The sequence below is a fragment of the Chanos chanos genome, chromosome 4, assembly GCF_902362185.1.
Source record: "Chanos chanos chromosome 4, fChaCha1.1, whole genome shotgun sequence".
NCBI lineage: Eukaryota > Metazoa > Chordata > Actinopteri > Gonorynchiformes > Chanidae > Chanos > Chanos chanos.
The window spans coordinates 21,742,370-21,886,548 of record NC_044498.1 but is presented as its reverse complement, the minus strand read 5'-3'; the positions used below and the strand labels follow the sequence as shown (position 1 = coordinate 21,886,548).

Here is a 144,179-nt window from a genome sequence, read left to right as displayed (position 1 = left end):
TCAAATTATGTTTGCAAGTTGTATTTTGTTGTGAATTCTTCCAAACGTTTTTAATGCAGCCTTGGGATAATAAAAATTTAGCTAACATGACCCATCAGGGACCTTGAAAATAGTCTCTCTTCACTGTTAGCAAAGATCAGTCTCTTTTTATGAACATTTTGACAATATTGCCAACATGAGCTGGATCTTCCCATGCAGTGTGTCATATGAAATTAGTCCTCTGAATGTTTTTGCCAGTATTTCAAGAAAGTGTTTTATTTAGTCTCACATATCAAACAAATGTCACCAATTCTGTCATGCCTAATCTTAATCAGACACATGAGAGCCTGATCTCTGAGCTTTGACAACCAACACCATAACAGGGTGTTGTAAACAGAGAAAGTAACTTTTCAAGATAGTCCGATGAGTGTTCTCCTGGTTTCAGTGAAGCCCTCATTACTTGTCCTTAACTGAAGCCCCTCAGTTTAGCCCTTGGTCACGCTTCAGGAGGAACTCTTAATATGTAACAAGCTTAACTCTGCAGCACATTGGCATACAGGCCAGATCTTACCATCATGGAGGCGTAAGTGATGGAGAGAGGAATTAAGTCTCTGTTGCCTTGGCGACTTGAGCTCTGAAGATGCATTCTGAAGACTCAGGTCTTTATAGTCCTCAAAGGGCAAACTGCATACTACATTAAAACAATATCATTTAACAAACATGTGAAATTAGTATGCTAATTTTGGGCAGATGTCTTTGATTTATCTCCCTCTGTCCTTTTGTGGTTCTTTACTCCTATTTTCACAATAATGATCTAAAACTTGCAGTTTAAACTGTTTGCCATCAAACATTTTAATAATTTGTAGTGAGTAACCAAACCCTGTGTCCTGCACTAAGTTGCCTGATGAACACTGACCAGAAAGTGATGAAGATCCACTGATCTCAAAAGTACATTTTTTTAGTCTCCTTTGTTCCACTTATGTCAGGCTCCATTCTGCTTATTCTATGACACTGGGTTAAGAAGACACTAACTAATAAATCATAAAAATACCATATCTACATATCTTGAAGAGGACAGCCAGATAACGTGAAAAATGGGCTTGGCTGGAGCTATCCTTCTCCCCGGATACCTGCCTGAGCATCACAGTACCAAAGAAGGTGGAAATGTAAGGGTGACATTGCCCTATTTAAGTCACAGAATTTTTGTCCGGGAATTAGGGCAGCGGTGCCAGAGAAGGCTTCTGCCTGAGAGTGAGGAGTTTTGGGGTGTGTCGAAGTGTAGAGTTAAATAAAGTGGGCTTCTACCAGAGTCAGTTTAAACAATCGATGAGTAAGGTGCCTCTTTGATTAAGAAAGGACATTCCAGACTTCCTATATGTAAAGTAAGTCCCAGTCCCAGGCCACAATCTGGAAGATATTCTTTGGTGATGCACACAAAGAGCACACAGGTGAAGCAGGGTATTTCTTAACACTTTGTTTTTATGAACACTTAGCATGTTCTTTACAACAACTCCACCTACTGTCCCCTTCAGTATAAATAAACAAATGGTTGTGCATTATTCTATGTCATAATAAAAATATCAGAATCCACCATATACCACCAGGAATCTGAATCACAGTGAACCAGAGACCGTGAAGTAGAGATGCTACTATCATAGCTGTGGGAATCAATCAACCATGACAAGCCCTAAACCATTAGGAAACTAAAAAAATTAACCGGTTTCATTGTTTAGGGGATTATACAAGCTAATTGTTCAATAAGTAGAGAAGGATAGGGCTGTTATCATATTTTTGTAATAATTAGCTTGGCTAGTGTCTTGTAGTTATGCTAGCCAGCAGATATTTTTAGTCTTAGACCTTTGTTCAAAGACTAGTGAATAACATGTTTTATGTCATCTAACCTCAATATAAGTTCAGTCTGTCTAACATCTCAGGGTATTTTGTATCCTATCTATGTCCTCTCCTATTTGTGACCTAAATCTACCTGCACAGTTAACATACATCAGACAGCTGTGCAAGCAACATGTACAAACAGATACAAGGCACTCCACACAGTTTTAATAGCCATTACTCCAGCTGCATTGGTCTGAATGACTCTTTGTTTTCTTCTGGGGAGTGATGGGGGAGAGAGTACCCCTGAGATTTTATGCTTTCTCTGGCAATTTCTCTTGCTGATTTTTCTTGCATGTAGTTTTTATGTAACTCACATGCCATGCTTAAGTCCCTTTTGTTTTGAGGAACAAAAACTGGATTGCATCCACCCTGAGATAGACTATATACCATTTCCATTTTAAGATAATGAAATGACAGAACCACACGGAGTCTGTTATTTACGCTGATAATACTAATTACTCAAACAAGTCAAAACAAGGGAGAGAAGTACCAATTTAGAGCTAAATGGCAGATTTTGATGTGTTCAGAGGAGAGAATGAGTGCAATCCATTCTTGGATACCAACACTGATTGTTGTGTTGTCTGTAGTAATAGAGTTGTATTGGTGCAATTTCTTAAAAATAGCAAAGTAAGTAGGTATGTAAAACAGAATAATTTAGGAGAAATCTTGAATGGGCTATAATGTACCTTGTAGAATGTAATATTTTACCACAATCAGGTGTTTAGTTCAAGTGTGGAAGCGTTGTGCCTCCATATTATGCCAGGATGTGACCCAGTAAAATGACTGATGGACACTGTTTAGCCCATCGCCAGAACAACCAGCAGTGGTCTATCCATAGTGAAACTCCAGTTGTTTGGCTCTTTTGCACCACAACCTGCCACATCTCCTTGCCAAGAGCAGGCTCCTTCCAGTGCTCCTGTCGCTTTCCATCTCTTAATGCCAAACTCTCCAGCTGGGACCATAAACCTCTAATCTTGGGCCAGTGGGTGCTACCTCTGGCCATATAGCAGTCCTTCCAGCTCCCAAACACTGGAACACCTTGCTCAATTCGGGGGACTTACTTTTGTTCCATTTTACTGAATCATTCAAACCTCATGCTGAGCGTATAACTGATCTGTTTTCAAGTCACCCTATTTTGCAGTGTAAGTGGTGTTAAACACTAGGGTGCGTGGACATGCCATCTGGAATCATACAACTCTCACGTTTTCTGAGAAGTACAATGAAGTATTAACCTTGTAAGTATTCTACATACATCCCACAGGCATGTTAACTATGACCAGTTGTCCACCAAAACACCATTGGCAATGTTTCCTTGGATGGGTGGGAGAGTCACTGTCCTTTCTTTTTACCTTTCTGCAGTATCTGAGACACATTAAGACAGAGGTCTCTGTGGTAGTGATCCTGTGTCCACAGCTGGCAGCTACTGGGGAATGGAGAGAGAGGACTAAAGAGGGTTTAGGGTTAATTACCTGAGGATATGAGAGACCTGTGTGAATTTGACCACAGCTGGATTTGGGGGCATTTAACCATGTTACTGTGTTGATTTAATACCAGTGAGCTGCTGGATCCATTATCTCTGGCCTTTCTCTGCTTGCTGCCGTCAGTGCCCTTGAGGAAGGCACTTAATGCCAAGTTGCTTGAAGAGTACTGCAGCATGAAACCCCAGTCTTCTCAGCTCAGCATGGTGGCTTGAATAACCTTTCTGCAGTTAAATAAAGAAAATGAATATACACACGCTCCCATTTGTTTGCAGGCTGAAGAACTTTGGGAAATGTCATTAGTCATTTTCGAGCTGGTTTGTACTGTCAAGTGTGTAGCGATCATTGTGAATTAAAGTAAAAGTTAGCTTATGTTATTCATTCTCTGCCGTTTTCTTGTGTCCTACATGACATTTTGGACTCAGCTGGCCAGAGACTGCACTGATCCTGATATTCCCAAGGAACCAGTCTTTTTAAATCAGTTATCATCATCCAAACAACAGTAGTGTCATTATCACAGAAACTCATAAACGCAAACTAGAATCACAATCCATCATCATGATCATCATCATCGCCATCTATTTAGACTTACGGGAAATGGTAAAGGTCAAAAGAGCCAAAATAAAGCTCTAGATACATACATACATACATACATATATGCATGTATACATACAAATAGACATTCATGCACAGATACATGCATACATACATGCATATATACACACGCAAACATACGCACGTACACAAAAAAAGCATGCAGCTGTGATCCAGTTATCCGGAATCCGGATAAAATTCTAAAAAATGAAAAAATTCTGCCAGTGAAGGTATCAAACGAAACCTAATTAACATGTTTATCATCAGTTAAGTTCAAAGCTGAAAGCTTTTGTTTTTGTCTTAAAAGAATTCTAGTTTAATTCATTATTATAGGAAAAGAGTTCAGAATTCCAATAACAGAAGTATTCATCCAGTCATCTTTAATAAAATGAAATCTTTGGTAGGACTCTGTGCTGATTTCACTCATATTCAGGAGCTCCATTTGCATCCTGTGTCTTTATAGCAAAGGAATAAGAAGATTCCTGAGGCTGAAACATCTTTTTGTAAATCTGCATTCCTACAGGCTATTTAAAGACATATTAGTGTCCTCTTTGATATTGTGAATATTATAATTAGGCAGAGTCATTCTATTCAGTGAGCAGGAGCAGCGCACTATTTGGTAACCATGACAATGTTCACAGATTCAGGGCAGAGCCTTTCAGGTTAGAAGTGGCACTTTTACTTTGAGTGACTGGTGTCTCTCAATGACTGATGACTGGTGTCTCTCAAAATTGTATCTCCTACAGGCATTTTGGTAATGAGTGTGCTCAGACAATGTTAATGCAACATGTCTCAACAGAATAGTATGAATGCCTGTTTTAAACTTTGAAGTCTATGCCATTTTACAATGACTCGAACAACTTCCAGTCCTTTGACGCTTATTACCTTGTCATTTCTTAAATTATGTTATCCTGGTTATTTAAGGTGGTTGATACCCCTGACATATACTTAAAATAGTACACTAGGGGGCAGTAAGATACAAGTCTATATGTCTGGCCCATACTCCATGTTAAAAATGGCATGTATCAGTACTTTTTAAACCATAACAATGTTGGGAAAATTCAGCTGTTAATCAACACAGTACAATTATGTTCATAAGTAGTGGAAAACCTGTGCGGGAGCCTTGTGGATATTTATTAAATGAAACAAAGTAAGATCACATCACATCATGTTTTAACAAATTTCATTTTTCTGAATTTGTGAATGAAAAATAGAACTAAAGAACTGCATTCACTTATTGTCTCAGACCAGTGACCATTAATTTACTAGTATTTTACCAGTATACCATGTACTAGTATTAGTAGTTTAGGGAACATGGATAAAGTGACTGTTTCAGATCTTTTCATTCACTGGTGATAAAGTGTATGGGAACATATTTTAATGGGGTGATAATACCCACCACTTACTTTGCTAAATCTTTGGGAAAAACAAACATAAAAACCTGTATTAAAAAAAAGAAAAAGTCTTACAATGAGCAATTACCCACTTCAGACATTTCCACAGTTTTTATCATAAACAAACAAAAGTTGATATAATGATTTTTTTTCTTTGGCTGACAACTTCAAAGAATGGCGGAATATTTGAAGGGCACAGAATAAGCAGATAAACTAAATCAAACATTGCCCCTCAAAAGCAGTCCAAATCTGCTGCACTTCTGAACCATAAAAGCCTCATGCTGTTTTTAATAACAAACTCTATTCATGAGGCATTTACTTTGGGCTGTCGCTGACTGCATTTATTCACCTTTTTGAAAAATGTGCATCTTCCCTTTTTTTTGATGTTGTTTTCAGCTCTGTAATCCTTCATAGCAACGATGTTTTTCAAACTTTTTTTTTTTTTTAACTTGGACATGGGGTACAGAGGTGGCATTATAAAAAGAGGATTAAATAAATGTCTGCGTGATCAGAAGGGGCCTGTTTTTGGTGGCGGGAGTTGAAACCAGTGTGAACGTGCATGTTTTTATATCTGTGGTTTTTCAGAGAACAGATAGGAATGAGAAATATTGGGAGAAGATGAGGTCTCTCTCCACGGTCTTTTGAGAATATGCTAATGCCTCTCCAGGGGTGGTCTGAGTCTGTCTTTGGACAGTGATAGAAGTGCGAGAAACACTTCATCATAAGGCCCTCACACTGGAAAAGCATTAAAGAGACCACCTCTGACTGAGAAGCTTTAATGCTAAAGTCTCATGTTTCCCCTGTTGAATTAACTCAGCATGAATACAGATAAAGAATTTGTCTAGTAGCAGCATTGAGTGCTTTTGGTTGTAGATTTAAAATGGAATCTTAAGATCTTAATCAGGGTTTTAAATATGATGGTCATATTCTACTATAAATACCTTTTTTTGCATTTTATAATAAAAAAAAAATACTTGCCAAATAGACCCAAATCTACTTAGACCACGCTTAGGAAAATGATGCATATTGTTTCAGCAAGAGACGGTAGGGTTGGGCAAATTTAATCATAATTATTACATTTAATCATGCACAAGTGTGAATGAGATACCATCTAAATCTCTGATTTACATTTTCCGAGACGATTGAATTCACTGAGCAATATCCTGATTGATGTTCTCGGGCTCACTGTTACTCCAGCTCTCACATCCATCTTACTGGCGCTGCACATTCATCATCCCTCCAACCATCAACAATCACTGTGACACATTTGTATACAAAAAATGCCATGGAAAATAGTGCTTTTCGATACAATCATCATAATATCCCATTGCTGCTAAGCAGACAACACAATAGCATGCTCTGCTCTAATGGTTAGAAACTGAGGGGAACATTTTTGATAGGTGCCATTTGAGACCATAAATGCTGCTTTTCCGTTGGTTTATTCTGCATGTTACCACAGACGTAAAGCCACTTGAGGAATAATGGCTCTCATGTCTAACTCACCTTTTCAGTTGTAATTTAGACCCAAAAACCACTGACACGCAGAAAAACTCTATCAGCATAAACTGTGATCAGAGGTGCACTGAGAAACTTTCAGCGGCCTATGATTATTTTCCAGGCATGTCATTTAGGATTATGAATTAGGCTGTATTTCAAAGTCTCATAAATATCAAGTGAACCACTGTGTTGATAGCACAGCTGTTGTTTTTTTTTTTTTCAAATGACCAATCAAATGTCATTTTCTTATCCTAGACTTCATTCAGTGGAATTGGAGACAGGTCACACCTCTGTATTGAATGAGCCACTGTTACACTGATATTACATAGAAAAATGAGTTCTGTGCTTCTGTGGCAAAAGTGTTTTCAAATGAAATCTGTCCATTGCCACACTGCTGTACATGAATAATTTAGAAATACAATTGAAATCATGACTGAATAAGTGCATATTCAGTTTTGATTTATGCTGCCAGGATTGTTTATTATCATATTTTTAATCATATTTCAAAATATTAAAAAAAAAGGTTCCATCTGACAAAGAACTTAATCACTGATTCATACACAATATTTTTTTTTCTTATTTCCTACTGTATCACAATACAATTACTTCCCTGGGAGAAAGGCAAACATCAAAGCATACAGATACTGTCACATTGACACCTTCATGAAAAAACAAGGAATTCTCATCTTAATTATACTGCAAACATGACACCAGCCCTGCGTTAAGTGCCATCAGGTCCTTACATAAGATGATGCAAACTTGTAAACAAAACTTGGAGGTAACTAGGTACACAGAACTCCCATTTGCCTTTCAAATTCAGGCTCTAGTGTATAACCGTAGGAGAGTTTGTAAAATTCACTGGTTATGTGTGTGTGTGTGTGTGTGTGTGTGTGTGTGTGTATGTATGTGTATATATATTAAAGAAATGTCTCTCTACATGTTTTTCATCATCTGTCTGATATGTGTCTTCTCTTGGCTGCAGTCTGCTCTTTCTGTTTCTCCGCTCAGGGTTAAGGTGATAACAGATCGGTCTGTCAGGATGATTCAAGGTAAACTTTGAAAGCCAGCTCCAACTGATATGAGAGTGAAGGTATAAAATGTGTAAGAAATGTGACAGAAATGTAACACTTTGTACCCTGTACACAGAACTTCCCACTAAGATGACTGAACATGATCATTCATCAGCACAATCCAAAGATAATAATCAACAAAATCAGTTTTTCTGAAAGACCATGTTGTCTCAGGAGTGTTTCAAGGATTAATGTTTTAATCAACTACTAATTAAACTTTTGGAACCAGGTGAGAGAACTCCACAGATGAGATTAATCATTTTCATCACAGGTAAAACTTTAAGATGAAACAAATGTCCAGAAATGATACCTGGCTGTGTGCAGCATTGATGTCATTTTTTAAATTTTGTGTATCTTGTAGCCCTTATCGAGGCAAAGAGATGATACGAACACATTTAACAATAGGTATATATTTTAGGGTTTAAATGCTTTGGGATTCAGACACAACTGCACTGACTGATGTCAACTAACCATGACCAAGCAAAAATAAATAGATTAATAAATTGGAAAACACTGGCTCATCAGCACAGCGCAGTCGACTTCTTAGCCCATATCTCCTGAGCTCTTTGTGTTACATTATTAAATTACATGGTCCAACCAGATATGTTGTGTCTGCATCAGATAACATGTCTCTCAAAGTGAGGCTGTCTTTTTCAGACCTCAGGTCTTGACATTTTCATCACCAATACAACAAAGCAATGACCTGTGACTGGGAAAATCAATCATTTTGACAATAAGTGGTTCAGTGCAGTAGTACATGTGCAGATGTACACATGGGTATACTGAAATGAAAGATAAACATGCAAACATTTGCAAAAAACACTTTCACAAATGTCTAAGATGTGAACACACAAACACACACAGACGCATACACACACACATGGACACACAGACACACACACACATGGACACCCACACACACCTGGTCTCCAACAGGTGCATTCCTATATGTATGCTCAATCACCATGCGTGTAGAAATACTCCAATCATTGGTGAAAAAAATATCCTTTTCGTTTATGAGAAATAGCCTTTTTTTTTGGACTGTTCAGTTGCTAATGGCCAGCAGCGTGTTAGCACTTATTCGAGCCTCACCCTCTTCGGATGTGTGATTGCACATCCAATTGAGTAGAGATGGATGCATTTGGGAATGAGCCAGTCATCAGTACTGCTCCATTATACCGGAATCAGCAGGGAGAGAAAGAGAGATACTGATTTTAGTTTCCTGAATTCCATGAATAGTTCCATGCATAAAAGGACAGAGAGCAAAGTATTATATTATAAAATATTCTAACAGATCATATTGCAGTGCTTTTATAGGCGTTTTAATTTTTTCTTTTTTTATGTGGAGCTTGTATACAATCAGTATGGTTTCAGAGATACTCTGTTTTATTGTGGTGACAATTAATGCAGGGTAATAAGGACCAAAATATCACGAATTCTTATTGAGACAACCCAAAGGTTTTGCTGACATACTTATTATTATAGTGGAGCAACTAACGATAGAGATCAGTGGTGTTCAGTACATGCTTTGTTAAGATCAAATTCTTAGTGCTGGGATTCAGCCTTACGAGTCAAAAAAAGGTATTTTTTTAATTCACCTGGGTGGTCTGTGTAAATTTAACAGCATTTCTCAGAACCATCTGATATGTACTCACTGCAAACACTTTTTTAAGACATCAGCACCACCACCAATATAATTCAGTATAGTATGTGCTGAAACATGTAAGAAGATAGATGTTTAATAGAAATGGACTTGTTTGTCATATTAAACAAAAAAAGGAGTATTGACCACAGCATAGACTCTGCAGGGAGCACTGTCTGTTCTTATTCGAATGGATATGAATAGTTAAAAGGTTGTCGTCATATTAGTATAAACTGGGAGCGGATGACGAGGACCAATATTTTATGATTGGTCTCCAGAGGTTAACAGCGTCAGGGTGTTTCACTAACAAATTATTGGAATCACAGCAAGAACCGGCTGACTCTGTTTCCAGAGTGAGGAGCTAGAGAGATGACATATTTATGACTGGAGGAGTCATTAGATTTTTTGCCACAGGAGGTAGATTCAGCCAGATCCAAGGGTCTCCTTTGTGTCATTCTACAGTAGAAGTATCTAAAGGCAAACTACGATGAAAATTTTCACAAAGAAAGATCAATACCCAGAGTGTCAGTTCTTATGTAGGGACTATCACCTCCCCTCTGCCTGATAGCAGGCTGTGTAAGTGTTACACACAGTGTGCAAGAGAACTGAGGAGAACTCTCAATAGATGTACACAATAATGTTTCAAACCTTCTCACCATGAGGTGAATTCAGGCATCTCTCCATACAAATAGGAATCATTCAAAAAAAGGGAAAGTAACATATTAATGGAACATCATCTCCTTACAGAGGAGTAAATTCAGCATCAACACTCACAGGCATCCTGAATGTAAATCATTATTCATGTCCATAAACATGTCATTAGCTAAATCCATGAACAGCCTTGGAAAAGAGTTTGCATCTTGGGTCGCAGTAACTGCACAGGCGTGTATTAGATGTGTTATGTAATTCCTTTACCCATAGTGTGTCATGATCAATAATACAGTGTAGGGAACAGTATAAATATTTAATGATAGCATGGTTCAAAACCTCAGAGTTACTCACAAATATTTCTTATAATAGTTTTGCAGAAGGTATTTCCTGAAACAGAGACAGCCATAATTACCTTTCCATTGCAGCTCTCAAACCAACGGCAACATATCACAGTCCATCTTTACCCGTCATAAGAACTGTAAACACATTACATGGAGTAGAGGGAAAAAATTCAGTACAGAGCACACACTTCATAAGCTAGATTAATTTTCAATTTCGATTTGCCTGTGTGCAACCAATGTGAAAACTAAATGACAGATACATTTAAAAGTCTGACTCTAGATCTTGTTTTCCCCAAAGACTTATGTTTATTCCTAAGCATTCAGAAAATCATTATTTTCTCCATTCCCACTATATTACTCTTGTGGTAACACTGATGAATTGAGACCGCATGGCTCAGCATTGGAATTACAAAGCAATGCCTGATCCAAATATCTGCACTAGTCTCCTGATTAGTTCATGAAAAAGTCTATAATGAAAAGACTTACCGCACAATGATTGCTAATGTCTTATTAGCTTTATTCCCATACAAGACTTTTCCGCTGATTTAGAATTACCAGGATTGGGATTCATATTGCAAGACTCATATTGAAGCCAGAAAGACCATATGGGTATTGACCATATCTGAAACCTATTTTATGAGACACTATAACCGAAGAATTGCAATGGGTAGACACTTAGATGAAGTATCAGTGAAAATTTTATCATGTCCTGTAGACACAGTGAATCACTGAAGGCAGAGAGTAAACATGCTGAAGCAGAGGACAGTCAGGTAAACCTGACCTCTGTATTTGTTCCTCTGCTGTTATCCCTTTCAATCAACACCTCATCAAGAATTCATGAATGTGCGCACCATGAGGCCGGACAACACACACACACGCACACACACACACACACACACACACACACACACACACACACACACACACACACACACACACACACACAGTGTTTTGTCTAATGGGGTTTCAAAGTCATTTGTTTTACTACTGTAATAGTAGGGCTCTCCTCGACTCTCTAGAACAGTGGTTCCTAAAGTGAAGGCTGTGACACCTGGGGTTGTACATTTTGTTCCAGGAGGTCAGTGCAATAATTTGGAACTCAGGAAATATATAAAAGAAAAAGGCCTGTAGGTTACAATAGCAAATATTGACATGCTGTGTTGTGTAATGGAAAAGAATCATATGAACAGAGTTGTTTATGTGTTCAGACATCGAAATATGTAATGGGAATGACATTAAACCCAATCTCAGAAAAAGAGCTTGACAAATTTAAAGAGGTCAGTGAGCTAGACTCACCCTTCTATGCACGCACACACACACACACACACACACACACACACACACACACACACACACACACACACACACTATGCAGCTAATTTGATCAATCATTGAGTGCTGTTGCATAGCGTTAATTTTTGGTAAAGTAGTATTTTTTATTTACAAAAAAGATTAAGAGCCCACAACCTCTCCTCTCCGTAAAGACAGCACAAGACAAATTGATTCAGTAATGCCACACAACTCTAGTAAAACTTTACTCATACAGAAAATACAGCATGTAAGTTACTCCATGTCATCTGTGTCATTGGTCATATTAGAAAACAGAAAATGCCTCATTCCTAAATGATCAGTGCACTTGTGAAAGTATTATACATTCTTTAAGTAATTTGTAGCAAATAAATAGTGACCATTTGTTCCTAAAGCCTTGAGCTTGTGATATTGTAAACAATGCTACATGCTTCGACAGCATGGTGTTAGGAATGGGAGATGGAGTCCCATTTCTAATGGGAGATGGAATTAGCTAGACATTTTTTTTTACATAATCTTCATGAACAGTGCCTACAAAGACATAGTCAAGTCTGTTTCTAAAGAACCATGGTGCATGTAGGCATTTCATTTGCACCAGCTCCACTCACAGTCATGTCATTCAGCCAAGAAAGACCCCGAAGAGCATTTGAACTGCAGTATTTAAACAGCATGCTCTACATTATGGCTTCAGCAAAAGATTGCATGCAGTTGCTTTGCAGGAGGATGTAACCAAAACAGCAGTCCATCAGTGTGAACTGGTTCTCCAAATACATCTTGTGCATAGTCCCTGGGAACCTTTATGGTCCCACTGAGACTTGGCTGTTTATCAGTCTCACCATCTGATTGGTGATTATTGTATCATGTAACTAGATATTTTGATTTTATTGCTTAAGAGCAAGGGCACGCATATATTCTAAATGTTAGTATACATTCTAAATGTTTGTAAATTACTAAACTAGCCTACACTAGCCTCTCTCTGTTTGAGTGCCTGAATGTGCATGCGTGTGCATGCGTGTGTGTGTGTGTGTGTGTGTGCATGTGTTCGTGTGTCTGTTGGTCTGCCTGTGTGTGTATGTGTGTGTGTGTGTGTGTGTGCGTGTGTGTGTAAATGTGTTATCTTACCCTCTTTGATCTGAATCCCTTGTACCTTCCCTGGGCTTGATTTCAACCAGGGCTCTGTCTTCATTTCCATAACATATTCATGTGGGCGTATGGGACAGGGTACTGCTCTGTGGAGGAATACAGTTTTACAGGTGCTTGTAAACAGTGAATAGTATATACCATGATTCCATATGGATCTGATGTGTGTGCTACAGCTTAAAGACTTCCTCAAAGGGATACACTATTTCATGTTCATCTGCTTTCTCTCTCTCTCTCTCTCTCTCCCCTCTCTCTCTCTCTCTCTCTCTCTCTCTCCTCTTCCCTCACTCTCTCTGCTTGAATCAATAACGTGACATGCTTTGCAGGGCGAGCCTGTTAAGTACAGCTGCCTCTGTTTGTCTCCACTCCTGTTGTTCTGTCTCAAGCTGTTGGCAGCATTCACTGTGATGGTGATAAACGTGAACCTTGTTCCCATTTACTCTTCTTAACAAATTGAAAATGTCGGGAAAGTGTGGGTTTAATAAATTATCAGGTTGAATGAATTATTGAGCTCTCTCAGTATGTCAATGAGTGATTATCAAAAGTTGAATAAAATACAATCCAATTACTTAGACAAAAAGGTACCCCCTACAGACACCCCCCCTCCCCTATATACCCCCACCACCACACACAAGCATACATACCAATGCACGCTCATGCCGAAAGGAGCTGGAATGGAATCAGACAGTGGTAAACATCTGTAAATGTTATCTAGTATTGGATTTGTGCAGGTAACCTGCTGGATTTGAGCTGGAATGGAATGGATAGGTGAATATTCCCCTCTGAGCCAAACCTGTGGTTTTTTGTTTTTTTGTCTGATGTGAGATGAGCCGTGACATGCTGTGTGATGTATCTGTGCAGAACATGACCTGGCCTGGAGCCATGCTCTAACAGAGAGAATGATGGATCACTCTGTGCTCACAGGGCCGGAGTGATCAGAGGCAATTACGGAACTACAGCGGCTTTCTTTTTTTTTATGCCATACACGCATTTCCCATGCAACATCCTAATTCTAAAGAGAGACAGGAAAATGCACACACACGTGTGTCCACAGTAATGCATTCAAACATGCATGTCTCCATGTGTGTACACACACATGCACACACATGCACACCCGCACGCACACACACACACACAGACACACACACACACACACACACACAAGCACGCACAAACATTTATCCACAGATACGATTCTTATCATAATTCAGGTGGCGTACCATGATCAGAGCCTCTTTTAATTCATGATCTTGTTACCTTTTCTATTTGACACAGTCCACATTTTTAATGGTGTGTTTCTGAATCAAAAGACTATGTCACTGGGTTCCATCATAACTTGAGTTCCAGGCATACAGTGGTTGTGAGATTAAGGATTAAGGATTAAAGAATGGGATTTGAGGCTTATCTTAAGTAGGCCATGAGACCATAACATAACATAATTTCATAACATGGAGGGAGTCTAAGTTGGGAGCTTCAGTCAAACTGAAAAAAAGGTATGAAAAGGTACGAGACCTGTTGTTTTTTGTTATTGCTGTGAAAATTTGTTTTCAGTAATGAAGATAACTGCTCCATTATAAAAACGAACACACACACATAGGCGCACTTATGCACATACAAACAAAAAACTGCCCCCTCTAGCTGTACAGCCATTGCTATTTACAACAATCAAGCTCTTTGCCTCAATATGTCACTGAAGAGTGCTCTCTTCCATGGCAGAACTAATGCACAGAGGGGATGAGGCGAAAACCAACAATGACAATGTTTCCACGTTTCTGCTCCACCCTCAAGGCCAAATTGTGTAGAATCTGTTTTGTACTGTGTATACACCACATCTCAGTGTAGATAAAAGACTTTTTCTCTGTCTCTCTCTCTCAGATACCCAGAGGACTCTGATTATGCAACAGCCAAACAAAGATGTATCTTGGTTCTTTCAGAGAGCAGAGCATCAACCTTGAGTTTCACAGTCACACTATGCTGAACATATACGACAGTTAAAGCATATGAGTCCATTAGTCAGAAAGGGACACACAATAAGACCATTTACCTCAGAGTGACGTCTTTCTTAGTGTGCTGGGGAGACGAAACCTTGTGACGAAACATCCTATTTGTGTGTTGACCTTACTATTTAACTACGAGTTTCACAAACCTCTCAAAGTCAACATGAACTCTACTGAGGCAGGCCTTTTCAGACTGGGGTCAAAATCGCAGTCCCCGCTGGTAAAGAAAAAACAGCAGAGGTGCTTTTTTTATAGAAGGTATTGTGGTTACTGGTAAAACTAAAAGTGTGCAGGTGTTAATATACCGGGGTGAAGGTTAAGGTCAGGGTCAGAATTAAAGATAGGTTACTATTCCTTATTTCTGTTACAAATGTGATGAACTTGAAGGGGTCTGATGAACTTGATCGACAGCTGTCCCGCAACTTGGGATGGCTGATGTATAGCTAATTTCCAGTTTTTAGAGACAAGAATGCTGCTCAGATGCTCCTCAGCGAGTGATTTATTTTGTACTGTGCTGACATTCTCATTGCATGTGTGTGTGTGTGTGCGTGTGTGTGTTAGATCGACAGATGTGTTGTGACACTAGTAATATATAAATATACGTTATTCTCATCTTTTATTAGCTCACAGTATGTTGAAACATGTGCAACTTAGGTCCATTCTCTCACAATTTAAACACCTTGGATTTCTTCAAACTTGATTTTCCTGTGGAGTCACAGTGGCGCGGTGGGTAGCACTGTCGCCTCACAGCAAGAAGGTCTCGGTCCTTTCTGTGTGGAGTTTGCATGTTCTTCTGCGTGAGTTTCCTCTGGGAGCTCCGGTTTCCTCCCACAGTCCAAAGACATGCAGGTTAGGTTATTTGGAGACGCTAAATTGCTCCCAGGTATGAATTGTGTTTGTCTGTGTGTCTGCCCTGTGATGGACTGGCGACCTGTCCAGGGTGTTTCCCTGCCTTTCGTGCTATGAGCGCTGGAATAGGCCCCAGCACCCCCCGTGACCCTGATTAGGAAAAGCGGCTTAGAGTGAGAGTGAGCGAGTGATTTTCCTGTAGGACGACAGGTTAAACGTCATTCGGCCATTTTAGGCATGTGAGCTGCCATGTTACCTCCACTAATTGGTTTGCACATCTGTCCAGGATTATTTTACATAGTTTGTGTATATTTAATTAAATGTGAATATTTTGTACAGTGGTCATTGATGTATCTGTAACATTAGGAGAATTTGTAAAGGCTATTTTAGTTATGATTAAAGAGTTTATGTCCTTTTGGAGGATTGGGGGGGTCAGTTGGTCAAGATCTATTCTAGATATTGGAAGCTACTGTTTTTCCTTTCTGCTGCTTCTCTCTTTTTGCTTTATGTTTTGTTGCCTTGTTTATGTTCTCCCTTCCATTGTTTTCGTTCACCTTTCTTATGTTTTCCTGTTTATCTCTCCAAGTTTTTTTTTTTTTAAGTTTCTTTTGTTGCAGAGCAGTCACCTCCACTGTGTCACTGGGCATTGTGAACAGGTGTGGAATTGCCCTTTGATTTCAGGATTGCAATATTGTATTCCGCACTTGTGTGTGTGTGTGTGTGCTTGTGGTTCAATTTGTACAATTCTTGTTTTTCCTTCTTTTTTTTTTTTAACTGTTATTGTTGCTTAATTATAGGCCTTATGCTCCCTCTTGGGGTTTGGTTTGATTGCTGTGTGTGTTCACCATGCTTGCTCTTGGATGGTAAAAACTAAATATTTGTTTTAGTTTTTCTCATCATATTCACATTGTGCTGTTTTTTCCATTGTAGATGCGTATGTAAGTTCTAAGAGGTGTATTGATTGAGCTGTACCATCTTAACTAGCCTTGTGGCCAGCCATTCATATTCTTTTTTTTTTTTTTTTAAGTGTTTGTTGTGTTGGCTGATGCTTCACACCTCCACATACTCACCCAAGTGAAATAAATAGAGTGAATTTGTTCTTTTCAACTGTCTCCCACCTAACTCATTCAGTTGGGTAACCTGTGGTATCCCCTGCCTACAGTTTGGCATAGTCTAGTTTGGCTGTGTGACCTGTTTTTTTTTGTTTTTCTTTTTTAGTACCATACTCCAATGGTTGCAGCAGTGGTGGTGGGTCTGTCATATCTAGGTCACACAAAGGAAGCCGATTTATATATCAGATTCAGTCTTCAGAATCTAGCATATGAAGTATCTACACACGTGTGTATTGTATTTGTGGATAAATGTTTGTGCGTCTGTGTGTGCGCGCGCGTGCGTGTGTGTGTGTCTCTGTGTGTGCACGTGTACAAACGTATGCCTAAAACAGCATATACTTGCAATGGGACAGATTCATCGCCTTTGTCCCCCCCAACCCCCCCACCCCCTCCTTGCCCCTCTCCTTTGTCCAGTTGCAACACAAAGAAATCATCTGGTAGTCATGGCTGATCCCACGGCTGCACTCACTGTGGATCATCTGAAGTGCTCCCACATTGCTAGGAGAACAGCCATTTCACTAAAACAAATGATGACTAGCATGCATTATTCATGTTGTGCAGTAAAAACAATCTAGGTGTGTATGGATGTGATACAACCAAGAAAAGCAATAAAGCTGAAAAAAAAAGAAAAAATCAGTGATATAACCGCATTATTCACCAAGCTCTACAGGAACCACAGTCGTCTACTTATGCACTAAGAAGCATCGCCAGGGGAACAGAATTGCAAATGCAAGACCATATGTGTGCTCTTACTCACAACAGAATTATTAGCGGGGACACGCTAATGTACGCACAGACTTCTGCTGGTAGAAATGTGCGCTCTTGTAAAAGTGTAAAAGCAACAATATATACACATAGCATAAACACGTATGCTGGTAAACTCTTTCACACTTAAACTTATGCCAACATTTATTCACACACACACTAACACACACAAGTATAAAGCAGACAAGGTCGCCTGTATTCTAGCCTGGAGGCAGTTCATTGTTATGGGCAAAAACAGTAATGAGGTGATGAACACTCACAACACAAAATTTGGCTTCTGCTTGTGAGAAGTTTCCAGCTGTTTCTGCATCAACATCCATGTGTCTAAATTCATCAAATGTGAGTGGCACTGCTGTTATCTCATTAAGGTGGGAGAGGCGGACACTTCTGGTGCCTGGAGATGGAGTATACAGTACATGGGCAATTGGTTTATAAGATCAAAAGGCAACTGGCCACATAAAAACAGAAAAAAAAATATTATGGATGAAAATACAGCCCTTAGGCAACGGGGGTCAAATGTGAAGTAAAAAAAAAAAAAAAACGTTCCTGGGCTGCTGATATGGGCGTCACTTTAATATACTGCCAAGACTGTCACTCATCAGTGGCTCCTCATCATCACTGTTATGAGAATTTGAGTCACAAATTTGGCCTATTTGATTTAACTTCTGAAATGAATCCCTGAATACAAAACTGTTGAAGTTTAGTTTCCGACTTCTTGTCTGTAAAAGTGTGTCCTCAGGCAATGCTGAAAGTAGAGGATGATGACCGAGTCATGAGTAATAATGACCTTTTAACAGAGTCAATATTAACCCTTGAAGAGAGACAAGTAGCGGGTGATAGTGATCAAATGGTATGGCCATAACTTACCATGTCTTAGAGGACTGTGTCTTTTATGTTAACCAGTGCTCAAAATGGTCAGGACTTGCCTTCCAACACTATTGAATAAATCTCATCTATTTCGACATATGGGAATGTAGGAGCTTCTTCCAGCTGCTGCCTTCACCCTCTATCAGTTCTCCTAAGGGCCTATGCAGTCTTACAGTTTATAGATAAAATCAGAGCCCCAATCCCAAAACAGATTTCTGTTGTGAAAAAAAGCAAACATGACTTAATATTTCATTTTTTGCTAGATAATTTGTTCATGTTGATCTATCATTGGTATCTGTGGACCAGCCCTTTCATTTCCTTTAACACACAAAAAATGTTACAAGATATTGTCATCCCTTGACCTTCTTTTCAAACCCTCTTTCAGATAAATGTGATTAACAGTGACCAGAGAGAACCCTAATAACCTCAAGGCCAAGGAGAATCCCTAATGGTCATTCTGAGTTTAATTTCCTACTGGATCTGTTCTCATCTCCTCAGACACACAGCTTTCACCCACATACCTCCTCAGCCACATCAGTTCTCACTAAAACAGATTTGTGCAAGCAACTAGACCTTAAGAAACTGTGTTCTGAATTATCTTTAAGGACTGATTTCATATGACATATGAGCCTTTCCTTGGGGGAGGTGGGGGGGGGGCACTGGGGTTCTAAGGACAAATGAAGCAGTTTAAAGTGAAGTTGGAGAGAAGATTACTTTGAACAGGAATACATTATGCTTCTCTTGGAGAACTGCAAGATTTGAAGAGGGTTTTTTGCTGCTCCAACTCTACAGATGCTCCTGATTCAGCGGATTACGATCTGAGGAAGTGCTGAACGTTAGATTCAAGTGGAATGTATGAGGCAGGGACAAAACTCTGCATGTGAAAATTGCACATATGAAAACAGGCAGCTCTGTTAGTGTGTCTGCAATCAACTAATAATCCTCCACTAAATGTTTCACAGTTTTGAATGAATCTGATCAGACTTTTTTTTTTAATTTATTTATCTGGAGTCACTCCAACTACCAACCATTATTTAGCCTTGAACATGTCACTGAATGCTCTTCTGTCATTTCAAAAGTAAATTTACGAGAAAAATAATGAGAGAAGGAAACAAATCTGTTTGCGAGGCAAATGTTTGTCTAAACGTAAATGTGTTGCTGCTGTACAGAGATGATTGAAAACTCTTACACTAATGTGGCTTGTGGGAGTTTGTCATTAGGTCTATCCATCATCACTGTCCAAGCAAAGTGCTCTCCGTCACATTATATCTGTCCCTTCATTGTGTTTTCATCAAGCTTTCTGTAAATCGATACCTACAAGATTAATAAAAGATTAACTTGAAGCAGTAGCTCCATCATAATAACACAGCATTATGGATGAGAAGCAGTGGAGGTAATGGATATATGAACCGTACTTTAACAATAGGCCTGAGGAAAACCGACTCTGTAACCATTCTTTTTTTTCAGAAGAAGGTTTATCTACTCTGTCATGTCTGTTTTTTTTAATCATCTTTTCTTTTGGCGGTTTGAATGCGAGACTGCTCTTATATATATGGCATAAGATTAATTTCACATGCATACAAACAGTATATGTATAACTGACATGGATTAGAATTGATTAATGGTCAGCATCTATTAATGATCAGTTATTAATGAAATCAGTGTGTTTGTTTTTCAACTTATTTTTGCTCATGCCTTTTTCCTGACAGTCATTGTTTACATACTGTATGTGAAACTTTGAATCTGTGAAATTAAACATTGGATTTGATCTTAAATCATGAGAATCTGATGAACACCAGGGCACATACAATGCGGCCTCTATTGTGCATCAGAAAACTACAACCGTTTTCACAAAGTGTATGTATGAATTATGAGAGAACTGCTTTGAAACCTCCCTTGGTTGCAACATTTCTTAAGCCGATGACATTAAGATGCTGACTTGCTGCTAGTGAGCAGACACAAGGCAAGCTGGGATCGATCCAGCGGTGGAAGCTTGTTAAAGAAGTGAGAGATGGCCACTAATGAGAACGTTGTCTGCGATAACGCAAAGCATTAGCTCGAGGCTAACTCCATTACATTGGCCAAATGGATCCAGTCCATAATTGAGACAGTGATAATTAACCGAAATAGATTTCACATTTCAAATGACCTCTGTCTATAGTGAAGGAATTTATTACAAGGAAACCTTGCAATTAAAATCCATTTAGATGGTCGGCTAAGATTTAAGAGGTTGTGTGGGGGTGATAAATTTGTGGGAATTTGTTGGTGATATTTAATTTTCCTTTACGATAGGGATTGTGATCGCTATGATGACTAGAAAAGCATATGTTTTATTGTTGACACTGATGAAAACACGATATTCCCTCTCTATTTCTCTGTAGCTGAGCCCTGAAAGCACGGCTAAGGTAAAGGTACAGCATGGGGACAAAACTGGTGAATTAGAAGCTGCAGTAAACTGTAAAAGGAACAACAAGCGGGCTGTTGTCACAAACAGAAAAGTCAATGATGGACTTTATATAACATAGCTTGTGTCTTTTAAAATATCTAGCATTTTCATTGGAAACAAGACTGTGTGGTCCAAGGCCATGTTTACTCTGTATGTGAAAACAGACTTACACACTCACATACACAAATGTATATGTGTATATTTAACAGCAGGCGGCAAACCAAGGCAGGATTAAAAGCAGGGGGCTGTGATGAAATGAGGTGGGATGATGCTAGATAATTGTAGGCAGAAATATCTGGTTGCTGTGAAAGAGATGGTATTTTTGTCAGAAAGGCACCAAACAAAACTAATATCAGTCATTACTGCTTTAGTGCATCTACTAGTTGATTTAATGGAGAGGGGATTGGAAATGTACAATGTTTGTTTTGAATTTTTTTTCATGCCATTAAGCAGAAACAGGAAAGTGCATGCCAAAGATAAACATGGTTGAATCACCCAGTGCCTGGAGCACTTGAATGATTTTCCCACAAAGGATAGTACATCAAAGGCTGTAGACTGCCACAAGCAAAGTCTCTAAATATGTACATAACTCAGATCAGCTGACTGTTTGCGGTGATTTTACCAATGACCAGTGTGCTTTTTAGATACGGACGTGAGTCCAACATTCTGCTTGAGCTCCTTCTGTTAATGCTTGGTCAGTAAAGTGAGACAGAGGGAGTTGACGCAAACCCCACTCATCCTTCTAGAAGCATCCTCATCCATGTTCAAGTGACTGTGTGGGCTGCACTTTGAGAATGTACGCACGGACAGCGGCACAAGAACAAACACTTCCTCACCACAGTGGAGAATGTCTACCCCCTACGTATGTTTAATTTAAAATTTTTTAATTGACCAGAATCCCAAAGGTACATACCTGGGCTTAGCCTGAATTTGCATCCATTCTTGAAAAGCTTTAGGGTGTCTAGAATGGGTCTTTCTTAAAGTGGAACTAAAGGAAGCTGCAGTGAACTGTGGTAAATTCAAAAACTGTCTGCACCTAACAAATAAATTCATTTTCTTCCCGCTGTAAGAGCAAAGTGTCTCCTTTACACATTTGTTTTTTGCTTGTTTATTTATGTTTATTTTTATATATATTTTTTGTTTCTTTAATTCAAGAGAACATTAAAGATCAGTCAGGTTTACTGCATACATGTATTCATATTTTTATTCATATAGTATTATTCATATATTTATTAATCTGCACCTCATGCAGTTTATTACATTCCTTTTTGGTAGTATATCAGGGTGTGTTTAACTGGAGACAGTGCAGGGGTGCATGTAGATATGCAACAAAAGGTACAAAATTATGTGTTTTCGTACGTGAAATGCTGCCATAAATACTATGGATGATGTAATGGCTTTTGCAATCATTGTTTTTTGGTGAATATGTGAATCACTTTCACTAAAGACATTCATTCATCTCAGGCACCTGTCTGGACTGGAGGTCAGAACCCTGGTGTATGATGTTCAGAATCCTATAAAAAAAACTCTAGAATTCATATGGACTGAGTGACGGGCCTGTGGTTCTTACAAACTTCTAAATTGCAAATCGCTGAAACATCAAAGAGGTCTTTTCAACATACACAAAGTATCCTAAATAAACTGAACATACTGCGAGGTAAATTTGTCCATTTCTAAAGCAGGGGGAATAAAACACATTTTCTTCTCACTTCTCAAAATGTAATTTGTGTCTTTGTTTAGGGGAGGCATGGAGAAGCAATACAGTTTTGAACAGAGACGCAGTGGCGGCAGGATATCAGTTGTGAATCATTAATTTGTGAGTCATTCATTTATTTATTTTTTTAAACATGGTCCAACATGGCCAGCTTTGAGACAAATTTCACACCTATTAGTCACATCCACTAAGACCGTGATGATTTGTCCAGCTGAGATGCTGACAATGGAAGTGAAGAAACACCACAAGAACATAACAGTGGATGTTATGCGGGGTTACATTATACTGTAAATTAAATTCAAATGGACTTTTCCCAAAAGAGAAAGCCATGATATTGAAGCCCCTGGCAAATTCATTGCATATCCATGAAACTTATTACATAGACGGCCTAATGTTCATGGCTAGCATGCATGGAATTTTCAAAAAAGTGGAGTACGCCTTGAATAGAGAGAGAAAGAGAGAGAGAAAGAGAGAGAGAGAGAGAGAGAGAGAGAGAGAGAGACTGCTTTCATTTAATCAAAAAAACAAATAGAGGATTTAGGCATATGGCAGTCTGAGGAACACCCTGGCAAAAGCTGTAATTTTTATTCATAGGGGACTGAGCTGGAAGCAAACAGGAATTTCATATTGATACGGACAAATTTGCTCAGAGCTACAGATGACAGACTTATTGGCAGCCTAAATCCCCTGAGTGAGCGCATAGCTTCAAAGGATGATTTAGGCTGGTTCTTTCTCTTTTTCTGTATTAGTGTATATTCAGACTGAATCTTCCTACACAGACAGAACAGAGTATGAATCAGCTGGTATTTTATGATGGTGAATTTATGTCTATTTTGAAACAAAAGACTTTTTTTTGGTAATTAAACACACCTTTGTACTGATGAAATGCAGTGGTTAGACATACTTTACAAGTCACTTCTGCTGTTTTGTTATGATTTTATGTGAGGATAAGATAAAATATATTGTTTCTTTTTTGTGTGTTTGTTTTTAATTTCATACACCAAATATTCAGACCTACACTTGGTTATGACAAAGAATTATGTTTCGTTAGATTTTAAATTCATTGAATGCTTAAAGTCATTAAATGTTTCTAACTGTTTAGACTATTTGTCATGACTATAGATATTTGTTTATATAATACCTCTATTCACTGATCCACTGGTTGCACTCAGGTTCTGTTTCAGGAAACAGAATTCCAGAACATTCTATAGTTATGTGGTATAATGTAGTAAAAGAGCATTGGGGGAAGGATCTAGGGATATTGCATTTTTCGGTGAAGAGTGCAATCAGAAATATATGCATATTTAATAATGCACAAATTAATTCTCCTCTCCTTTTAATTTTTTTTAAACATTTCCACAGGGTCTTTGGATGAAAAACAAGCACCACTACTCTATGTTTTTACTTCTTCAATTCAAGCGTTTTCAAGCAGCACAGTAGGGCATAGAGAAATGGCATGCACGCTAATACTGTGCCCACCACTCTGTGAAGACGACGCTTACACAGTAAAAACAGTGTTTCTTTCACACAGTAACATATAGCGATTACAGAACACCTAGCCCCCCTTATACTGTAGCTGTGAAATTACATTACTTTTCTATATTGCTTACTACCAACACAAACATCTGTTCAAAATACAAACTTGTCCTCCTCAAGGCTGTGCTTGAATGTTTGGCTGAAGCTGCTATGGTAGCCAGTTTACGGTAGGTGTGACCTTTTTGGGATTGGTCTAAACTGGTTTTGGACACTAAAGTCTCTGACGATGTGACCCATCGTCCTGGCAAATGTAAGCATGTTTCAGTTACCTATTTTCTGTAAACATCCTAATTTTTTAGAACCTTTCTGACCGGAAGTGATAAAATGAAAACCTGAGTGACAGAAAAGCCTTGGCAGCAATGCTTTTGATCATCTGTAGACCTCTGGAATCAGTTGTGGTGAGTGTGTTAATCAGTTTCACTATGGACATTCATCTATCTGGAAGCTAATCAGAGAGGAACAAGGATGTCAAAAAAAAAAAAAAGAGTTAATGCATAAGGTGCGTTAATTGAATGAGTTCATGCAGAAGCTGTTTAGGGGTGAGATGGAAGAGCTTTGGATGATTTTAAACCCTCTCATGTGAGTGCATCTCATGTGAGTGTATCCCCTGCAGGGCCAGGTGCTACTTTACAATAAACGCTATTTCCGGCTCTCTCTCGGAGACAGCTTTAATCAATTTTAGATTGGGTCTAGGAGATTTAATTCAATTTTCATGTTGCCATGAAGCAAGGCTGTTTTTCTTTTCTCTCACTTCCTCCCTTTTTTTTTTTTTTGAAAGGGACAAAGGGACATAGAATGGTTTAATTGCACCATCCCACAGATCCAAGCATAGAGTGTGAACATGTTTGCCTAGCAAATGATCACACTAGTCTCACTGCCAGTGAATGGGTTTTCCCTTTTGTTTCATTCTGCAATGACAGTTTTGTGTTTAAGAAACACAAGGTTCTTGATAGTTGTTAATTGAATTTACATTCCATTAAAGCAATGGAAAAAATAAATATTGGTGATATATCTCTCCTCACCTTTAACTCAGGCTGTTTAAAGTACACTGCGTATTATGTAAATCTGTGTAGTTATTGTATATTCCTTCACGGTCTAAGAAATTATTCAGTTTATTCTTCCGTTCACATTCAGTTAGTTGTAAGCTTATGAATTGTTTATTACTTTGTCAGTGAAAAGGTCTTGCTTTTGAGGTGAGAGACAACTGAATGAATAGTTGTGAAATATCTCATTGTTAAAACCACTTGAAGTACTAAGACATCCAGTTTATCCAAAATCCACACCAGATTGCTACTCCATTGGCAGGGATTTCAGTGACATTGTACAGAAATCAAGAATTCTTAATATCAACATATGTTCAGGCAAATACCTCCAAGAATTCTCTATCAGATGTCTATGAATATGTAAACACAAATAACCAGTAATCCAGAAGTAATCCTTTTATCAAAAAGTAGTGTTTTTGTGAAATAAACATTGCTATTCATTACTGTTTTTTTGCTACCTTTCACATGGAAAGTAAAAACTAATCATTTAGGTTGTGCGCCTCTCCAATAATGGACAGCTTATAAAGGTCCACCTCTAAATAGGCTTAATTTGACCACACTCTCGCTTTCAGATGAAGTTATTGTCAAGGTTTTCAATGGTAGGCGATAGATTTTATCCTTTCCAGCGTGGTCATATATTGATCCTTTTCAGCTTTGAAGGAAAGGGCAAAAAAGCTTTCTGTGTTAAGAGGCACTTCTAAGAGAGAGAGAGAGAGAGAGAGAGAGAGAGAGAGAGAGAGAGAGAATGACAGGCTGCCTCTTGCCAGAACAAATGGGCAGTTCTTTTGTCTGGAGAAACTCTTAACTTTCCATCTGCGTTCAAACACCACAGATTTCTTATACCCCTTTACTAAACAAGCTGTATGTATTTGGCTGCAATTTCAAAAATAAGAGAGAGGCAGAGAGCGAGAGAATGAAGAAAAAAGAAAGAAAAGACAAACACAATAACACCAACCCAGATCAAGTTTGAGTGCAGGGGGTTGTCATGGGACTTAGAGAACATGCCCAATGGGAGAGGAAACTGAGCCTAAAAACATGTCTGGCTTAGTGTCGTATCCATCACCATATGGATGAGGAGCAGAGAGATTAATAGCAGCGATCGCCTCTCATCGCCAAACCACTTCGTCTGCCACAAAGAGATGATTCCTCTTATTAAAAAATAACCCTGGCAGCTGCAGAGCAAAGCAGACTGTTGTGACAACGGTGAATCATCTGCTGTAACTACATAATGGATCCGAGCTCACACATCCTCATGTCTGTCAGAGGAAGCACAGACAATGCATGCTTCCCCTGCTTTTGTATCACAAATGAATTTCTATCACACACCCCTCCCCCTTTTTACAGCAGCAAGACACAAACTATAATCCATATTAAAGCCACAGTCCTGGAAAAACCCACGTCTAACAACTAACCATCAAACAATGCAGATAAGCCATCCTAAAACACACACCATGTATCTCTCAAGGATAAGAACCGTATGGCCAATTTATAAGAGCACCTTAGTAACCAAATTACAGTTTTTAACAAACAATGGTGTCTACACGTATGGTGAGGTCATCAACCTTCATCTAATGGTAAGTAATTATCTAGAACTAGATTGGAGATTCATGACTGACAGATTGCTGTCATTAGCAATATATGTGAAAAGCAATACAGTAATAAAGGTGCTATAGCATCACCGGGGCCACCACCTCTTTGACTAATGGTCTGTAATCATCTCATTCCATGGAACCTCCCTGAGAAAAGGTCTTCTCTTAGATATTAATATTCTCCTTGGCTCCTGGACTTCCAAAACACCCTTGGCTTATCCTTTTGAATTATCTTTCTCCTTTGCTAGCTGGGTTCTGGAGGTCAGCAGGCTCTCTCACCTCACCCGTATTTATATAACCACAGTTTAGAGGCCAGTTACTTTAGCTGTGATTAACTTTGCCTAAGTGGAATGTGGATATGTTTTCACATTCCTTTAATATGAGCAGTCTATTTCATCTCTCTCTCTCTCTCTCTCTCTCTCTCCCTCTCTCTCTCTCTCTCTCTCTCTCTCTCTCTCTCCCTCTCTCTCTCTCTCTCTCTAACCCCACGATTACTCCAGCTCTCACCATTGTGGAAAGGGTCATGTTTTGACATGAATTGGTTTTTCATTTGTTGTTCTACCTGTAGTGACTCGCTCTGTTTGCTGATTACCTGTAAGTGAGCAAATTCACCGCAAGGGTTTTCTTTTGTTTATTTTTTCATCTGCTTTCTTTATTTGCTCTCATACTGTGTGACTCCTTAGCTGTTGCAAAACAGTGGTACAGCTGTATTACAATCTATTGTTTTCTTTTTTTTTCCCTCGTTGTCTTTATTCACTTAATGATACGAATTTTCTTTTAGCTTGACCTTAATTGTACTTAAGAAGTTTTATTTTTCCCTTATGGCGAACCAGTGTGCATTTGGGTTGGTTTCTATTATCATTTTATTTGTATATTGACTGAAACCTGGCTGTCCATTGTAGCCTGCCAAGCTGTTTCTATCAATATTGTATTATCCCAGACCCTGATCTGAAGTTTAAGGGTTTTTTCTTTTTTTTTTCCCTTCTGTTGGCAAAATTGAGTATCCCAGCCTCCCACAGGCTCACATCCCTCCCCTGCCCTCAGGGTTCCTGGATAGACCCATGACTCCCAGCTCAAGCTCTTCCCTTTCATTCAAACTCCTGGGTAGTGCTGAGTAGTGGCCTTCTTTTGAGGAGATTTTTTTTGGTTGTTTTGTTTTTATAGTTTATTTCTACTACCTTATTTCTACTACTGGCCGGGCATTGTACGGTCAGTCTCTGGCACTCTGATACAGTATGAAGCTTAAACATTCGAGTCCGGTTGGGTGTTACCTATAGGATCCTCGTTCCCTACTTCCCTTTTTTCTGCTAGGTTGTGTAGTAAGTACAACATTTTGATAAGTGAAAATCCTCATTTGACTCTCATTTCCTTCAGCACAGTGTACATTAACCAAATTAAAGGTTTACACACAATGATTTACATTCAGTTCATGTGTTCTGGACTCTGGTATATGTGTAACTTAGGTTCTTGAAATAAGAAAAGGTGTGTTTCTGTTAAGTCCCATATCAGTCAAGTACTGGAGTTTTTTTGTTTTCCTCTCTTTATGTATTTATTTATTTATTCACGTTGATAAGAACTTTCTTTTTTGTGTAGTGTCAGACAATATACACTGTTCTCTCTGTCCACACCTGGACTTACCATCTGAATTCTAATGGATTTGTCTCAGCTTGTGTTAGGCTGCCTGTAATTGCCACCTGTTTTGCATTTGGAGGCGGCCTAAGTCAATAAGACTGATATTGATCTGCAACCCTGGCCTTTATCTGCTATTGCATTTTTCTTTTTTTTTTTATGACTGTCCCATTTGCAATGCTGATTACCCTGGGTGTGGTGTGACTCTTGGGCCACCGGTATAAAATGAATGATTGAGGGGGTGGGGGCTGGAGATGACCCTATCTCCCTTCCTCCTCCATCTCCTCCGTCTCAGCTCTAATAAGCGCCTGATTAGCAGGGTGACCCCCGGGAGACTGTCTGTCAGGTTTTTGAGGTAGGTGTGCGTTCAGCAGATTGTCACCTTTAATGAAACCGTGTGGTCTGCTCTCTACAAGCTGAAGAACCTCGATTTCTCGCAAGAGGTTCCTTGCGGGTAGGGGAGTATGAGCAGATTTTATAGTCAACCGCCTCTTATTTTCAAAGATGGAACAGGTAGAACTTTACTCCTTCACACCTGCAACGGAACAGAAGAATGGACTGGGTTTATATTAACAGGTATTAAGAAGCCCAGATGTGACATTGTTACATATTGTAGGAACAATGTGTTAACAACAGCGAACTTTATATATGGATCTAATGTTAAGATAATGGCAAATTCTACTGTCATGCGAAAATACCTTGTGCTAGCGAAGAAGGTCTTCAAAAGCTGGTTAAACCTAGAGGGCATTTCAGGAGTCCAATTTTCCCTTATTCAAAGGTAACTCCCTTAAACAAGAAGCTCCAACTGAGACTTCATTGACAGACTGTAATTTGAGGACATTTTCATGAGGAATACTGCTTCAACAAACTCTGTGTAAAATGCTATAAAGCACCTTCAGTGACAGCAACCCAGATCTGACTCCTGATTTTAGAATCCTTGTCCAATAACAAATGAAACTGTTAACGGAACATTCTGATCAATATGAGCAAACCCTTTGTTCGTCTGAGCTGATCAGTTTAGCTTTACAGCTCTTGGATGTGGTAATACAGCTGTCCCCATCTGGTGTATAAACCTGAAATAGAGAGGCCACTGATTCAGCACTGATACTGTAAAGCCAACTGCATTTGATGTGACCTCATGACAACAGATGTTTTGCTATTAAAATTGCACTAATGGCAAGGGGCTTGTGACATTATCATTTTGGAGAACTAGAGTGTTCCCTGTTTTTCCCTGAAATTTATACAGTGTCCAAAAATGAATTGGGCAAGATGATGTTAGTCCTCTCAAACCATATAAAATTATTCACTGTACTGAGTGCAAGAGAAGGGGAGGAAAGGAGGGATAGAATACATGTGTAATATCTTAATCAGTCATTGAAGAGATAGTAATTATGGTGCCACTGAGTTTAATCACAGTGGCAATGAATGGACCTAGCATAATAGACCAGATGAGTGGCAGAGGATTTTGTTAGTTGTAATTGAAAAGGGTGGATTTCACCTGTCACTGCATAATAACTCAAAATATTCACTTTCATCCATAGCACTTTAATTTATTATTTTCCCCAGCTTGGGACTCCTTTTGCAACAATGATCAATGTCAAATATTAGCATGTGAGCGAAATAATAGGCAAGATCTCATGGTAGTTATTTAACAGCTCTTTTTAATGGGTTGATTTCACTTTGGGAGTATTCACACTGATCTTTCATTGTAATAAGTGAAATAACAGGTGGAGCTGCATGTACAGACAAGCCTAACAGAGTTTTCATTCAGAGGGGAAAGAAAAGGAACCCAAGCATCAGTTTCCAGTACTTATAATAACTTCCTTTCTAATGAATGTCCAGCACTGTTGCCAGCCAATCGAGTCTGACCCACGCAGACAAATTATGCAGACCCCACCCATTTGCTAATTTCCTCATTAAAGACTGTTGAAAGGTAGGGTTGCCCTGCTCCTCTCTTTCTGAGCTCCGAGGGGATTTCCTTCCCAGTTGCTAATGACCCTCCCCGAGGGGCAGGTTTTAGCCTCAGTGGGGGTTAACAGGCCAATCGTGTCACTCATTTTAGCGTGCCACCGAGCTGTGACATCCTCTAATTGTGTCCCACACGCAAACTCATTTGTCACAACTGGTTGTGGAGATTCAGATCCATGTCTAACCATCTAAATCCCCCAGGCAGGGTAAAGGTAATCGACTCAAATCAGCCTCATGTTGTGGGAGATATGTCCTTTCTGTCTAATGTTTAGGATTACGCCTCAAAACTCTTCAAATCAAAACAAAGCAGGAGGTATGTAAGCTCATTATTGTGCTCATTATTATGCCTATCCACACACTCAGAGAGGCTCAGAAGTGCCAATAAACACTTGAAAACCTTGGTGAAACCAAGAGAGCTACAGCCACAAAGGCCTGTACTGTGCGCACATGCACTGTCACAAACACACACACACACACACACACACACACACACTTATGGACCTACTAATAACCAGTGGGTTTGCAAACATAAAGAATCATACTTCTTTCTGCGTGCATGCAGGCACGCACGCACAGATGCACACACAGGCCCCGGCACACACACACTCTCAGTGTAACCTTCCCTTATATCTAAAATCTCCAGGGATTTCTTTTTGGTCACATGTCAAGGAGGGGAAAAAAAGCAGAAATGCCTTGGGTTAGACCAGCAAGAGATGCCTTTTCAAGATCCTACATTAAATATTGATGAGAATAACAATGTGCAGAGATTTTATTGACTGGGGCTTTCAGATGGAAGGGTAAAAGGAACTGTGCTCCAGCCTGTTTATCAAAAAATGCTCTTTTTTCAAAAGATGAGGATGCGACTTGTAATATTAATATAATAATTTTATCATCGTCTGTATTATTATTAATAGCAGTAGTAGGAGGAGGAGGAGGAGCGGTAGTAGAAGAGACGCTCAACCATGTCCACTGAGACTTTTCTAACATTAATAAACACATCAGTGTAATTGACTAATTGTTAAAACACTCTTTATTGCAATGATTAATTTAGAATGGTTGGACCTTGGGTAAATCTCACTGAGCATGTTCTGTGCTCTCACCCACTGTAATTACTGGATTTTCAGACACAGCTCGAATGTCTTTAAATCTCAGTTGCAAAGGGATACCCTAATTAGCTTGAAGTTTTGATGCAGTGTGTAATTTTGAGATAAAAGATAACCAATTTTCAGGAAGCATTCCCATATGAACAGAGAAAAAGAACGTAATTTGAGGCTGGATTCTGTAGTCTGCTGCCTTGAATTTAGGACACTGAGGTAATTATGTCAAATGAGATCTGTGAAGCAATTCAGAGAGAGCTGTCTGAGAGAGTTGTATGGGGGTAAGCTATTAATGAGTCTGTAATGTTGTTAGATAGGTGGGAATTCGCTAGCATAAAAAATAGGTGTATCATTGGATGTGGACAAGGAAGAATGTAATTGCATGCACAGACTTAAGTCTGTCTGACCACATGAAGGGTGGTTTTGCAGTTTGTATAGTTAGCATATAAATATTTCTACTTTTCTGTACAGCCTATGAATACAAATTTGAAATGACTTTTCCCTGAAATGTTAGCTTTTTATGATGTACTAAAAACCATCAGTCATGGTATTTTAAAGTAAATTATTGAAATTATATTTAAATAAAATGATTGTCCCTTGAATATAAAATATACAGGGATTTCTAATTATTAATATTAAAGAAATTCTCAATGGCACTACATAATATTCACATTGGAGACCTATTATGGAATAAAACCAAGGCTTGTGGGACAAATGACATTCAGGATGTATTTCCAGACAGTGTTCGTTGAGGTGCAGAACGCACATTAAACTTGAGCTCGAGTCCTGATTTAGGGAATTTGAAGAAAGCTGAACTGAAATCCCCATTACAGATATCATTGTCAGTACAAAACGGTTAGGCTACTCATCACCTCTCCAAAGAGGATTAATTTGACAGGACAGCATGACTAAGAGACAACTGACAACAATCAGAGACTTGAACAACAGTGAAACGTATGGCTGCAACATATCCTGAAGGTAACAGAATGTAATGTTTTCTAAACCAGTGAGCTGTCTCTAGGCCAGTGAAGCTACTGATGGTCTATACACAGCAATGGAAATGCAAACATTGCCATTAAAAATGATCAAAACACAAATAGATCCAGAGTTACACTAATTTGTTTATTTGCTTGAAAGAGCCTGTAGCCCAGAAACAGGTTGACTAATCTGTCACCCTAAATCAAAAGGCATGGACAACACAGATTGCAAGTATATTATCATGCTCTAACATTGTTCAAGGCACTTTGAATATTTCTCATCTCCTATGCACATATTACCTGTTATTATCACTGTTGTGAAACAGCACAAAAACAAAGTGACCCAGTTCTTGGAAAGAAGTTAATCACAAAACCCTGACAACCAGATACAATCTTTAAGGCAGCTATAACAGCCCTCAAAAGAAACACATTCCCAGAGTGTCTCAGGATTGTCTTTCCCCCACCTCTAGATTGACTGCATAGTAGTCTGTGGTCTATAAATACAGCTTTAAATATAGCTGACAAGTGTATGTGTAGTCACCAGAGACTAAATATACTGCACAGGAGAGAGAGGGAAAAAGAGAAGTTTTGTTTCTGTGAGGTGGGAGAGCAGTTGTCGCCGTCGATTCATTTTGTTGTTTATCACCGTTGACAGCGGAAGATGGAGCCACGGCATTCGAGACAGAGTAACTTGTTAGCAAGATGAGGCATAGTATGTTGTCAGGGGTGATGATGTATATATATTTCCCACCTTTTTTTTTTCTTGTTATTTCTGGTGATATCTGTCATGAAAGAGATAAGAATGACATCATGGCCACAACTTTATAGGTCTTCAACTGGCTGTACATTGAAAGCAACACAGCCACATTCTTGGTTGTCAAGAACTTCAGTCCTACTGGGGTTTGTTGTTCCCATGCTGTACATGTTAGTGGTGAGCTGAGCAGTTCCTGTACCTGCTCTCCTACTAGAAATGACTCCCTCACTCTAATGCAATGGTGGAATGTAAACCCTTGTGGACCACAGCTGTGTGCGCCTGATTTAAGTATTCAGCGACTGAGAGCCATTGACCGTTTTCCTTGACACTTGGGGTCAATGATACTGAAAAACAAACAGAACAAACAGTAAAAAGAACAAATATGCTCAATCGATGAGGAGGCCCGAGAAAAAAATAAGTTTAGTAGCCAAGGAAAAACACTTGGATTTCCAATATAATCATTGCACTGGCATTTACAGGGAGTTGGGCCCAATCTCAGAGGTCTTAAAAAGCCTATTTGTATGAACAATAAAGCGTATTGTAAAATCATAACTCCTCTCTCTTGTGTTTTCCCTGGGATTCAGATTCTTGCTTTTTTTTTTTCATGATGCAGCCTTGGCTCTCTTCTGTAAATTGACCTCTTTGACAGTGATATACTTGTTTGGTCACCCGACAGTCTCTGAATCAATAGTTGAATAACTGAGGCACATAGAAGAATTATCCTGCCACATCATCCACATACACATGCTTGCTTAGTTACTTAGCTTTAATGCAGACATTGTACTACATAACATTGCACAGATGATGTATTGTAGATTCACAAAGAAACCTCACATAGGGAAAGGTCAATGCAGGGTTAAAGTGGACATAATATGCACCACAGTGGATGAGCTACACGCATCATCCGTCTTAGACTTAACCTGATCTGGGGAAAAGTATGGCCTAACCATGATCATCTGTCTTCTGAATTTTTGAAGCAACGTTGATCATAAACTAGCTTCTGTAGTGTATAATGTGTGTGTGTGTATGTGTGTGTGTGTGTGTATGTATGTGTGTGCTCTTAGGGTCCTGTGTCGCGCGCGCACATGTGTGTGTGTGTATATATATTTGAGTGTGTTTTTTATGTGTGTTTGTGTGTGTGCGTGTGTTTGTATGTATGTGTGTGCTCTTAGGGTTCTGTGTCGCACGCGCGCGTGTGTGTGTGTATGTGTGTGTGGCCAGATAAATAATCTAGAAGAAGGGCTGGTTGGACTTGTGGCTTTCAGTGTGGAGTCTTGCCTGAACAGTGTCTTTCATGTGAATCTGCTGTCATGTGTCATATATATGGGTATACCTCTTTGGTCCTCATGAGCTGTTTGAATGAGAACAGACTCCACAGACACTGTCAAGAGACTCGTTACCCAGCATGCAGTTCTTATGCCCCAGCTTGAAGCTTCCCCAGACGCAAAGCCCTCTCAAACACACCACCCACCCCCTTTCCCCATCTACTCCCCACACAAACACCCCCCCCCCCCCCCCCCACCCCCTCCCCGTCTGCAGATCTGACCTTTAAAGGTCCCAGGGGAGGACTCCTCTCCTAATGACTTCGGCAAGCGAAGATTGAATTTTGGAGGGGCTGGATTAAAATAAGAGTGAGGCAGGTCAGTGCCAGAGGCTATGAGGCTTGACCAGGCCAGATTCATGCCATTAAAGACTCTCTGCACTGCAGCCTCTGTACAGAACGGTCTAAATCAGAGAGCAGTCTAAATCATTGGAACGAATGCAACAAGGCAACAAAGATAGATCCAAATGTTAGTTAGCCATTCACCTTGCAGGTCAATGAATGTTCTTTTGCTGGACAGTCACCGAATATAAAACTTGTCTCTGTATCTCTACTCTCATTGAACCAAAGAAAAGCTCAGCAATGTCCAGTGTGGTCTTTCTTTACTCTGCAGCCTTTTAAACCTTTTTTTTTTCATTTGTACAACATGAGCACACATGTATGTGTCTGTTTGTAGGGGGATCTGGTAATTGCTACCTCTGTGACTTTTTGTGACTAGTGGTGCACTGTACACTAGCCAAAGGCAAAAAGAGAGCCTGGGACATTCTAAATAACAATGGTGAGCTCTGTCCAAGGTTATTCTAATGGTCACAGAACGTGAACTGAAGCAAGTCACTGAGACTTGCTCAAGACTAAGAGAAAACTTGTGATGTCACCTTCACCTTCATGGCTTATCTTGTCAGTTTTGTGGTTTGACTGGCAATGTTTGTATGTGTATAGCTGATTTACTTATGTGTGCCGCTTACTCCATCACTACATAATCTCCCTTTTTTTCTATTTTGTTGCTTTACATAATTTTTATTCCACTCGGTTTGGGATAACAAAACTCATACATCTCTCTCTCTCTCTAAAGACAAGTAAACGGGCCAGCCTATAGAGACGGTTCACAGTGAGTCTACTCCAGAGATCAATGGGAATGATTGCAGTGTTAGGGAGGTGAAAGGAGGCGTCAATCCTGCTGATCTAAGCAGTGGGGCAGTGAGACTCATTGATCCTCTGGCTGACTACAGGAGCTGCTGGGACTCATATATTCACACACACACTGTTCATCCGCAGCTCACAGCGTTCTCCTGGGCATCGCAAAAGAAACGGTAATCAAACGCTGACCGCATTCCCTCTACAGTGCTTCTACTCGCCTCCACCAGCTCCAGTGCTCCCTGAGTGCTACTGAACTTCAATCGCTTCAGGCTACATAAACAAGATTTAAAACGCTTCTGCATCATATGTGCGTGTTGTTGTTTACTGAATTTTGCCTGAAATGAAAGACCAGGCCCAAGGTAGCAAATTTTTAAACGTGGCCCAGGTATTGTGTTGAATGATGGGCTGTGGTTAGTCTGAACGTGGTTGCCAGAGCAAGGCCAGATATGGGCTTTATGTAGGCTAATATCAGCCTTCTGTGAACCTGTCACTGGCCCTCACAGCTGGACAATGTTAAACACTGGCAATGTGCCTAATGTGCCAATTGCCTGGCCTGATCAGCATAAATGTCCTACCAACTGCAGGTTCAGAAGAGGCTAATATAAAACTTGCAATAATGGGACTGTGAAGTCAATAGAACAGCTGCTGGAACAAACCCAGATCTGCATGGTTCCTGGGAAGTGACTGCTTAGAACCTGCTGAGTAATTTTCAGTACATGGAAAATTCAAGTCAAAGAATGTGTCTCTGAAGGCGTATATATATAATTAAGTATGTATACAGTATATTTACTGTATATACTAGCAGTTTTCTGAGTGAGTCATTAGTTATGAGTTTAGCCAGCTTACCACAAGACAGATCACTGATATCCTTTGAGACTTGCTTTGAAATTCCACAGTGCTCGCATTCCAAAGTAAGACCTGAAAACAAGCATGAGGACAAGATCACAATATGAGAATTGAGGAAAAAAAATCATAAATAGTTTCTCAAGACCCCATTTTTTTCAGTGTTGTTTGATCTTTGGCTATAACTAGACCCCCATTCAAAGGTTTTTGTTACCCTTGGCTTGGAATGTGATACGCAATACAACAGAAGGAATCAATGCCAGCGCCCAATTGACTTTCAAAACAGATGGAATTGTTTTTTTTCGTTGAGCTGCTTACTTATGAAGGTGACCTACTCTCTCTGGCACTGCTCACAATGCCTCCTAACCAATGCTACTGTTTAGCCTTGAGTGGTGTGGAACACTTGGGACCCAAAGAAACTCCACTGCCAAGGAGCACAGCTGTTTAGATTTACACTCAAACAATACACGTCTCTTTCAGGCGTTCTACTGAGACACTGAGACACTGCTGAGACACTTTGTTTCACGTAGGAGGCAGAATTAGGGCAGGCTTTATTTAAGTAATCACTGGTTGTCTGTTGTTTTGGTTTTTTTTCTAAGACTAAATTACTGTTTACACAACCCTAAAACACACACTCACATTAGCATGTTTTTATTGTTTATGATATCATAAAGCTGACATATAATCCTGGGGTTTGATTCACATTGAACAAACGTTATATTTCCATTTGAACATGAAAAAAAACCCCAAAACCCTCTCTTCCAATTTAGGGCATTTATGGGTTTTACTCACGTTTACGACTGTATTCTGTGCTGCGGCTGCAGTAAAAGCTAAAAGCTTTCCAGACACTTGACATGTGTCATCATCTTGGTTGTACTCTCACTTTTTTGAGCGGCTTTTACAGTCTATGTGTTAACCCTCTGTATTCATCACCAGCTCTTTTGAATTTCACTGGGCTGTCTGTTCCAGGCCCTGGTGTGTCTCGTCTGTATGGTGATAAAACACTCTGATGGGTTTGGGCCTCAGTAGAAAGTGTTGGAAGCTCACTGCAAGGGGGTGAATGATGAGAGTGTGGTTGCCATGGTGTGGTGAAAATGTAATGCTCATTTGGAAGCTCACTTATGGTTACACAGTGAGGGAGACATGTCTCTGTGTTACAAGCAGTGGAATTCAGATTTAAGGTTCCAGTTGGAAGGGACAGATATGGGGCATCTAATGAGGGATGCAGACATTAGTATCTTCTTCATAGTCCCTTTATTGTTTAACTGTAAAATGTGTTCAGAGAATAAACTAGTATCTATATGACTGAGTGTACAGTCTTTTTTTAACAAAAGACTTCCAGTAAATGATTTCTCCAGATTCACCTAGTTCTGACTTGGACCACATTTGACTGTGATTCTGTATCAGAATTCTGATCAACAAACCCGACTGAGTGTGAGCTATCAAATTAGAATTGCACAGTGCTTAACATGTCGCTGAGCTGATTTTTACACCAATCTCTGTCAGACTCAGTAACTTCTGTCATAACATTGGCAGGAGTGCTGAAAACAGAGAACAGCAACAATAATCCTTTCCAAAACTTTGGCCTTCTATGTGCTTTTTACCTTGGAATTCATGGGAAATGTGCAGCTCCCTCCACTCCCTATGATGTTAAAGAAAGGAGAAAAATTGCCATGTGTGTAGCTTTCATGGGGAGTAAGTAGACTTGTAAGACTATCTGGACTAAAATGATATCCTCTGTTTCCTTTACTTCTAAAAGTACTGAAGAGAACTGAAGCTTGTGGTATGAACAAAGCCTCACTGGTTATTTTAGATGAACAAAGCCTCATTAGTTCTAAAACAACAGGTAGTTAGCTAAATTAAGAAAACATGAATTACATTTCAATGCAATGTATTTTCCTTATTGAGAGTATTTAGCGTTTAGATTGTGAGAAACACACCAGCAGTCTCTTGCTTTCCATGACAAGAAAGACAAGGCACAACATGATCAGGTTTCCCTTATCTGTCAGTCAAACTACAGATAAGCAGTGCATGTCTGACTCACTGATGCATGACAGCCAGGAATACAAATGTTACAGTGACAACTAGTGAAAAACAATATGCTGCACAAACCAGAATTTTGACAACTGTGGATTAGACACAGCACTGCGAAGCCCATCACATGTAGCATGACATTTTCTCGTTAGGTAAGTCTTAAATGTACCAGATAAAAAACTGTGATGTTCACGCAGTATGCCCTGGTAAACTGGGTATGCATAAAGCATGACTCAAAAGCAACAGTTAATATCTTTCTGATATTTAACAGTGAAAATTTGTGCATGGTGTAGCATCAACTCTCCATAGTAGAAGGAGGATAAATGTTGCAGGAGAGTAACAGTGTTGATGACTAGTGTTTATTGCTTTGATTGTTCACTGTCCATTTGTTGTTTTCCTTTGCTTTATTTATTTATCAAATTCCATTTTCGCCGTTCTCGCTGACTTGTGCTCAAGATAATCTCTTTATGTTTACATATTGTTCGAACCAGGCGGCCAGGGTCCCCCGGGTTCAGTAAACACAGCCAGTCATGCCTGTCCGACACACAGCCTCTGTCCCTCTGGACCACAGGCCAAGGACGCAGCTCTGCCTCCTCCTGTTTGCCGAGGCCCCACAGGGAGATCAGCATTATCGCTGGAATAATGGGTGTGTCTCCTGCATCTCAAACACCGTCCTCTTCTTCCACCCCCAGCTCCTCCCCGCTCTGGGTTTGAAGAATCACCCAGTGTCTTTTGCCGAGTGCCCTCCACTCTACAGCATGAGAGCAGTGGATTGTAATGGAGATCATACATTTCTGGTAATCTAAATAAGGGAGCAGAGGGAAAAATAAGGTAGCCTTCACAGGAGGAAATGGAATTGGAGAAATAGGAATTGCTAACAGATTTGAGAAACTATTCAGTCGTTGCTTTTCTCTCTGAGACTGAGTAAATCTGCACATCTATATTATATCGCAAGCCATTGAATTTTTTCTGTATGTGTTATTGTGCACAGAGTGCATTGCATGTGTGTGTGTTTCTCTCTCTCTCTCTCTCTCTCTCTCTCTCTCTCTCTGTGTGTGTGTGTGTGTGTGTGCAGAGCTCTCCCTGAGCTGCGGGGAATCTGCAGTCTCTGCAGGAAGCCAGTGAGATGAACAAGCCTGTGGTGCTAGAACAGACTGAAAACACTGTGAGCTCACACTACCGTCCTTACCAAAAACACACTCCTCTCATCCCTCATAATGACTGTTTTGTGTGTTCGTTTTTATTTTTTTAGTTACACACACACACACTTACACACACACACACACGCACACACACACAGAATTTGTTGACAAGTAAACTTTAAAACTGGAAGGTCCTCTAATTAAAACAAGAAATTAGCAATGGTACTACAAGATAAACTGAAGAAATCTTTTTTTCCCCACTAGAATAACAAGTTTGCTGATATTTTATTATGAATTATTCACAAACATTCTGTTCAGACAGACTTGCTTCAGGGCCATGTTAGTTAGCACAGCTGAATAAATTTATCAACTGAATATATTTAGTTTAGCAATTGGATTTGTAAATAATTAAACACGCAATACACATTACAAATATACATCAATAAAATCCGATCAGACCACCTGTATTAGCTTTAGACTGGAGAACTCTAATGTACACTTTGATGTTTCCCTTGAACCAGGTGTTTTACATAATAATTCACACACTATCACGCTGTTTACAACAGTTAAAATTCATAAGCAGAAACTCCATGGTATTCTGTATTCCAATATGTAAAGCAAAATGGCAATTCTGTCATCTAACGCCAAGACAAAAGCAAGCAGGCCACAGAGACTGACTGAATAATTAGAATGGGCAGAGTGGGATAAAGGTCCCTTAGGATCCCTTCCATTACTCATTTGAAGAATGTGCGCATCAGCATTGAATAAATCTAAGTGTGTACGCGCTGCATGATCAAAATATTCATGCTTCATTCTCTACCGCTCTAGTCTAACATCGCACCTGAGCTGCAAAGCAAACTTTCATCTGATACACAAACATTTCAAATTCATTCTGTTTAAATAGCGTAGGATTAAGGAGCGTTCGTCCAACCTTCCGAATCAATCTCTGATTTCTTACCAGTGTCTGTCACCGATTAAGAAGAGCGTGAAGGCGTAGTTGATCATTGTGCTCTGAATTGGAGTGAGCTGTCAAATCCTTTTAATGTCACACGGCGAGAAAAATGCAGCCCATTACTTCTATGGAGCCTCTTAAGACAGGGCATCAGCTCAGATCACTAAGACCGAAAACGGGCAATCAGTGCAGTTTTCTCCTGCTATCTGATGCACATCCCTCCACAGCAAGGCAGTCTTGCCAAGGGCTCTGTCTTTGAGTGTGACAAGATTTATCCACTCAACCGTTCTGTGCTTGGGGAAAACTTTTTTTTTCACTCTGTTTTTTTTTTCTCCATTTGTTTACGTTTTCCTGCCTCCCCATCTCCATTCTCACCTTTTCACAACCTTTCCATCTCAGACTTCTCCCCTTTTATTCTTTCCCTCCAAACAGGGTGAAACCGTCAAGACCCTTCAAACAAAACTTGAGATAGCACAGCAGTGTGTCTGTGCGTTTGTGTGAATCCGCGGGTGAATTCCATCAGGCAAAGATTGTTCCAGCACAGCGGTGTGCCGTTTGGCCTCACTGACGTTGTGCTAGTCAACGGTTCTCTGTCAGTTCCCTCGCTGTTAATGGGCTGCAGTGGGGCATGGCATGGCGCTTGTTTACAAATATAACAGCCCTTACACTGAGCCTCGTGGCACAGGAACAGCATGTCCCAGATCTGTATGCCTGTAACCGCTGAGATTGATGAGGGAAACCACTCTGTCCTAAAGGAACTCAAGAAGTTTCCTGCTGATGTGAGATGTTTAATGAAGATGTTATAGTGAAAAATCATACTGACTGTCTGTTTTTATGCCTGAGGCCTAAAATGAGTTTTTTTTTTAATACTTTCTGTGAGTTGATTTCTTTTCCCCTAAATAAGCATCATGAAGTGAGCTGAATTAATCAGAGTTTTGCCCATTTAAGAGAACTTTGCAGTCTCTGTGCAAACTATGTCATCTTAGATAAGGACTAAGCAGTGTAGAAACCTGTTGAAGACTTGTCGACACCGAGTACTCTGTAGTTCTCCCTGTTCACAAAACATGAAATACAGACTCACTGGTGGCTTCAAGCTCCTTTCTGGGCCCTTGAATCTTCATGAATCTCTGAACAAATCAGATATTACACCAGATGCAAGAGATTGTCAAGAGGCTCATAGTTTTCCCATTATCAAAATGTTTCGTTGATCTGTTTTCAATTAGTGATGAAAATGGCAAGACAAGAAAAACAAATCAAATAACAAACTTCTTGCTCTGGCATTACCTTTCCACATTTCCAACCTCACTCTCAATAGCTTTGCACACACGCACGCAAACACGCACGCACGCACGCACGCACGCACACACGCACGCATACACAAAAACTACGCAAATAAGCAGTCACTCTGAAATAGCTTCACATAAAAATGACAGGGTAAGAAAATGAATGTGGTGTTCACTTCCCAGTTAAGTAACAATACAGGCTGAATACATATGACCTGAGAAAATGCAGCTAAGCTAACCTCTCCCCGGAGAACACTCTGATTTTACACCTCTGTCTGAAATATTGCCATAAAACCTCTTGTGCTCCTTTCCAAAAATAAACTACATTATGACTGGATTTGACTGCACCATCTATGTCTACACCATATGGTGTGAATTGAATGCGGATTGCCATTAACATACAGTATCCTACCACAGATAATACACAAACTGTTTGTTTGAGTGTCTTGTAACTGTTTGAGCTGCATACGGTGTGAAGTACACATCCATCAGTGCAGTGTCCTTCACTGATGTCCCAAATAATTTTGCAGGCCCTACATTTTGGCAGTTTTATGGTACCATTTTCCTCACAGTGTTTGTCTTGTACTGTAGCCAGGTCTGAATCAGTGGCCAGTTCAGAGACACATTACAGTAGATCATATGTTGGATGAACTGACCTTGTCAAATGCCAGAAATTAGTAAAAAAGCTTCCCCCCTGCATGAGTTTCACAAGCAAAGCAAACATGATTTATTTTAAGTCAAAATAAGGACATTTTGCTCATAATTATTTGGTCTATCTATCTATCTATCTATCTGAAGTATTATAGACTATGTATGTTGTGTAGGCTTCTGCTGTATCTCCAGTAATACAGCGATAATCACAATTACCAGATCTGTGAGTAGTCTACATGAATGAATATTCACATAGGTTTGTACACACTGGAAAAGCCCATGAGCTGTTTACAGAAGCTCAAAATTAATTACCACCCCCACGGTAAATGAGCATCATACACACATTCCTCCATCTCAAATCTCCCAGGCATCAATTAAGTCAACTGAGGCATCGTTTACTCCCGTGTAAATTACTGCAGAGAGATGACTTATGTCTATTGGAAAATAGCAGAATGACTGAATGAGATCTGAATGAGGTGTTAGAAACAGCAAGAGAAATGGGAGTTTTGTAATGCCAACATACTATCTTCCTATACAATGAAAAATAAAAAAACATTTGAAACATGTAAGATCTATATGGTTCATTACACTGACATAAAACACAAAGTTTTGCTTCCTCTAATTTTTCATACTGTGCAACTCCCTCCCCTCATATTTTGTTGTCTCAAATGACATGACCATGGATGCAGCATCCTACATTACAGCACTATATATTCCTGACAACTGTGCAGACTGTTTTAGACCAGTTACAAACAATTTGGTCGGACTAGTTAGGTTTGCTCTCAAATCTCAAACACAGCATGGAAAGCATAAGGGCCACATTTTTCTTTTAGAACAAAACAGATGTTTACATTACTTCATGAAGTTGTCTGTTTGAATTTAGATGCTAGTCAAAGTCACAGCAGAGTCTTGTCACGTCCTCATTTACTTTGAGATGCCCCTTCGTATTTCAGTCACTTTGTGATAATAATGTATTATTGTTAATCAACCAGCTCAACTTGCTCCCAAATCATTATATTCATCTCTGGTGCCTGTGGATTGTTTGCAGTCTTTGTGTGCTGAGGAGATAAACCTCTGTGAAAAGGAATAAATGACATTTTGCCTTTGAACAGTAAAGACAGCTAATTCAATCATCTAATGGAACTGTATGGCATGTATGCAATAACTGTGCTGAGTCTGAGGGCTTTCTTTTCCAAGCGATTCTGTGTCAATTCTTAATTCACTAGACAGCACGTAGTGCACAGCCAGATACACCTTATTTACGACAAAGTTGTTTGTCTTTGATCACAATAGCCACCGATTGGAAGTTATGTGTGTGTGTGTGTGTGTGTGTGCGTGTGTGTGTGTGTGTGTGTGTGTGTGTGTGTAATTTTGACGATGAAACTACAGATATGGTGGGACAAAATTCACCGAGCAATAGTTTCAACATGGAACATGAATAACTGTCAGATTTTATCAGCTGAATGGATTATGAAGAGGTATGATGAATAGTCAAACAGTATCAGAACTGGAGAATAAATGGAGGCTGCTCGACTATACACTGAAGCTATAATATCGACTGTAATAAACTGACTGAATTTTAAGATTGGCCTCTCTTTGAGCATGGTCCAATGCATATTTGTTTGGATGAAATCAAAACACTTTGTTTTGTACAAAAGGGAGAAAATTAGCCACTCCACAGCCATTCAGCATGACTTAACAAGAACAACTGCACTACAAAATTGGCGTTACGTGAAAACAAAAACTCATTCTTTGGCACCATGCATGGCGGGAGGAGACATGGTGACAGAGTGGGCCAGCACAATGCAATTAGCATACTCCAGCAGTCACCTCCAATCAGCCCCAAATAACCTTGTTTCCTGTTTACCATATGATCTGTATCACTGGGAGGTACATTAATTACATCCAATTAACCTTGCTTGGAAAAACAATGCTTGTTCGATGTTTATTTCAATTGTTGCTGTTGACATATTACTGGATATAGATATCGTTAAATGTTTTTTTTAAACAATACAGCAGAGATTGACATTTGAAACACTCCTTCAATACAGTTGCAATGTGACAACCATAATTCATCGTACATCTATTACTCAATATGACAGGCACATTGGATAAAACCATTTAAATCATATTTTCAATGATTGGTTTTCAAAGGGATACATACATTTACCTTCATGCTGTTCATGGGAACAGTTATTGGCATCTCTATTCAACCCCAGGGTCAGATTTTTTTCCCCCGATATGCCAACTGTAATGGTTCAGAAGAATGGACTCTGATTAGATTCCGCCATCCAATTACTTCCCATGTTATTATCATTACATCAGCCAGCTCTAGATTTAAGTCCCTCTGTAAAATAGACAACAATTTTCTCCATTACCGGCATTTTCCATGTTTCAGTTAACCATGGAGAAGAATGACTCAATTCTGAACTGCTATGTGTTCTCACCTGAAATGTGCTGACTATAGATCAAACAAAAAAATATGTCAGTTTAGATAACATACAAACCTATACTGAAATGTTGAAAAGCAAGTTATCCTCCGTCATTTTGTCCTATAAATCCCCTGGAAAGCTTTGAGTTCTGATAATGGGCAACAAATCACATCAGGACATGAAAAAGTAAATTGCTGCATGTGATAGGTAATACAGAAACTGGTGTGTTATTGTGTCCATTGCTTCAAGGTCAGTTTCATTTTAGTCACAGATTCATACGTGTTGTGCATGTACTATGGAGCTACTGCTTTGTGGCTAAGTCAGCAAATAACTGTCCACTTGTCCTCTGGAATTAAAAATGCTAATAGATCTCTCCCATGGCCCCTCCCCTAATGCAACACAGCAGTACACTAGAAACTCGCATTAGCACATCACATCGAGTGCATCATATTCGATTAACCTCTTCCTTTCCTCAAAGACAGAACATGTCACCTCAATTTAAATCAGCATGAACCAAATGACCAGTGTCATATTGACAGAGACACAGAAGTGCTTCTCTAAGAGTGTATGCTTACCACAGTTAGCAAATTGAAGTCACATGGTAAACCAATGAAAATCATTCAACCTGAAATGTAATAGAAATGTGTCTTCAGATAGTGGTTGAACTTCTCTAGGATGTAATTACACAGTAGCATGCATAAATTAGATGGTGAATAAGCAAGGAATATGGGTACCTGAATTCTGTCTGTCAAAGATTGTCTGCAGCTTTTTGACCCCAACACAAGCTTGAAATTGGTCTTCATTTGCATCATATTTCTTGTGTCCACTGACTGTCCTTGTAACAGAAGGAGATTCTCCTAATGTGAACATATGTTTTGTTTGTTGCAACAGTTTGCAACCTTTAACTGTTGGGGTTGTAGGGTTTAGGGAGTTGTAGGGATTCCAAAGTTAGCATTCAGTTTCAGTTCACATGGATGGATAAAAAGGGGAGACTTCTTAGTTTAACTGGTGTGTTTCTGCCTTGGTTTTCAGTGGAGACTAAGATTAAACATGTACATATCCAAAGTTACTCTAAAGTTAAGGTTTACTGAACATTTCTCCTTTTAGAAATGACTTTACACAATTATTGGATGGAGGTTATATTATCGTCTTTCTGGGGAGGATGACCTTTTTATTTAGGGATGACAAAACTGATGCATCTCTCTCCCTCCCTCTCTCTCTTTCTCTCTCTCTCTCTCTCTTGTTTGTGCTGTATGTCTTTCTTTTCCCTTTTTGTTGTATCTTTTCCTCCATCACTATGAAACACACTGACACGCTAAAATATGTCTGAAAGTAGAGAAATGCATATTATTCTACACTGTAATGTACACAAAAGTCATGCATTTTCCAAGAAAATCCCCCCAAAGTTCTTCTGCATCAAAAGCCTACTGCATCATGCAAGCTGACAGGCCATGAAGGGAGACGACTGTGACTGAGCAAGCTGTTATCACCACACTCCTCAGTGGTTCTCACCACTGTTACACACACTCACCACTGAGTGAACAGACCCAGCCAATTTCCATTGTCCTGTACACAAAGGCTCAGGGGAGATCCGGGCCTTCCTCAGGTTCTGAGCGTTCATTAAATGTAACATGTTAAGATGTACTGAGTATAACTGATTCTGAAAGCTCATGCACCTTAAGCATACGCTGAATGGATAAATGGCTATATCGATACTGATGTTTTGTCATCATTTTACAGATGTCATCATTTTACAGATAAAAGTGTTGTCCACAAACTGCAAAAGAAGGCCTGGACCCAGCTCTTTATTAACGGGAGAGCAAAAAAAAAAAAAAAGGTCTACAGCAAACGTTGCAGCATTTTCAGCCTTTTCATCTGCAACTGCAACTAGAAAAAACATGTAAATGTATTTATGACAAAGGGCCAGGTATGTTATTTCTTTTGCATATGTGAATATGTGGATATTAACTTCACCTGTATTCATGTCTTTATGCATGCATCTACAGCAAGCTCAGATTTGACTTGATGGCAACAACCATCTCCTATCTTGTTAGTATTACGCAAATGCTTTTAGGAAATAACATTTGCCCTGAAACACTAACTGAGTTGTTGTGGGGTTTTCACATTCTATAGCAATGCAACACATGCAGGAGCTCTGAAGCTGTCAAATAGATTGACAGTCCTTCTATACTGACATGCCATTTGATTGAAGAAGCCAAGGCAAAATTTAAATTGAGACAGTGTCTGCATTTTTTAGAGCGAGCCTGAGCTTCTCTTGGGCCTGTATCGCTGTATATGTTCTCTATGCTCAGGTAATTGAGGTTCCAGAGAGAAGGAGACAGGTGTGTGAGGAAGCTCTATTTAAGATAGACAGTAGAATGAGAGACTGACAGATTGACACCTGTGTCCAGAATGTTCAAGGAAAATGCATAAAAACATAAAGAAAGAAGCACTCCTCTTTTGCACATTGTTATGCTTTATGAAACCAAAAGGTGTAGGCTCTATATATTCTCACAGTATATGCATAACATCTACACCACTACATGTCTTATTGTGTCTTGTTGGATGTTTTGATGTCTTATTACTACACTAATAGACTGCAGATCCATGGTTATTAGACAATACACATTTGCACCACACACCCCACGACTTAGCAAACAATACAGTGGAGCAGCCAAAATGAAATAAAGGGATGTAACATGAAGAAGCCTTCTGATATCTAACAACTTGGAACAACTTGTAAAATGAAGAAATATTTGGGTTAAACAATAAATCTGTCACACTCAAAGTACAGAGGGATTATATTCATGTTTGAGTTTCAAATGTACACGAAAACACGCATTAATTCTTTTGCCTTTCTTCAGCCAGACAAAAGAAACATCAGAGGTACCAAAGTGGGGCACTAAATGATTAACATCGAAGGTCCCTCAGCATCTAGGGCACTGGCGAATTTGGTCGAAATTTTTGATGACATTCACGGTGTTAAGGGAGATGCACTCGGTCGCTGAGCCATTTGCCATGGATAATGATGTCTTCTGGGGGGCTCCCACGATCAATACAGTCAAAAGACAACAACCCAACCGTGAAGGGGAGTATGAAGACCACCCCCACTTTCCCCAGCATATCTACAAACTGTTGTTAAGCCTGTCATTCATGGCCAAACTGGATCCATTTCCTCTCCATTTTAGAGTCTTTTCTGTCTTAAAGGCAAGGCAAAGGTCATCATAATCCTTGTAGTACCTGATCTCACAACAGAAGCTTATCATCTGAGCTACACTGTGAGTATGATACAGTGTTAAAGGAGGGGAATAGAATGATTACAGCTCAAGATACTGCTGAAGACTTGTTCAGTAATCATCCAAAACAAATGGTCTGTGAAGAACAACCACCATTCGCACAAAAATTGCTTCATCAAACAAGTAATTCAAGTTTTGTCTAGTGCAGAGTCCTGCTATGTCCACTGACTTGGTGTGCAGGGTTATCTTTCGCCACTGATTGAGCATGTAGGGCCATAAAACTGTTGTGTAGATTGAGAATGGAAGTGTCCAATTTGTCTAGTTTGGAATTGAAGGAGGAGTGAAATTAAACCTTTAAGTCACTCTTATCTGCCATTGCACAGGCACTACACTTGGACAGCCCATCCATCAGATGGCGCTAGAGAAAGACAAAGACAATGCTGCTTATACTACTTTACAATAATTAGCAGACCTGGTGCTTCTTGGAAATATGAACAGATTACTGAATTTACTCACAGCTGTGAGACACAATCTCTAGAGACACAAAAGGAAGCCACAGAGGGGCAGGGTGAAAGGGCGGAGGAGCGACTTCTGTGAGTGTTACCCAAGACATACAAAGAGAGAGAGAGAGAGAGAGACAGAGAAAGAGAGAACGGAGAATGAGAGAACTCATTAGAATAAAGAGAACTCATTAGTCCAAGAGACCATCTTGTCGCCACAGCGACCAACAGCAAGGGATGGCATTGAAATGGCAGTTTCTGAATTGTACTCATCACCGTTTCTATACAGCTTAACCCTGTTCCAATCTGACATGTCTTATGAATTTAACATGCTTTCACTGGCTTTGAAGGGAGACAAAGTCCCCCCCGACATCAGGGTGATTTCACCAGCTTTCGGAGGGTTTTTTTATTTTCCTACACCCTGCTGGGAGACATCATTTGAACTTGAGGAGGGGTTATGCATTGGAGAGGCTTTGTGGAGTTAGAGACCCTTTTGTTTTTCATATTTAGTCTGAGGTTTATTGGGTGCAATCCACTATACCAGACTGGGTGGTGAGCTCAATAGACATCCCAACTCATTTAAAGTGGTTGATATTCGAGTAAGAGAGTGTATGTTCTTGAATACTGCTTAACTTTTTTATGCAATAAATCTGTTGTTCTAACTATTTCATCTTTTCAAAAATATACTCAAGTGTAATGACCAGAAACGGATTAATCAGTTGTACATTTCCATCGCATTAGGTCACCCAAAATAGTATCTCTTACACAAGTGAGCTTATAGCTTCAATGTTCTTTACTGAAGCGTGACTCAGTTGGAAAATTGTTCTTTAAAAAGGAGAGGAACATTAGAGCAAAGAGAATGAATAGAGTATGATATGGAATAGAAATGAGGCAAAATATGGTTGGAAGGAGACCAGTGAATTGAGGGATGAAACAGAGCCCTTCTCCACCACTGGATTTGACCTTGTCTGTAGGTAGATAGAGCCGTTTCTTCAAGCTGCAAGGTCCAGAGGTCCTAGACAAAGGATTTTCTCCGTCTGTGTCTACCCAGGCATGTTTATTTCTTTGAGACCCCAGTGGGCTTCAACTTGAGAGCACATTACATTTATTTATTTATTTATTTCCAATACCAAAGACATTACCTCAGTAAATGGTCTGGAACAGAAAAAGACTTAACATGAGGATCACCCACTGATTCAGAGTGCCAACTCAAAGCCCAGCATCACATAACTGAACAGGCAAAGAAGAAAAAGACTTTTTGCATATTTTGCTTCATTATCCAGTTTACAAAAAACACAACAGTAGAAATGAGACACTGAACCATTCTCAGAATCCAGTATGATCTAATGCGTACTAGTTTAGTTTTTCAGAATCCAGTATGATCTAATGAGTACTTGTTTAGTTTTTCAGAATCCAGTATGACCTAATGAGTACTTGTTTAGTTTTTCAGGGTCCAGTATGATTTAATGAGTACTTGTTTAGTTTTTGTGCAGTTTTTTGCCTTAGGACCAAACACCCACAATAACCAGATTTCCACCAGCAGGCCACTTAAAGATGTGTACATGTATTCAGAACCGAGCTTCTGCTTTGATGAAAAAATGCAAAGGTGATGAGCTCTTACCTTTTCACTGTTATTTCAATATCTTAATCTGAACCTACATTGAGCCATTTCAGGGATGTAAGCCCATGCGCCATGCACAGATGATTACCTGAATGCAGCCAAAGTCAAGGCCACCAAAGAAATTGTCAGACAGGGTAGTTTGGCTCATTGTTACTCTTTTTTTAGCCATTTTGTAAAATGGCGATAAAACCCCAGACAGATTTCCTGATTTATTTCTCTTACTGTTCGTTCTCGTAAAAAAAGAAAAGCAAGCTGACCTGTGAGTTCTGAGTAACATGTCATAAATTTGTTGAAAGGTTAAAATGGAATGCTGAAAAAATCTTGTAGTCCTGGGGTTAAGGAACTCCTACTCTGACTGGATGATTTTGATCAGTCAGATTGGTTGTCAAGGGCAGACACCTTGTCTCTACAGCCTGGTCCACATTAGTCCTCCAATAGGTTTTACCTTTTTGTAAAGCACTGGTAAAACTCATGTTGTGCCTCCAATATGTGACAATATTCCACAAAGCAATCATACATGTAGAGACTTGCAGAGAAGCACATGATGCATTTTCTATGGCTGAATCTGAATTTTAAGGCCAACCTGAAAGAACTGTCAGTAATATCAATCCAACATTTATTTCTCCTTCTTCATGCAGGTAGGGATCTGTGCAAAGCTGCAGTCAAAGTTCAAACCTGCATGAGGTCAGTTACCAGATGCAAAAGCAACATGGTTAATAAACCACGGGCAGTCCCTCTCAGTCCAGGGTTAAAGACAGGCACAATCCTGTCTCCTTATTCCTCACCACTTAAATTTGAACAACTTAAAATGGACCAGTTAGAGAACAAGACAATCAAAGGCAGCTAGCAGCCAATGTTCAGAAAAAGAGATCGAGAAGCTCTCAGATTTCTTCCTGCTTAGAAAATGCTACAAAAACAGCCCTATCTGCAACCCCAATGTTCAATGAATCTAATTAATACTGACTATTAAGACTCAAATCACAAGAGCAATCAAAAGATTGTCAGACTGTAAACGCATCATAATAACCCAACACCTCATTTGAATCCAAGCCTGAATAACAATTACAGCAAAATTTAATTAAATAGATATTCCCACCCAATCGCACAAAAAGGTGCCATAAATAAAGGCATATGATTTTACAATGGCAGTGTGTTCGTTTTTTATGTTTGGAAGATCCTTCTTTATTTTTTATGATCGGAGCTCTTTAATGAAATGGGCACTGTGCCCAATTGTTTTCTGAGTGCTGTGTTTTACGATTATGTGATTTATGCGGAAAAGGTGGCACATTAATGACGTGGGCGAGATTCAAACAGCATCCATATTCATTACTGACAATGTTTGGATAGAAATGGATGAGGTTAGGAGCAGGTTAGAAAAGACACCCCACTATTTTGTATCAGACTACTCCTTCTTCAAACACGGCAAAAGACTGGCATGTAAAGCATTCACAGAGGTCCACGGACTCCTGTCTTGGGCACTTTAAATGGGCTAGCCGACAGTACTGAGGAGCTAAAACTCAGTCTTCAAATCTGAAATGATATTGTCAACTTTATCTATGCCTGCATAGGTTTTCAAAGATTTAGATATTTCACACTTAAATATTAAGGGAACTTTGAAGGGTAGTTTATTAAGAAAGAAATTTTCAAGTCATTTCCAAAAGACAGGCAGAGGAAAAAACTTATTAACTGACTCAGAGGATGCTATACACACACACACACACACACACACACACACACATATATATATATATATATATCAGAGCGATGCATTTACAAATGCTCTGATGATTCATGCGTTTCAAAACAGCAAAGTTGTGGTCAATTTTTGTGATTTATTAATTAAGATGCATTTTCTTTCGTGTCAGTCAGGTGACAAATATCAATTAAGGGAGTGTCTGTAAATGGTCCACCTATGTTTGAGAGGATGCAGAGTAAACTGCCTGAGGCTCTCTGAGGAGAGGCTAATGGACTCTGAAATGAGTCAATAAAACCTATTTCATCTAGGTTACTCAGGTATAGCAAACACTGAAAAGAATGAAGGATAGTTTATAGAAACAAGGGAGATGCCTCTTTTGTGGATGTCATTGAACCTTGGAAAAAAATTCACAGAGAGATACAAAACAAAGAAAAATTGTGTCAATATAATTGTCATTAGCAGTTATTTGAAACTGTACCTCAAGACAAGATCAGTCTCACTGATCTTGTTAGGAGTGAGAGACCCCACTGATAATTCTATGTTGAGTTACAGACCTTCCACTTAGAGGGTGATGATCAAAATTAGTCAGACAGTTAATCTGATTTTGAAACTCTGCAGTGGCACAGATGTTGTGTTCACAAGATAACTATGTAAAGAGAATCCAAAATTAACCCCAAATTACATGAGAAATAATAAACACACAGTCTAGTATTAAATAGTTTAACAGCTTCCTAACTCTGATGTATATCTTGCATTAGGCATCATTTTAAGCAGAACAGTCAATGTTGCACTAACATGAGGACTCATTTTGCCTTAAATAGTGTAATCTTGGGATGAGCTGCTACACCTAGACAAGATTAGGATGGGATGTTGCACTGGTGCATGTTCGTCTTCCTAACCTCCTTAATTGGCTCTCTGCCACTCCTTTTATTATTCTGCCTCTTTTTAATGGGCAGACCTGTCTGATGTTGCTGTAGGCTTGTTTGTGCTCTCAGAGGAATGACAGAAAAATAGTTCCTTGCAGTCACTTGGCCATGTGGCATCCACATAAGTCCCAGTTGTTGTTGTTGCTTTTGTTGTTTTAAATTGTCTTGTTTTTAATGACTGCATATCCTAAGTGACTGCTATTTGAATGGAGTACAATTTGATTTGAAAATATATAAATAATATTTTGTGATTAGTTATTCACTCATCCAAAATGTTGTGTTCTGCTCAGTTTTCTATATTATGAATTTAGATCTTTTGTCAACCTTGAAGAATAAAAATGCCATGAGCTATTTTCAGGACAAGCGAACATATTGTCTGCTCTCATGATAACGAAACACAGGGACTGCTGGTTACTATTCACACTGAGTGGTAGGATGCTCTCCAGAAACCTGACATCTTAGCTTGAGATGAGAGTCATGTGGAACACTTCTAACGCACCTGATTCCTCAAATGGCTTCATTCACCCTCAATCCTCACTGTGACAGTAAATGAATATGGATGAGGACATGCAGGCATACGCTCCTCGAAATGAATGCAAACGAGCCTCACCAAAAAATCGGAGAGTACGAGGCCTGGATACTGGAGATCACCACGGCAACTGTTACCATGACGCAGTGTTTGACTGGCAGCCACTGCCTCTGATGGGATTAACTCGGGAGGCGTGACAGGCGGCACATTGCTCCTTTTCGACAAGCGGCAATTAACCCCGTCACTGTCGACCTCGTCCACTTCACCATACAAAAGAAGAAGAGCAGGGACCCGTCACTGGTGCATGCCAATCATAAAGGTAATCTCCTACAGTCACAATATAGGCAGAGAGCATTTGGACTGTCACTCCTATTTATCCATCTTGTTTGCCCCAAATGATTGCTGATTACACAGTTCCCTGCTTTTGTTACTCTGTCAAAAAGTCAGGGCAGACTTAATCAATTTTGGAAGAGCCAGGGTATTAAGCTGGACAGAAAGAGAGTTTGAGGGGAGTCAGGGAAGGAAAAACAGAGGACACTGGATGTCTTTGGTATATGGAATGTAGATAGCTTTGTTTTGTTTTTTTAAATAAGTTAATGAAGCATAAGTGCTGAAACACTGAGTCAAAATCTGATTTTAATTCTCTTTATCCGGCCATATATGTGGCAAGAATTATACGAATCCAAATGCTCTCTTAGTAAATGGGGTTACTGTTTCACCTATTGAACATGAACTGAACAAGCCTTCTGAAAAAAGAAAAGTAAGGCTGTAAAGAGTAACAGAATAATCATACACAAAGCAGTTATAAGGGCTGGTTAACAGCTATGATTAACGACTTTAATTAATCACAGGCTCCATAACCTAATTAAAATTAAAAATGCTCATAAAATAGTGAAAGCACTGAGTGGGCAGGAAGTTCATTGGGAATGTTTTTGTGATGAATGCAACATTAAACCAGTAAAAAGTAACAACTGGGGCTGTTTATAAATGCTGGAGCTGGGAAGGCAATCATGTTCCAGGGGAGTGTTACTTTTCCCTCTAATACCATGCAAACATTGCTTAATCAACAATTCATGGCCTGGCTTTGGAATATTAGATTGTGTGTTAGATTAGGACTGGAAGAAAAAAGAAAGAGCTCAACCCACCTTGAGGATTCTTTCTTGAAAATGTTAGTTTGAACTGAATGTGAAGGTGAAGGAATCCAAAACCCTTCACCTTATCCTGTGGGTATTTTACTCCCTAGTGATAATCATCTCTTACATTTTGCTGATGTCATAATTAGAATACAAAGTGTAAGCTACATGCTAAACAAATAAATATGTATAAATTAATGTAATTGCTTTATATCTTTTTTGCTATGTACAGAATATATGTCTACACCAAAAAACTAATCTACATGCACATACTATACAATTACACATAGCTAACATGAGCTAATCATTTTTAAACAATCCTCTTCCAGAGAGTGCCTGTACCATAATTGCAACCATCTACATAGACCTGTTGTATCACAGCATGCAGCTTCAGAAACAGAATGAAAATCTCAATGAAGTCAATATAATATACTTTATTCTGTAGTTTACATATCAAAACTAGCCCAAAGCTTTATTATATATATATATATATATATATATATATACACATACATATTAATCTCATTTAAGGCATTTTTTTACGAGACAATTTATCTTAATGGCCACACACCCCAACTGTCCCTTTACTTTGAAGAAATTGTTTAAAGATTGCTAAAAAAAAACAAAAAAAAAAAAAACAAGGCACAAAGCCTGGAATCAAAGGATAGTGCACAAATAAGTTACATTTATCTGTCCTGTATTTTTTGAAATGCAACCTCTCCATATGAAATACACAGTATTTACACTGACATATGTTCTGTGAGATGTTAAACCAAGTCCAATATAACTTAAAGACTCTTCTTGAGGATTCCAAATAGTAGTCAAGATAAATTTCATTACTATTGTGTTCCTTTATTTTACACAATAATACAAACTGTATTGTTGTATATCTGTGTCATATATTTTATCAGGTACCTGGAATGAAAAATATCTGACTTTTCCTTTGTGTTGTCCGTGGTGGTAAAGATGCAGCACAAAAGGGAAAAAAGCTTCACATGGAAGTTGTGGAGCTGAAACCATTCCCTCTTTCAACCTGCCTGCTGCCTAGCCCCATTTCTGTTATGGGATGAAAATGACAGCATGAGAGAGAGAGAGAGAGAGAGAGAGAGAGAGAGAGAGAGAGCTTTGCAAATGAAACAAGTGGTATTGAGATCCAGCAGACAGATTGGTCATTTGACAGATGTGTCAGTGATGTTCCCCGTGTGCACCATTTCATATGTAGTGGTTGCACTGGGAACAGGACATATTAAAATTCAATCTAAACAATAATGGACAACTGGATAACAGTGTAAGAGGAATTCCATCCCAACATACTTTCCGTTTCATTCTACACTCCAAAAGCTACAAGCTTTAACAAACTGATCTATGAGAATCACTTCGTCTGACCGGAATCAAACAAAGAAAGAGGTTGAATGAGAATAAGCAAGTGTTTATGTCATTGACATTTCACATAATAACTGTCTTGTCACCTGCATGAAACATATTGTTAGGGTGCTTGTGAAGTACATTGAGTTAGACCGTAGAACAGAGTAATCAGCCAATGGTAACACACACTATTAAGTAGTGTTTTATGAGATGAAGGCTTTCAACAAAAGCTCAGAAGCAATGTCCTATATTGCAAGGCTATGGAGCTACAGCACTACATCTTTCAGTCCATATCTTGGCACATAGTTTGAGATTTGAACTAGAAACCTCTCATTCCAAGATAATAGCACAACATTAGTCTTAAATCAAGGAGGTGAGCAATCATATCAAATTACACTTCCACACTTTTAGCAGTCAGTGTCAAACGCTGATACCTTTTCATATGCTTCACAAATCTTAGCCAATATTCTAATAAAAAAAAAATGTGAGACACATTTATATAAGAGTCATTTTTGTTTTACCGGCATACACCTAGCAGCTCTAAGGGCTCACTGACCTTGTCAGCACACGGAAGAAGCTGTGACGGGAACCAAATGTAACCTCGCTTTAGGATGCAACTTTACAGGAGAGAGAATATTTTACATTAAAGAATGAATGTCTTCAAGAGGACTAATTAAGCAAGCTCTTTTTTTATTTGGTGGGCCATCTGCCGAAGGGGAGACCAGGTGGAATGAGACCCCAGTCAAACGAGTCATAAAATGGAGGTTCCCCTGTAGCTCCATAAAACTCTTTAGACCCCTGTTTGAGGCTAATGACATTTTTTAATAGTGGCATGGTTAGAGAGTCTAATGAAATCCCTTTAAACTAGACTAATATCTTTTACGAACCTGTAAACCTGGAGGAGATCTATCCAAGGTGTAATTAAATTCTTAAATTTGTTTTGGCTTTCAACATCTGTGTGTTCCTTGCCTTTGCGGTCCAGCATTGTAGAAAGTATCCAGCAGTGGCCGATTGGCTTAATGTAGCACATGACACTAGAATGAACATCTCATGCCAAGCTGGAATGATCAATGAGCACTGGACCTTAAAATACACATCTGTTCATTTTTTTGTTGTTTGTTTCTTCGTGCAATGAGTCTTCATTACTAGCTCAGCTATCAGTTGCATCCTAACTGTTCCTCTTTAGAGTAATCCCTCTGTGTTAGATGTTCTATAGTTAGAAACACAGCATAATTATAAAACTGTCTTCATGAGATATCTAAGATAATACTGAGGGCCTACTTTTAGGCTGAGTATCAAAAGTATCATTAGTAATAGATTACTATGCAATGTGACACATGTATAATATCATATTGTTAGTGCATTGAAGAAGCAGTTTTATTTTGGAGATCTTGTTCATTGTCATGAAATTCAGACACGGTAAACTAGGCTAAAGTTTAGATAAATGATCACAGGTTTGCTAGCACCAAAAAGAAAAAAAATCACTTTGGCGGATATGGCATTAAATTAAGAGTGGTATCTATTACTGTAATCAGTTTGTGGATTGACTGAAAATTGATGCAGTAAACTACAGTTCAAGAGCAGTTTTCAATAAATGCTTTTTGGTTTTAGAAAAGAAATTTTAGTTAATTTCCTGATTTGTTAAAAAGTTAGGAAGTTAACCACAAATTGGGTAAAATGAGCTTTCACTGGTCAATAAAGGCCAGATAAATCTAGAAGGGTGACTGGGGCTGTTCGAGGAGCAGTATTGTTGTATTAAAGATTGAAATTGGAGGAGACCCAAACAAAAGTTATTTATTTAAAATAGGACAGGATGAAATGTGGTGGTGTTGAAGTAGCCATTAATTAAACAGCGGTGAAAAACACTTTAGGCTAAAACACCACAGTGAAAATCCATGCATTGTTTCTGCAGCTTGATTGGTTAAGTTCTGACACCACTGGAAATGAATCTGGATGCCAAGGTAACCAGGGGCTATTAGAGACCCTAGAAATGCCTATATCAACCAGTAGTATATCAAACCTAGCATTTCTTTATGTACAAAAACAAAGTCCTCAAAATGCAGAGAACCCACTGATTCATGGGATGACAGTTTGAATAACACAGAAAATGTGAAATCACAATGAGCTACAAAGCAGATATATTTATTCACAATTATGAACCAATGCAATTTAGACACTGTACAAGTTTGTAAAAATGATTAGAAAACTGTACAATACAAAGACAATACGCTGAAAAGATTGTTTTGTATTTTTTAAGTGACAAAAGACTTTAAAATGTTTGGCAAATATGTTTCATGGACATAACCCAAAACAAAACAAAATACAACAAACAAACCAAAAAAGAGAAACAGACAGCATTATAAAATAAAAGTACATTAATTTTACAAAGATACTGATACAGATCTCATGCAGCAACTTCAAAAAGGGCCTGAGTGTGTCTAATTTATATAAACTTAGTTCAAAAAATAAACAAGCAAACAAACGAAAAAGAAAGAAAGATTTGAAATGTCAGGTTATCAAAACACGCATAACATGTCAAAGGAACGGTGTCTTGTTTTCAAGATGGAAAATCATTCATGTTAAAAAACTTTACACTTGACCAAAAAATGCCATCCATTCGCATAATCATTTACACAGTCAATGTGTTTGTTAAGCCTGTTGTACTTTAGTTACTGTTCTGAACATCAGCTGATTTGCTGCTGTAGTATCAAGAATTCTGTCATTTTATACTGTCTGCTTGGCCAAAGACCAAGGAATTGTTCAAGGAATTTTTTTTTTTAATTAATTTTGGGGACTCTTTGAGATAGGAGCAGCAAGTGGGAAAATGGTTAAGAAGTCTTAAAATGTAATGTATGCAGGTCTGTAGCCAATCATTCCCATTAATCACAAGCAATACAGGTCATTCTGCATAGACAGCAAAAAATATTAAGATGGCGGTTAACAGTTATCACGGACTGGAGAGCTAGCTAAACTCTAAAGTCTGGAAAGGTCAAAGAATAAAATGCATAGCATGGTAACTAGTTCCCGACATGACTCTTTCGCTGGACAAATCGTTGTGTTAACAGACAGAATACTGGAATTCAACTGAAGGACTAATCAATGACTCTAACAGTCCTTGTCTTGAAGGGTGACACAAACATTTAACATGTAACATTCATGAAAGTTGTGAGTCAGTGACACAATCAGTGATTGATGATAAATGAACACACCCACCAGCCATGCTGTTCACTGACCTAGTTATTAGTTTTCTATTGACCAAAACTTTAAGAGAGAGTGATGGCCTTCTGTACTCCAGACATACAGCAAGTGTTGCTTGCAGATGTCTTCTCTTGTAAAAATGATCACAGACATATGCAGACACACACCAGCACCCAGTCATGTGCACACAGACACACACACACACACACACACCTGTGTCCTGAGAGGTGTTTGAGACAGTCTCTGATTTATGACCTGTCATGAGTCACACAACTCAAATGAACAAGGAACTCTGGGTATCCATGGAGACCACCACACTCACTGTCAGCCAATCACAGCTCTGAGGGATGTCTATAACTAAAAGAGATGGATAACCACTAAGACGGTACCACCAAGACCGCGGCATTTCCATCCTCTTGATGACTCTCGCAGCATACTGAGTAAATCAAACCAATATCATTCTGTTTTTTCATGAAGTTTTGATTACACTACAGGCTGAACAGGAATATGACCAATATTAAAACAGTCTAATGGATATAAGAAAGGCAAAGGATTGAGGATTTTGGAAAAACAAATATCTTATTGCTCTTTTTTTTGCTCCATTTTTATCTTTATTCCCTAAAATGTTATTTTTACATATGCTGAGATCATATAAATAAATGATACAATGCAATACAAAACAAAATATTTCTCTTTTGCGTGTTATTCTCAAAAGCAACATGATAAGAGGGTTTACTCAGGTAAGCTGGTTTCAATCCTAGCACCAATCAGCAAAGAAGTGTAATTCCTCTGGGATTACTCAGATCAAGGCACATCCTGGTGACATCAGTGAACACATGGAGTCTCTCTCTCTCTCTCTCTCTCTCTCTCTCTCTGTCTCTCTCTCTCTGTCTTTCTTTACTACCTGTTCAAATTCTCTTGTTTGCTGAAAACTGAACAGTCCAGGGCTCCATTCCTCAAAATGCTATTTTCCCCACAAAGCAGAAAAAAAAAAAAAACAGACAAAAAAAACCTCTCCTTTTGGAGACTCATAGGAGAGCATGTTTGGTCTTAGATGGAAAAAAAGAAAGACATCAGTCACTCTTATCATCTCATTGTCCATCTTTTCTTCTTCTGTTGTCTGTTCTACACTTGCTCTTCCTCACACCTCTACTTCCTGTTGTCCTCCCTGTGCCTCTCTGGTGGGCACTATTATGTCAAAGCATGTCTCCATCATCACACGAGACTTGCATAGGTTGACGCAGAATTCCAGCTCACCAGTGGCTTGGGCCAGAGCCTCAAGGTAGTCCTGTGACTCCTTGTCCAGATCTGGATCCACCTCAACTGAAGACAACAGCAAAAATCAAGAATTTAAACTGAGCATCCATCACAAAGGCATCATAAAATTGACTCTTGGTGGAGACTTGAATGTGATACATAATATTATTCAGTTGTAAAATATGATATTTTAATATGCTTTCTCAAAATGAAAGCAGCAAGAAAATGCTAGCTGATATTAAATGAAATGCAAGCATTGAAAAGCATAGTTAGCTGAAAGCAAGAAACAGATAAACAAGAATTAGACACGGTATTATCTGCACTGCCCACATTACTGCTTTAGAGCCATTGTTCTTTTGATGTTAGAACTGCAGACCTATCAGGCAGCAAGACTGACTGCGATATAAGAACACCCCCCCGCCCCCAAAACGGAATGCCGGTGCAAGTGCACTGAGGTGACATAGGGTGCGAGAGAGTTCTCTGTTGCATCCACAGCTAATTTTCGCACGGATGGTGAGGAGTGGGTGATTTATAAAGCATGACGCCCTCAATCATGGCTTTACTCATGACAGCAGTGACAGATGAATAGTAAACATTTCCAGGCCAGAAGGGGGGGGGGGTTGGAAGATACCCTATTGATTCAAGAGCATACACACACACACACATCCACACACACACGCTTTCTGTGAGGGCAGTCATCTCAACAAGGGAGTTTCAGCCTTATATCAAAGAAGGAAGCAGGAGTTTCTTTCCCTCAGTGATCTCTCAGCAGTTTATGGATTTGTTAATATATCTTCTTTTTTTGGATAAATTGCTTTGAATATACACGTGAAAAGGACATACATTTGTGAAGCCCTTTTGTCCATGTTTTAAAATGTTAAATGTGTGAGAGCAAGACAACCTGTAGGTCTTGTACAGGTATTTGTGCATCTGTGACCAAAATGGCAAATGTGCAGTGTGTGTGTGTGTGTGTGTGCTGGTGTATATGGTGTTTATATATAAATATGCTGGTCACATTGCTTCTCTTGTTATAATTTTCTCTCAATCCCCAAGCAGGACGTCCATACTCTCAAACTAAAGTTGCAGCTATATCATGAACCATGTTCTTTTATAAAGCAGACTCTAAGTAGTTTTGATAACAATATCTGCAAAATAAGCCAAAGCAAGAAGAAAATGAATCCCAAAATTATTTAACTCACGATAATTATTTGATTCAGTATTCTGATATTAGGGGCTGAGATACTTGGGAACTGGTCATATTACATTACTGGACCAAGAAATTGGGAAGGTATTCCAACTATATTTGAGGCTGAGACACTCGGCTACTCAGATTACACCGATCTGTTCAGATGGAAACTATAACAGCTCCTTTATTTGTATAACCTACTATTACTATACATTGTGTTTGTGGCATCAGACGCAGACTGATTAAAACACACTTGAGGAAGAGCCTGAACTCCAAACGCAGTAAGACCTATGCCATATTATATGTAACAACTCAGTAATGATTTGTTATGTTATGGTATCGTTAATGATTTGGCTAGCACAAACTCACATTCACCCATCCACTTGCTGGGGTCCAACATCAGACGAGTCTTGGCATCTTCCAGTTCCCTCTTCAACCTCTCATGCTTAGCCCTCAGCTCCCTGATTCGCTGCTGCCTTTTCTCCAGCATCCTGAGACGGGCGTTAAAGTACTGTAGACCCTGCACAGCAACAACAGGTGAATGTGAGGGGGGTGAGAGAGACAGAGAGAGAGAGCGAGAGAGAGAGAGAGAAAGAAACAAGCGAGAGAAACAGAAAGGTAAGTGATCCGTAGGAGTGTTTCCTTATGTGCAGGCAGACATCCAGATGGAGACCGAAGCACCTGTTTCACACGATGTGGCCACAGGCGTCGATTTATAAGGTTTTGGAAGAGGGAGGGGGTGCTTAGGCTAAATAGAATCAACATCCTCTGACCTGTTTCTCTGAGACTTAATCCAGCTCACTGGCTAGATTAATTAGAGCAAGGCCTAAACTGAAAATCAAATTAGCATCCATGCTAAGCTTTCACGTTTGGGAATCTCACGTAAAGAATGTTTGTTGCTGTTGTGGATTAAGGAGAACCGACATGCCCACGAGGGAAAGGCTATTGAAAGGTAGAATAACAGAGCTGATTATCCCGCTGTCCCTCAATCTTAAAGCATTTCCCTCACTATCAGAGGGCTATTACACTTAGATTGGTTCAGTTTTATTTAACATCTCAATATACTGAATGGAAGATTTTTCCCTATCACAATATGTGTCAGTCTCAGAGTAATACATGACCTGCTTTTGGTCTAATGATGTTAGGACATTCAGTAACTCAGCAGCTACAGTACATCTGCTCAGATAACAAATCTTTAAATGTTGATACCACAGTAACTCCTTACAATTAACCTACCTTTTCAACATCCTGAAAAGGCTGATGAGGAGGGAGAAAGAAGGACAGAGAAATGTATAAATATCTGCTAATGCCAAAAAATAGACACACAGAACTGAGGACTCTGATTCCATTTTCTCAAAGATGCTCACGAAGATTAATTAAATACTAAGTCAAAGAGATAAACAAACACACACACACACACACACACACACAAACATTCACACATGCACAGAGGGAAAGAGAGAGAGAGAGAGAGAGAGAGAGAGAGAGAGGGGGAGAGAGAGATCACTTAATTTTTTTGTGCTTGAGCTGCCATGCTCTCAAAGACGAATTGAAGATCATCTTTTCTTAATTGAAAATAAATCAAAGTGCCATTCGACCGAGTTAATGCCTTCCCTGCTTGTCTTCTCCACACGATTGGCCAAGGCGAGCAGCTTGGACTCGTGGGAACAGTTAATGACCCATGGACACACACTTTGGAGAGCAAGCCATAAAGCAGGAACCTCCAATATCTGGGCCACCCTTCATTCATCAATGATTTTCTCCTCCCCCTCTCTCTCTCTCTCTCTCTCTCTCTCTCTCTCTCTCCCCCTTTCACTCTCATCTCTCTGTCCCAATGCCAGAAATGCCAGACTCAGAAATATTTCCAGTGATAACTTCTTGTGATAAGCTGAATCACAAAAAGTACTCTTGGTCTCTCCAGAGAAGCTGGCAACTTTCTAGGGTCATGTTAATATGCATGCGCTCGACTGTCACCTAAGCTCTTTATAGCTCTGCATAGGCCATTAGGAGACATGCTTACAAGAAATACATATTTAACATATCTTAACAAATCAATCCTGTGCCAACACTTGATAACACAGCTCCCATTCATTGTGTGCTTTCTTGTATTACTAGTTTCAAATAACACAGAGTGGGTTAAAAAATGTAAAGGAAAATTTTATAACAAGAATGCCTATGCAGCCCATTCAGATGTCTGTTCAGAAAGGACAAAGGGGGAGGGGCCACACACTGAACAGTAGAACAGGGTGTGTTATTCAGACACTTTTTAGGACTTGTGGTAGGACTAACCACATTACTACCATGAGTGGTCAGAATCCACCGGCAAAGCAGATATTGATATTGCAATCTCATGGATTTTAGCCTACCACACTGATATACGTTCACCCCAAACTGGCTTCTTCCAGGTAATGTTTTCATTTTTCTATTGCTGTAGCATACATTATTTATTTGGCCATTTTTGCTGCATTTCCTACTGAAGCTTTGCCCTTTGTAGAGCAACTCTACTGCCAATGTGTTTGTGCTATCATTTCATTCTCCTTATTCAATGGACTAATCAAAGCACAAGTCTCAGCTGGAGACACTGCCAGTGTAATGCATTCCACAGGCTTGAAATGCTTTGGAATAACCATAAAAAAAGAATAGAAGCACAAGCATATGACCTGAGCAAACATATGATAAAACAAAAAAAGATGGGTGAGGAAGTCAATCAGGCAATTCAAATCAGATATTTCTCTTCAAAACCTTTCAAAGGCAAGCTGGAAGATTAAACACATCCTCAGGCAAGCAGGACATGTAGTACAACAGTGATACAAAAGCCCAGGTTTAAGAGGAGAGTGTATGCATGCAGAAAAGAACAATAAAAACAAATCAACGGCATCAGAACTATATACATCAAAAGCATGCTTATTAACCCTCAGTACTCATTGTCTCACTCTGATGAGGACCGTGTTCAAAAGAGAAGATGAAAATGCCTTGATCAAATGGAAGATTACCTCTGGGCCAGCACTCTCCTTGCGCTTCTGCAGTCGCTCCATGTCATCTATCTCGTACACCTTGATCTCAAAAGGCTCCTTCAAGGTACTGCCCAGTGGAGGCAAGTCCACCCATTGGCCTGTGGCACCAGCCTTTCTGCTCAGTGAGGATGTGTCGGGCAAGGGCGTCGGGATCAGACGTCTCCGCTGCAGGCCTGGTGAAGGTCAAACAGGGTAAGTCTGTTCATGTCACTGAGGAAGCATACAGGAATATCCCAGTTTGCATGCATGTTAGTTAATATGGATGAGTAGGAGAGCTGTCACGGTAGTCTGAAAGGTACAAGAGGACTATTGAAAATAGCAGGAACCGTCAGAACACATCTGATTATATATGCATTAGGGGCAAGAAAGTATTTTCTGCCTTAACATGGGGTATGAATTACGGAGGCTGGGCACATAAATATGAATGAATGGATTGCCAGACAACTGCCACAGAGAGACTGTTTCTCATTTGTCATTCCACTTCACATTATCAATATACAGTATTGTAAAGTGTCATACACATAGATCTGTGATAAGGATTTGAACAGAAAAAGTCTACAAGCAATACAAGAAAATATTTTAATGTCATAGAAATAAGATTTCTCTTTTCTCCTGTTTAACCATGCATGGAAATGCTAAAGGAAGTTTAAAAGGGCAAAAAATCCCTTTGGATCAGTGGTTGGGAAGAGATGAAATACTGGAGGAATGACAAATTTAATCAAGAGGTCTTTACAAAAGTACATGTGAGGCAACCAGAGAAGTAATTTCTTCAGTCTTGACAAAGCAACAGTTCAACACACGCTACCAGTTCTGAAACATCTCAAGGATACATGCATTTTGATGAGTACTGTAAAGAAAACCTCTCCTTTACAGTTTCTGTAGAACTGCTTAACAGTAATGACATTTATCATATGTTTAACAGTGGTTTAGCAGTAAAAAAAAAATTACCATTGGATCTCTTCTTAGGAGACTTTGAGGCCTTTGCTCGGCTGGATGTGGACACTCCGCTCTCACTCATGGAGTCATGGGTTGATGAGGCACTGCCTGTTGTTTCACTATCGCGGATCATACTCTCATAGCCGCTGCTGCCACCACTGTGGTAGAAGAGTGCAGTGCGGCCCATTGCAGGTGGCAGCTCTCCACTGAGAATACTGCTGTTGTCACTACCATGGCCACTGCTGTAGCGTTGTGGCCTCCGAGGCGCTGTAATCTTACTGTAAGGTGAGGGTATCAAAGCAGGGGTGGGAGCTTCGCTGGGGGTTAAGCCACTATCACTAGCACTTTCCACCTGGTCACCAGATCCCCTGAGGTGTTTTTTGGGGCTGCTAGATGCCAATTCACTCACTCGGCTGTTAGCCGCACGGACAGCTTGCTTTGTGCCCATGATAGTACCTCTTCCAGGCTTGCCATTAGAGCCTGTTATAGAACGAGCTTGAGTCTTTCCAGTTGGGGGCAGGCCAGCATTGCGTGCAGCTGAGGCGGTGAGAGTTTTAGTGGAACTAAGCTTTGAGCCATTAGTAGACACAGTCTTCGCTTTGCTGCCATTAGAAACACTTGCCCTGGGACTGATACCAGCTTTGATCTGCCCAAGTCTGCTAGCTCCAGTGGTGGAAGTTGACAGAGGAGATGTACCAGTAGGTGCAGAAATAGAGCTGGGTACCCCCAGCCTTGGCACTGTCCTGTTAAACTTGCCAGTGCTGCTAAAGGTGCTTCCACTGTTCTCTCTGGAGGTTCCAGGTCTAGATCCAACAGAGGTGAGGCTGTCACATCTTTCCAGGGATATGAGACTGCCAAAGTACCTTCCTGTATCACCCTTGGCTCCTCGTGCCCTGAGGCTGGATGATGTCTTCAGACTGTGTGTCTTGAGTCCAACAGATTCTCCTTTGAACCGAACATCAAAGTCCTCTTCAGAGACTGAGATTTTGGGTAACAAAGATTTGGTTGCATCACTGCCTGACTTTAAGGCACTGGGTGACAACACCGTCCGTGTCCTCTGATCCAGGCTGGACTTGCGGAGGGGAGGGGCAGGAGGAGAGATGCTTCCAGATTTGGGGAGCATGCTGCTCTTTTGGCCATTTGTTCTCTTTCCTAAAGAAGAGAACCTCAGACTGCCACTTGTTTGTGTCAAATCATGACCCCATTTGGACTCTGATGAGCTCTGGGGCACAGAGACCATACCAAGTGTGGTGGCTCCTCTTCTTAGAAGGGGCATTCTGCTAAGGCCCTCGCTTTTTTTAACACTGGACTTCTCACAGCCATCGACCACCCTTTGAGATGAAGAGGATACCTGCATTTTTGGAGGTCTAGGGACACTATTACTATTTCCATCTGGTTTTCTAGAAGGAGTGCCACTAGAACCATTTCTTTGTGGCTTACTCATAGAGATTGTCTCAGCCACTCTTGAGTCTAACTGACTATCTGTGCGTATCCATTGTCCATCCGCCCTACCTTCTTGTTTCTGTAGTTCCCGACTGCAGCTACTACTTGATGTAACTGATGAGGTAGGCTTGGTTTTCCTGGGAAGAGTGGAGTGAGCAACATGAGAAATCTGTGCAGATTGTGATGAGTGATGTACATTGACTCTTGTTGCTTTTGAGCCTCGAAGAGATGCTTTGGTAGTCTCAGGCGATGGTGGGCACTTAAGTTTGCTTGAGGTTGTAGTGTCATTGTCCAAATCTGAAAAACATATATCGGTAAGGGAGCTCTTGGCACCTTGCTGTGAGAAGGATGCCATGCGTGCAATACCAGGTGAATCCAAGAGCGAGGTATTTTCAGGTTCTATAACAGTGACCTTCGGAGAAAGGCCTCTGGCAGAATGAGCACTATCACTTTCCGGTGTGACCACATTTGACTTGCTGGGCCAGGAGCCAAGGGAGGACTGTTCATTGCTTTGGCCTGCTGACAGGTCTTCTTGTGATTTTGTGATGAGTGTAGAGCTCAGCTGGGACCCACACATTTTAGATGTATAAGCATCATATTCATCATTGATACTGCTGATAATACTAACTGGACGGGAGCCAGAGGCCAGAGCCTGCAAAGAGTAATCACTATTTAAGCTGATGATGCTGGAGGGTCGCCCATTGTCTGGCACAAGACCAGCAGGAAGCTCCTCTACTATGGTGAATACCAGCTCATCCTCTCCATTCAGCTCAACAGGTTGTTGCAGGGTGACTGTAGTCCTTAAAACATCTCTATTCAGACACCTGCCTCTAAGGGCTGCACGGAGATGGCTCACCTCCATGGAACTTCTGCTCATGTGACCGGCCCTGTCGAGAATGGGAGAGTTGCCCTGTTGCCCCTGTCGTCGAGTTTGCTGACTCATTCCAACAGGAGGTGTTCTGGTTGCAGAGTCACCAACTATGACAGGACTGGGGGACTTAGCTGTCCTCTGCAAGAAAGAGGATGCACTGGGCTTTGGTAAAGACCCTTTGCCAGGATACACCTTCTCTCGGACTACAGGCTCAGAGTCATGCAATGCAGTCCTACTAGAATCCAAGGCTCCTCCCTCTGGGGACAATTTAGAAGGCTCCATATGTGAAGTCCTTTGGAGAGAAGATTTAGCTGACTTTGCAGAGGTGGTCCCCTCTGCAGCTTTTGCAACCCCACTAGAAGTCTTTGGGGCTGTCTGAGACCCCTTGCATTCCCCTGCAAAATCTGAAGTGCCCTCACTTCCGTCAATGCATTCGAGACGCTCTTGTAATTCTGCAAATGTGTTGCACTTAAAATGGTCTCCATCTGACACTGGACCTTCCTTAACACGCTTTTTGTTCAGCGAGGGGATAATGGGAACGAAAGCTGGTGGGCCCTCATTGTCACTAAGCTCTCGGTCAGAGATGGGGGCTCCTCCGGGCCCTACGTAGATCACTGTGTCACAGGAGTGTTCACTACTGGAGGAGTAGTCTGGGTCACTAGACAGCAGTAGAGGATGGTCTGGGTCCAGAGCAACAGTCCTAGGGTGAAAGGGTCTTAAGTGAGCCGGCCTGCGAATTCTCCCCTCCTCACAGGAGCTCTCTCCTCCAGAAGAACTGGATGCATACTGCAAACAAGAGACCAGATAGATCAGTATCGGGACCTATCCAGGCAATGTGTAGATGATATTAAGAGGACAATCAATTCGCAAACAATTCAGTTTCTTTGAAATTACATATCAATATCGCCAAAGGTTAAAAGTGCACGTGAAAGGCAGGACTGAAATTAGTGTCCAAGCTAAGCATTGCTTGCAAGTTATATACCCAAATGACTTCCTGCAATCTATAAAATATTAATACAAGCTGTCAATCCCCCTATTTATGTTGAAAATATGCCTCTGTAATCTAAACGCATACATTAAAATCCCCCTTAGGGTGGAGCATTGATTACTTGGCATAAAGCAATGAGAAAATCTCTTCCTAAATTATCACCATAGCAGCAGTTCCTCGACAAAGACACAGATTAATTTAATAGATCTGCATAATGTTAACTGAGAGGCCTTTATTCTCAAAGAGGAACAGCACATCATTTAACTGATGTTTCAGCCTCTCGAAGAACAGTGGAAACTTCAAATGAATATATAAACAATATATATAAAATTAGATAAAATAAAATAAAATTAATTAAAACAATTAAAATAATTATTATGTTGCTTTGTCATGGCAACTACAAATAATGTAAAAACATTATTTTTGTTATTTCAATTCGATATTTTATTCATACAACAGGGTTAATGACGAAATAACAAGTGTGTTGCTCTGGTTGTGGTGATACAGTGCATGTAAAGCTGCTAAGGAAATGTATATAGGTAACATATTTATATAGAACACAGGACTGGGAAAGCAGATACTGAATGTAAGCCATGTTCTTCAAAAACACACAAACATATAGTTATGCACATATGCAAACGTACACACACCCCCCCACACACACACATATCATGCAAATGCTGGCGGATACCTTGGATTTTTTCTTCCTCATGCGGTGAATACGGGAGGCGAGCTGCACAGTTGTGAGAGACTCAGCGTAATTGGCTGGTGAGTCGGAGATGTGGGCTATCATGGTGGTTCTGCAGTTGATGTTGCCCAGCGATTCCCTCAGCAGCATGGTTAGCTTGCTGTCCCTGAATTATACATCAAAACATCCACTCGTTAGCCAAAAAGCAAGCAAGCCAAGCCAAGCTCAGCCAAGCCAAGCCAACTCTGCAGCCTTGCGAAGACCTCCCTAAGATTATAGTAATCATTTTTTACAGTGTAGTAAGAATATTGGCCATTGATAGTCACACGGTGACCTCTAAGAGAAGAAAACATTTCATTCTTATTGTTATCCCCCATTCAATTATTTACCTTTTACACTGCCAAAAAATGTATATTCCCAGTGAGAAGGATATGATTTGCTGGAGTCACATGACAATTTTTTTTTATGTTTGTTTGCTCCTATCCATCACCCCTTTATCCCTGTTCTCTTGCTTGTTTCCCAACCCTTTCCTCCTCTCTTTCTTCCAGCCTCTCTCTGATGCAAAGTCCTATCAGTAACATTCATTCAACTCATCCTCCCACAGCTTGCCATCTCCTTCCTCCATGTGAGTTAATTGGCCTCATTGATCTATCCGAGGGTGGTGAGAAAACCATGCACACAGATGAAGATTAGTAAACAACCAATCAGCTGAGCACAGATACAGTATAGCCTCTCACTGAGAAATCCCTGCTTGGATCCATAGAGGATTCACTGGGTTCCTTTAGCAGATATACCTGTAGGGCACATGCTTGGCTCCGTTCGCCAAAGCCAGGATGACGTTGCCCAGGGCACCCAAGGACAAACACTGGCCTCCCCCTCCATCTCGTGTCTTCCTGAGATCAGTCTCACAACTGCCCAGGTCCAGGAGGTGTAGGCGGCTGCGACCTCCAGACACTGAACGACAGACACAATATAAACTGTGTTTAGCGTGACTGCTGGATTTTCTCCATCTCTCTATGTGCTGTTTCATCATACTGTAGACACCGATAGCAACGCTATTCACATGCATAGACGTTTAACATAAGTTTTGTTCAATGTAAAATAGCACTTTTAGAATTGGATGCATTACCATAGCAGTTAGGACACAATACACCACACTTTTATCTGGGGGAGATGTTTAGAGTGGCCAAACTACTGAGAATTACAGAAACTGTTGTTAAAATTCTAACTATCCTAATTCTTGGCAAACCATCAAGAACACAGAATGCTCCACTGGATCACGGCCAATGTAGGTCATGAGCTCCGCACTCTCTCAAAATCATTTAGGGAGAGAGATGATGCACTCATTTTTATACTACAGAGGAGAATCATTAACCTTAAGTCAGCAAAGCTAGGCGGCTCCAGAATGGTAACTCTCGATGGAACAGGAATGCAAAGTAGCCTCACTTGGATTTATAAACAGTCCAGAGGAGATGACTGGAAGCTCATTAGATATTGAAATGTATTCTGGCAGAGATCAGCATCCCCTAAGCCCCACACTGCAGTGACAGGAGCAAAATACTAATGACCATGCTAACGTAGAGACATTCAGCTGACAGGTAAGTTACGCCCACTAATGAAATGTGCAAGTCCTCCTTGTTGGTACTCCTGTACAGCCTTTATCACCGGCAGCAAGTGAAGCTAATTAATATATACGGACTTGGAGGAAGAGATAATGGACATTTTACAATTGTGCTACCTTGGTGGCTGTCTTGTTTTAATGCTAATGATGTATGGGCAGTATGACCTGAGCCAAGATGAAAGAGCCCATGCTTATTTTAGTTGTGTAGATCAGTGTGTTTACTTTGAGCTCTGATAAAAATGAAAGGCTTATATCTCCTGCTTTCATCCAATCTGTGCACCTTAGACTGAACATTCAGACACGACGCTGTTGTGGATGTGGATGTCTGACCTGAAATTATAAAATGTGATGTGTTCAAAATGTAATGATTGCAAAGTTTAAAAACAACCATAATTCATATTAACAAGCTGTAAATTGTGTTTGCCCTTCTACAATTTACAAATAAAACATTCAAACTCTGTCTTTTACATGCTCTCATTCTCTCATTCTTCTGTTTACCAAACACACACACACACACACACAGAGCACAGCAGAGATCTCACTTCCTCCTTTGCTGGTTTTCTCCATGCGGTACTGGTAGACATGCAGAGTAAAGAGCACATGAGAATTGCGTCTCTCCTCTTCTCCACAGTCTGCACGACAGGTACTACGAGCTGCCAGTGCCGCATCCAAGTAGAAAGCTGCTCGCTCTGCACAGGATGCACGCAATTCAGTCTGGTTCTGGAGCTGATGAGAAAAAGACAAGATAACAAAGAGAAAACTACAGTTAACGAAAAGAGAAATGGTGATGAACTGAAAAAAGGATGGTGAGAGTGTCAGACTAGGAAGAGATATACAGGGAGAGAAATATAGAGGGCGAGGGTGAAATTAAAGGAGAGAGAAGGACTGAAAAAAGACTTCAGGAAGTCTATCAAGATATATTTTAGAAATTGGACTAAAAGACCATTGTTCCCTGATCTGCGCAGGTTCTTGAAGTTGATGAAAGTGTACAGAAGTGAAAAGGGGAGAAGGGAAGAAACAACAAGGAACTGTCAGAATAGGAGGAAGGAAGAGGAGGAATACCTTTGATTAGCAAGGACTAGAGGAATTGTGCGGAAAGCTTGATGTGCCATAACATATCCACTTTTTTTTTGTTTTGACTCTGGGCATACTCAGTACAAGCCAAACATTGTGAAAAAACGGGTTTTCGTTTGCTGATTATTACAGAAGCCTTCAAATACAGCCCTAAAGAATCACTCTTCATCCAAGTTTTTCTGGCAAAGTCATATTCAATTTCACTTTTGTATGTCTAATTACAACTGTACTCTCATTAAATCAATTATATTCAGTTGTCTCATTTAAAGCTGATGTAGAGCAAACGCACACTTATAAATTAGCATGGCTAGAATGAGTTGCTCTCTCTCTCTCTCTCTCTCTGTCTCTCTCTACTTCTCTATCACAGTGTCATTAGCTGTTGCAGGGTGTTTTAGAGAACTACCTGGGATCCAGATATGGGGTCCTCACGCAGAAACACTCCAGGAGACTCACTGTCCTGCGAGGTGCCTGAGGACATGTGAGCCAGCAGGTCCCTCAAAGCCTCATCTCGGCCACAAATCTCCACAGCAGACACACGGACTGAGAAACGAGAACCTGTTTTCTCCTTACGCTCATCAATGAGCTTGAAGAGCCACGAGATGGCACAGGGAGCCACGCCCAGGTTCTGAGAGGAGTTGTCACTGCCAATCATGGTGTATGTTTTGCCTGCAGAACATCAGGTCAGGTCAGAGCTAGTGTAACAGATGTGAAAACTAAAGGTGTTGTGTTGTATCGGCAAGAGGAATATCAAATCAGATTCTTTCAAAGCGATTTGGGTTCTTTTTTTAAACTAGTGCATCAAGAATCATTGACTAATTCAACAATCTAACATAACATGAAGCATAAATAGTACAATAATTGTACAATAATTGAATTCTGTATTAGATGTGACACATTAGTGATTACATGATAATTATATCATAATGTCCTCAGAACAATTTTTACATTAGTGTTGATTTATGTTAATTCTCTAGAGCAGAGATTCTGTGTCCAGTCAGTAATTTGTATTTTCTACTGATAATTGATCCAGATTATATTTTTTCACTAAATATTAACAGTGTAATACCAATCTGTATCTATCTCCACGCTTAGTCAGGCGAATTGTAAATTTGGCCTAATAACAAATTTTGTAATTTATTACTTACAGCTTAATATATTGTGATTTAATAATTCAAGTAATGACATGATCATACACAGTACAGCACAAATTATACAGCACTGGAAATAGAATTGGAATCACAGTTAAGTGGTGAATATTAACACAACAATTAGCTAGAGAAAAGATGAGACATTGCGCCATTGCAATAAAGATGAACGGCTAAGGTAACTACAGGGGAGAGGAAATGCACAGCAGGAGACAGAAAGACCCTCACAGTAAGGGGCAGAACAAATAGAAAAATGCGAGAAACTACATTCTTTTCAGTCAGAGGGGTGAAAAAAAATCAACGCCTTTACATGTAAACCATGCTGCCATTGCTAATTTCACAGCTCTGTAAACCACACAAGCCCTAGCCAGCAGTGTTCCTGAGCTCCTCCTATTAAAACAGCCCCCCCCTCCCCCGCCCCCCCCCCCCAAAACCCGCATGGATGGAAGGGTTTCAAGCGGCTTCTAAAATAAGGGGATTCTTCTTCAGCACACCCTCTCAAAGGCACTCAGCTATTGTGCGCTACTATGCTTCCAAATGAAAATAAATTCAGAAAAATGCATTATCTTTCTGAAGAGAGCTGAACACAAAGGAGTTAATTAAAAGAGGGGAAACCAGTTCAGACTGGCAATAAGTTCGCTGGGTGGGGGATGCTGACTGGAAATGAAGCAAATAACAGGCCATTATTAGTTTCTCCAGGATCTTGCTGTCTATATGAGGCACTTTGTCATGACAGTTAATGTGGATTATTAGCATTAAGAGACAAACATGGGGTATGTTACTTTGAGGCCTCACTGTACAATAGAGGGTAGTAGAAAATTAAGTTGCTGACCAAGGTTGGCGTGGCCAAAGCAGAAGATACAGCCATCAGCACCATTCACAACAGACTGGATGACTTCTGCCACCGTCCCTGAGCAGACTTCTGCCTGTGGAAACAAAGAGGAGAAAGTTCACCCATGGGTAAAATCACAGCACAGGATACATTAATCAAACAGGCTCAAAATGGTTACATACACACACACACACACACTATTTTCATATATATATAGAGAGAGAGAGGGAGAGAGAGAGAGAGAGGGAGAGAGAGGGAGAGAGAGAGAGAGAGAGAGAGAGGGGGAGAGACAGACAGACAGACAGACAGACAGACAGAAAGAGAGAGAGAAAGAGAGAGAGAAAGTAGAGGGAGTTTATCATAAACATTCTAAGGAGTTTGGTGGCTGAGCTGTCTTGAGACTCAGAGTTCTCTTTGTGAAGGTGGCCAATTCAAACTCAACAGCAGAATACTGTCTGCAGTATCTCCTGCTTTTTCTATGTCACATTCTCTCACTCCATCACATCCATTGGAATGCAGATCTTCCTTACATAACAACTTTCCAGCCATGCTCTCAAAACTTGTGACAGATCAACCAGATCCATCTCGGCTTTTACCTTAAGGGAAGAGTGCTTTCAGAGGGAATAGCATCTGCGTAAGGCTCGTTGATGAAGTTTTCAAACTCGGGGAACTTGCCGTAGGTATGTTCAGTGTTTAAACGTGTGTAGGAGTGTGAGGATGCTTTGACAGGGTTATGGCAAGAGCTTCCTCTGATGTTCCTTTCTTCAAAGCTCCCATTCCTTTTGAACAACACTGGGTAGTCATTGATCATTCTGTCTGACGTTGGTAAGAAAGGAAACACTCTAACCCTCTAACCCTCATTCCCCACCTCAGTATCGCACAGGAAGAGGAGGGATGCCTCCCCTCCGTTGCTTCTTCCTCTGAAACCGGGAGTGAAAGTGAAGGCTCCCACCCCCCAACAGAAACGCACATGCAAACAACTCCAAATACACACCACTCTGAAAAGAGGGCGTCTTATTCAAAACCCTCCAAGTGCACGGTGCACCCCACCTGCTATCCTATTTGCTACATGCATATTTATTACAGCAGAGCTGAATAACTGAGGGCTATAAATTCCCCAGAATCCCCCAACTCAAAACCATTTGAGAGGTCTCAAAATGTTCAGAGCTTACTTGTGAGGCATCCTGGGTAAAGACAGCGTCAAAGGCGAACATCTTTGGCGCAGCCACTGTCGCTGAACGCCTCTGCCCGCCACTCAGATGGGCACAGGCAGGTGGCTCACAGATAGTCAGCTGTTTCTTGTGGGCATCCACCTTCAGGAAGGACATGGACTCCGAGGTTTCCCTGGAGCCCTGGGCAGGGCATATCCGCACCATTACTTTAACCTACCAAGGCAAACAAAAAAACGAAAACAGAACATTTAATAGATAAAATCATCAGGTAAAATAAAATAAAGTGAACCACAGTGTTAGATAAAATAACTTAAATAAGATAAACAAAGGGTTGAAAAATTTACTGCGATACCTAATCAAACACTACTCAACCCAAAACGTTTAATGACATTTTGTTTGCAACAGACAACATTCTGTTAAAGATTCTGTTAAGAGCATCTGAGTTCCCATAGCCTATCCATGTATAAGGTAATAACAGTTAGTGCAGAGTGTGTTACACTAAATGTCCTTCCACCACACCATCAAGGATTAGCCTTGCACAACCGCTATTTGGATAGGATACAACTTGGCAACAGAGGGATGTTCAGATTCCCAACCCCTGCCTCTTACTCCTAGACATGGGATATCCTGCCATGAGACATGGGAGTGGAAAGGAATCCTTATCTAGACACACTGCCAACAGTCTGGAACAGCATCTGACTGAGATTAGAGTACCACTGACTGGAACAGCCCAACACCAGTAGCAAAAGTCTCTCATCAGCAGCAAGATGGAAGATTCTTTAAGGTACAGAGACAGTAGGTGCTTACAGTTCACTTGTCAGATGGATATTTGAATTGTCTAAGGTTTCGGTCACAAACGCCTTAGATGACTCGATGTATTCCTTTATTGTTTTTCTTTTCTCCTGTTTGTTTCAAGGGAATTTCACTTGAATGCTACATTGGAGTCTTTCATTTTTAAGCATATTCATGTTTGTAAATAGAGCACTGAGACGAACAAGAAATGCATCTATGAGTCTTGGGCCAAATCCAACTGTTCAAACTAAATTTCATTCCAAGTCATTGTTTGAAAGTTATCTCTCTATACTTGTCTGATGCCTTCTGTAATAAAATTCCAAAAGATCTGATGGAAGCAAAGCAAAACTGAAATAAATCTGAAATATTATTCCTTCATTTATCCATTCCTTACCTCCAGACCATTAATATTTGTAACCAGCAGAGAAAGGGCAAAAGGAAAGAGAACATCTTGGAGTGTATATGTATGTGTGTGTGCGTGTGTGTGTGTGTGTGTGTGCGCGTGTGTGCATGTGTGCGTGTGTGTTTGTGTGTGTGTGTGTGTGTGTGGCATAGGTCAGATAAGGATGGCATAAATCTCAAAAACACTGCGTGTAGTGTGTGACAGCCATGTTTTCCTGCTGGGAGTTTCTTTGAAGCTACCCATCAAACGTCAGAAGCAGAATCAGCGATTTCTGTTCTACAGAGGTACCATGAAGTTCAATGAAGAGCCCAGAACAACTGTTCCACTCTTTTGGCTATGGAGCCATAGCTGACCATAGCAGAGGCTTGAAACACATCACAGAAGTTAAAAAAAAAAAAAATATATATATATATATATATACACACACACACACACACACACACACACACACACACACACACACATATATATATATATATATATATATATATATATATATATATATATAAATTATTCTTATTCACTTGTTGTGCTTCAGAGCTTCAAAACCAGTTATAACCAGACTTCATGATAAGACACACTGATCTATAGGGAATATTACTGTTTTTCCTCAATTTTTTATTACAACCTGACCTAACATGACCAAAATCTAAAGGAGTGAACAAATGACAATCTTCAACAAAACAGTAAGTAATTTATTATTACTGTCACATAAAACCTACTTGTTTAGCACATTTTATGAAGAAAGTGAACACAGTTCTATGCAAAAGACAAAAATCACTCAGAAGTCCCTAAAAACAGATGGAGCATGGTCTGTGCAAAAGCAAACAGCTCTTGCATTACTGTTCGGTTGCCATTCAGACCATAAGCACAGATGAAAACAGTTCACCATTCATGTAGGTTTGCTGAGAGAGGCATAGACAAAGATGAGCAAGATGGGAACCACAAATCCAGATCTGATCTGCGATGAAACACACTGATTAAAATGTGTAGTCAAACACATAGCATGAAGTACGCCACTCAGCTTCTTTTTTTGCCGAAGAGTGTTCAAAGCTTGAATCATAATGTTCATTTCATCTCATTTCAATAAATGTGGATCCATCTGTGTGTGCATTTTGCAAAAAACAACAACAACAACAACAACAAACAAAGAAACAACAAAAAGAACCTTGTCATTTTGGCCAACAGGCTTTAGTTTGGAGAACAGCCTTTTTCCAGTATCTTAAGAAAAAAACAAAAAGAACATGCTCAAGCATTCAACAAAAAATTGGTTTTAGAGCAGGTTCCATTGTGTATTTTGAGGTATTCTACTATACTTATGAAAATCAAATCCACCCCAGCATAGAAAAACATTTTTGTTGTGTATTCATCGATGTACACTTCTGATTTGCTTCTGTCATTCAATTACCATTTTCTTTTATCTGAAGTCAATTGAAATGACAGATTAATGAAGGTGTGGCCAGAACAGAGCTGACTTTTCAGTGCACTGTGAAAATGTAGAACATTGCTTAAATATAGGCCAACCATGATTATAAGAAATGGTAAAAGCAATATAAAATGATACCTGACTGATTTATGAGCGAGGCTAAACGGTGTTCGGAGGTTAAAATCAGTTCCTCGTAACCATAATTTGCATAGTTGAAACTGAACCAGACAATAATAAATTACAGCGAACATGAAGATGAATCTAGTTCTTTATCTGCTCTATGCTAGAACATTGCAGACATTCCACGGCTCGAATAAGAAAACAGTATATCCACTCAGTGACCTGGAAATCGAGCATTCATCGGGGAATGTATGTATTTCTGGTAACCCTTGAGAACTGTCTACACTATCTGCACTATCTATTTAGTGCATCCCATTTGATGTGAATGGTTGAGTGCCAAGCTGTGGCCAAGTCAGTGGAACAAGTCCAAAAAAACATAACCTGTCCATTACTGAAAGTCCCTGGTGATTCACATCCAATGTCACATGGGTCTCTGTTGGACACTGGTCAAGTGGACAAACAACCCGATGTTAGTATGCTAACATGTATAAGCTCAGCTACATTGAAGCCAAGGCATTTCAACACTGTTCTAGTGGTGGATTTAAGTTGTCTTAACAGAAAACAGAAATGCATCAATTAATCAAGTTGTTTAATACTCGAATGTTCTCTAATTATACTTCATTCTGTAAAATGCCACTGAAGTAAGTCTAATATTTCCTTTTTCCTTGTTACGCTCTGTAAGCTTTTATGTAAGGTTAAGCCTCCATGCCTGCTTGCTCTATTCCTTGGCACTTGACTCACCAAGTGACTCTTTCAAGTCTGTCTTCACACATTCATGCTGAAATTGTCTTTCACTCCACAGCTTTACTACTTATAGAAAACAAAAATCACATCCAGCATCGAGATCTTGAAGCATTCACTTAATCATTTCAATACAAGGATGCAATATCTTGGGCATATAATTTCAGAGCTACAGTATACTCCATTTTGTACTGCCAGTCAGAAATTCAGGCTCATACAAACTCACCTCCAGTAATAGTTTTCAGACTTACCTGAACACACTGAATGTATATTCTGCAGTTGTACCATCTCAACCATAGCGGAACAGTCTCAAAGAGAGAGAGTGAACCCAAACAAACACCGGTTGATTTGACTGAGGTAACCCAGTCATAATTGACACCGTAGAGTTATTTTGAGCAAGCGCTGATGTGCTGGTAAGGTGTTCCCCTATTCTGTGTACACTGGATTTTCTAGAACTGTCACCAGGGACAGCTACACAGAGACTACAAATAGTTTCCGAGTTTACAACCAAGTTTTGTCAGATAAAGGACTGATCTGCACCCAATGAGGGAGCTGGGATGTCAGGCCAAAATTAAGCCATTAGGCCTACGCCTAATCTTGAAAAAAAAAAAAATCAAATTGCAAATAACTTCACCCCCACCCCCACCCCCCTTCTAACTGTGTTGGGAGGCAAACCAGACTAAACAAACTGTTTCTGCTAAGTCCCCACCACACTGAAGTATGAACAAAGAAGCATTATAACTTTCAGTCCCTAGACAATGTTTGACTTCTCAGAATGTTTTGCGGTATTTCAGAAATTCCGATATTGTGGCGAGTTCAACATTTTTCGGTGATTTTCTCATGAACATTGAGGAGGCTTTCGTAGAGCGGCCTTAGGCTTTTGGAATTGCAAATCAACATCTTGTTTAGGAAACACTGGTGGGCTTTTACTCCTACAGACAAGTGACTTCAAATCCAACAGACTGTGAGACCCCCCTGCTGACCTTTTTCTGCACATCCCCCCCCCCCCCCCACCTTTTGTTTTTAAATAAACCACTCCACAGTCATCATCACATAGTGAAAGGCCAGGCTCATCACTGACTGATACAACTCCGTGCCTCCAAGGTGACATAGAGGCAAAATGTAGTACTTCCAAACCATACTCCTTCAGTTGAGCATTAAATCTGGACCATAAAAGTTAAGAGGAAATAATGTCTTCCTCACATCATGTTACAGTACGAGTATTATTTAGGATGACTGGGAGGTATGGGTCAGCTTCTGAAACACTCAAAAAAGTTTCCAAAATGCTTGCATGCATTTTCTTTTAAAAAAAAACTCTCATACATCTGCAGCATTCTAGTGTTGTACATTCAATTGTGAATCAGTTCTTGTTTAAAATATCGAGGCATTTCCAAAGTATTTTTGCAGACTAAGTGGCTGCCACATTTTACTTACAAATATAATGCTTCTATCCTTAGCTGCAGAGCGAACAAAACGCCCCTTCAACTCCAGTCCCAGAAACCACATGGTCTTCATTTACTTATCTGTCTTGTCTTTCCATCTACAATACACTGCTGCCCAATTCCATACTAATAGTCATCTCTCTAAAAGCTAGAGTGGCTCAGTATCTGCTGTCGATGCAATGAAACTCAGTGGACCTCATTAAGAAACCTGCTTTGCTTTCTGCTTCTTTGAAGCAAACCCCATTAAGATTTTGCAGGTGTCTGCCCTGGAAACTTTATTGTCTGTTCTGCATTTTCATTGCAGTTAGAAGCACATTAAAATAAGAGAAGACAGAAAAAGAAAGTCTCTCTGCGCCTGGTTCTTATTCTTCTCATTGTAATTGAGCCATAAAGAGAAGAGATATCCGACAGATCTTTGACAAGAAGCTGCCCAACCCTCCCTGTCTATGAGACATCCACTCTGGAGTCTGAAAATTGCTGACCTCATTGTCCTCTGTGAGTCAAATCATCGTGGTGAAGCCAACCCCCCTACCCCGCCCTCCCTTTGGTGGATGATTCTGCAAATTAAACCCAGGCCATCTGCTAGCATTCATGAGTCAGCTGGTTCCATTAGGATGCAATTGTCACAAAGCGTTTGATGCCAGGTACATACTGTCAGACACTTTTGTCTTTTGTCTGACAGAGGACAAACCTGATCATTCAGGAGCAAGAGTCTGCCCGATATTTCCACAATGCAGAGAGACTCTTCAACAAGATCTCATGGTTAAGGTCCGTAAGCCAAACAGTTGAAACCCCATAGCCAAAGAGAAGACACCACATCTAGAACCCATCAGCTACTAAAGTGTAACAGTACAGCTCAGCAGTTTTGGTGTTATTTAGATATTCTGACAGACAGTCATTCATAGGTCAGCTAAGGCTTTAACCATTCCGGGACTTCCATCCCCAGACTCCTGTGGCGACCAGGGTCAGGTCAGTCACCCAGAATAGAGACAGCATGCTGGGGGGACAGGAGGATAATCCACCCTGAAACTGTACAAATATAGCCTACATGGAGCTCCTTTCCATGCGCTCAGGTGACTTGGTGACCCTTCACGTAAAATGTTTGTAATGCATTCTAAGGCAGGCATAACACATTACAAGACTTGCTGTACTTGAGAATGAGTCCCCAGTGGTGTTCTAGCAGTAGGTCCTGGCGGTCATTTTTCATTATGAGAAAATCAGAAACTGTTTGGAAATGTACTCAGGGAAGGGGATAAGATCTTTTTATCTTCTTATAAAAAATGACCAGAAGACTATACATGATGGTACATTACAATTCTAGGATCTAAGTGAAATGACACAAAAAAGGGATATCACAACGCTGGTGCTGGTGTATACAGTGGGGAAAGAAAAGTGTTAGGGCAACCAGCTCGACACCCATCTTCATAAGCTGGGGTCAACATTGGTGGAGGAGAGTGGTCAGGAGGAAGGATGGAGATGCTTACATTAAGAGTGTGTCCAATCCACTTCTGTCAAATCTCCTCATGGCAGCATAATCTGCGCCACTCCGACCCAGCTTTGACACCAGGAGCTCATCTGAGACACAGTCAAGTGTGTAAGAGCATTTCAAAGAGCTGAACTGATCCCTAAAACCCGTGGAGGAAGGGGGAGGGAGGCATCTAATGACTTAATCACTAAACATTGACGAAATGTCTGAAGACCCTCTCATTGCCAGGTGAGGCCTGAGATACATTTGTGTGTGTGTGTGTGTGTGTGTGTGTGTGTGTGTGTGTGTCTGGATATGGATGGAACTAGTAACGAGGCTTCAGTTATGGGAATTGGAGGGGGATGATTCAGTGTGAAAGTAAGACACAGAGAAGGGTGATACAACTGTATGTGGAGTTGTATGTTGAGTTGTATATGTGTGTGTGTGTGTGTGTGTCTGTGTGTGTGTGTCTGTGTGTGTGTGTCTGTGTGTGTGTGTGTGTGTGTGTGTATGCTGAGTTGTATGTCGAACTGTATGTTGGAACTAATGGACAAATAAAATTAAAATGGCAACATTAAAATCTATAGATGAAGCATTACAGTACAAAAGAAAAACGAACATTTCTTTTGCAGTCATTCATATTGCTACAATATTCATTGTCACTTATAAAATTTGTTCATGAGTGAACAAAAACACACAGAGGCAAGAAAAAAGTTTTCTCTCTCTCTCTCTGTGTGTGTGTGTGTGTGTGTGTGTGTGTGTGTGTGTGTGTGTGTGTGTGTGTGAGTCTGTGTGTGTGCACACGTGTTGTGTTTATGGGCATATCTTACATGACTCAGATATACCAGAAATAACCCCTCCAAATGGGGTTGTGTTAAATATTTCCTACTGACACTTAACTGACATTAATAAATTACGCCTCGTTGAACCCACACACTTTCATTGTATTCAAGGCCTAACACATGGAGTCTTTCGAAGAGTGGAATGCCCCTTCATACACATGCCCACAAGTATTACCATCTGACCCCACTGTTTTCATATAACATTTTTTTCCCACTCCTACAGACTGTCACTCATCCGGCAAGAGGAATGTTCTTGGGCATATGGTATGGACTTCTTGAAATTCCAAGGGCCTGGGAATCAGTGCAACTGGTCGCACTCATAGACTTCAGAGCTGGAGGAAGACTGTGCTGTCATGCATGGTATGCGCTGGCCTCAGCTAAAGGGTTTGGCCCTATCAATAATTCAGCGGAGCAAAGCTTTCTTCTGCTGGTCATGATCACAAATTTCAAACATGTATAATTAAGATCTGGTGAGAAGTAAGTACCAACCAGATAGATAGATAGATAGATAGATAGATAGATAGATAGATAGATAGATAGATAGATAGATAGATAGATAGACAGACAGACAGACAGACAGACAGACAGACAGATAGATAGATAGATAGATAGATAGATAGATAGATAGATAACACACACTGTTATTTTATTATCATTTTATGGCTTCATGCTTTTATTATTACCTTTATAATAACAATTGCTCATTCTTATAATAATTGCCACAGTCGGTAGAGGGCAGACACAGCATGTGGTTCTCTGAGGACTGGATCTTCTGGTGGATTTAAACACTCTGAAAACTGAAAGGGTTTGTGCATGTGCGTGTGTGTGTGTGTGTGTGTGTGTGTGTGTGAGGAGAAAGTCACACTTACCTTTCCCATCCCAGGGTTGTCCTTGACCTTTGAGCCTGCCCTGAGAAGACATGGTGGAACAGCAGGCGGGGACAGCTGTAGGGCGGCACTGAAGCCGTCGGTGTAGAAGAGGGGCTCGTCAGGGTCAGGTGGAGACGGGGGTGGAGGAGGCTGTGGTTTCTTCCGTTTGGAGAGGTTAAGCTTCTGAGCAGCCCTAACAAAAAATCCAACACACACAGTAGGTCAAACGGAGAACCTGACTCTGGAGAGCTGGAAAAACAACAGCCTGTCTGCAAACCATTACATTTTCTGACTATGGAGCTGTAATACTAGACAGCAAACAAATACGGAGAAAACAGTGAAAAGATCTCAAAGCACTAAGGATTTATTGTATAGTTCCCAGATTTCTGGAGATTCATCTAGCTGTTTGAGAACAGGAATAGCAAGAATGCAACTTTATCTGGAGACATCAGCAAAATGACCATGAGATTTGAAATATGAATAACATATTCAGCCAATACAGTGGAAGCAATACAACTGCCACATAATTTCACACTAATTTTCACCATTAAAGGACTGCCTTTCCATGAAAATTATCCAGTCGTTCATACCACATATTAAAATCAACAATTATTCTTTATATTTTAGCAAATTTCAGGACATTTTTACTGCAAAAAAAATGGAAAATGGAGTTTTCCTACATCCAAATCAAACAGCTATACTTTAAATAGAGGTGATTCAATCTAATTTGTTCAAAACCATGTGCTGAAAACCATGAATAGAAACCGCAATTTATCTGTCAAAGTAAACACCAGTCACAGTAAATACTCTTTTATCGACTGAATGCTCATTAAACTGTCAACCTTCCTGCAATTCCATTCAGCTGACGCTCACAGAGTCACAACCCATGCAAACAAATTAGCTCTCACATGAACACATTTAAATGCATACACATAAACACCACAGCCATAACCTTTCATTCATGAACAGTACATGAGAATATACATGTGCACAAGCACACACGTGCGCGCGCACACACACACACACACCTGCTAAGAAAACCAAACACACACTGAGAATTGCACACACACACACATACAAACACATATGCACACACACCTGCTGACAAAACCAAACACACACGCACAAACGCGCGCGCACACACACACACACACACACACACACACACAACCCTTTGCCTCCCTCCCTCTCGACACACACTCAAAACTGATGACAGAGAGACAGCACAATCAGTCTTCGGTCTTCCTACCAACTGTCACAGCCCTGTAAACAGTTTTCTATGACAGCCTTCGAGCAGTTAGCAAAAGCCCATCAGAGGAAGACAGATACCAAAAATCCTCCCTCTTCCCTCCCCTCACAGACATGAATGAATGGATTAGTCATTCTCTCAGGCTCCTCATCCCTCTACCATTCTAATTTCACAAAGCAAATCTCTCTGTCACTTAGCCAGCGCACAGCCCTATTACTACAACACTTTTAAACTGGAACGAGTGGAAACACCGTCAAGCCGTCTCATTAGAATCACGTGACTGAGAATGAGAGAACTGTTGAAGGGACTAAGAACTTTGTAGTACATTTGCAAAGCAGTAAAGGGGTCTAATTTAGAGTTTGAGCCCATCTAGAAGCGAGACAGACCGCTAGATTTTTCAAGAACCCATCAAATGAAGGCTGAGACTCACTAATCTCTGAAAGAGGGCACAGCCGTGACTCAGAGGAGATTAAGTCCACAACTGTAAACAGAGTCACACACGGCACAAATCACGGCAGACAAGCCGGGCAGCTGAGGTCAAGCTTATCTTTTCCAAACTTTTGAGTGGTTTACAAACAGTTTGAAAAGAAAAAAAAAACAGGAACAAATATAGAGCTGCCACGTTCAGCATCAAAACAAAACAACATTCTTTTGATTTTTTTTTTTTTTTATGATTTCTGTAAAGTTGTTTTGTGACAGCACCTACAATACAAGTCACTGAACTAAAACATAACCTGACAAACAGTATCAACAGTGCATAATGCTGGAACATACAGTCAGCTGTCTATAGTCAAATAGCCAGAGTCAACTAACAGGCTGACTGGTAAGCATTTGTGCAGCTCAGTTTAATAAGGGAGAGATATAGAGGCAGGCTTTTTTGTCCAATTAGCAAATACAACTTATCAAAAAAGGATCCATTGTAAAGACACATGATCAACTGATTGCATTAGAAGGACCATTTACACAGAGAAAACACAGAAAAGTCAAACATTTCTAATAGAAAAACAATTTGGGAACATCTAAGCAGCAGCTTTTGAAAAGTCTTGACTGCAAGTTTGACTTATTCTGCTTTGTCAAATGGTTGGATCACAGATGACAATTAAGTTAATAAATAAATGAATAAGTAAGCAAATAAATAATGGCAGCATTTGCCTATCCAAATTCTCAGGACATTTTCACAACACAGCCCAAGTCTACATGACTGAAATAGCAAAGACTGGTGGTGTTCCTAATTGGTTGGGTCTGGTCTGTAAGTGATGTGCTGCCACAAAACTGAATGATTCAGTGGGTTCTAAAGACTGAGACTGAAAAAAAAGCATGTCTGCATGTCAGTTTGTTACAGACAAATCTGTGTGCTCTTGATGACGGAGCTAAATTAATCTAGCATCAGGCGCTTATAAGAGGTTACCAGAGAGTTAGTTATGCATGAAATACAGAGTTGTGAATGAAACTGCACAGTGTTTCTGTGTGAAGAGATGTAGGTTAGCTGTGAGGTCTACACAGGTATGAAATAGAGTCAGAGAAGCAGAGGGGAAAGCAAGACAGAAGTGAGGATGGATAACATATAGAGATTATGTGAGTCATCGCACTCCCTTGAGGTGTGCATGACAATGGCAGAGCATGTGTGTGTGTGTGTGTGTGTGTGTGTGTGTGTGTGTATGCTTAAGGAAGAGACAGAGAGTGTGAGTGTATCACAGCATGAAGTTGAAGTGCTCGAGAATAAAAGCTGGGCTCATTAGAAATTGTATTCTGGTGTTCTGGACAAATGCATTCCACACTTCTGTTTCTATTTCCTCCCTCCTGTCTATCTCTCCCCCTCTCTCTTTCTTTCATAGTCTCCCTCCCTCCTTCTGTTCTTGCCTATCTCCCTCAGTGAAGCCACTTCACGGGCTGAAATTCAAGGAACACGCTGTGTAATTACAGCCTCCATGAAGGACACAGGGGGAGTCCCTCTTGGGATTTGTCTCTGCATACCCGTGTGTGTGTGTGTGTGTGTGTGTGTGTGTCTGTCTCTTTTTTTGTATTTGTCAGAGAGGGAGAGAGATAGGGTGAGAGAAAGCGTAAGAGAAGTGAGAGAGAAAGAGATAGGGAAACAGTGAGAACAAGAAAGCAAGAGAATGGGAAAAATATAAACCAAAAGACATAGAGGGAGCATTAAAAAGCACTAATCATAGTACATTAGCACCTGTCACATACAGAAGGATATTTTAAAAATGCTTAATCCACAATAACAATGTAAAGCTTCTGTTTGATATGTTAAAAAAATCTATCTACAGGAGATAGATAGAGAGAGAGAGAGAGAGAGAGAGAGAGAGAGAGAGAGGGAGATTGGGGAGGTGTAATGATGGAGAAAAGGAGTGGTCATGATCAAACCCACCTCCCCAAGACAATGCCCCCTCTTTTTCACCTCCTCTGCCGTGTTCTGTTCACACCTGTTCACACTCAACCCACAAATCCCCTCCATCGTGAATGAAAACACACATGAACAATGGGAGAAAAGCTGTGTGGTCACAAAGCAAAGGGCTAGACCACAAGTCAGCAGAAACACACTACATTCATTGTACAAGGCAGAAAACACATACACCCACAGACACACAGACAGACACACACACACACACATACACACGCATACACAATTCAAAGGACGTTAGATTGTAAATTGAGATATCCGTCATGTACGAGTAGCAATGATTGACCTGTGTGGTTGAAAAAAACGGGACGCACTAGACTGCCTTCAGACACGCTAGGTTGGGTTTGCCAAGAGGCATCCACCTGTTAAATCCTCTTCTCCTTCCCCTCCCTCTCTCCACCCCCATTCACACCCCTCCCATGAGCAGTTTCATATGCAGTCACCCAGAGCAATGCGCTATCGTCACCTACTTCCCACTGTGTTTTACTGCAATCATATGTCTTTGTAAGCAAGGTTTCCAAAATGTCTGGTGAACTTTCTACTGATCCAGTTAATGAGACACTATTTAGAAGGCGACGCTCAACTCAAAGCACAGTGTAGAATTGTGATGAATGAAGACAAACCCATCAAAACCCCGGAGAGCTCACTAATGTGAATACACAGGATAGCATGAATGAAGAGAGAGAAAAAAGTTACCAAAGCGAATAAAAAAAAAAATCAAAGCATTTACTTACAATTCTCTCCAATCCATTATCTATTTAAGAGTTCATAGCAGGTACATAGAGGCAGGAGAACCGGCATTTTGCCCTTTCCGTTCCAGACTTTCGCCGGAACATTCTATGGCTCTGGTCCATGTGTGAGATCAAGGCAGGACAAGCAGTGGGTGTGGCAGGTTGGAGGGGCAAGGAGATGCAGGTGATTGACAGAGGGTGGGAGGACCGCTCGAGCGTGCGGACTATCATTGGAGAAATAAACTAAATCACACGCCAAATGAACAGGCTCCCATCAGGAAGATGAGGACCAACTGCGCCACGGAAAAGGGTTATCAACAGCATCCCCGAGGATCCCAAAGAGTTTTCCAGTGGGTGAGCAAAAATGAAGAAAGAAGCCAGTTCATAAACATTCTAGGAGCTTTACTGGACATAGACTGGACAACAGCCTCAAAGCTTTCAGATGCCAATGGAGTCCATGCAAGTCCTGCAGAAGAGAGCCCGTCAACATTCAGAAAAAGCAGCGTCTGTAGAGCAGTTTTTCCAGATCTGTCCTACCTGCTAGATTCTTCCTTTCAGTTTTCCTTCACTTTTTCTCTGTCTCCTCTGCTTCTCCTCCTAATTCTCTCGCAGACTTTTTAAAATGTAACATTTTATTCAACCTTTTGCCAGCGCTGTCCGCCTCTTTTCTTTTCTACTCCTATTTCCTTTTTGTTCTTTCCTGTTCTCACTCTTTCTCTCTCCTGTTCTATCTCTCTCTGGTGACCCTGTTTTCACCTCTGTACTGATGCAAAGCTGGGGTGCGTCTCTCTCTCCAATGCGCAGCGCTGCATCCCTCTCCTCTGCGCTTCTCTTTCTCTCCCTCTCTCTCTGCTACTGACTGGTTAGATGACAACTCCAGAGGAAGAAACGCAAGATGGAAATGAAAAAAAAAAAAAACACATGCAGAACGGGGCAAATCCACCGGGAGGTGGGAAAAGGAGTCAGTTCCTTCTCCCACTGTTGCTGGGAAACACTGGCAGAGGTCCAACGGTCCCTCCTCTGCTCAACTCTTCTCCTCTCCACGTCTCTCTCAATCTGTGTGTCTCTGCCTCCCTCTCACCTTCTCTCGCTCTGTCGCACACCCGCTCATTCTCTCCCTCTCTCTCTCTCTCCCTCTCTCTCTCTCTCCACAGCCCAGCCCCCTTTCTGTTCCCCTCTCAGCCGCAGTGTCAATGTACAGCTGCTGTGGAGACTGCCAGTGATAGGCAACATGGTCCATGCGCACACACTTATTCTCTTGATCATACAGATGCAATCCACACACAACGACACACACACATGAACACACCACACATCCTATGGCATGAATACTTCATGAGCTGAGAGAAGCCCTCTTCAACTGGACTTCAAAGAGATTTGGTTAGTGTGTGTGTGTGTGTGTGTGTATATGTGTGTGCATGCATTTGTGTGAGAGGGGGATAGATAGAGAAAGAGAGAGAGAGAGAGAGATGGAGAGACAGACAAAGCAAAGAGAAGGCAAGGAAGTGATGGAGAGAACACAGAGAAGGAGAGAGAGAGAGTAAGAGAGAGAGAAAGACAGAGAGAGAGAGGGAATGAGAGTGGGTTTGGGAAACACTCCAATATATAATCCACATAATTTATCTTTTCCAAAGTCTGTGTGCCTGTGTCTGTGTGTGTGTGTGTGTGTGTGAGTATAATAAGGTGATGAATAAGGTAAGATTAGCTGACAGATAAAGGTGGCTATGATGAACAAAAAAACTAGCACAAATGAGGGCAGCAGAAATGGTTGTGGAATAAAAAGACAGTGGCAGTTATAGATAAACCAATGCTTTTTAAATGTTTGCTTTTTACACAAAGCAAACGTTTAAAAAATAAGATTCTGTGGGACATCATCACTTAATGAGGGAGTTTAACCAGAGAGCTGAGACTTATTGTACGGTTTGCCAAAAATGGAAAACAATCCAGCTGATTAACAATTGCTTTAATCTAGCTCTTTAGAACAAAAAACAGAATGCCTTCAAGCTAGTTTCATCTTTTTGGTCATCATTATGACCAGTAAGATAGGCTCTATGTAAAATGAGTAACCTTAAACTGAATTATATGTTCACAAAAGCTGAACACTTAAGAGAACATTTAAGATGAAAAATTAAGAGATTCTGTGGGAAATCATGTACTTGGTTTTGTTGTTGTTGTTGTTGTTGTTGCTTGTTTGTTTTTTGTTTGTTGGTTTTATTTGTTTTGTTTTGGGGGGGGGGGGGGGGGTTTGCTGGTCAAGGAACTAAATGCTGCTTCATTTTACTGATTGTTTTGAAATTGTTCAAGAAACTGTGTCTGTCTACATTCCAATTCAAGTTCAAAACTATGTGTGAAGTTTTGGATCGATTCAGCTTTATCTACAAACAAACCTGGCATGACAGAGAGCTCTCCAGGCAGTGTTTGAATAGTTTAAACCCAATCTTAGCCAAACAGGAGAATCACTACCTCACTGTCACCATTCAACCTCTTGCTACTAATGAGCCTATTGGTCAAGCTGACAGAGGCTCAAGATGGAGTTCAGACTTGAGTCATCACTAAACTAACATAAAATTGTGTGTGTGTGTGTGTGTGTGTGTGTGTGTGTGTGTCTCTTTGTGGCTTGTTTGGTTTCACAAAGATGGGCCAACAAACCACCAATCACTCAAGTTCTTTGTTAACTACATAAAAGCTGAGAATAATAACAGAGACAGACAAAAAGAGAGAAAGAGAGAGAAACACACATACACACACAGAAAGGAAGACGACTCACTATCTCATCAGAGAATCCAACAATGAGAATCTTGTCCATAGAACCCTTTTCAGATTTTGTCAAATTAGTGAGGGCGATATGTCCATCCAGATAATCATTAGCCAAGATAGCCATTAGTTTGTTGACAGGACATTTTTCACCTGCTTCTACAGTCTCTCAGCAGCCTTTGATGCTAGACTAATTACTGGTCCAGTTTCCCCATTATCCACAGTCGACACATCCTTATTCTCTGTCTCTTCCATTGCAACCAAGGATGAGACCACTGATTGGCTTCTTACCCATGGTAGGAGATAAACTACTTCTGACCTTTGTGCTGACAGCTAACCAATCAGGCTATGCTTTGCAGCAAAGTAAGGACCAAACACCCAGGAGAGAGGTCAGTCTATTGTCTGGTCAGACAGTGCTAACCCCAGTCAGTTTCCTCAGACAGACCAGCAGCACTGGAGCTTATTGGTGGCTTAAGTCCTCTGTTGGAAGGGAGAATCAATTACAGATCAGAATTTAATCTGATGGCTGTGGCTTAAAACGAGGTACTTAGATCAACAGTATTTTTTTTTTTCAATTCTGGGTCAGGTGTCAACCATTCAAAGGGAGGCTTACAAAAGAGAACAGAACAAATTCAGGCCAGCGAATGAAAGAGTGAGATAGAGACTGGATGTGATAGTGGGTTTTTTTCTTAATGTAATAGATGGTGGTCTTACAGGGTCTTAAGGGTGGATCTGTCTAAAGACATTACTGTTTATCAAGCCAGCAGAAAACTTCTGCCATACAGCAAAGCCTGATGAGGACCAGTGGCACCAATACCTTAACAATGCAGGCTTACTCGAGCACGCATAGAGGAAGAGTAGGGACCAGCATCCTGCAAAGAACCTGGACAAATCACCAACGAGATAATCACATCTTTGGTCATCCTTGAAAACAGAACTGAAGTTAGAGCTAATGGGAGCAAGCACTGCATATTCCTAATGGGAACAAGCACTGCAAAGACTGACGGTGCATGAGGTCCATTCAGAGTGGTTTTAAGTAAGAACCTCACACAAAAAAGTGAAGGTAAAAGTTATACTGAGATGGCATTTTAGATTATATTTGTCCAGAATGAATACAGATGGAGAATAAATGACACAGGGCTCTGCCCTTCATCAATCTTACGTCTTCTCCTTTTCATCTGGAGTTTTACTGTAAGGGTCTTCCGGGACTTTGACGTTGACCTGTGGATTGTGTGACTTGCCTTTGGTAGCTTTGACTGAGATGAATGTGAGGTGAAACGCTGGGGTGAAACTGGATGACTGTCTTTTTAAACAACCAAGTCACTGCAGGAACCAGAGCACTCTGTTATGTCTAAGCTTTTCTTTAGCGAAACGTGCAAAAAAAAAAAAGTCACACAGTCACATGATCAAAACATGGCCAGAGGACCTTGGGAGACATCTGAGAGAGAGATTGTGCTCCTTTTGTTCCTGGTGTAACTAGCCTTTGTCATTAAGTCCAACTGTCTCAGGGCTCCATTTTCCATGTATGTTCTTGAAAAATGCAGTTTATGTTGCAGGACACATAATGAACGATGAGGGAGTAACAGTCTGATTCAAATGATTGCATGACTTAAAGTGGATTGACAGACTTTACTCCAAAAAGAAGTGTGAACATTCACCAATCTCTCTGACATGAAAGAAATGAAAGGAGATGAACGCTGTCGAAGAGTACGGAAGAGCTCTCTCTCTTCCACTCTTACCGTTGACTGTCATGGCTCAATAAAAGTAAAAGCTTTAAGTTTGTTGTCTTGCAAGGATAGTGAAGTAGGTTCTCATTCTCCAGGTTCCAAACAAGAATCCACAATGCCTCTCAGTACCTTCACAGTATGTGCATCACCTGAAGAGGATGGGACACAGGCTGAGAATCAGAGCATTTCCTGGACAAACGTACATAAATATTGATATCTGGGTCATGACCGGGCCATTCCTCTAACATCCTGCCTGACCTGAAGTTGCACCCCCTTGCCAAAATTTCAGATCTTACCCAGGCTCAAACATTGTCTAAATATTTCTGTTAGCATTTCAAGATTAATGTAATGCAGCACAGACTATACATCCTGTGTTTTCTCCAAGAAACAGTGTTTCTAAGGTAGGTTCATCTAAAAAGAGCTGAGAGCTGTCAAATAAAGCTTCTGATGTTTCACTGGAAGAGTCTTGTTTTTGACTCTCTTTTCCATTCTTTTCTCACTGAAAATCCCAGGGCAGCTCTCTTTCTATAGGTATATACTAGACTGTCAGCATTTCAACCAAGAATGCATGTTTAAAAAAAGAAAAAAAAATCTGTTTGTCACTGCACCTGTTTTCTTCCCGCTTACAATTCAGTTATCACCTCATAATAAGGCACGTCCAACATGGATCTGATGAAGAATAGATCGTTGTTGATGTAATTACAGAATGACAAAAACACATACACCGGTATGGTGTCTGGCAGAAACAAAAACCCTGCAGGACTTCTGAATGTGCGGTGTCAGATATTGCCTGGGATATGATATACATCATCTGTTCCCAGCTCCTATTACTATTTAACAGCATGAAGCCACTGTTGAGTACTAATAAAAGCCACAAAGCACAATAATAGATGTAAATGAGGAGAGATCAGGCTACAGGCTCGTGGTATTCAGCTATGTAGCATGGGGTTCACAAAATTGCTGCATTGCCCCCCCCCCAAAGGCAGTGTACCATAACACTATGGTATCACTCATACCCCCCTGCTGTGCTGCTGCACCTGCTTGAGAAGAAATGGTGTCACTCTCTCAGGATGCTTTGCCCGGGTTGGTCAGGAACAGTCCCTTTGAACTGCTGCCATTAAAGGTCTGCTTTGACATGGCATAATAAATGATGGTTTGGGTTCAAGTTGGGCACAAGGGTTGGGGTGGGGCGTTCCTTTGCCCTTGGGGACATGGGAAGTCCTTTGTCGTTCCAGTCTAGAATCCATTAAAGAAACACGTCGGAACAGCTCCCCACACAGCATGCTAGCACACTGGGGCTTGTTAGCCATAAATGACACTCGGCATGATCACTGTGCCAACCTGGGCCCACCTGGCAGCAAAGAGAGGCCTGCATATTTTTATATGTCTACGCTTCAGTGGACTTGAAACTGGCATCCATGGTACTGATACACAATGAGTATGACAAAATGATTGAAATACAGACATGATCCTGATGTAAAATTCCATATGTCCATGCAGATTTGGAGGCTGTTCACAATGACAGAGCTGCAGTTATGTGTAAGCACTGCAGGGGCAGAATAGGACACAGTCTCTCATGTGGGAAAATTACAGCCTACAACAGGGCTAACCTTCGAAGTTCTCCAACCCTTCTGTCAAACCACCTTTATTTTTCCATCCTGCTGGAGAGGGGTGTGTTTGACAGGGGATACGGCTCTAAACCCCTGCACCTATTTAAAAGAAAGGGAACTGAGCCGCACTAGAAACATCAAACACTCCAGCTCAGAGACTACCTGGGCCCACGATCAACACTGTCAATATCTGCCTGCCATCTATTTCTTCTTTTTGTACATTTGTTTTTCTCCCTAGGCTTAACAATGAGAATCCCTATACCGAATGCATGTGGGGTTTTTTTCTCTCTTTTTTTCATTACCAATCTTTTAGAAAAGAGGTTCTAAGTACAGGTGGAGGTGGGCTTTTTAGAAATGAAAAGCACGTAATCTCCAGTGATCTTATTAGTATTCATCTATAACAGTGAGGGGTGTGAAAAGAGAGAAGAGAGAGGATTAGGGAATGTACCTCTGGAGAGACTGAGGGGGAGGAGGGGTAGGGGAAGGAGGGATGGGGGCCAAGAGGGAGGGACCAAAGAAAAAGACAGAGAGCACAGAGGGGTGGGGGAACAGGGAGGGGGATATTCTGGCCGGTGGCCAATGTGAAAGTCCATGAATTTCAGCGATAATTTACAAGAGGTAAAATGATTGCTGAAACCACTCAGGATCCTCTTATGAAAACCTAAAATTCCCAAGGTGGTGCCCCTCTGTTTGCTTTCATTAAATGAAACCATAAGGCTATTAAATAGGAGGCATTAACATCTGAATGATGTTAAAAAAAAAAAAAAAAAAAAAAAAAAAATCTAAAGCAAAGCTCAAAGGTTTGTTTGTGGACCAAATGCTGCATAAAACATTAAATCATTAAAAGCATATACAAAAGCACTTAAATGAAAGGGTGTCAATCATCTTCAATTATTCTATGCCATCCTATAACACTTAAGCATTCAAGTTCACATGAGGTAGTGTGTACATTTTGCATTAATGACACATAACTGATAATGGTATATAACAGACACTGACGGTTTTTTTTTCCTCTTTTTTGTTAAGCAACAAGTACTAAAGCCTCCCCACAAAGTCCACAAAATAAAATCTTCATTTTACACAATGTGAAATAGTGTGCAAAAAGAAAATATATATGTGTGTGTGTGTGTGTGTGATATATATATCACTCACACACACACATATTAAGTGCCCTAAAATGAGGTCTAAATATCAGACTGAAATAGATCTGTTATTTCATTAATTTTTCTCATCAATGTAGAACTGCACAAGTAAACAACATAAGCACATTTATTCAGGTGCAAAAGGAAGACCAGACAGACTGCAATAGCATCTGTGAAATGTAACCCAGATGTTTATCGCGATGAAATTTAATCTAGATTTGTGATGCCGTGTGTAAGTGAGGCTAGGAAATGGAGTCCACAGCCTAACAGAACTGCCTAAGCCCTTCAAGGTGGGAAATAAGCACTCGGGCCTGGAGTGTTTTCTAGCACACATTCACTCATCTGTTTGTTAAGAAAAAGACGAAAGGTGACTCATCAAGTTTTTTTTTCCACTGCTCAGTAAGACCACCACCTGTGTTTTTTAGTGGTGCTTAGTTAGTTGAAATGAGGATTGCACTGCAGTCTGTCCACATTATTATTCTCTGTGATGGTTTAAAAATGTTTTTCTAGAAATTTCATTACCGTAGCTCTTGCCAAATGTGCAAGAACAATCAACTCTGTTTGAAAGTCACTGAGTTCACCTCCTTTAGCCATGGTAACCAAAATAATTGGCTTTGTGCGCAAAGCATAAGACATTCTGCATAACAGGATGTTAACTGTTTAATTAACACAGGAGCCACACCTGTCATACTTTTATCTTTCATTTATGAAAGTGTTTTCTTAATTTTGCCCTCTTGAATTTATCTGAAAACCTGCACTCACAGGATCCATGTGGCCACAGCAGCATCGACTATGGTCTCATTCAATTATGTTCTTATCTGAAAACAGTATGCCAACCTATAGATGAAGCCTGTTTCTAACGTGTGGTAATATTACTACGTTCCACTGAAAATAATTAATGAAATGTTGTTTCACAAGTTCACAAACAGCTAAGAATCTGCACGTGGGGTTTGTCTGTCATATTCATTCTGCAGGGAAAAGAGAGTAGAAACATTCTAAAAATAATTGTGTCATAAAATCACCTCCAATCTATTTGTGATGCTCTTTGACAGTTCAAGACAATACGAGGAAAGTGTTTGCATCCTTCTTCACCACTCAGGCGCACTGTCTCTCTCTTCTCGATCTTTCCATGTCGCTGACTAAGAAGAAGCGATAGGACTGTTTTCTTCGCCTTTGCTGAGGCTCTGTGTCTCTTTATTTTTTTATTCTTCCTCTCTAATCCCACATTTCACTGAAATTTCCCCAGCACTATTGTGTCGCATTGAGTCGTAGCTTTGTACAAAGAATGGAGATGTAATTATGGCTTGGATGAAATACATACCACCCACACATACTTACACATGCATAGACTCATGACATGTTGAAGCATGCACACACACGCACACAGAGAGAGAGAGAGAGAGAGAGAGAGAGGGAGAGAGAGAGAGAGAGCAGACATACATATGCATATGATCACACTTGTGCCTGTAAACAGCATGTTCAACACAGCTTACATTATGATCTACTTACCAACAGGGAGAGAGAGGGATGAGTGGAGGGGCAGGTGGTAGAAGTGAGAGATTGTGAGATCGATTGGAGGAGAGAGAGAGAACAGAGAGGGTAGACAAAGAGTAAAAAGAAAGTGAAAGATAGAGGATGAAGTAATAATGTTGTGTGCGTATGCATGTGCGTATGTATGAGACTATGAGAGAGAGTTGGGGACAAATGGAGATATATGGAGAGAGAAACAGAGAGGAGAGAGAAAGAGAAAGAGAGAGAGAGGGAGGGGGCAGGAGAGAGGAAGAAACAGGGAATCATCAATCTCTTTTTGAGGCTGGAGGGTAAAAGCCAGCGATCATTTATTTACCTCTGTCTCAGCGCTCACTACAAACAACAAACAGCCTGAAGGCCGTGGGGCAAAATTAGGCCTGATTAATCAATAAACAGCTGCCGTTCCCAACCCATAACACAAACACTGTCAATGAACAATGTCAGAGGAACAGTGCTCTTCCTCCTCAGCACACTGCTAACATTGTGGGACCTGGAGCTGGTGCAGAGACTTTTGGCCACGTGCCATTCAGCAACACAGGGAAGACTAGGAGTGCAGCGTCCTAAAACGACAGAATGATGCTTCAGAATGTACAAGAGGATGGTTTAAAGAAATTAATGAGACAATTAATAGAAGGCACTATTTTGGCTAAATGTCAGTAAATAAGTAAGATATGCAGACCTCTTAATCCCTTTAGTTCTGTTCAGATGGGTAGGGCTAGACACAAAGACTCTCTGGTACAAAAAGCCCATTTGAAAAAAAAAATATATAAATGACTCAGTACTGCTTTAGAAAATGTGGGAGGTTCGATAGGTGCTGGAATCAGTACAGGAGCTGTGTGTTAGGTAGACGTAATTAACTGAGTCCTTTTGAAGAAGGTTATAAACAATTGTTTCTATTTTAGTTTTGCTGAGGGGTAGTTTTGGGGGGGAGAGGGGGGGACACACTGGCACAAAAGGGCTTTGTCCCAAAGGCTCTTTGGCAGACATTATGGAGTCAGAACACAAACACAAGTCCCCACAATGGAGATACCCAGACAATATCAATATGATCCCAAAATACATTGGATGCAATGAACACAATCACTGACAAAAAGTGGTCCAACTGTAGGTCTACTCACCTACACAAGCATAATGTCACTATATGTTTTTGTAAATATTACATACATTGCATTCTGTAATTAATTATCTGTATGTTCTCTACTCAGCAGATGGGCTATATTACATTATCCTCCTACACAAATGTTCAACACATCTGTGTACACATTACATATCATGGCCCTTGCATTATGCACACACACGCACACATAGCTTTTTTGATAAGCTGGTCGAAGTCCAACACTTGAAGAGCTGAGGAATCTCAGTGGGTGTTAGTGCAATTTGATCAGGTTGATGTGAACTATCACATGCAGCGTTTGCTATGGAAAGGTCAGAACTAAAAGCAAAGAGAGGGCATGGCAGGCAGACCAATTTCAATCTGTCTGCATTCGCAAAGTTGCAGGCAGACGCTTGATATTTTTTTAGATTGCTTTACACTTACTGCTCTCTAAAATTAGCCTTTTCACTGAAGGCTGGCACAGATGCTAAATCATTTACACTGTAGGTAGTGCATTTAAGTGGATACATTAGGCAATTTTTATCCAAGTGTGTACATATGTCTAATCACCACATTTGAGAGATGAGACTACTTATTTCCTGATGATTCTGGCAGGTAAAGTAATGCTGAAAAATTGTGACATAAAAACTAAAAGCTCCTGCTGAAGGCATATTGCACTGTATGTTTAGATAAATTACTTTGCCAAAAAACCTGGTGTATGGTCTTTGACTAGTACACACTCACCAGTCACTTTATTAGAAACAACTTCCTTCTACGCACACCTTGTTGGTGTATAGTCAGAGACCATGGTCTTGTGTTAGCCATCCTCTAGCCTTTCATCAATGGTAAGTTTCTGACCACAGGACCACTTTTAGCTGGATATTTCTTTGGAGGTGGACATGTGTAAAAACCCCAGCAACGCTGCTGTGCCTGATACACTCATACCAGCGTGACACCGGCTACCATGCCACTACCATGTCAGTGTCACCGCTGAACTGAGAATGGTCTGCCACCCAAATAACATCCATTCAACAGCAGCAACAGTGTTCAGAACCTGACCTTCGATGAACGAACAGGATGGCTGACAAATTGTCCATGGCAACAGATGAGCTACAGTCTGCAACTGTAAACCTATGTTATGTTCCTGTTAGCTATGTATACCTCGTAAAATGACCTGTGACTGTAGGTCTAAATCAAGTGCTTCTAACACAGGGGACAGTGAGAGTACACACTCATTACATGTTTTTAAACTTAGAAAGAGTGGATACATTTCCATCTCTCTGTTTTTCTATAAATTACTCAGTATACTAGACTACGTTGCAGCAAGCTGTACATCACACTCTGTCTTTCTTTAGATAACACAGCAAGTGTGCCTACTGAAAAAAACACAGAGCAACCGGGCACTCCAGAGAGCAACTCTCATGCAATCACATCAAAGCTGTCACAGATTACACTGTCCATAGACAGAGAGAGCGGGAGAGAGAGAGAGAGAGAGAGAGAAAGAGAGAGAGAGAGAAAGAGAGAGAGAAGCATGCTTCTTTTATCTGTAAATCTTTGAAGGCAATATTATCACCTGCCCTCCGCCTCCCCCATAAAAACCCATTTGCTCCTAGCTCCCAGGTCTTTATGTACCTCTAGGATTCTACAGCATACTGAGGCTTCCACTCTCCCCTGAACACCACGCTTAGGGCTTCACATCATAGAGTGACTCTAACATTATATGATATCTCACATATCAAATGCACACGCTGTCTGGCACTGACCTTTAGGGTCAAGAGAACTGTTGAATCTGCACTTTTTTTTGATACTTCTCCACCATGAGCCTCGACAGTAACTTAATGCTTGTGCTCCAGCTGAGGTGATTTTTTTTCCCATAGTAATTTTGGCAACAGGCGTCATTTTAGTTTTGTGGATTCAATATTACAAAGCTGAGTATTAAGATCAGGTTAAATGCAAAGTAAAGACAAGGTTTTGATACAATTAGGTATCTGTCACAGACCTGAAAGAGCTGCTGTGTGTGTGTGTGTGTGTGTGTGTGTGTGTGTGTGTGTGTGTGTGTGTGTGTATGTGTGCACGTGTGTGTGTGTGAGTGTGTGTGTGTGTGTACATGTCTGTACGTGTGTGTGCGTGTGTGAGTGTGTGTGTGTGTGTACAGAGAGACTCCTCATGGCTTGTTGACTAGAATGCCACATTTACATGAGACAGAGAGGGAAACAATCAGCAGTGGTCCTCTCCCCTGCACACAGATCCATCCTCCAGACAAAGCAGCAGGGTCAAAGGTCACTTGGACCAGAGTGTGCCACTTGAGATAGCTCCATAAGAGCTGCCACCAGAGATCCTAATGCAGGCAGGCATGAGCGGACAGACCGGCAGGATGCCATTAGGACCAAGGCCATCAGAAAGGACAATACTAACAGGGCTGGGGCATCCTGGGGAACCTGAGATTGCTATAATATGCACTGTTGTAATGTGATTCTTCCTTTTTAAGATCCAACATCACCTTGTAATTTGACACTTTTCTATTCCACCATGACCACTTTATCAAATGTTTTCAATTATATCTCACAATAGCTGATTTAAATGAATTATCACAGGTGCCACAGTGTTCAGAGTTCCAACCCTTCTTTCTAAAAGCAAATTTCTTTGGCTATATTTGACAGCAAGAGCAAGAGAACAGGCATTAGACCATCATTTTTTGTTGTTGTTGTTCGAAGTTATCCTGTCTGATGTCATTGTGAAGTTCATGCTCTCTCTTCAGTGACTATACAAACGAAAATTCGTGGAACCACAGAAGACAAAGCAGTTTTTTTTCCTGACAGCATCACAGTGGTGCCTTGCGTTTTGAAAGTTTCGAGAGGGCTGTTCGCTTCATCGTGGCATTCTTGGACAGCGAGACAGAGTCACTGTAAATGATTTTGTCCACGATTCTGCCTGCCTCTCCCCCTCCCCCAAACTAGAACGTGTCAGTCACTCTGGACAAAGGGAGCTTAGGGTTTCCAAATTACACTCTCACTCTCCCTCGCCCTCTCCCTCTCCTTTTTCCCTCATTCACTCTTTTTCATTGTACCTCTCTCTCCTCCTTTCAGGAAACCATGGCAACTTGCTTTGGAGACCTTGTGCCAGCAAATAGTCAAGGCCAAAAATGTTTTTTTCTTCTTTTTTCTTTTTTTTTAACACTCCAGACAATCATGCTTATCACAGATATCACTCTCCCGCAGGCAATTTGCTGAATACTATTAAAGAATTCAAAGAAAAGTCAGTTTTATTTGACAGTTACTTTCATTTGCATAAAAAGCCAGATCCACTTTTTAGCCCTAGAACAACAGGTTTCAGGACATTGCCACCTAGATCTATCCTTTATTTCAGTGTCTTTGAATGTAGAAAAGAAACAGAAATTCTCTGATCTATCGCTCGCCATTTCACTGACGACTACGTGAGGCTCCAGGACTCACATGTGGCAGGTAAACATGTATACCTATGCTGTTAAAAGAAATCATGAAAACATCGTGGAACCTAAATGGAAAAGGGCCTTTGAAGTATTAAAATCCATCTGATAAACTTGAGATCTTGGTATAGGTTGACTCTGACTGCTATACATGCATTACATATCAATGTGAGATATAGAATGCAGCATCAATACACCAGTCACAGTTTAGAATTTAGAATCAATCCAGATCTCAGACACTCTAGAACTAACTCAACCTAATTAACACCCATGTTTTTCTCAAGTGCTGTGGATTCTAATGGTTGCAGAAATTACATATAATAAAATATATAAGTTTTTCCATACTCCGTTCAAAAGTGGACTGCTGGAGCAGCGAAAAGCTTCATGTGTTTGCCTGTTGTTTGCAGGGATTAATGGACACAGTGATTAGATGAAGAACAGTGTTAGTCACTCACACAGCAGCTCTGTCAAGGGAGTGGGACTGTGTATTTGCTGATCTTACAGAGGGGCACTGCTGTCAATACTCTAATTGTATGCATAGGCACAAAGCAATTAGTATTTAGCACCAATGAACAACCCACTGCAATCCAAACACACGCTAACACATGCAAACACACACACACACAAACGCGTACACGCACACACACACACATACACACACACACAAACACTTAAACAAGGGTGTGCAAAAGCAGTAGTCATCCAAAATGCCTTTTAATGAGGACACCAGGAAATTTCCACAGCCTTTTGTTTCTGTATCAGACTGTTTCTCTGAGCCGTTCACAAACCTAGAATAGCAAAAAAAAATGACCTTGTTTTCGGTCAAGAATTACAATGTCTCTAAAATTAATGAAGCACTATGTATTTTGATTTAATTTTGTGTTTTTAACTTCTTATAACTTCTTATTTAACACATACAATTCAATGATTATCTTCAAACTTCAAGAGACTGTAAAATCAGCCAGCCTGCTTTTAAAATGTGGGTCAAACTGTATGAACTTAAGAGGGATAAATCCGTCTGAAAACTATGTAGACATATGTTCACTCATCAAAGACTTTTGTACAGTGCCGACTAAAGAGAAGCCAGTCAGCTGATCTGATGTAACATCAAATATTTTGGCTTTGCAATATGACAGCATCTCCTACAGGTACAATCAGGGAACTCAGCTATTCCTGCCTTTCCCTCAAAGACTCATTAGTACTTTCATAACTGCTGAGGTAACTCAGTACAGTGGCAGACTGTATTAATTAACTATGAGTTGATAGTGAACACATTATTACCTTTTCTCAGTCATGTGTTACAATCAGAAGGAAAGTCTTTGGAAAAACAAGAAAGACAAAGCAGAGGGTGACATGGCAAGCACTGTTATTTCTGTTAATTCACAACAATCAAACCCCAAGTCCTTTAAAGAAAAATAGATTAACATTTTCCACGCGAGAAAGCCTAGAGGTGATGGCATAGCCAGAGGCAACAGAGGTTTCTAGAATCTAGCGAGAGAGTGCGGGAAGATGGTTAAGAGACTGTGGCATAACTGAGGGAGCAATGGAAATACCATGAGACTTGAATCGATCGCTTCCTCAAAGACATGTGCTTTGGAAACATGTGTCCAACTATACCTTTGAGATCTGGCATGTTGTCCTCCTTTGGGCGTTTGGCAGTAACACCACACCAAGAGTTTGCAATTCTAATCCATCACTGTTTTGACAGGACCACTTACAACCGTCTGGGACGGTTATATGGATAAGTCAACGCTACACTATACCCTGAAAGTACCATACATAGTGGAATAAAGTCATAGCAAACAGCCAACACTAGGACATTATTACAGTTATCATTTTATCTGGCTGCCTCATGACAACACTGCCCTGGTTTTAAGTGTAGTTTTCCTTGTCTGGAGCTTACCTGAGGAAGAAGGAAGCTGCTGAGCTTCCCTGGGGGGTGGATGAACGAGCAGGCAGGGCCCGCCCTGTTTGGAGGGCTCCTGCTGGGGAGACGGGGAGAATGCTGCTGGACTGGTTAGAAGGGGGAGCTTCACAAGCCACAGTGTCCTTATCAGACATGTGAGGTCGCTGAGAGTGCGTACATGTAAGAGAGAAAAACAAAGAGAGAGGCGGGGGGGGGGGGGGGCAGAGAGAGAGAGAGAGAACAAAAGTGGGTAAGGGTGATCAATCAAAATACATCAGTAATCCGATATTCTAATGGGTTCACCTTGTCTGAAGGTTGATGCTGATGGGAGCACAAACAACTGCTGTTCTCTGTGTATTTACCCACAAAAATCCGATTATCAGTTTAGCCAGTACAGACATGCTAACCTTTTATGAGACAATACACTGATCTTATACTGTTAAAATACAATTAATTACAGATATCAGTCTGTTGGAGCAATAAGGCACATTAAAATCTGAGGGATCTAATACATTCTTATGCATCACTTTTTCAGTCGAAACACATATATCAACCACATCATATGATGTTTTTTAAAACTTACCTTTTATGCTTTCTCTCAATTAATTTCAGCGTTTTTCTTACCGTTGTTGGTATGGGAGCTACACATTTGTCAACCCCCTGCAGTTTCAAACACTCTCTTTTAGCAGCGCCTCTTTTTTGCAGAGAAAATATCTCAGTTCTCTGAGGGTAATTTTTCTCGCACTGAGAGCTGGTGAGGGATCAGGTGCAGCATAGCCTCTGGCATGAATAGATGCCCTAAGGCAAGCAGTGCTATATAAAGCCATTTAAGGGCCTTATCATGGAGAAGGAGTAATGCATAGGAGCCCTATCAGCTGATCGAAGATCAGTAATGGAGTTTTGCCCATAATATTACATACAGAGAACGGTTCTAGTTTGCGACTTTTGGGAAACACCTGCTGTGCTATCAGAAACAGGAGGAGGTAATTATCTGTGCAGATACCCCGGGGGTGTAGAAAATGTGCAACAGATTTTGGATGAGTAAGTGGTCTTCAGAATTCTTGTCCAAATTGTCTAATGTGAGAGCCTGGATCTTGTTGCTTGTGACATAAGCTTTGTCACTTTGTCGCTCTCTCTCTCTCTCTCTCTCTCTCTCTCTTCCTCTCTCAGGCAAATGTCCATATGAGTAATGCAGAAAATGTTCATAGATCCAAATGGTGTATGAATGTTTATTTGGTCTACTTTTAAATACATTGATATACCTTTTTATTGCCTACTTGAGTCCCCTAGAATTCCCCTAGAATTGCGAAACTGAAACACATTCAATATATTCAACTTAGTAAACTAACAAAATTGCAGTCAGATGTTGTCATTTTGCAGCTGTAATTTTCGAATTCATTTAAATATCTCTGAGACCTCAGTCATGTGACTCAACGTATCAATGCTGACAAAAATGTACAAATACTATATTTTGGAAGAAAACACTTCATTCCCATGAAATTATACCCTTAACAGTAACATTTCCTCTTATATTTACATCATCAGACTAAACTATTCTTACAATACAATGCATAACGAATCAGTTTTCAGACCTTTTTCAGATCAAGTTTTCAGATCAAAGAACAGATCATTCCTCCCTGGACAAGGAACTGCTCTTTTCCATATGTGACTGCATTTTTAAATGGGTATATTTCAAGACTGACCTTTGTTCCTTTATTATGCCTTTCCATAGTGTTTGAAAGGGGAACAACGAAAGCTTTGACACTGTCTCACCTCCAATTCAGCCCCTCTCTGTTCCAGCCCATCAGCACTGTGCGTCGCCAGCGCTCTAATCCCCAGTCTAACCAGCTCATGGACTGGTTCTCATGTTCATCTGTGGTTCATTCATTATCCAATGGTTATCTGTGTATATATACCCACTGGGTTCATTCCGCCCTTTCCAAAGTCTCTCAGCACCTGAGTTTCTGCGTCATGTTTTGCCTTTGTATTGCCTGTGACACTTACCCTGTTTGGTTTAGCTTAGCTATGATTTCGTGCCTAGTTTCTGAGTCTGTCTGCCCTTCTATAACCCTGATTGCTGTGTATTGAACCCCGGTCTCTCTAAGTTAGCTGGATTGTGACCTCAGTGAATATTCAGATCTGCAAATGCATTCAGTCTCAATACATTTTCCTATCAGTCACTTAATAGAATCATAATGCATTTTCTCATAAATAGGTGTGCACATATGGTAACTATGTTGCACGATTCAGAAACTTTACTCACAAACGCAGGACACATATTCAACTGAACATCTATACAAATTAAACAAGTTGATTGGAGTAACTTCAAACACAAGTGAGTTTGAAAACACAAGTCATATGACCCTGCACAAGATAACCTTTTGTTATTCTACAATAGGATTCTGTCTTTTCTACAGCCTGTGGCCATGTGAGTTTAATAACATATTGTCACAATAATGAATCCATTCTCACACAGCTGATCTCACACGCTCACATTCTTGTCACTCACATTCGGCAAATGCTCAGGGACAAGCATATGCAGACCAGGCACATTATGAACAGATGTATCCCCAAAAACTGCCATAATGTGAATCTAGCCATTCTGATAAAGCATTTGTCACTATATATTCACTGTAATATGCCCTTCACTATTTCCACGGTGATGAGCGTGGGACCACTGAAATCATTCAGAAGCGCAGTGCTGAGAAATTTAAAAGAAAAGCATTGCCTTAGGGAAAACCAAGTTTCTTATGCTATCTGGAATGGGTGGTTGTGAGCGGACATTAAAGGACACAGTGGAAATGCTATTCAGTCTCTCAAAGTCATTCTCTTTTCCAAGAACCTAACTATAGTGCTATGTATTACAGAGAAGAGTGTAAATGCCAAAAAGTTAAAAAAAAAAATATGCCTTTTCATTCAGAACACCACACAGTATCGGCAGTGGATTAAACAAACGAAAGGTCATCCACTCAGACATAACGCAGTTTTCCTGGTCATATACTGACTACAGGGTTCAGATCGATTCGGAAGTGAGCTGGCCTGTTCCTAGTAGCTTGTTGACAGTGTCTCTTTTTGTATCTATGGACTAATCATTTTCATTGTTTTGTGTTGAACCACAAAGCTGCAAAATGTCACCTCACATTGATTCACACAGTTTGGTTATAGACAGGCATAAAGTCTTTGATGTATTACAACTGGTCCAGCTTCACTGTTAGGAGAAAAGACCTTTGCATAATAAAAAAAAAAGTTTATAAGTATAAAAGTACATTCTGAGTGCATTTCTAAAACTAAAATTGTGCTTTAAGCATACCCTAAGAATACCTGTTGAATGTTTATTTTGCTTTCTATTTTCCGTCCATTCTTAAGTGCATGTTAACCAAGCATACATACGTAACTTATTGAAATGTCCTTCTCACAGAAGGGCTTTTGCTTTTCTTTTTTATCTTTCTCTCAGAGTATATTTTCAAATATACTACATGCTCCTACTCACAATTCTTGTGAACTTACACACTGACTATACAAATAGCATAATGTAACCACTCTGAATGTAAACATTAATACATACCTATTAAGGCTGCAAACCTTATGTGTATAAATATCTAAGATGAGTAATACTTATATATCCAAATACATTACTATGTATGTGCGGTATTTGTTTACATCTTTTGAACTTTAATGGAGGAGACAGAATGGCTGATGCTTTGGAGACTCCACTTTTTAAAAAGTGTTCATGACCTATTTCTCAGTGTGTTACAGATCAAGAGGTGAGTGACATTTTCGGAGACAACTGCAGAGTATGTGGGTGTTCCATTAGAGCATTAAATAAACTAAAATAAATTAAATAAACTCCTCATTCAGACAGTCAACAGCCTGAAGTTGTAAGAAATCTTGTGTGCGTGCAGTTTTCCTGCGATATGTCTACCCCCTCCTCTAGGTAGCAGACCTTTTTTTTTTTTATTTCATAACCAATGAACAGTAGATGGCGAGAGAGCTGCCCTTCAGCAAGGAATGATGAACAGTGGCTAACCAGTCATGCAAAGAAACACTGGTTTGCAATCCTGTAAGACATGCCTTTCCAAAACATTCACCCATTTGCTGTAATGGCCTGACTTCGTACCCCCCATTTGCTGTAATAGCCTTGGTTGTTGGATTAACACAGCGATCGTGACTGGCATGTCTGAGAGAAACAACACTGCTGATGAGTGTATCATTCAGCTTTTTTTTCTTCTCCACCGAATTGCTAACAGGATTACACATGCATATCCCATCAGCTCATCCATGGTCACAAAAGCCTCAAAGACAGACTGTGTGATTCTAGTTCCCACACCGAATAAAACCCTCAAAAATTCCCCCTTATCTCTTTAAATCTACCAAACATGCTAATATACTAGATGGGGATTACATTTGACAGTAAAAAGCTGTAATTCTCTGAAAGAGCGATGAAGAGATAACAAGCAAAGGAGGTAGAGGTGGGGTCTCAGGTGTCCAGGGACAAGGATTCAAACACTGGCCACAGCTGAGTGCATTAATCAAGCTTCTCGTCTTGCTCACAGTCAATTCACACTGGTGTCAGGGCCACCATTAAAACTCAGCAGGACATATTGAGATGGACAGTTTGAGTTCAAGATGGAGTTCTTCTTTTAGTTTTAATGAAGACAGATTTGACTTAACATAGTTCTGTGAGCCCATGTATAGTGACCACTGTTGTAAGGGAGTAGAGACTAGAGAGTTTAGAAGTTTTGGAATAATTACCTCTAGCCTATGCGAGGTGCTATCTAGATAATCTCAGTTCCACACAAACCTGCCTTGTGTTGCTATGTAGCTGCCCATTGACTGTACTGTTAGAGCTTGATCTTCTGTTTAGAGAGGTGGATCTCCTGGAGAACTGATCTACTGAAAAGATTGTGACTGAGCTTTAATTAATTGATTCCATGGTTCATGGATTCCTCAAGACCATAATAGGCAATGTCATTTATGATGCAGAGAGAACATTCAGACATGGAAGCTCTTTAATGTGTTGAGTTATATATCTCCTCTTTATGTTTGTACTGTTTTAATCTCACATTTAACTGCATGTGGAGCATCGCTTTTACTTCAGCAGTGGTACCATATGTTCTCTTTCCCTCTCTGATACATATGAAGAGATATTCCTTTCTCTGTGTATCTATTTGTCTCTTTCTCTCTCTCTCTCTCTCTCCCTCTCTCTCTCTCACACACACACACAGACGCACTTTGGCACAGCTGTATTCCATCAGCAGATGGAAGTCTGGTGACTGAGAGATGTTCACACTGGGCAAAACCTGACAAATGTTTGAAATGCACTTAGAGGAATGAAGAGACAGAGGAGACATGAACAGCATTTTACAATAACTCGTGTTCATCTCCCAGAATCCAGATTTTCATATTTCTTTTTCTGTTTCTATCACTGTCTTCTGTGATTTCTTCATTGTTACTATTGTTAGTGTTCTCTTGTTTCTCATGCTGTCAAATCTGGGCAGCATTTTGCCCCAGCACTAATACATAGTGGCTGCAGCTTGTTTACTTTGAAAAAACCTGATTGGTACCATAAATCCAGATCATTAATGCGGTTTTTCTTCATATTTTTAATATAGGTAGCTCTTTAAAAGACCAGAGAAAAATCCCGGGGGTCCAGCAGTCACCTCCTCTGGAGATTCAAAACACTTTTATCTTTGTGAACCTTATTCTGAGAGCTGGTGCTTCTGAGAAGAAAGTATCTCGTGCCCTTCACAGAGACACGCCAGGCCAGGCTTCAACCGACAGGGGAGCGGAGTGGCAGGCTGCATGTGTGCACAATAGCAAATAGGCCACCCCAGATGGACGTCAGGTGCCGTTTTTCACTTCAGGTGAGGCCACGCTTCCCCATCTGTTGACTCTGGTTTTTGGCTACGTGCTTGCATTCAAATCATGCTTCGAAGCTTGTTCCTTGGGGTCCTAAATTAATCAGGTAGCCAGAGGAGAGCCATTAGTGGGCTGCAGGTGGCACCTCCACCAGGCCTGAGGAAAAATGAGAGGTTCACTGACTGAGTGACTCAGATTTGCCACCTGGATGAAATCAGGTGAGATGCTACTGGAGAAAAAAAGGAGAGGGTTTGCATTTCACAGTTGTGCTGTGGTCCAAACAAAGCCCAGGGGTGTTGCTGTGTGCTTGTCAACAGACAAACATACACACACACTCACGCACGCACACACACGCACATACTCACACACAGGCACGCACAATCACACACACACACACACACACACACACACATTCACATACATACACACACATTCTCGCACATGTACACACAGACACTAAAAACATACACACACACACACTCAAACACGCAGGAGGTTGTCCTCCTATTCTAACTGGGACTTCCCACTGACCTTCATTTTACTGTAACTAAAGCTTAATAATAGCCTAACCATAACCAAAGAAGTGTTTTCCACTTCATCTTTGGATAACAAGAGAATACATTTTTTAATTTTTTTTTTTTTTCTACATCAGATTCACATTCAGGTCAACACATTGCCGCAAGAACCTAAACAACACAAACACACAGGAATACACAAAGTTGGTCATGAAAGATCTGGCTTAATTCAAATTCATTCAGCATAGACTTCCAAATAACATATTAAAGGAGAAAAGAATTCTCCAAGGTGCCAATAGCTTCGTGGTTTTGTGTGTGTGTGTGCGTGTGTGTGTGTGTGTGTGTGTGTGTGTGTGTGTGTGTGTGTGTGTGGATCTGCAGTGCTTCTCAAGGTCTAATTACTTTTCAGTTTCTGTAAGACAGAGATGGGTGTAAAGTCACTGTCTGACTTGCATGGCGGATTGTCTATCTTCACCCATACTCTCTCTCTCTCTCTCTCTCTCACTCACTCTCTCTCTCTTTTTGTCTCTGGTGAAACATATCCTGTTTCCTTTTGAGCTAAGTTCTCGGGAGATAGACAATGGCAAAAACAGTTCCACAGTGCAACCACATTGCCAACAGGCCTATTTTGATCAGCAAACATATAGGATCAAGCTGAATAGTTACAATTGTACTGTAAATGCATCATATTTGTGAGGGGCAGTAGGTGGTTGATTAGATGCTAAAGGCAGGCCATACAAGCTATCACAACAATTATCTCTAGGTTTGAACCTGTAGTCTCCATGGTAACTTCTCCTTGATACTCCATGTAACTGGACATACTACATTAATATTTCAGTTTACAAATTCCTACATTTGGCTTTTCAAATCTCATTATTTACACAAGACCAACTAAAATTACTAGCGGACCACGCACACCTTTAGCTTTCAGCATTATACTGTAAAGCAAACTAATATGCAGTATATGCTTCAGAACTCTCCCCTTTTATCAATATATTTGCATCTGTTCAATTCATCGTTCTTCTCTGCATCTTCACAGGCTCATGAACTGGCCATCAAAAACAGAGAAATAATGTTAAATGTATTGGACAACAATACTGAGGGAAATCAATGTTGAATGAATCACTGTTCTCTAAAATGAAGCACCCCGCACCAAAGCTAATTTTCATTTAATACGACCAAGCTTCACAAGACCCAGTAAACAAGTAAGACGTTAAGGCCATTTTCCAAAGTTTAAGCTCCTTCAGTCACTGACACTGTTCCACCAGTAGTGGAGTATCCCACCTCTAGGACAATGGGGTCACTGTAGGCTATCCTTATGCTAATCAAATAGCATTTCTAGGCAAGATGACTTAATGCTCAATTTCCTTGCTGGAAGGTCAACTGGAGTTTGGAGGCCCATGATGAAGCTTGGATGCTTTTGGATGGAGCTCATCAACTTATTAAAGACATTTGGTTTATGCAAATTCATTGGCTATTTAGCAGAAAATCTTTTTCCACCTCGGGGAAAACATTAAAACTAAAGTTTGGTACCCACAGGAGTTCATTGCCTCATTTTAAAGGGTATGAAAGTACACTGAAACCAGAAAAATGACAGCTCCCAAAAGGACACTGAAAATTGGCTCACAAACTATAGTGCTCTATCTTCACAAGTTAGTGAATCCAGATTGCTTCTTACTTGCTTCTTACTTTGATTGAACTAAGTTTAAAGAGACTGAGTCCATTACTTGTTTCTTTCAGTATCTTGAATCTTTTAATTCTTTCTTTTTATTTCACAAAAAATGTGTTCTAGTACTCTGTAAAACCTAACTTAGATAATTATTTTCTGAATCAGTATTTGCAATTCTTTCTGACAATTAATTAAGCACATGAACTACACTGGAAATATCCAACACACTTTACTGCTGAAAACAATAGAATACTCTTTTGTATCCGTGACAGATACACTGAGGCAGGATTGGTCACATATTTCTTGAGGTTCTGATAAAGACATCTGTTACATCATCAAAAGATGACATCTCATTTTAGCCTGCCAAGGGGACAAGGACTAGCACTGACAGTCTACTTAGCCTCAGTCATACTTATGCTTTGACCCTGAACTACAGGCGAGAACCACGATAATGTGATTATAGGCCATCACGTAAAAATGACACTGAGGGTCTCCTTAATGAAAGCTCGTAAATATCCCACCCCGGGGGTGAGTCCATAAAGCAAACCCATGACAGGGAAGGGACAAAGGGGCTTTCCAAAACTCAGCTTCAATAAGGCCTTGGAAAATTTAGGTATCATAACGATTCCTCAGTCAAAACCAGGAGCTTTTGAAAACCTCTAAACAAAGAAAAGACATCATCTGCATACTTTTCCTTATTTTTGCAGACTTATGCACAGTGTGCAAGTTAGGGTAGCAAGGTGGCCCTTGCTAACAGCAGTTAGCATAGCCTTAAACACAGAATTAGCAATCTGTCTGGAACACAGTATTACTAAACAGGCTTTAAAAGCCCTTGATTAGATTCTCTGTTTTTCAGTTACGCAGCACCTAATAAACATGGCTGTCTAGGAAATTATTGTGTTCTGGCCAGTCTTGATTGATTTCCGTAGAAAACAAGCAAGCTAATCAGCAAAATTTATCGAATAACATACTGTTAAGAAGAACCTGAAGACTCCAGTTAATTATTTCAGAGATTTCTGTTTAGCACAATGAGAATCTTGTTTTGTCATTGGGGTCCATGAAACTGCATATTTTATTTCTTTCTGATTTTCCACAAGTGTAGAAATTAGAACATTTATCAGCTGATTGAGGTACTTATGATTATCAATGATTTGTGTTGTCAGACCTTTTTATACATAGGCAGCCTGTCCATTTTTTAAAAGCTTACCCAAGATTCTTGATGATGAGGGGGTCTGCTGACGCGAGCCACACTCCATACTCCCTCTAGGTAATGCTGTGCATGGACGGGGAGAGGTGTGACGGTGGCCAGGCCAGTCAACTTGGCACCTGTCTTGGTAGCCTCACCCCAGTCTGCAGATGGCTGACTGCAGAGGGGTCGAGAGGGCTGGCTACCCGCAGGGCTCCGCGAGCCCCAGTCCCATGTTGTTGCGTGATCCACAGAGGGGATAGAGGCCACGTCATGGTCGGCCAGATGGGGAGGTAACAGGCTGGAGAAGGGCCACGCGGGTTGAAGATCGGGCATGTTGGCAGCCTGCCCCAGGGCAGAATGCAGAGCAAGGCGCCTAAGGTGGTGGAGAGGAGTGCCACACACTTCACAGCAACTCTCCGTATGGTGCCCCCTTGGTGGCCATTCTAGTGCCTGGAGCTTGTCGAGGAGGAAAGCAGCAAAGGTGGGATCCTGAGGGGCAAGACAATAGAGGTTTTTAATGTGCTAATGGTGGGCCATACAGAACAGCTGGTAAGGATGACATTTAAATTATTCAGTCAAAATTTCAGGAAGCAGCAATTATGAGAGATGGCAGGAGTTCAGCTGTCTAATGACAAGCTCTATCACAACACAGACAAATAGAATATGGGCTCACTGCTGAAGTTTTCTATAAAACTGCAATGCTAAAAGTGATTTCAGGAAAATGAGGTGATTTTTGGAACCTTGTATTTTAAACCAGTGATTAGCTGACAGAGAATACACACACACACACACACACACACACACACACACTCTCAAATAAATCAAAGTTTATGTAATGAAAGCTTAATTCACAGAAGGAAAAATGCTGTCCGTACTTTTACATTTCCGATTCTGGTGAATTACCCAGTTATATCCACAGTGTATATATACTGTATATGGAGAAGGAGAGTAAATATGTACAGAAACTGCTACAGGCATAAATTGATAACCGTGCAGCAAAAGTTGCCAATTTACTATATTCAGGCAGAGAAGGAAGTAGTAAGTATGTAAGTCTGAAAAAATGTCTGTAAGCAGAAATGAAAATGTGCTAAACTATAGAAGGCAAAAAAAATCTTCTAAGTGCATGCATTCTTGCAGCAAAACAATTGTGAAACAACTGGTAAAATCTGATGTAAGCAATTTGCAGACAACCTCTCTGAATAATCCTCATATCATGATTAGTTGAGCAGTATATTGTTTAGAAACATCTCTCATAACTTTAAATGGTTAGAAATACACTGTTTGAATAAACTGAAAGAAAAACAAGTAAAATAAAATGTATATGAGATTTCATTTAGGTTTGAGCATATTATGCACTAAAATACAAAGGACAGAATATATTCAGAATATATAGGCCATTCTATTTTAACATGTCTCATATACATCTCAAATGCAGTTTGGACCTTTGAAATCTATTTTGGCTATGTATCTCTGCCACTGTTGGAAGTAACGTGTTACAAAGTAACACATTACTATAATTCCACTACTTTTAGCAGTAACAAGTAATGTAACTAATTACCTTTTAAAATTATGTCATGCCATCACAATTACTTAAATTTAAATGGGCTCATTACTTGTTACTTTTGTCTTGTGTGAAAATTTTAATGGACAACTGCAGACTATAGCAGACAAATGCAGCCTATTCCCCCAATTTCCTGTTTATGATCTAACGTCACCCGACCTTACAGTGGCGCAATTAATGAGTGAATCAATCGATCAGCATTAGCCCACACAATGGCCGACAGTTTGGGTAATGTAAGTTCGCTGTCCTGGAAATATGAACATTATTTTTCCCTCCTCAAATCAAAGACAAAAATGTACTGGTGAGATGAAGTCTATGTGCAGGTGTGAGAACTTTATCCACATCAGAGAATAGTAATTCTAATCCTCTGAAGCACCTCGTAAAACAACACGCTTCCACAGAGGTAATCGCAAAAGACCCCAATGCTGGTGCCGCTGACCAAGGAGCCACTCCGAACAGCCAAGGCTTGAATTTAAACCCAAGAATTCGTCTGCGCAGTCTGTAAGCCAGGCAGAACTACACAGACTGATTGCCAGGTATGTTATGGAAGACATGCAACCTGTGTCAACCGTTGAGCCAGTTGCCTTCATTTTGAAGTAACGCAAAAGTTACTTTCCTTAGTAACTATTTACTTTTATATTCAGCAATTGGGAAAGTAATTCAATTACTTTTGAAAGAAGTAACTAGTAAATGTAACTAATTACTAATTTCAGTAACTTGCACAACACTGATCTCTGCAGCTATGAGGTTCCAAACATTTTTTTATCGATACACAAGAAAATAATAGTCTTTTGGATCAAAGATTAATTTCACAAAACAAACACCCGACATCACAGCTTGCAGCCTCCTCTATTTTCCTTAAGGCTAAATCCAGTCATACACACACAGTCTAAAACTATGATTTAGGGAATCTAATAAACTCCACTTGGCCCCTCTCCTGCTGCTGCCCCTGCAGTCACGTCTGGACAGAATGTCAGGATTCTCTTGGAATCTCTGTCACCTAAAGTTTATGTCGGCAGGGAGCGAGTCAGAGGTCGGGGCAGAAAGAACCCTGCTCAGCAAGAGCTCCCTGTGATTGAGTGCTTTTGTTTGAGGACCAAGGGTGTGTGGGTATGTGTGTGTGTGTGTGTGTGTGTGTGTAAAAGGAGACGGGTGGGGAAGCCAAATGCCCACAATCTGCTCAGAGCCCTGGACGAATCCGTGCAAATCCTTGCACAATTGGTTAGGATTTCACTTTGGCCCCCATTTTTGCTGAAGCTTTTATGCATTGGGCCTTATGCGCAGTATGGCGTGGAAATGCCTTGAGGCCAATGTTTGAATGTTTCAAGAGCCAAGAACCTTTCTCAAGCATCAGAAATTGACCATAGCTTTAATGAAGATTGGACTTAATGAGCACTGCAACAAGTGTTGATTTGCATTCATGTTTTAAAAGTATACTGAGAGCTCCAGTAAGCTTTTCAAACTATACAAAATGTGCAGTCCAACTCACAATGCATTGGTACCAAAGATCCATCTGGTCACTTTTTTAAAAGTTGCCTAGATGACACCATTCAAACTGTGTTAAACTGCACCACACATTATACATAAAGCTGTTAGCTGCGGCTTCACCTTCTGACACCCTTGTTATTTGACATCACAGTTAATTTGCTAATACCTCTCCCATGCTACAAAAATAGCCTTGTTGGACAAAAGAGCAAAAAAAACAACAAGGTTGATGAAAAAACACCCAATACTTCAACCTTAAAAATACTTTGAAGATGCTAATACGTTTTCCTCCATAGATAAGCTGTGAATTTTTAATCCAGAGCGCAACAGCTGCTGAGTTCAAAAGGAGAACTTGACCTGGACATAGGCACAGCACATGCCTGGATTTAGGATCACCCACCCTCTACTCCAGACACAATACCCACTTGTAAAGTATCAGAGAGGGCCGAAAATCGGCCGGCGAGCTCCCCTCTTTGTATTGAGATTTAAGAGCAGGCTGTTGTCTGAGTTCTCTATTGTATGTACAGGGGCTCTGGCTGGGGCCATCATAAAGGAGAACAGAGGGAGGTTGGAAACCTTTTCCTCACAAGTCAGTGACTTTCAATAGGCCAGTGTCCCTTGGGCCCTGCCTCAAGTGTGTCCTTATTGGCCCCTGCATGCTCGTGGGCACAAGGATAGAGGAGTATGAGTAACCAGGCACACTTAAGTGACACTGTGCAGAACATCCCTCTCTCACCACCTGTGTCTTTTCTGTTGTGGTATCTTCAGACACTATAGAATGGGATGAATGTGAAAAATTGCGGGCAAATGTGATATACTATTTCTGTGTGTCTATGGAACTCAAGAGGCACTTTGCAGCAAAATGAAAAGGAGCTTCTGTTTTCTGCTTGTATGAATACACAGACTTTTTTGTGTCAAACTGCAAATGAAGAGTAAAGATTAAATCTCTGTGATTGTTCACACAGACACTGTGAACAATGAGCAGTGAAGTTGACCTCTGCATTTAACCCACCCATACACACCAGTAGTGAGCACACACAATCACTACTTGCAGGAGCAGCACACCTGCACCAAGGGGGCAGTTAGGAGTTAAGTGCCTTGCCCAAGGGTACTTCAGCCATGGATATTTTCCTGCCGGTCCTGGGGATCAAACCAGTGACTTTTCAGTCACAAGCCCGCTTCTCTCACTATTAGGCCACGGGCTGCCCTACAAGAGTCCTTATCAAATGAAGAAGTAAGGTTCATTTCTGTCCATTGACTTTTAGTCCCTCTGTGGGAAACAACAGCAAATTCAAGCTATGTCTTAAAATACTGCTCTTATGTCTTTGACACATTCCTATAAAAGTTGAATGCTTGCACTGAAGGAAGAGTAGAAAGAAGCTCTACTTGGCTGTACTAATTGGTATGGCACAAGTCAAATGTGCTCATCCAAGGCCTTCCGACATGGCTTATTTCAGACATTGTATGTTTAGCTCATCTCTAAAACAGTAGTGTTAAGACTGCATTATTTATGCAATTATCTTATACAAAGCTAAAACTATGCAGTGCAACACTTCTGAGGAGCAACTTAGTACTGCTAGGATGTAGAGCACAGAAAAACACAGTGTCCTGAGTAATAGAGGGTACTATTCATACTCCATTCCCATTGCACACTGCAATTTTATGTACTGTAAGACAGGTAATAGTTGATGCAAAAGAAGAGATAAAAATCAATCTGAGGAAAATGCATTTGCAAGGAAATGGACAGATTCACAACAGATGCAGAGAAAAAAACTGAAGTGAAGAGAGAAGGGGAGAACACACAAAGTGCACTGAGAATGGTTATGAGCGAGCAGATTCACTCAAAACCATCTCTTTACCTCTCTGGAGGTGTGTGAGCAGGACGGAAGACAAATTGTTGTGGGATATTGCCTCACAAAGCATATTTACTCAAATAAAGATCTATGAGAGCAGAGACGTATACTTTGCCTTTGATGGTAAAAACAAGATATCACTGATTTTATATCAAAAGGTAGCTCAAAACCAGCTATGAAAAATGACCCTTCTCCAATAAGAACAGCAAGTGTCTGTCACCAGATCAGTTTTGTGGAGGCTGTAGAACAAGACTGTCAAATTAACATACAAATAATAAACAATCAAAATTTCAGTTTTACCTTACCTTGTCAGTGGTTTCTTTTGCTGTAAGCCAAGCAGTATATCAAAAATTAAAGTAAACTCGTATTAATTCCACAGGTCAGCTAAAACCAAGTGAGAGTAACGCTCCTGATCTGCTATATGGCAACAACTGACAGAGATGAGAGGAGACACGGACTCTTCATACAGACATGTAATAAATCTCTTGCTTTTGCTGATAATAAATTATACTAGGTCTTTATAACAGCCAGAGCAGATGGAGTGCTGTGTCGCTTCAATGCACAGAATGGACTCCCCCAAAAAGTCCACTAATGCCAGCAGCTGAAGAGCTTCACATGCTGATGCTGTTGAAAGTGGTGTTGTTTGACTATATCAGTAACAGCTTGTATGGAACATGTGTGGGCTTTTACCCCTTTCACAGTGGAATGAGGAAAGCCATTGTTATCTTTAGGGTTGTTGCTTTTCTCACTAAAATGTTTACACATCTTTTTGGCTCACATTTTCATAGTAAAGTGATACAGAAATACAATTAAGATTAGTTTCACTGTTTGCAAGGCACTTTTTTTTTCCCCCACAAACAAGAACATTCTCTCTGTCTTGCTATAAACACATGTTCCCTTAAATCGCACTACTTGAGGTTACAGTTTGCCTGTTCCCTGATTCAGGAGATTCAGCTGACTCTTCTGAAGCCACATGACTGATGAGTACTGAAAGTTTTGAAAGTTTAAAGGCAAAGTTTTCATGAGCAGTGAAGCAGCTACCTAGGCATTGGTCCAAAAGTTATTTTGTTCGTGGATATGTGTGGAGCCAATGTTTCTGAGAAGACCTTGCAGGAGTACTAGGAGCTGAAGCTTAATATGGTGTGTCAGTCAGAGGAATCCACTGTCAGTTATGGTGAAAGTGATAAAGCTATGGGTAAAGCAGGTAGGAGGACCTGTTATTCTTCCACATAATGGTGATAGATTTCACATTCAAATCCTATATTTAAACCAGCCATTGGCCTTATGCGGGAGTTAAAAAAAAAAAAAAAGCAATACCATAGTTTTCAACAGAAAGCATCTAGCATGGAGGAACCAAATAAAGGTATATACTAAATATAATAAAATATTAAGGGTGAGATATAACAACCTTTCTTTTTCATGAAATGTCTTTTATTTGATAATTGCTATATGTACAAGAAATAAAGCAGAATTCAGACAAAACAGACAGGTATAATATTCCTCTATTTTACATGGGGGTTTTTTGCCCGAAGACATTGCCTTGTTGGCAGAAGCAGCAGAAGGGTAAGGGCCATCCATTCCCCCCATGACCTTCCTTCAGAATTAAATTATGCTGTGTGCATTTTCATGCAGCTGAGGATTTGTAATTAAAATACCTGTGTAAATCTCACCCAGACAAAGGCTTCACTCTTCCACAGAGACTGAGCTGTCTGAAAGCAAAGCTAAAGTACACAGGTTTTTGCACAATAACTGAACAAGGAAAAAGAGACTGACATTTTTCGATACCCGACAGCTTTTTGCCGCATGAAATTTCCTATGCCAAAGAGTCTACCTCCTCCTGCGTTTGCACAGCTCAGTCAAAACATTTTCTTAAAAATGGATTTGCATGAGACGAAAGAAAAGTACAAGTACATTGTATGCATGCAAATATGTGGTTCTCAACATTGTCATGAGTAGGATTTTGTACAGTTTGAAAACAAAATGAATTTTGTATTCACTAAAAAGTGCTTTGTGATTTGAGAAATGTGTGATAAGAGAAGGTGTGTGAAGACTACATGATCATAAACTAATGTAATCGCTATATTAAAATCCCATTATTTTTCATTATGAAAAAAGGGGAATAGTGCCAAATATAATAGACAAATTATTTACCAAAAAAAGAAGTGTTGTAATGATCATTATCACATTTTGTAAGAAACGCTCATTAGACTAAAACATTAGCATTTTGAAGAATCCAATCTGCAGTAGCAAAGTGATAAAATATAAAGTTAAAATAAACATCCCTAAGCAATGCAGCATCACTTAGCACAGCTGTCTGAATTCTGCAGAGAGCTGCTGCAGCTGAGCAGTGAAAAACGGAATGTCTTGTGAATATAAACATTTAAAGATAAAGCCTAAGTGTTTCAAACAGCTTTTCCTTTCCTTTACATCAACAGAACTGGAAAAGAGACATCTAAAAGTGCCTTTCTCTCTGCAAAATATTCCAGTTTCAACAGTGAAACGTTTTAAAAAGCGTTATCTTCAGAGTCACTCATTTCTCATGAAATATCTGTGTTGTTTACAACCCATAAGAAATATCTGTTTTTTATGAGACCATGCAGTACTGTTCAGTAATGATTTCCTGAGAATTAAAATTTTTTGTATACTAACATTTAGTATTCTTGTGGTATATCTAAGGGAATATCACATATAAAGCTCACAGGTCAAGATACTGACCAAAAATGTTCTGTGCTTATCTGTGAAAGACAGGAGACAAACTGCCTTGACTTCTGTTGACTATTTTGATGATTTTTGATACAGAAAGTGACAAGATAGCAAAATCTATCAGACTCTAAGAATTCACCACCTGATTATGCAAGACTGAAGTTAGAGTATCTTCAAGATCAAAGGCATATAACCTCATGAGCAGGGGAATCTCACTGATTGGTCCTTTAAGAGTCGAGAGACAGATAACAAATGAGACTGCAACACAAGTGCTCAGTCATGCTACCACAGCAGGATGAAACGCTGTCACATGGGGTAAACAACTCATCTATTGCACGCGCAAGGCTGTCATTCTATGTACAGACGCCAAAGAAACTTGTGTTCCAGACCAGCACTGTGAAAACTTTGCTTTTGTAATTCTGAGGTTGAGCCGAGGTCATGAATCCCCCATATTGTCACGCGGTTATACTGCTGCCTTCTGGTATGTTTTAAAATATTCACCATACAGGTCTTTTCCTCAGAAAGAGAAGATTTTTTTTTTTTTCATTGACTGATTCTTAGCAGAGATTCCATCACTCAAAGCCTACTTGTGAGTGGGGTGTGTTTTTTTGTCGTTTTTTTTTTTTTTTTTTGGGGGGGGGGGGGGGGGGGGGGCTTCCATTTCACACTATGCATTTCAATATCACTCTGAAATGTATGTTGTTGTTATCAATATTTATTAGACATGTGTCCCAAATTAATATCATATATTTCCTGAACTGCAGCCACACTGGGCAGTGCTCCTTTCCAGTCCACAGTTAACACAACCTAAAACGAATGTCTCAAGGCTCCTCAGGATCTACATTCAATAACCCACCTTTCTGTGTAGAGTTGGAGCAAAAACTAGTCCTCACCACCTGATTTTCATCAACACAAAAGGGACTGAAGAACTATCTCCGAGGCATTTGAACTGGTTGCCTTTAAGAAAGAGCTGGTTCTTAGCTGAGCTGGAAAAACATGGTTTAAACACCGCTGAACCACAGTCTAAAATGAGGGATTCAGTTGAATTACCGGAGTCACGCAATTTGAGTGTGTTACCTTGTCAAGCACATAAAAGTGACATCAGCAGTAGGGCAATTTGCATGCCTCAATCAAAAACATTTCACTTATTGAAGAAAACACAGTACACTACATGTCTTTAAAAAAAAAAGACTACTGTATAAAAATCTTTTGGGACAGTCTGTAACAGACATAGCTACGTAATATTACAGAGCAAAAAAAAAAAGCTGTCTGCTTTGTGTGCGACTCAGCTAAAGCCTCAGAAAACAGTGTTACTGTTGTCTTCTTTGGAATCTTAAAATGTCTGTTCTTTCTGGTCTAAGACACATGTATCCATAAAGACATCACTCAACGTACCGGTAACACGAATGCCGAAAGCATTAAGACCAGTGATACCATGGCTAATGATGCTAATGATGCCGGCCTAATTGACTATGAGACGAGGGGGAGATTCTAATGGAGTCCCTTAATAGGGCAATTACACTCCATTACAACCCCATCCTGCCTGATAAACCCTCCCATTATCGTGAGAAAGCATGCAGATGAAGTTCTGACGACAAACAATTACATTACATATTCAAGTGACCGTGTTCACATTTGTGCTCTTTAATGATAACCACAATCAGTCCCCCCGACAAAAAAACAAAACACAAATTCCAACAACATGTCTGTATTTTTCAAACTCCAAACAGAAATTCCACTGCAGTCTGTGAGACAGCAGTGACAAGCAGAATCATTTAAGATCATTAGAGTTATTGGTTTGTGTATATGACTTCATTTATGAACATTGCTGGTGCAATAATTCTAATTTCTCCAACTAGTCTTGTTATAAATCCAGATTTCCCTTAAGTATCATCTAACTAGCATTAGCATTTTTTCATTGGCATGAGTTGCATTATGTCAGTAACATACACATGGGTTCAGGACCATAAAATCAGTATTATCAATCACACCTGTGAGCATTTCTTCTGCATATTAGAGATATGCCATAGACATAGACATACTTAAGTCCTTCAAACTACATTTGAATGTTCTCTTTGTTTCAGGCCAGGAGCCATATAAATAATATCTTTACTGAATCAAAGTACTAAACCTCCAGTTGTTTGCAGTGGTGCATGTGGATCTGCGACATACAATATTTAAAGGCTGAGAAATAATGGGAAGAAAAAGGGAGCAAAGCTGTGTTCCCAGACCTATTTATCTGTCATGTCTTTTGCATTTTTAGACTTTGAATACACTTTAAAAGCAGGTCTGCCAATCAAATGACACAGTTATACAGCTGACATACATCTGTTGAAACACTGAAATGAATGAAATATTGCTGCAGAGTAAAACTGAAGGAGTAGATTGATTGATTATTTCAGACATATGTAAACACACATAAGTTGTTACTTATGTGACAGCTCTGGAGATGCTAATCCTCCTGATGGCTTTAAGAAATTCTTGTTCCGTACAACTAGGACAGTGACATTTCATTTACCTAACAATATTTCTTCCTCTCTGGGATACTCTACAGTAACACTGCATTCATATCAAAATTTCAACAGATCTATCACTGCAGATCTATTAGTCAATCAATTCCAATTCTAGAGCTCAAAACAACATCTAATTCTGTGTTCCAATTCCAATTCTATGGTCGTAGTCTCAAAGGATCTGTTTGAAAAACAGCTGAATCACTTGAAAGGCCAAGAAACCCCAGCCAACTGCAAAGTAATCGAGTGCATTCATTATATCTTGAGACTGAGCGACAGCCAGTGGAACAGTCAAGATATTGAATCTGAAAAGAGTTTGGACGTTTCAGTAAGACAACAATCCATAAACTTTGAATCAACAATGATGTTGCAGAACAGAAGTTTGAAGGTTGGTCTAGCGGTCACAGTACCCTGATTTGATTGTTACTGAAAATCTTTGGGGAGATCTTGGCAGACTTTGAGTGCTTCTGAGCAAGAATTGGGGAGAAAAAGGTGGGGAAAAATCCAAAGCAACAACAGTGACTGAACAGACTGTTCACTGGCAATAGGAAACATTTGGAACCTGTTATGTTTGCATAACAAGTTAATGTTATCTGGAAGTTTGGGACGTGATATTTGTGAGTTTGTGGATGTGCAAACTTTTGAAATTCACTAAATTCACTTTTAATTCGCAAGTAATTTAAATCTTACTGCACTCTATCTACTGCACCCAGACACTTTACACAAGACACTTCATATGCACTAAACACTTTACAGAAGAAACAGTTCATATGCACTAGACAATTTATACAAAAGCCAGCTAGTGTAATGCACTAGTCACTTTACACTGCACACTTGTTGCCAAGGACTGTGTTCCATACTTCCTTGTGCCCCATGACTTGTATTCTATGTTTATGATTTTGCTTGTTGTTTAACATTTTTGTACTTAATGACTACTGTCTGTACTTTACTGCCTGTTCTTTGTACTTAGTATCTTTATCTTTCACTCTCATTCAACTTCTAATTTTGATGAGAAGAATGATGTTAAAGGTGACTTGACAGGAGATAATGAAAATAGGAATCCATTAATATTTGCAGAAAGGTATCATCACACCACCTTCTAGAAATTCAATTGAAATATACAATTTTACCAGTTGTGTCTTATGTTTTGCATTCAGTTATACACCTGGCTTCCTGCTGGGGTAGGAAGGTGCTGCAGTTAATATCAGTTCTTAAAACAAGAACAAATACTATGAGGACTGAATGTATGAGCCAATTTTAAGTCCATTTCTGGACTTAAGAAAAAAAAATTCAAGCACTCTCTCAAGACTCATTAGTGATTAAGTGTCATGTATCAGCAAGGCAAATTAGCCAGATGATTAATACAATCATTTCACTGGATGAGTCATCTGAATAATTCAATTTCTAAGAGTACACTAAAATAATCTCTGCAGAAAGACAGAAATAATTTTCTGTTCCCATTCGCAGATTTTTCCTGTTTTTTACAAGGCCCCTGGGCACAATTACCATGTAGGTTACTACTTAAGAGTTCGGAGAATGTTCTTGGGAGATGACGGATGAAAAAAATGTACATTAAGAAACCCACAGTGGTATTCTAAAGTAAACAGTATCTACAAATGAGTTCTTCATTTGTTTCATTTGTTTCTATTTGTTTCTTTATTCATTCATTAATCTTACAAGGGTAACCAACTGAGCTAAACTGACTCATACAATTTAAGCATCAGTTCATATATGTAAATGAATGCAAAGGTTTGTCTCCCAATGCATTATAAAGCATTATAATTTTATTTAATATTGGAGAAATGTAAGAGCTGCTGTGAGATCCATTGTTCTGTGCCCTCAATCACATCTGATACCAAAGAGAACTGTGGTCATAGTGCATGAGATCACTATACCCCAAGCTCCACCATCATTAGAAAAACTGGCCATATCCCCTAGGGCATTTCAGATGAAACGGTTTAATGCCTATGACTAGGATTATCAAACACACAGTTATATTGGAAGATGCTACATCTAGTGGCTAACAAACATCGTGTGGTCCAAAAACCTTGATAGATTCCATTTTTGAGTGTACGGTCTCCAGAGAAACAGGGAGATGAAGCCAACAGTGACTTCAAGGTCATTGCTGCGTTTCTTTTGTTCAAACCGTAGTCATTCACAGTCATGTTTCAAATAAAACCCATACACCACTTTCATTATCTCCTAAAGCAAAAGCTTCTCAAAATCCAGGTTTTTATTTTGTGTTCATTGTTACTGTTAGTTTTGCTTTTTAGCCTGATAATAGGTTTGAATAACCCTCTGAATCCTGTTGTGATAGCCCACCACAAGCACAGTCTGAATCAATTACTGAATCACTATCACAATGGTTTAAGAAACACTGCATTAGACAAATGGCTGGAAAGCATTACTTTCCTTCCCAGCCTAGCATTCCAAAGGGGTAAACAAACAGTGGTTTAATATTATCGTTTCAATTAACTATAACAGTAACATAAAAGCCAATAATCAATCGTTTGGTGCTGTTATATCTACATTTATAGCATGCACATCAGATCCCAGTGAATGGAGACATTTTCTGACTAGAACTGACATAAATGCAGTCGGAAGAATAAACAGCATCAAAAGCTACTGGCTTCAAAAACAAACCAGTTAATGCTTCATTAATATTCTGAGGGAGTTTCTCTTAGGCAGAGTAACATCCCAGTGACATAAAGAGCCTTGCTGTCATTTTCTCAGTCAATTTGTGTTTTACCTGATAATTAGTAGAATGTATAATTAACTTGCTGAATATTTTTCCTACTCTGTCATTCAAATTGTCCCTATTTGCTCGGGTTAATTCAAACAAAGCCACCATGTTATCACCAACAGATTGCCTTAGCCACAAACACCTGCAACCCACAATTCTTTGTCGGTGTGTGCGCATGCATGCATGTGTGTGTGTGTGTGTGTGTGTGTGTCACACAGAGAGAATCATTGTGATGATATTGTTCTTGGATTACACCCTATCCAAGTAGAAAGGAAAAGACAAATAAAAAGAAGAAAAAATAATAGTAATAAAAAAAAATCAACAAAAAAAAAACAACAAAAAGCTGGTGGAAAAATCAATTATACATGAAGACGATCAGGCACCATGGAAAATGTTAAAATCACAGTCCAAAACACAAATTTTTCCTTTTCATAACAGATTATCATAACAGATAGACACTGCAGTATGTCTAGCACATTTAAGCAAACTGTGTTCCACCTCTGGATCCATATCTGCTGAAGGTAAAACAGGTGGACTCGCCTAGAAACATGTCAACACACAACTGTTTTATTTGATGTTCCATATCAACAGAGCAATGAAAATATCCTAAATTTAGATACCTCTCCACAGGCCTCAGTCTTTATAACCCTGTTTTCAAGCCAGGAAGGTCAAAGCAGAACATACCAAACCTCCAGCCAATACACTTCAAACACAATGTTTTCCCAGCCCTCGTGCCATTTCCTGTTTTGACAGGAAATGGACGTGATCGCACCTCCTTCAACAGACAACAGTAATTACTAAACCACTCTAGCATGTAGCTAGTTTTTGACTTCCCTCTACGTCAGAACACCTCTTACCAACCCTGTCCATCAGACCACCAGCTAAGCTCATTACTGTTTGGAAATCTCCAAAGAGACATCAAGTGAGCTGTGGAAACTTGCCGATGTGAGAAAGAACACAGAGTGTTTGTCTTTAGTACTTATGCTTCTAATGTTTTTTGGGATTGTTGTTATTAATTGTCCATTTCACAAAGCGAGGTGCTACTGGGCTGAAGCTATTATATGAGTCAGTATGCCACTGTCTTCAAAAAAAAAGGAAACTGTTAAAGCTGTCTTCTACAACCATGAAGTATTATTATTATACTGTCAGACAAAAATAGATGGACAACATAAAGAACAAGAAGGACACGTTTCCATTTGGAACAAAAGTCCAAAGATGATCCAGAAACCCAAACAAGACATAGAGGTTAGTGCGGCATCGTGAATCACACCAACTTCACCACTGACTGCCTGACTGACCCGTGCCTGTACCCAGCAAAGGAACACAGCTTTAATATTCTCAGGAAGGGTTAAGTCTCAGCAGCAAAAGCGGAAAAGAGAGTCTTTTGTTGATAATTTTAGTCTTTCAGAATCGTGGTGGACAGCAAGGTGGCTGTCTGAGCTCTAGATCTTGACACATAACATACCTCCCTGTGCTCTTTTATGAGATAATCAGGCTGGATCCTATTGTTCAGACTGAAGGAATTTCCTCTAAACTGAGAAGAGTCCCTTTTAAGTAACTCACCAATATTAACAGTTTGATTAAGCACTCTTTGTGATTCTGTCACCTCACTGACAGATTAGCACAAGGTCAAACAAAGCTTTTAGTCTCTGCCCTCAGCATGAGAATTGTGGGTGTGAGCTACTGTTATCTTTTTTTCCTGTGCTAATAGACATGGGAATAAAATCAAAAGCTGCTTTGTTCAACATGCCAAGTGATAATGTGGAGGTTTATGTGAAGTACAGCTCAGCAAACATTTCCTTAATTACTCAAAGCATTCTTTTGAACATCACCCCAGTAAGGTAGGGCCTGAGATAAAGATCTAAAAGAAAGTGTTTGAAAACCATGATTACTGCGTCAGTTGAGCTGCAGAAATACCGACTTTCACTATCAGGAGATATATATATATATATATATATATATATATATATATATATTTATCAGGAGCTTTAAATGAGACTTTAAAACACAGTCATTTAAAATACAAACACTTATTGTGCACTGTGAAATACAGTATGCAACAGCCTCTATCAGACAATAATATACAATACCTCAGAACGGGTGGATACTAAATGTAAATTTCATATTTTTCCAAAGACTTTTCCCAAAGTCCACATTCCTCTTGTGCAAATGCTGTGTTTTTAGCAATATTTAATATTAAAACATGACATAGCTTTATCTTAGAGATTTATCCTAAAACATAGGTCTTTTAAAATAATAAATAGCCAATTGATGTTAACTCTCATATTGAGGGCAGGATAGGAATCACATTAATCAGAGCCTGTGAGAAAAAAATGGTGATGGTGGTGGTGGTGGTTGGGGGGGGGGGGGGTGTTGAGCTGACAGAGGCATTTCAGGATATCCTGTTAATGAAAAACCACACACTTGTTTATCTCTACTCCTTAAAAGCTAATAGTTTACAGCTGGCTTTCTTTAATACTTCCTTCCATCCCAGAAATAACAACAAGAATTTTGCACTTACAGGTATTGTTATTAGCTGCAACAAACTGCTTGTCCCAGCTGTTACTTGCCTACTGCATGTAAAAGCATACCGTCCAAGAGGGCTCACATATAGTGTGTGTACATAGGTCTTTGTACCAGTATTGAGTATGAAGCCTGGTTTGGATGAAGGACATGGAGGTCTGTTCAGTCAGTTTGATTGCAGGAGGAAAACTTAAGTTTTAAAATATGCAGAATGCTCTATGGAGCCTTGCTCACAGACATTAAAAGGTAACAATTTACATGAAAAGTAAACACAACTTTCACAACGCTTTTGATCACATCTCTTCAAGTTTTCCCAGAAATCTAGTTATAGCATACCTATGTTGCATATAAAGTTGACATTAAATCTACATACTGAGAAAAATTCAGTTATCTCCTCTACACAGCTGTGCATAATCCAAAATCCTAATCTCCAATGCATTTTTGATAACATCCAATTTAAGGGTCCAAACGCCAGACAGGTGGCCATGGTAAGAAGATAAGAGCTTGAAAGTGAGATTGTGATAACCATGAGGTTGTGAAGTGACAATAAGGATGGTAATGATGCAGGAAAGTAACTATATCAAAAACGAGCTCACGCCCACGACGCCAGATACAAGTTCAAAGCCGACTGGGAACGATGTCTCAGATGGCGTGCGGCTTTCAGGCTGACGCAACGAAAACCCCCGGACCATCCTGAAAGAATTTCCTTCTCTCTCCTGACTGAATTACTCCCACCCATAATGCTGCTTACACGTCTGGAAAAAGAGCTTGTCGGAAGAGAGCGAGAGAGAGAGAGAGCGAGAAAGAGAGCATAAAACCCAAGCTTTACAGTCTCAGTGGCAAACGCTAGCGAGCGTGTTGAGGGTCATAAAAGGAGGTGTGAATTTAAGTGGCACTGAACGGAGAAAGGGCACGAGGGTCCTCTTAGTACCATGGACTGCGTTAAACTGTGGAGGAACCGTGATAAAACTCGTGGCTGAATGTCCCTGGTGATACAGTAAGAAATACTGCCCTTTTTCAGTACTCACAACCTCTGCAATGAAAACAATTTAAGAGGAAGCCTTCCCCAGCATCTCATATCCTGTCAGTATGAGGGAGGGATTGTTTCATATTGGCACATAACAAAAAGAAAGTCGCCAAGACATTAAAAAAAAAAAGGAAAAAGAAAAAAGACTGAAGAACATTCAATGTTTTAGGACAAATAGAACACATAATTAAAGTTGAATTTAACATGTTTTAGCGTTCCCCTCACACTGAAACACACATCTGCACACATAAGTGGATGATTTGTACAGTCATGAAACCAATGGAAATATTTTCTAAAATGAGGGTTTTTGTATTTTTCAGTGTGCTTTGTGTTCCTTGGGAATGCAACTACCTGCTGTGTTTCTGACTGTACGTGCAGGTTAGACTTTGATAAAAATGATTTCTTTCAGAACTTCAGCAATACACAAAGCGACGACTTCGGTGTTGATGCCACTGTTATCTATTAGAAAAAAAACAACTTTTTCTCTGTAGCTTTGAATGTAGACAGAGAGTCCATTCTGAGGACAAGGGGCTAAATGGACGTTTGCGTCGAATTTGATGGGGGTTCAGCCTCAATGACTGTTTTTCAGCCTCTGTTGTTAAGGCTTCTTTGTTGTCTGTTCTCTCACCCTATCATTCAGGCACGGTCAGGCCTTACCTGGCACTCATTCCCCCTGATGGTAGCAACATCTCTTTGGATTTAGCTCTAGAACTGCCTGACTTTATTCCTTTCCCATTAATGCCAAATGATTCCCATTGGAGTTTACACATCTGGTTATAACATCTTAAACAGATTCTTCAAGTACACTTTACTACAAAAACTGTAAAATGTCTTATGTTTGTCTTGGAGTAAAAACACCACAGTACTTTTGAATCATTGTCATTTTCCTTTCCAATACTCTCTTGCTCTTTGTTTTTCCATCTCTTTCTCGCTGTGGCCAATATTTTTACCTCCTCCTGAAAGTATTCTCTCAGATTTATCCCACACATCCTACTTCCCGGGAACATGATTCTTCTACATTCAGTTTTCAAACCAAAGTCTGACCATAGTGCAGTATGCTACATAGATACAGACTCCATTTATTTATTTATTGCTAAACTGAGGAACTAAAATAGCTTGGACAGTTGGACGGTGTTGAATTCATCTTCGTTAGATAGAGTGATAGACAGACTGATAAACAGACTAATATATGAAGCCAGGTCATTTACCTGTGGATACAGAATCCCATCATGAGAAGCAGCATTTCTTCGCCCATCCTTCATTCTTCATGTATGTTGCTATGGCAACAGGAACTTCATCACTGTGACAGATTGATCTCTGATGGAGAAGTGATGACCCTTCAGAGCCTGACATAATCAGCACTGAATAGAAAGGCAACATGAACACAAGGTTGCAGGGGTGGGAGTGAGGGTGGTTTTGGGGTTGAAATTGGCAGCTTGTTTGCTATATCAAAAGATCATCCATTCACCAGAGCAAAGGTCATCTTTTTTCATGACTAGGTACAGAGTCAGAGCATTTTTTTGATGGAAATACATTTCTCTCTTTCTCCATCAGAAATCTACCATACCCCATAATTTAGTTGATCTGAACTGAACCTGAAAGAACATTCAGTCTTTTCTCAGACTTCAGTATTGTAGTTGCCTCTAATCTATCCGCCACCAGTATGTATACAGACAGGTAAACCAGTTAAGCAGTTGACAGAGCTGTCACTTAGCTATTTCACTACGAGATGGGAAGTTGACAGGGGATACACCATAGGAGTAAAAGAAGACAAATGAAATGCCCACACTAGTTAGGTTGCAGGGCAGCTTTCTGCAAAAGTTAAAGGGGTCACTCTTCCCTGTGCCCTTTTTGCCCTGTGCATAGTGCAGTGTATTAGGCCTGACAAAAAGAGAAAGGCCTGCACTTGCGGTGACACAAGGTTCCCTCTCACCGTGACAAGGTCAAAGATGGTTGGAAAAACCGAGCTTACTGAAGGGTCCTTGATGGTAGGTGAGCAATGTATGGAAGCTTAGGCTCCTCTGGGAGAGACCCCCCCTCTCCCCCTTCCACCCTACCCCCATCCCATAAACTCTAGTCACGCTCCTTGGGCAGAGTGCTGAGGCAGCAGACCTAAGGTAGTTTCAATTCTCATCAGCTAGCCTGGCCGATCAGCTCCTTTTGGTTTGTTTTGGTGGAATTATTTCATTCATATCTAGAGACACCACCTCCAAGCCTTGTCCGTTGTTTTAGTCTGTAGTTTTGGTGGTGCCATGAGCTTATAATAATTATTCTTGAAAATGGTTCACATGTTGGTCTTTGAATGGCTCCTCTCTGCACAGTTTGGTTTGTGATGGCAAGATTATTTTATTCTGTATTATATGACCCTTCCAAGAAACCCGCCAAGGTCACATAATTCAGTGGTTATCTGAGTGGGAAAGCCTCTTTCTTTTAAGAATCTGGGTAATTTGGCATGCAATCAATTGGTTATTAGAGATGGTTGACATAGCACAGTAATTCAGATGTGTACTTTTCCCTTCACAAAGGCATATCATTGAGTTTTGGAACACTATACAAATGAACCACTAAAAGACTTCGAAACCTAAAAACGTAGGGGAAACTGAGCTCTAGGGACACCTACTACTGTCTGGAAAACCCAGTACAGTTATGAAAACATCTAAAACACATTGTTTTTGGTGAAGATTTTCAAATGCTCTCTGGTGTACTCTCAGGAATCTAAAGTTACAACACAATGTCAGTAACACATCAGCTCCCAATGGGTCTAGTAAGTTATTTTTACACAATAAACTTTTATAGACACAAGCTGCAACTAAGCTGACACTTTTATTTTGACAGCATAGGCTGTGTCAACTGAGAGTGCATTTACAAAGTAAACATTCTGTACATGGTGAATGCCCCAGTCAAAGAAAAGCCGACTAAGAGCATTCGAAAGCTGACTCTTGCTACTGGGGTGGCAGATGACTGCCAAGAGGCCAGCACTTAGAGATGTACTGTCATGCCTTGGGATCAGTAAAAGAAAGTAAGTGGGCAATGAGTAAAGACTGAGAAAACAGAAAGCACTGTGTGCACTAAAATCATCTCTTTATCCTCGGGCAGTTACAGCGCCGCTGCTTTGATTGGGCTGTAAAGAACTGCACACGCAGCTTTCGTTTTCCAGCTCAAATAGTTCTCTTTACACGGTATGAATAAATCAATAATATATACAGAACAAATCGTATTCTTTCTTTAGAAAAATAAAAACATATTAATTATTTCCATTTGTCAAGACGATCTAAAGCTCTCTGCAATTTAAAGAAATGTAACCACGTGTTAACAAGTTGCGTTTGAAATCATATGGCAACTTCATACAAGTGTTAAGTTTATAGCCACACAAACAAGAATAAGACTCACCAGATATGCAAGCAAGAATTCACTATCTGTAGATACAGACCTGGTCAATGTGTGCGTGTTAGGACAATATCTCAAGTGCTGTACGGTTGAAGCCTTTTGTGTAAGAAGAAATCAGTGCCAAACACAGCTCACATTAAAGAGCTCCTAAAACATGCCCAAGCTTTGTTTTAACTAGACTCACAACTTGTTTTACATGAAATGAACTGTAAAACTCAAACTGATTTTATGAACAGTACGTCATAGTACATCTATTGTACTGATAATACCAATTACTTCTCACAATCTAGGCCATGAAAGACTCCCCTAGAAGGAATCAGAAGATTAGCTAACTCCTCCACCATCTTCAGGTAAGGAGGAGACAACTGGGATGAATTAAAGACTGACAGTCACTGACAATAAAGTATGGTGGGAAATAATATCCTCCTGAGTGCTCCATGACTGAGATGTCTCATTCCCCAGTGAGACCTGAAAATTATTCATGCATGAAGAGTAACACAGTGTGTCGGGATGTCCTGCTAAAATACTGGAGTAGACATTAAATGAGCTCTGTCAAAATTCCTTTCTTTCATGATTTTTATCTTCTGTGAGGGTGGAACACAGCAGACCAGTTCCTTTCAAAATCTTTTTTTTTCTCCTAAACTTATGGGACCTTTATCTTAGCAAAGATTCAAAGTATCAACACTCCAGTTTTCAAGAGTTGTGGCCATACCTGTGACAAAATCACTAAGAACTCACTTGAAGGTTTTTGCTAGAGAACATATTGTTTCAAATCATCAGGGCAATGTATTCTTGTAGTGAGATACAGTAATACCAACTGTCCAATGTGGTACATATACAGCTCAGCTCATGTTGCATAGCTGAAATGCAATCTGAAAAACATAATGGTGCTGAGTAAAATTTGTTCCTCCTGACTTGTTAGTCATATTGAGCTCTTCACAATTTCTCCATGACTTTCATTATTCAGTTCTGCATCACACACACACACACACACACACACACATGTGAGCACACAAATACAGACTTATACACCTCCAGACCTGGCCAACGCATATAACATTAACATAGGAATTCACAAACCTCATAAGCGCATAAACATATAACATGAAATTGCATTAACCTTGATTTAATTTAAGTAACTCATGACATAACTGTCAAGCTCAAAACAGGTAGAAGCAAACTCCTATTGGCATTCCCTGTTTTTTCTAACGACCTTACCAGTGAGCATTGCATTGCCACAAACAACATTTGGCCTTGGTCTCCCAACTCTCCACTCAATCTATAAGAATTTAATCCAGCTTACTTGTGGCACTCTGACCCCAAGATATGGATTCCTTGGATGGGGTTGAACACCCTCTGTGTCGGCCTGACCCAGCTCCCGCTTGATATTAAATGAATATCCCACTGACTCTGAGAGCTTTGACGAAACGCCGGTTGATGGGGTCAGTGATCATTGTGTTCCCACTTACATTTCAGTCCTCTATCAGCCTGTGAATCGAGCCTTCTACTGCCACAGTGAATTTCAACAAAGCTTTTTTTTCTCTCTATCATTCTGTTTCTTTCAGACAATGAAAAGATAACATCCTAGATTAATTTGGTGACTTAAATGGAAGCCATTAAATGATCTGAGTCAAGTCCGATATTTTCCAAAGACGATGACAGTTTTTTTTTCCCTATTAAAAAACCCCAAAAGGTCTTTGTATGCCAGCATGTTTTCTTATTCAGACTTCTCTCTTTCTCAATGTCTCACTCTCTCTGTCTCTCTGATCTCCTTTAACAGACATTAAGGTGTCTAACATTGACGGCCATCATGGTGAGCTACGAGAAAATTCCTTCATCTCGCTTTTGTTAAAGACTTTACATCTGGAGAGACAACTTTAAGTGCCTTTTCTGACAGGCTACACAAAATTGATTGTCTAAGCTGACAGATAATTTAACGGTGTCCGAGATATATTTGTGTACAGTCGAATATGTCCCTCCACCTCAACAGACAGGCTAATCCTGCCACCACAACCCATCTTAAAATGTTAAAAGAGCTTTGAAAGAAAGAAATAGATCAAGAAACCGTTTCTTAACCATAAGCTTGAGAGCAAGCATGGGAGACTTGTGGAAAGATTAGTTGATTATCAAAGAGAAGTGTAGTCAGTGTATTGGTTCTGGTGAGACATAGGAGATAACATGGAGATATCATATATTCCCCAGTTCTTCCCACTACTGATAATCTCCCTGACCGTGTCAAAGATTAACAGTCAAGCAAGTGATCTAGACTAGATTACTTACAAAAAGAAGCAGATAAAAGCAGAGATATATTATTTCCGTGACCCATTTGAGGTGAATCTTAAACCCATACTTTGACATGCATAATATCATCATCATTGTCATCATCGTCATCATCATCATTTTCTTTCCTTTCACAAACTAATATGAGCATTTCTTATACAGTGAGAGCATGATTTGGTGAACAGAATCAGTGAGGTATTGCTCAGGTGAAATGCTGATCCTTTATGTGTGGTTGACCAAAGCCTTTGTCATTTGATGAGATAAACAAAGCCTATGTTATTTACAGTTCAAAGCCATCTGTCTTGAATGTGAACAGGTTACAAACTGTCATTCCTTGAAGAGTATGTGGCCTGGACGACAACACAGTGGTTCTCCTGACTCAAGGTGGTAAAACACTTTGTTTTCTAATCTATTTCCTTATTTTCAGTTTTCACAAAAGTATCAACAACACTTTCCTATAACTGTGGTTCTTTCTGCACCTAGGATAACAACATGATTGAAACTTCCAATAATTAAAAAAACACCTTTTAACATTATCAAATGCTTTCTTTCAACAGGGTTCCTGAAAACAGGACATTTGGTCAGTGAATATGAACTGGCCCTGCACCATGCAGTCAACACAGTCAACGTGCAAGACCACACAGCTTGTGGCAGGGTTGCCAAGCTCTCAGGAACACACTTTCATTGAGCAGCAAAGGTTAGCCGGGTTTCTCTTCCTGCTCGGATGCCATCGTTTCCACACCTCCATCCATACACATTGTTTCCCTAAACAATGAACCCAAGTGGTGTTGGACAACAAGCATGTCAAGACAAATACAGACAAACATAGCTTTTTGACACACATAAGCCGCATACATATAAACACACACACACAGGTGATGTCACTGTATACACAGGAAACTTGGCAATCTCTGGAAATTCTATATGGGTTAACTCTACATGAATTTACATAGCATTTGACCCTCTGACATATCTGAAACCCAACAAAAGCCTTGAAAGAAAAAAAAAGCTACTTTAATGTGAAAGAAAAACTTGTGAGTAAAACCATAAAGAACACTTGGGCAATCAACCTAAAAGTCTAAACTAAAATTGAATATGCGCCAAAGTCTTACAAACTGCCATCATCAGTAAATGAATCATCTATTGACTTAAATAATAGTTTGCTGGCACCTAATGTTGGAGCTCCATGCCACTCTTTCAAGTTAGCAGTCTTCAAAATGTCTTAGTTGCCCAACAAGCATTAATTATGACTGCACAATAGACTCCCACTATTCTCCTCCAATTTTCATAGATTTCCAATCAACTTAATCCTTTAATCCTTAAGTCTGATGGAACATTTTGAGTTTAACACTTGTTCCAGTCACCTTACATCTGCTCAGCCTTCCACTGAGAATATAAAGCCACAGACTATGTCAGCTGAACTCTGACCTCACCCACGCAGTTCAACTCTACATGTCCGGTCCTTGTGGGAACAGTTATTCCTTACTCTATAAAGACTCAGGATGGAACGACCTGTCTGAAGATGAAGATGGTGCTTTTTTCAACCATGAGTCATTTCCTGAACTCACATTTTTCCATTGTGAATCTATGAGGGTAGAGAATGATTTCTTGGAATGATTTCTAGCCCACGGAGTCACTGCCGTACAAACCTATCCTGATGAGGCATAAGATCAAAGAGCCTCTGTACACAAGCAGAGAAGAGCAGAAGCCTTCACCTACAACAACATTAACTTAATGGGGTAGGTAACTTATTTTGATGTTATCTTCGGCGGCAGGACAGGCCAAAAAATGAAACATTATAAGGGAAAACTATATTTTTACGCAGATCCCAAGCCAAATGACTAAGTTAGCATTTCTGGATGAAGACAATATTAAATAAAAGATGATTGTTTGTCTTCTTGTCTAAAGATACACACATACAAACAAACACACAACTGAATTCCGCTATGAGGATCAAGTCAGGGGGTGCCACCCTGCTCTGTTTTGTTGTAATCCTGTGGGCATGTAAAGCCCTTTGAGACTGTAAACAGTGATACTGGGCTCTAAATAAACTTAAACTTGAAACTTGAATTCTTAAAACCACCAAAGGTTATTTTATGAAGAGTGGCTTAATAAAAGTGTCTATTGTAAAATGAACGATACAAATATTATAGACCAGACTAGACAAGACTAAACTAGAATAGAATAGAATAGAATAGAATAAACTTTGCTCAACAGTACAGTCCTTAGACCTAGTCTTAAGTCATAGGTCTGGAAGTAAGTCTGAAATTAGCTTAGCTCCTGGACAAAGGCTTTGTTAGCTCAGGGCTAAAAACTCATCTGTGCTAGAACAAACAATCACGAAAGAAAGAGAGAGAGAGAGAGAGAGAGAGAGAGAGAGAGAATAGAAGAAAGAGAGAGGAGGACATTAAGGTGATAAAGTATCTTAATGCCACAACTCCAGTTTAAAACACCTCTATTTAAATTACCCCTATAGAATGACACCCTAGAAACTGCCCTATGCAATGTATGCAGTGGAAAGACTGTCCGTGTCATTTGGATACTTATTATCAATGACAGGCATGACTGCTTACATTTCCAGACCTCAGCACTTCTCTCCTTGAATATGGCCCGTCAAAGTAAGCCATCGCTGACGATTAATAGGCTCATAAAATCCTGCTGAGTAGGTCACCTTAGCATGATCAAGTCCTGGAGACATGTGGGTCTCAGTTCAAACACAGACTGAAACTCTTGTGGAAATAAGTTTTATTTCAACACTTTAGACACCCGAGGCTTGTTTAAGTGAGATAAAGATTTTAAATGCGAACCCACACTTCTATAAAAAAAACTCAAATATCAGAGGACTGACACTGAAGACTGACAACTGACCAATGATTTTCGCTCAAAGTTGCATCTGAGACCCACAAACACCCCCTCTCTCTCTCATGCACACATACACACACACAGGGCTTGGAAACACAAAGTGGAAGATTCTGTGGTGAAAAGATTAGGAGAGAGTGCTGTCACAAGATCCAACTGCAATGGGAACAAGAATGCTCTTTGAGAGTAACACTCAGTGATGCAAACATGTCCTGTGACGTCAACATCAAATACTGATGTACTGTTTTAAGGCTTTGACAAAGTGGTCTTCTGTGCAGTGGCTAGGAATTCATCATATCACGAAACAAATACCTCAGAAATCTCCGATTTTCCTTTCAAATTTTAAACTTGGGCGGGTCAGATAGAAGGACGTGCTCACCACATTTCTTAATATGAATGAATTAAAGCAGAAAGACAAAGTTGCATTTGTGCTAATAAACAAACAAACAAATAAATAAAATTACAGCTGCAAGGCTAGGTCGTCTGGTTTATGTCAACTTCCAGAGGTGCTATATGAAATTATAACGCAAAATGAACACTCATCCCCTTTCGAAAAATGTGGCATCACGCTGCTCATGAGAGTAAAGACAGAGTGAGGAATTGTTTTAATGGTTTAGTTAAAAGAACAAACCTTTAGCGATCCGGGTTCGGCCAGCGCGAGCGCCTGCCTGTTCAGTTCGCTGGCAATGATTTGACATCGTTGACACAGGCTCCCGCCCCCGTCCTTTTTCTCAAAATGAACTAACTCTGTTACGGACACCGAGCCGGCGCCCTCCGGCGCTGGCCGGCTCTCGCACTGAACTTCCTCCGCCGAATGAAGCCTCTTCCTGGGATTGAGTTCCGAAGAAAGAGAGGATTCTCTGCTCGAATAACCTTCAACAACCTTATATAAGAGACGGAAAAACAAACAGTGGCAAAGTGAGAAACTGAAAAGATGAATAAAATGTCCTTTTAACTACAGATTTTATTTGGGACAGTAACATATAGAAACTTGATTTATATTATTCAAACTGAAAAACAAAATAACCATATCTTAAATTGACAGATATTGCAGTGGTAAACCCTACATTGGTCAGATAACGCAATAGTCAGGATACCATTTTGTCCGAAGTTGCAGCCTACTGATGCCGTTAAGTTTTCAAGTAATTCATTCAATGCAGTCTCACCGTAAACCTCCTGACATCTGGGTTGCGCCCTCGTGATGCATTCCAGAAATTCGAATACATGATTAAGGCTGCCACTTAATTTCAGCGTTTGAACAATCTAAGAATGCACAAATCTATCATTTTAATCCGTTCTTTTTGTAGAACCCAAGCAAGTTTTCTCTGTCTTCTTAGACGGTGCAGGGAGTGACAATGCAATGGTCCTCTAGTTCTCCGTGACCCCGTTGCAACTGACAGTGTGGACTGAAGTTATGACAAGAACTTATAGTCAGATATTGGAGTTGATGCATGAGGATGGGTGGAGCTGGCGCGACGGGCGCTCAAACCGCACGCGCTATAACAGGGCGCTATGCTGTGAAACCTCGTGAGTTGAGAGCAAGGAAGCGCACTGTCACGGAGCCTGACGGAATACAGTCTCCTACATTTTTACGCATCGTGTTAATGAACGATCTTGATGTCCTTGGCGTGTTATTGTATCGCTGACTGACTCAAATGATTTGGTTTACAAACTCTGAAAGAAAGTTGTATTGTTCTTTTCTGCTTCATTAGACTTGTTGATCTGAGAGTGTGGTGCTTAAGTCTCTCTCTCTCTCTCTCTCTCCTTTCTTTCTTTCCCTATCTATCTATCTATCTATCTATCTATCTATCTATCTGTGGTGGGTGGGGGATATCTGCGTGCCCGTGGGTGCGTGTTAGAGCGTGTATCCTTGTGTATGACAGAAAACACAGGAGAAAGCGGGACCGATGGTTGGAACGGAGGCACATATTGTCTCACTGTCCCATACGTGGTGCAAACATTTTAGTGTACAAATAAGAATTTTACTGCCATGACATGACTGCAGATTTGCTTTCAGGCACTTGGGCACTCGATCAATAATCATGATCCTTAGGACTGATTGCTTTGGTTTATAGTCAGGCGTCATCGATTTCTGCTGGATTAAACTAGTGGATGCGAAATTGCAGTGACTGCCACCTGTCAAAACCTAACATGGCAATTGGTTTCCACAACTCTGGCGCCCCCGTACGATTACTACTGCAACTATACAACACAGTCATTCAACTTCAATCAACCTGCGTGCACTGTTTGTGGTGGTGTGCATTTGTATGTTCTCATTGCTTGTCATAACTTCATGTTTTGCTTACTATTCGTCGCGAGCTGCTTTTCCAACACACGTATATTTTGCTCTCGCCCAGCGCTTTACAGAGATAAAATCAATAAATACAGGCTACATGAACGGTCAACGAACAGTAGTGTGAAACAAAATTTACTTATGAGATAAACTATAACGAAGGTCAAAGCAGTGCTGTCAGTCATTTGTCTGCATAATTTTGTCCAAATGTCGTTCCAACAAACTCGATTCAGCGTGTCATACAATCGACAAACCCACGGTGCTTTAGGGTAATTAGACGAGATAATGCTGGATTAAGGCAAAGGTATTATGATCAGTTGACCCCAAAGTATTCACTTAGGAAAGAATGATTTTTGCACAGGTTTTACTATACTGTCATTTTTTGCTTAAGAACAGCAGCTGAAGAGAGAAACTCTACAACGGTTTTAAAGCATGCTGTGTAATGCAACTCTGTATTTGATGGTATTACCTTTTGTTTTCTCTTCAAAAGATGACGCGTAAATCCAAATATTATGTCACTGTCAGCATAGAGCGCACCCAAATCCACAGGTGTTAGTTGTTTCTCGTCCCCTGGTTTTTCCGAGGTACTTTGTAAAGCCATGTAAGAGAGTACCTCCGGGTGGTAGGCTAACTACTCTTCACAGAGAACTGAAAATTATTTATCTCCCTTCTCTTGATCATTATCATAAGATGGCTACTCTGAAACCCGGAGAAGTGGTCCATCCATCATAAACTAAACAAGACCATGTATTCCCATCCTTCTATTGAGGTCATGAATGTTTTAGCCCTCCAAAAGTGTGCACCTGGTCCAGCCACGTCTGAACTAACTAAAGGCAGGCTGTAAGCAGACCATCTTAAAGTGGTCCCAGCCTCAGTCCCAGCTCGAGCCCCCGCCCCTCTCGTTACTGTCAAATACTCCATTGATAGATGATAGAAAAAACGCTTCCACATGTTCTTTTGCGTTCCTTCTCTGGATATACGCCACAGACACAGAGGACTGGCAAACCAAGGAAACCAGGAGTCACTCATCTTACACTGTTCCCATTCCACCATACTGTTGTCGATAGTATGATAAACACAAATGACCATGAAGGCAGCAATAGAAAATTATTGCCAAGGGTACTCTTTAATAATTACGTGAACAAATGAAGAGTTTAGACGTTGAACATAATATATAGCCGTCAAAGAGCAGTTATTTCCACCTAAAACTACAACAACCGTTGCTGGCTTACCTAAAACTCCCCAGGTCAAGAGAGAAAGTAGACAATGCCAGCAACAGTCTAGACTATATCTTGACAGTTATGAACATCTATCTGTTGCAACCTAGTGGGGACAGACTCGAATCATTACAGTACAATACTTAGTTACTTAGCTGACAGTATATTAGTATTTGACTTAGTTTTGAGGTGAATTGTAGACATTGAAGTGGTAACAATGATCTTATCTTCCCACAACAGAGCGGTACGTTTCAGATAAGCACATTTAGTGAAGCCGTTTATTTCAAGACCCGTCTATTGCAGCGTGTCACACCAGTTATATGGGTCTGGTTCAGCTGTTTGTTTCCCTGCTCATTAAAGTGCTTGTGAAACCATGCCTTGGTTGAATGAACCCATGTATTATGTTTGTGCATTTTTAAAAAATCGAAAATAAAAATGTAGCTTTGTATTGCGTATCAAAATATTATGTCATGTCACTCATCTCGAGAAAGTATGCCTTAGCATGATAACCAGATCGTATATTTATATGCGCAATACAGGGATACAAGACGTTTTGCATAATGTCACGGTTGTTGCTAGTGTCCCATGAGAGAAGATGCTTCCCTTTACAAAGCTAACTCGTCTCCACTGCGATGATAAGTGAATAACAAAACTGTTGCTATTACATTTCCAATGGCGTTCGCAGTAAATTATCATCCACGATAAAAACGGTGTAGTGAAGGTACTATAGCGTAAGATTACAATATTTTAAACAGGCCCACCTGGTGGACTCATTCTTCATCTTTTCGATGGACAAAGCGTCCACCTGGACATATGGATATTATTACGACATACATGAGCCAGTTGTGAAAGGCCTATATCAGCGTTACGAGTTTTCACCGGGCTAAGGATTTTTTCAGAGAAATTATCCACGAATTTCGTGATCACGGGCGAATATATTGAGCTTTTCGATCATCACCTCGTTAATGGAAAAACTCGCCCACAGCGAGATTACAAGAGATGGAAACCAGCTGAGGAAGTCCCGCGGGACACGGTCTTTAAGCTTTGGGTCAAACCAGGCTTGTCTAGGCAAGGGCACAGGGCATGTTAAATCATTTTACAATAACTTACGTAATAAAGACAGCCTCCGTTTACTCATTCTTGCCTTCATTAAAGGTGTGGACTTTCTCGCACCGATTTGCAAGTCAAGATTTGACTCGTTGTATTCATCTTTATCTCAGTTCCTTGTAACAGAACTGTTGCTTTAAACAGTGAGTTTATTATTGCAACCAGGTCCGAACACATGGAACGAACCCTCGAGGAATGTTGACAGATGACGTGCCCTGGGAAACAAAATCCTAAAACTGCTTGCTACATAGCGAGACGATAGAAGCTATTATCAATGTCTCGGGTTCCAAAGCTTAACGATTTTCCATTGTATTCATCAAGACAGGGATTTGAATTGTTTTTACAGCTGCCCATATGTAAACAGCCCACCAATTAAGGTGAATAAGGACTATTTTATGGAAATGCATAGCCCGACGGGTTATAGTCAGCACCATGGACAGCAGGACTCTTGCCTAGTTCGCTGTCTTACCGGCAAACAGAGACGATATTTTAAATCCGCGGATGATGGAAAATGACCGTCTTTTTACATTAGAATCGCTTACATTTGAAAAGAAACACACTTAGATACAATATTTGTCTTTATATTTGATTATTTATTTGAAAACTTTTAACATAGGCCTATATATATTCCACATGTCATAAAAATGATAGATTTGAATGCGAGCAGTGGCGGAACTTGCAAGTACTCTACATTCTTAAACGCAAAACAAAATGAGAGAGAGAGGGAGAATGATAGAGAGAGAGAGAAAGAGAGAGAGAGAGAGCCAACTAAAACCCATTCTCATTACACGGTGAGACCAGCTTGACTGGTGAATCTTGTTTGAGAGCGCACTTATTTGTTTGATAGACAATCAATCGAAGTTTCAAAGCGAGCGGGCTAATTTGACAGAAGATCAGAAAATATTGTCGACAGATGCATGAGTGCTCGTAGAAGCAGATGCTGAAACTATTAAAACCGAGTGCTTCCGTTCAGAACACAGGTTGTATTGTCATCGCTACTGCAAAAACAAATTCACTTTCAAGGATGATAAAAAAACACTTACTGCCATTATTAATAAAGTAGAACAAGTAAGATATCAGCGGCACAGCAAGTATTGTTGTAACCCATTGACTATTTTTAAGAGCACGTCTTATTCATCTTATTAGAGATAGGCTTAACAAATCGATAGCGAAGTAAAATGTAATATCAGTTTATAAACCCCTCCAGTTGGATGTTGTTCTTCATAAAGCTTATCTTAAAAGCTAGCTCCTTCTTCTGTTACTCCCAATATCCGGAGAGGCAAGACGAAATTTTCTTCAGCCTGATCAAGTGGTCCTAAACATTTCACAATTTTGGTAAAGAACTGTTGAACTGTTAAGAACCACTTGACCAAAGAGGAACAATCTTGTAGTCAACGGATCAAAATTACCAGAGCTCAAAGGACCCAGACCATAATGTCATCGAAACTCGGATTTCCCGACGGGCCCTGTCGTGGACGAAGTCATGTAGCATGAACTGATGTAGGCCAATTTGCACGATGTGAGAACGAACTCGAAGAAAGATGAGTTTGCAAGTTATCGGATATTCTGCTCCTGTCTTCATGGTGCTGCCTATATATACACAACTCTGGTAATGCGCACATACCCCATGTTTGCTGTGGAATGAGGTCCACGCCGGTCAGACCGGCCAAGGAGGTTCCTACAATGTGATTATGAAGGTACCCGTCGGGCCAGTTCCAAGAAAAAAGGCCACACCTTACATTTAAGAATTCTGGGTTCTCATACCATGAGCGAATAGCAAAAGGCTCAAAAGTGAAAAATCACTGTAAACAATACATTACAGAATGCATGAAAATGGCCCCTCAAACATAAGTATCTTAACTGGAGAAATTGGGAATGCAGCCATTTTGCACGCAGTAGTACTACATCGAAATGGGTTTGGGTGGCTGGAGCAGTTCTAAATATGCAGTGTTTACTTATAGAGGCAATCAGACCAGTAATTTGTTTGTAATCATTTTACTCTGCAGTTATGATGGATGTTCGATATCTACACATTCAGCAGTGTTCAGCACTGTTAAGGTCTGTTCCTGACTTGTTTATACTCCCTCTTTCTTAATTTAACACTGTTGAACCTGGTCTACATAACAAACAAAAATCAGGCCCAGGG

At 40.1% G+C, this 144,179-nt stretch overlaps 1 protein-coding gene across 1 annotated transcript; it reads right to left on the bottom strand.

The window, feature by feature from the left end:
• Positions 1–60,470: 60,470 nt before the first annotated feature.
• kif26aa (kinesin family member 26Aa) lies at positions 60,471–140,310 on the bottom strand. Its single transcript, XM_030772180.1, has 15 exons — positions 140,179–140,310; positions 138,048–138,299; positions 112,504–112,974; positions 103,251–103,417; positions 83,657–83,849; positions 75,557–75,769; positions 74,385–74,478; positions 72,811–73,073; positions 71,876–72,059; positions 70,507–70,666; positions 69,716–69,878; positions 65,735–68,822; positions 64,766–64,959; positions 62,142–62,292; positions 60,471–60,652 (listed from the first exon to the last, which is right to left on the bottom strand). Exons 1-15 carry the CDS (start codon positions 140,308–140,310, stop codon positions 60,471–60,473), a joined length of 5,907 nt encoding a protein of 1,968 aa, XP_030628040.1.
• Positions 140,311–144,179: the final 3,869 nt, after the last annotated feature.

Excerpts from the sequence above, each read along its gene's own strand:
- kif26aa (XM_030772180.1), bottom strand. The coding sequence starts at position 140,310 with ATGGCTTTACAAAGTACCTCGGAAAAACCAGGGGACGAGAAACAACTA. Across the intron at positions 74,479-75,556 it reads TTACCCAGGATGCCTCACAA|GCAGAAGTCTGCTCAGGGAC; the intron begins GTAAGCTCTGAA and ends TTGTTTCCACAG. Across the intron at positions 68,823-69,715 it reads TGAGGAAGAAAAAATCCAAG|TATGCATCCAGTTCTTCTGG; the intron begins GTATCCGCCAGC and ends TCTTGTTTGCAG.